The sequence below is a fragment of the Saccopteryx leptura genome, chromosome 9 (genome assembly GCF_036850995.1).
Source record: "Saccopteryx leptura isolate mSacLep1 chromosome 9, mSacLep1_pri_phased_curated, whole genome shotgun sequence".
In the NCBI taxonomy this organism is placed as follows: domain Eukaryota; kingdom Metazoa; phylum Chordata; class Mammalia; order Chiroptera; family Emballonuridae; genus Saccopteryx; species Saccopteryx leptura.
Genome location: NC_089511.1, coordinates 88,656,721 through 88,784,110, shown reverse-complemented (window position 1 = coordinate 88,784,110; position 127,390 = coordinate 88,656,721). Strand labels below are relative to the sequence as shown.

Here is a 127,390-nt window from a genome sequence, read left to right as displayed (position 1 = left end):
CAAAACAATATTTCAGGTCTGTGCTGTACTCCTTGTTTTCTTTCTTCACTGACTATATTGGAGAGTAACCTTAGACTTCATTACTTTATTATAATTAAAAGAAAAATGGCTGGCCATAGCAGTTAGACAAATTAGCACTTGCCTAGAAGAAATTATATTTTCATTTAATTTTGTTGAATATATTTTAAGGTAATGTTGCTCTCACTCTCATTCTGTCAATGCATTTTCGGTGGGGTAAGAGGCAGTCTTGCCGTCTTACAGGATGTACTATATCTATTTCATTTCTCACTGTATATAAAGTAAGGCTGAGTCATTTGTCCGTGGTTGTATGCTTTTCTACAGCTCGATCTCCTTTCCCCCCCATGGAGGAATGGATCTAATTGAGTTGTCAAGATCTATAGAGGGAAAGAGCTAGAGAGCAGACACACAGGCATCTACCACGTTTGATTAAAGCCAACGTGGAACTCTCACCTTTTCAGTCTTCCATTTGGTGAAGTAAATGACTAGAGGTGACTCTGTGGACATTCACACTGTCTGAGGCCCTTCTTTTGCTAGATTTGACTCACTACTGATTCAGCCTTCACTGTGCTTTTTTTTATACTTTTCTTAATGCACACATTTTTTGGTCTTTTATTAGATTATACAGTATTGATTACACTGGGAACAAAAGTTTTGTTGCATCCAGAAAAACATTTGTTCTTACCTAATTCAAGTGTGATGATCTCAAATCTGATATTAGTTTTTCTTTGTAAGCTACAGTTTTTTTGCAATTCAAGATTTTAGGTTTTCATCTTACTGTAAAATTTTCAACATTTAGTTTAACATAATGAAGTAGAATGTCTTCTTGGGCATCATCTTTGTGAAAATATAATAATTTATATAATGCAGTAAATACACTAATACGCTAAAAGATATGATTGCATCAGAATTTGTCTACAATTTTAAAATGGAACATATTAAAACACTTATTTTAATCATAAAATCTGTGCAAAACTTATTTAAATTTTATTCAGGCAAAAATTTGCATTTGTAGCTCTTGCGTTTGTGTACTTGTTGAGGACAATCTCATTTGATGCTCCAGCAGTAGTCTGCTCATCACTAACAGCTCCAAGGTTTTCGGGAAACTTATCAAGGTGACTGTTCAGGAAGTGAATCTTAACGCATAATGAAGTAGAATATCTTCTTGGGCATCATCTTTGTGAAAATATAATAATTTGAGGTCCATTGAATACACCTGCTTTTATCTTCTCAAAAGACAAGGCAGGAAAAGCAAAAAATAATATGTTGAAAGCATTCACTTTCTCTATTCAAAGCCTGAACAAACACTTCATTAAGCCAAGTTTGATGTGAAGTGGGGGGAAAATGATCCTGTCTCGATTAACTACAGGTTCATTCACAGTATTTTGCATCCCTGCTTCCAGAGCTTCACGTTTCGACCACTTCTTCTGTGTCCAGTGTTTCTCTCAAGCTCAGCTGTCCCACAAACACAGAAAACAAGGATACTTCGTGAAACCTCTCTGTTGTTCTAGCAGGAAATTTACCGTTTTAAGATCCACACAAATGATCCAGTTATGCTCCTCATACTTCAGTAAGTCGAGGACAATTTTTATGTCATTATCTTCTTGCAGATGAGTTGAATAACCAATTGGAACTCCTGCATAAACATTACCATTGTGTAGGAGAACACATTTCAGACTCCGTTTAGAGCTGTCAAGAAATAGCCGTCATTCTGTTGGACTATAAGTGGTAACACCTAGCTGGCTGAGTAGACTACTGATATCATGATAGTAAACAAAGTGTTTGTCTTCAGGAAAAAAGTCCACAAAAATTTGTTCACACTTCCTGAAATGGGATACTTTAGCTGATCAGTGAAGTACATTCTTTTCTTGAAGCCTGGAGGCTAATAACTCAGCTGCTTTCTTTGATAGGCCCAAATCTCTTACTAAGTCATTCATTTTGGGTTGGCTAAACTGCTGAGGGGTTAATGACTGCTTGGCATCAGAAGAAGACCCTTTAGATTCTACAACCATTTCCTCATGCATCTTATCAAAATACACTTGATCACCACGTTCACTTTCTTCGTCCTTAGAAGAAATAAAACCATTGAAAACTGGAACCAGGAGTGTCTCAGAGTGTGGGATAGGTCATATTGCTGAAGGAATATTAGGATATGCAATCACATGCTGTTTTTTCTTGCTAATACCCTTTGTATGGATCAGACAGAAATAACAGTCACTGCTGTTACGCCAAACCATGGGAATACCAAAAGGCATTCCTTTGCGTTTTCCTTTTGTCCAGTCACAAAGCATTTCCTCACAATTATGACACACAGTATGAGGAGCCCAATTCTTGTCTTGATCGCCAAGGGGAACTTGAAAATAGGCAATATATGCACGTGTCACAAATGATGAAATATTGTGCCTTTGACATTGAAGTGTGTAACAGCCACATATATAACAGAAGGTATCAGGACTATTGTTACATTTATGCCTACTTGAAGAAGCCATGATTCAATCTTAAAACAAAATAAGAGGGTGTTTTTATCAGATAAGTTTTTACATTTAAAAACAACTACAATTTTGTAAAAGTGATGTTTGTAAAACATTAATCCAAGAGTCATGTTTAATCCAAGAGTCTTTGCCCTTTAACTCCAATTTAAAAACCAATGCGTGCCATTAACTGTAACAAAAAGAAATTAAAATTGCATAAAAACTAGAGCATGCACCAAAAAAAGGATTTCAGATTTGGAATCAGCGATACAGAAATATATAGAAACAGTTCTAAAACCTCATGCAACAGAAAATGAAAAAAAAAATTTTCCCCAGTGTTATCAGTTATTTTTAATTGGGGAAATCCCAAAATCACATACTTTTAAATGTGTCTCTAGTTTTTCAAAGCATTGGATGGAGTCTTAAAAATAAGTGAATACTTATAAGTCTAAAGTCATTTTAATCAATTGAGGAAAAACAGACCTTTGCTTTTTATCTTCTCTTTGAGAGAGTTCTGAAGAGTCAAGAATGAAAGCTATATATATTTATTAGCTACTCTTTTTTCTTTTAAAAATAAAGTCTCAACCTGACTGGTGGTGGCACAGTGAATTGAGCGCCAGCCCAGGATGCTGAGGGCCCCAGTTCTATACCCTGACTGAGGTCACTGGCTAGAGTGTAAGCTCATGGGCTTGAATGCAGGCTCACCCACCGGCTTGAGTGCAGGATCATCAACATGATCCCAAGGTTGCTGGCTAGAGCCCAGAGGTCATTGGCTTGAAACCCAAGGTCTCTGGCTAGAGCCCAAGGTCACAGGCTTAAGCAAGAGGTCACTGGCTCTACTTGAGCCTGGCCCCTTATCAAGGCACATATGAGAAGCAATCAATAAACAACTCAAGTGAAGCAACCATGAGTTGATGCTTCTTATCTCTCTCCTCCCTCTCTCTCTCTCTCCCCCAAAATAAATAAATAAATAAATAAAATTAAATCTCAAAAATATAATTAAAAACTTAAGTCTCTTTCTCTGCCTTCCCCTGCCACCCCTCCCTCTCTACCAAATTCAGCTGTTAAAGACGGGTAAAATGATGCACGCGAGTCTTAAACTAGGGAAGGTGGGACAGAACATTTTTGTTGATTACTAAGGATTTGTAGGTTTATCTAACAGTGGTAATTTTTTAAATATTTGAATTTTGATCAAGGAGGTATTTGTTCTAATAGAGTAAATTTTTGTCAGTGATCAGTTTTGGAGTGTTAGGATCTTATTTTACAATTTTTGACAGAAATGAGATGAGATGTTTACATAGTTTTGATTATTAATGTTCAGGATTTATTTTATATTTTTTATCAAGGGAGAGAGAAAGAGAGAGCAACAGACAGGGACAGACAGACAGGAAGGGAGAGAGAGGACAAGCATCAACTCGTAGTTGTGGCACCTTAGTTGTTCATTGATTGCTTTCTCATACGTGCCTTGACTGGGGGCTCCAGTTGAGCCAGTGACCCCTTGCTCAAGCCAGTGATCAAGGACTCAAGCCAGCCACCCTGCACTCAAGCCATCAATCTCCAGATTTTGAACTTGATCCTCTCTGTCCCAGGCCAATGTTCTATCTACTGCGCCACCACCTGGTCAGGCAGATCAGGATTTATTTTAACTATATTTAATATGTAAGTGTTCAAAGGTTTTCACCAATATTATTTTAATAGAAACCAAACAAATCACTACCTCCTACTGAGGGTCCAACTATATATATGTAAGAAAAACATTCACTTATGTAAACCATTTCTTTTTATTAGCAAGAACCCTAAAATATATGTACCACATAAAGTTTTTAGAAAGTAAAAAAAAATAGTTTACATTTATTAATATGTCAGTATTTTTTAAAAGTACAAGCTATATAAAATAGACATCTTGAAAATAATTCAGATACTTTAGCTCTATGTCATTTTGAGTTAAGAAAATTGACTAAATTTAAATCGGCTGAGAAAACTTCATATATTGACCTGACGAATTATTCTACCTTTCCAGATGAGATCAATTTGTTAATGGCACGAACGCATACTGTTTATGTGCTCATTCTCAAGAGAGTGTGCGAGGGATTAAATAAATCAAGAGTTTATTTTTTAAAAAACAGTTAAATTAAACAAACCTAGAAGAGTTTCCAGAGTTAATAGTTTATAATTTGGCTCTTTGTCTATTTCTATAAGTTCCAGCCTCCAGTTCTGATTGTTACAAATACAGTACAATTTTTTTTTCTTGAAAGATTTGCTCTTTCTTTAGAATAATGGAAGTCCTTTCTTCCCCAATGGTTTCAGCTTTGTATTTGTGACCAGAACAAGAAAAGCACAAAGGAAAAGTCATTTTTATAGAAGATTGTGTTGCAGGGTTTTTAGACTCTAGTTAAATGGTGCTTTCAAAATTAATTGAACCTAAATAAAATAAAATATTTTATTCCACAGTTGCAGTAACAGTATTTCAAATCTCAACAGCTAGCCCTGGTTGGTTGGCTCAGTGGTAGAGTGTCAGCCCGACATGTGAATGTCCTGGGTTCAATTCCTGGTCAGGGCACACAGGAGAAGCAACCATTTGCTTCTCTACCCCTCCCCCCCCTCTTCTCCTGCAGCCATAGCTTGATTGGTTCGAGTGCATCGGCCCCAGGCACTTTGGATGGCTCCATGGAGCCTCTACCCCAGGCACTAAAAATAGTTTGGATGAGAAAAATGGCCCCAGGTGGGCAGAGCATCGGCCCTAGACAGGGGTTGCTGGGTGGATCCTGGTCAGGGCACATGTAGGAGTCTATCTCTCTATCTCCCCTCCTCTCACTTGGAAAAGAAGAAAAAAAAAATCTCAATAGCCAATATATGACAGCACCACAACAGAATATTTCCATCATCAAAGTTAGTTCTACTGGACAGTGGAGGTAGGATGTGAACAACTTTGTTTGACAGAGAAGAACCTGAAATTACCTGAGGATTATCACTCCAGGTAACAGTGATGGGTGCAGTATTAGACTGAGGCCCAGGGATTACATTGTTCTTTTTGTTAAACCATGTTTTCATTCAATGCTATTTTTAAATTAACCTTTACTTTTTTTTTAGTGAGAGTAGGAGAGGCAGAGACAGACTCTCACATGTGCCCTGACCAGGATCCAGCCAGAAAGCCCAGAAGAGGGCAATGCTCTGCCCATCTGGGGTCCTTACTTCGTTATAACCTGACCCATTTTTTAGGGCCTGAGGCAAAGATCATGGAGCCATCCTCAGTGCCCTGGGCCAACTTGCTCTAATTGAGCCTTGGCTGTGGGAGGGGAGGAGGAGGAGAGAGAGAAGCAAGAGGGGGAGGTATGGAGAAGCAGATGGGTGCTTCTCCTGTGTGCTCTGACCAGGGATCAAACCTGGGACTTCCACATGCCAGGCCGACGCTCTACCACTGAGCCAACTGGCTAGGGACAAATTAACCTTCACTTTTTAGTAGCATAATTGCCTTTGTGTTCTAAAAAAATTCTTTATAAAGTATAAACTTTTTTCTCCCCCGTAGCCCCAAAGTCTGAGCTGATATCTGCAGAGAGGAAGTATTTCCTCTGATTTTTTCCACTTCCAGAAAAATAACTTTCTTTTGTTGTTGTAAAAAAATTCTCCACACTGAGTGAGTCATTTACACTGATTTTTAAAATCTTTTCTGTATTTTTCTGAAGTTGAATCGGGGAGGCAGTCAGACAGACTCCGCATGCGCCCGACCAGGACCCACCTGGCATGCCCACCAACGGGTGATGCTCTGCCCATCTGGGGCATTGCTCCGTTTCAGCCAGAGCCATTCTAGTGCCTGAGGCAGAGATCATGGAGCCGTCCTCAGTGCCCAGGCCAACTTTGCTCCAATGGAGCCTTGGCTGCGGGAGGGGAAGAGAGAGGCAGAGAGGAAGGAGAGGGGGAGGGGTGGAGAAGCAGATGGGCACTTCTCCTGTGTGCCCTGGCCAGGAATCGAACCCAGGACTTCCACACACTGGGCCAACAGTCTATCACTGAGCCAACCAGCCAAGGCCTACACTGATTTTTAACAGATGTTCAATATTTTCTTTACAATGCTTGGACTTTTTTGGGAGGGAGTAGTTTGTGAAGATGGATAGGAAATTAAGATTTTACTCAACCTGATACCAATTTATATTTATTAAAATGTTAAGCCATTAGTTCAATAAGGATGTAGTACTTAATGATAGGTATTTTAAATTATGTTCAAGAAAACTAAGCATAAATGGTTATACTTTTATTATTTTTGTAGCATCCCAATTGAAATAAATTTGAAAATTTTTCTTAAGAATAACTGTATTCCTCATTAAAACATAGAAGTGATTTATTATGTATTATTTAATTTTCACTGCAAATATTTTTTATGTAAACTTGGGAAGTTATTGCAAGGTACCATATGTATTTTGTTTAAAACATTGTTTTGTTATTGTTAATTTGGAGAAAATACTTCTTATGTGCAGAAAGATCTGGAATAACTATATCTAGTAGATGAGGTTATATATACATGCAAAAACTTGAATAATATTTTAGAATGCTTTTGTGTCTACTGCCAATGTTGTTTTTACTGCCTATCTGTGTCTCTTTGCTAGTGTCACTATTCTCCTAACTAATGTTGTTTACTTTAGTTCCTTATCTGGCTTACCTTTTTTAGGACCATTTTAGAGTCACAGCAAAATTGAAGGAAAGCACCGAGTTCCCCTACGCTCCATACCCCCAGACGTGCACAGCCTTCCCCACTGTCAACATCCTGCTCTAGAGTGATGCATTTGTTACAATCAGGGAACCTCCCCTGACACATCATTATCACGAAAGTTGATAGTTTACATTAGGGTTCACTCCTGGTGTTGTACATTTCATAGCTTGATAAATGTGTACTTCTAATATCATACAGAACAGTCTCATTGCCCTAAACACCCTCCCTGCTCTGCTCGTTCATTTCTTCCTCTAATACTTGGCAAACACTGATCTTTTTATTGTCTTCATAGTTTTGCCTTTTTTAGAATGTCATATAGTTGTAATCATACTTAGGTAGTTTTCTTACGTTGGCCTCTTTCACTTTGTAATATGTATTTAAATTTTCCTTCTGTCTTTTTAGGGTTTAATGGCTCACTTCTTTTTAGTGCTGGTTAATATTCTGTTGGCTGGACATATCACAATTTATCGATTCACCTACTAGAAGGGTATCTTGGTTGCTTCCAAGCTTTGGACAGTTATAAATAACGCTGCTATACACACCACCGTACAGATTTCTGTGCGGACACAGCTTTCAGTCCACCAAGGTAAATACCAAGGAATGTGACTGCTGGATCACATGGCAAGAACGTGTGATCTTGTAAGAAACCACCAAACTGTCTTCCAAAGTGTCTGTACTATTTTTCTTTCCCACCAGCAGTGATTGAGAGCGCCTGTTGCTCCATACTGGCCAGTGTTTGGTGGGTCAGGAACTGATCCCAGATTACATCTTCATTATCATCTCTTACCATTGTTATTTACTAAATTCAGCAACCACATTCTTGTCCCTGAATATGGTATCATCTTCATAACTTTTATCTCTTTCTCATGATCTGTGCTCAGCATGGGAGGTTTTTCTATTTTTTAATTTTTTTACATTTGATAATTTTTAATTTATGATGCAAAAATAATTTATGCTTGATAAAAGCATTTTTTAATCTCAGATTGGTCCTTTGTGACATCGCTGTTGTTAGGTCTGAGTCTTGAAGCAGTGTCTTACAGTACTTGGTTAACATGTCTGTCCTATGTGAAACTCATTTACAAAGATATATAGAACCCAATGTAAAAGTATGTTGCTGGCCTTATTATCTATGTTATGATGTTTCTCTCATAGTCCTCTCCATCAAGTAAATAGGTGTTTGTTAAAATTCAGATACTGACTTCGCATATCCCTTGAAATCAGTGAGTTGCTATTGTAAACAAAATGGAAGGTGATGTGTTTTTATTACATTCAGAGCCTCAGAATCCTGGCCACGATGAAGTAGCAGGCACGGACTTTGCCCTCCTTGGTTAAACAACTAGAAAATGGGCATAACGTATGACATAGTTTCAGACACTGGAGAACCGGCAGCGTAGGACTGCTATCATAAAGAAGTTATCGCTGAAACCAGCGAGGCAAGCTCTAACATTACCTCTAGCTCATTGTCTAGAAGCCATTTACAGGCAACAGAAAGAGGAAGCCAGGAAGGGCTCTATATTTCTGCAGAGTTTTTTTTATAGGGTTGAGGAAATTGGATATAGGAGTTTAGGGACAAACTCTAAAACTCTTCATGAGCCTTACTTCAACTATGGCCCAGTGAAGTTCAGGAATTAGTATATGAGTTCTCCTTCATCTTGGGTTGGCCTCCAGTTCTTTGTGCCTGCCTCAGCTCAGGAATTTTCTCCTTCAGAAAGTCTTCGCTACCTGCTTCCGGGCTGAATTAATGTCCCTCCTGAGTGGTCCTGTAGCATCCCCAACTTAGTTCTGTCCTGTCACTTTTCTTGCATTCTACCTCTCAAACCAGGTTACCATTGGGCATGGAGTACATGATATTAGAAGGCATGACTTTTACCTAATAATAAACAACTTAAAACAAAGGGCATAATTTTTTCTTAGTCAAAATATTAGATTATAGCAGTGGTTCTCAAAGTGTGCACCAGGGCACATTGGTGCATCCTAGAAGATTTCCAGGTGCGCCCTATGGTATTCCAGAGAAATATGTGCCTGTTGGGGACCAAAAAACCAACAGGGTTTTTGGAGTTTAGATTTTGGGGGGACAGAGGTGTGGGGAATTGGTTGTAAGCTGACAGTCTGCCCAACCCCCCACCTCACTTGCCTGATTAAATTGCAAAAGGCTGTTAAGCTGTGGTGCTGGATTGTTTACACTACCCCACATGTTCCCCAGAATGACTGGAGGCAAGTTTCTTCTATCCTTTGTTTGGTGTAAAGTTAAGATTTGCTAATGGCCTCACTTTGCCCTATCAATAAAGCAAGATGTGGTTTTTGGGCATGCTTTGTTCTTGCCAGCAGCAATTACAGGGCCCTCCTTACCCCATATTTTCTTAACTCTGCACCGTTCCCACTTGGGACCTGGAATTACTAGCTGTGCTGGTTCGTGGCATGTGCCCAGATATAAAAATAAATATAGTTGCTTTATTATACCATTTCATTATGGAAATACCGCTCTTCTTGTTAACACATCATTATTATATTTATTATTAACACATCATTATATTATTTTTAGATAAATACACCCAAATAAAATGGATAGATTTCTCAAAAAGAGGTGTGATATTGAAGAATCTGATTCTGGAAGTGAGCAAAAGTTAAGTGTAAATAAAATAGGACTTGAAGGCTGACGGGCAGAATTTAATTTATAGCATTTTCCATCACTTAACACTGAACAATACTCTTGGATTAGAAACCCCTTCAAAGAAGCTTCAAGTGATTTTGGCTTAACATTACAGAAGAAGAAGAACTGGCAGCTATATCCACTGATCGTGGATTGATGATTAAACATAAGGAATTGTCTCTTGAAGCCTTTTGGATTTCTATAAAAGAAGAATATATGGCAATATCTTAAAAAGCTTTGAACATTTTACTACAATTTTCAACATCCTATTTATGTGAATTAGAATTTTCTATCCTCAACACAATTAAGAGTAAAAAGAGAGGAATTCTTCAATCAATTGACGAGGAAATGAGAGTTTGCCTTTCAAATATATGCCCAAACATTGAAGAAAGCGCTAGGACACATCAGGCTCATGTTTCTCATAAACACAAGAATGAGAAAACTTAACACATTCGTGCTGGGACCTGCCGAATTTACTAAATCTTACTAAGAATGTATCTATATATATATAAAGATAACTTTTTTGTAATTTTTTTTATTTTTAACCCCTCTTTTTTACAAATTCTAAAAAGCATAACTCAAACAATAAAACATAAACATGTTTTTTAATGTCAGAATAAATTTAATTTTGTCGTATTTATTTCGTTTAATTACCATAAAAGCACACTTGGACTTTATATTTTTTCTTTAATATTTGACTTAATTATTATAACATATTTCTCAGAAATTTGTATATAGTGCACCTACAATTATTTGTAGGATTTTAAATGCACCCTGACTTCAAAAAGTTTGAGAACCACTGGATTATAGCCTGACCTGTGGTGGTGCAGTGGATAAAGCGTCAACCTGGAACACTGAGGTCATGGGTTTGAAACCCCACGCTAACTTGGTCAAGGCACATATGGGAGTTGATGCTTCCTGTTCCTCCTCCCCCTCCTCTCTCTCTCTCTCTCTCTCTCTCTCTCTTTCTCTCTCTCTCCCCTCTCTAAAATGAATAAATTAAAAAATTATTAGATTATAAAAGAAATTGCACAATTGCAGAGGATACCCAGAGGCCATGTGTTTATTATGCTTTGCTTTTAGGTATGCTTTGTAAAAAAAAGTTGGAGAAATATTTGTTGCCAGATGATAGTGAAATTACGTAGTGACTTGTCTGTTGTTTTTTTTCCCATCAGACTATGAGATCTGTTAGGGCAGAGGTTATGCCTCATTCACCTCTGAATTCACAGCACTCAGCTACTTCCATGAGGCCTGGCTCAAAGTGGAGGCTCCAGAATGTTGTTGAACTGAACTTATCTCTGTCTTCTCCTAGTACCCTGGGGAGGATATGGTATTTCCACCAAGGAGAGGAACTTGGAAACTTTTTAACTGGCAGGATTTCATATCAAGTGCCTATTGGAGGAAATACAGTCCTAACTGCACTTTTGGGGGATGTGTTTTTTTAACCTATCTGAACTTTGGCTTCCCAACCTGGTCGTGTTGTGAAGACTTAATGAGAAAAGATTTCTAAATTGCCAAATACTGTACTTGTCATAGAAGGTGCATGAAAAAAATAAAAGCTTCTTTCCTTTCAACTCACATTCTGATTATTCATCTATAAGCTAAGAGATGATTCTGGTCATTTTAATCATTCTAGGCAACTCAAAAAGGACCTGGTCCCCATGGCTTGGATCTGAGCCCCTGTCTGGAGCTTTTTTCTGCAACACCCTGTTCCTTCCTCCTAAACCTCCAACCTAAAATGACCGTACCATTCAACAGCTTACTTACGCTCTTGGTTACCTTCACATTAAACTTGAGCTTATAAGAGCGGGATAATTCAACTAGAAGTGGACAAAGGTGCGAGCATCAGGTGCCATTTCAAGCCTTGCCTCACTCAGTGATCTGACTTACTCTCCTAATTCCTAAGCATGTCTTGATCCTGGTTCTAGAGACAGTCTGGGACAAACACTGCCAGTTTCTAACACAGACCATGAGCCAGGGAATCAGCATCCTTAAACGGCTATGCCCTTCATTGTGTTGGCTTGGCTCCAGAGTAGCTTTCCCAGGAAACAAATAAAGCTTAATCTGAGCTTCAAGGTCCCCCTTTTCTTCACAGGGCTCCTGTGAATGCTGAGAGTTGCTGGAATGTCCTGGGTTGCGAGGGGAAGTCAGACAGTATTCCTATATAAGCTTCTCTGACAACTTGCCTAAAGAAATTTCAGAAGAGAGACCTAGAGATCCGTGATTCCAGTAATTTGTTGCCTTACTCACACGGGTGCTATATTGTTCCCTTAAAGCCTTCACATTTATTTCCCCCACTGTCTAAAACACCCTGCCTCAGGCTTTGGTGTTGTTGGTTTCTCCTCATCTTTCAGATCTCAGCTCAAATGTCACCTCGCAGCAAGGTCTTTCCTGATCACCCAACCAAAAGTATTGTAGCTGACTCCAGCCCCCAACACTGCACTCTTTTTATTTTTCATGGCACTCACTATCTCAAATTATATTGATTATGTATTATGTGTTTATTGCTAATCCCTTCCAAGTGCAAGCCCTATGAAACCAGGAACCTTGTCTGTGTTGTCATCCTCCATCCCTACAACGAAGCTGAACCACTCACTGAGTGTGAATGGGATAAAAAGGTAGACTACTGGATTATCCAGTGCTAAGAAGAAATGAGCTCTCAAGCCTGAAGACATGGAGAAAGGTAAATGCATATCATTAAATGAAAGAAACCAATCCGAAGAGGCTACCCACTATATGACATTTTAGTGGAGACAGTAAGAAGACCAGTGGTTGTCAGGGATTAAGAGGGAGACAGGGCTGGAGAAGTGGAACACAGGATTCTTAGGGCAACCCTGTATATTATAATGGTGGACATGTGTCATAATACATTTGTTCAAACCCATAGAATGTGCAACACCAAGAGTGAACCCTGATGTAAACCATGGCTCTGGGTAATAATGATGTGTCAATTAGGGCCATCAATTATAGTAAATGTACTGATCTGGGTGAGATATTGATAATGAAGGAGGCTACACATGAGCAGGGTCAGGGGGTATGTGGGAAATCTGCCTTCTGCTCAGTTTTTTCTGTGAACCTGAAACTTTTCTAAAAATAAAATCTATTATCTATACACACATAAGCACATACTGCCCAAGTTGTAGAAATGGTTTAAGCATATGGGTGGAACATGAAGGAAGATTATTTGATGTTGGGATTGTCCTGGGAAAGCTAGAGTTCAGGAATGCCTACACTCAAGCTTTAGACTGTGCTTCCCAAATTGTAGTTAACTAGTCTGTCCTCAAATAAGCTAAACAGGTTTCTGTATTGAGGGACTGAGTGCTCATACAGCTCATGTGTGTGTGTTGTGAATCTAGGGTGAAGAGCATATGTGGCTATTTTTCTGACATTTGATCCAAAACCCATTCTTCATGCCATGCCTTTATTATTAAGGAGTGTAAGCCCAGCTGAATGACTGACAGTTTACCCTGTCGAGAAGCTTTCTTTTTTTTTATGATTGTAATTTATTGTGTTTACATAGATTCAAGTGTCCCACCGAATATACCTCACCCCACCCCCGTGTTCCCCTCAGCCCCCCCCATGCCCCAACGCCTTCCCCCTTTCCTCCAGGATTCGCTGTCCTGTTCTCGATAATGCTGTATTATGTATATATAATTTCACTAATCTCTTTCCCTTCTCTGATCCCATCTTCTCTTCTACTTTCCCTCTGACCCTTTCCCTCTGGTCCCTGTGACCCCACCTCTGCTTCTGTTCCGTTCCTCAGTTCACATTGTTCATTGGATTCCTCAAATGAGTGAGGTCATATGATATTTTTCTTTCTCTGCCTGGCTTATTTCACTTAACATGATAGTTTCCAGGTCCATCCATGTTGTCGCAAACGGTAAGATATTCTTCTTCCTCAGAAGCTTTCAATAGTCAAAAATTTTCTGCTCAGAACTAACCCATCTTAATTTAGCTATTTATCTTGTTTGGCTGATTCCAAACCACTAGAATCAAAGTTCCATGAAAAGACTGTATTTTGTCTATTTTATTCACGATCATGTTCCCAGTTTCCAGAGCAGTGCCTGACACGTAGTAGGTTTTCCATAAATATTTGCTGAAATAGTGAATAAGTGAGCAAACTAAACAATTTTCATTCGGTACACAAGCCATCAGAAGAGGACAGAAATTTTAGTAAAAGGTGCAGCAGCCCCCGGTCCTTCCCTGGTTTCGCTTTCTGTGGTTTCAGTATCTGCAGTCAACTGTGCTTTGAAAATATTAAATGAAAAATTCCAGAAATAAACAACTTATAAGTTTCTATCGGTGTGAGTTGCATGATGAAACCTCACCTGAGCTGTGAATCATCCTTTTGTGCAGCATATCCACACGGCAGGCACAGTACAGTAAGATATTGTGAGAGAGACCACGTTCACATAACATTTATCACAGTATATTGTTGTAATTGGCCCGTTTTATTATTGTTTAATTTCTTACTATGCCTAATTTGTAACTTAAACTTCATCACAAGTACATATACATAGGAAAAACCATGAATGTATACTCAAGCTCACTCCATGCTCCCTGGAGCTTTAACACAAAGGAATGCCCTTTTTTTTTTCTTTTTTCCTATTTTCTTTTTTTTTTTCATTGTATTTTTTCTTTTATTTATTTATTTTTTGTATTTTTCTGAGGATGGAAATGGGGAGGCAGTCAGGCAGACTCCTGCATGCGTCTGACTGGGATCCACCTGGCATGCCTACCAGGGGTGGATGCTCTGCCCATCTGGGGTGTAGCTCTGTTACAACCAGAGCCATTCTAGCGACTGGGGCAGAGGCCATGGGGCCATCCTTAGTGCCCGGGGTGGCTTTGCTCCAGTGGAGCCTTGGCTGCGGGATGGGAAGTGAGAGATGGAGAGGAGGGAGGGGAGGGAGAGGGGGAGGGGTGGAGAGGTAGATGGGCGCTTCTCCTGTGTGCTCTGGCCAGGAATCAAACCCGGAAATCCTGCACACCAGGCCAATGACTCCTACAGGTCTACCATATCATGCTTTTTACTTAAAAAAAAAAAAAAATTACATTTCTTTTGAAGGCTGATGAACAGGAGACACCAAATCTTTTTCACCTGCAAACTACTACCTTCTTTATTAGATCCAGCTAATAACACTGTTTTGTCTTTTTCCAAACAGCTCCAGATATATGGAAAAGATTTATATAGGCGGATGGGGATCCTCAAACCCCTCAGCGAGATCTTCTGAGCATGGCTTTTAAGATACCTAGAGGCAGAAAAAGCCCAATAGAGATCAGGGGAACTACCAGCTTTTAGGATACACCCTTAAAGGCTCCAATGCCCCAAAGGGGTCTCATAGGATGCCATCTGGGTCCTGCTTCAATAGTGGAAAGGAAGGTCATTGAGCTAAAGCCTGCCAGGCTTACATGCCTCTGCTGTGAGGAAACAGGGACACTGGAAGGTGGGCTTCCCCCTCGCTCCTCTAAGGGAGGGTTCAGTCTCTTCCAGCCCTGCTCCAGCCACCTATGACCTAACCTTGCCCAGAAAGCTGGGGTTTGCCACTGAAGGCTGAAGGTGCCCAGGGCCGTCGGCCCCATCTACAACACTGTGGACGAGCCTAGGGTATTTCTTCCAAGAAGCAGGTAAACTGATCTCATTTGCACAAGGGCCACTTAACTATGTTTTGCCTGAATAGTCAGGTTTTTTATTCTTCCCTCAAAGATCTCTGTTGTGGGTGTTGATAGTCCTATTTTCTGCTGCTTTGCTTAGTATATAGTGTTTCCTTTATCCCTCCTACCTCAATGCCCCACTCATATTTCAGGCTGGGACCTACTCCTAATGTAGAGCTCTCATTCTCCCTTTCGCCAACTTGTATTATGAATTCACCTTTGCCACCCAGCTTAGTGTATCCCAAGGTTCTCTTTACCATGCCACAGTCGCAGAGCTCCAGGGAAAAGCAACCTGGTCTCAACTCTCCAGGCAGAGGAGAACAGAAGCTCCATATCCACGCATGCTGCAAATGGCTTTTCCAGTCTACGTGGATCATTACCAGCTAGAAGCAGCTGTCATTGGGACTTGGACATGAACTGCAAAGTATAGAATGGTGACAACAATTCCAGCACCATGCGGACTTTTCCTGTGTGGACTTTTCCTGGACTCCTGCTCCCTGTGACAGCTCCTAACAGACTGAACTGTGGTTGGGTTGCATTTCTCAGAGATTTGGCATGGTGATGGGGCCAACTTGGACTTGGTGAACATGTTAAGGACACTACTCTTTTATGGATTCTTGCTGTATTGGCCAAGAGTTTGCTTAAAGGCTTTTAATCACTGTAAAAAAAAATAGAAGACTGGATAAAGAAGATGGGGCACATATACACCATAGTATACTATTCAGTTAGAAGAAACGATGACATCGGATCACTTACAGCAGAATGATGGAATCTTTTTTTTTTTTTTTTTTTGTATTTTTCTGAAGCTGGAAACGAGGAGAGACAGTCAGACAGACTCCCGCATGCACCCGACCAGGATCCACCCGGCACGCCCACCAGGGGCAAAGCTCTGCCCACCAGGGGGCGATGCTCTGCCCCTCCGGGGCATCGCTCTGCCGCGACCAGAGCCACTCTAGTGCCTGGAGCAGAGGCCAAGGAGCCATCCCCAGCGCCCGGGCCATCTTTGCTCCAATGGAGCCTTGGCTGTGGGAGGGGAAGAGAGAGACAGAGAGTAAGGAGGGGGGGGGTGGAGAAGCAAATGGGTGCCTCTCCTATGTGCACTGGCCGGGAATCGAACCTGGGTCCCCCCGCACGCCAGGCCGACGCTCTACCGCTGAGCCAACCGGCCAGGGCCAGAATGGTGGAATCTTGATAACATTATGCGGAGTGAAATAAGCGAATCAGAAAAAAACAAGAACTGCAGGATTCCATACATTGGTGGGACATAAAAGCGAGACTAAGAGACATGGACAGGAGTGTGGTGGTTACGGGGAGGAGGGGGGAGGGAAGGAGGGAGAGGGGGAAGGGGAGGGGGAAGGGTACAAAAAAAACTGGATAGAGGGTGACAGAGGACGATCTCTCTTTTGGTGATGGGTATGCAGCAGAACTGAATGACAAGATAACCTGGAAATGTTTTCTTTGAATATATGTACCCTGATTTATTGATGTCACCCCATTAAAATAAAAATTTATTTATAAAAAAAAAAGAGTCAGTATATGTAGGCATCCACTGGGGGTCTTGGAATGTATGCCCACGGAGCAGTATGTTAGTGTAGTATAATTAACAGCAGTAATTCTGATCTGTGCGGTTCAGACTTCTGGGCTATTTGTGTAATATTTATTCTGGCTTCTGGTTTCCCCAGTGTATTTTTTCTGGCTGGAGAAATTGGAAGAGTTAAGAAAATGCAGCAGGAGTAAAGGCCTTGGGTTCTGACCACACTCTGTTAGTGATAACAGTAACTAACATTCGTATTGCAATTTTCTCCCAAAAGTTACTGCATTTGGTTCACAAAATATCACTGTGAGGCAAGTGTTGTTACCTTCATTTTTAGGTAAATAGGCAGGTTTGGGGACACTCTCCCAGTATTACTTAGGTAGTATTAGATCAGCCTTGATATAAACCCTGGTTTACCTTGTCCAAGTCCATGTTTATTCCATCGCACCAGCATCTCCCAGCTGGCTGTATGCTAGGAATCCACTTCCCCTTTCTGAGCCTTAGCTCCCTCAGCTAGAAAATGTCTAAATGATCTCTTAGAGTCCTTTCAAATTTAAATTCTATGACTCTGTGAGCCCTGTTTTCCTCCAGCACCTATTTAAAAAACTGCTACAGCTTTAAAAAGTACTAAAATAATGAGATTTTATTTCTGCTTGGAATTGCACAGCTCTTTCAAAATCTGATTCAAGAGATGAAAATCAGATAATGAAAAAATTCTCTTTCTTTCCAAGTAATGCCTAGAAACAGAATACCTGGAAAAATAATTGGTTTTGTTAGGCATGACACTCTCAGAAGGGTCTTCGTTATTTTTTTCTTAAATGCTACATGAGGGTTTTTCTCTAAGCTTATTTCAAAAGTAAAGATGGAAGAAAACATAGTGACTTCTCTAGAAATGAAGCCATTTAGAGAAGCATAAACATAAATATGAAATATTTAATCGCCAAGTAGCTAAATAAAGAAACATTTCTAAAAAGAAAAGGTAGGCCCTGGCTGGTGGTCCAACAGGTAGAGCATCGGCCCCACATGCAGACCTGGGTTTGACTCCCAGTCAGGACACACACGAGAAATGACCATCTGCTTCTCCTTCCCTCCTTCTCCCCCTTCTTTCTCTCTTCCTTTCTTGCAGCCAGTGGCTCACCTGGCTCGAGCCTCAGCCCCAGGTGCTGAGGATAGCTCGGCTGATTTCAAGCATCAGCTCTAGACGGGGATTTCCAAGTAGGTCCTGGTTGGGATGTATGTGGGAATCTGTCTTACTACCTCACCTCCTCTCACTTAAAAAGAAAAAAAAAAAAAACAGAAAGAAAACGGAAATCATGGTCTTCAGTTTATTATTTACCTGGGAAATGTGTTTTGTATGCATTATTTGTATTATTCACATACAAACTGCCTCTGGGCCACACAGCCAACAGAGCACTTGAGTTGTATGCTTCTTCTCCATAAGGTGTTTTGTCTCGAACTTTTACTTGTGGCCAGATGGAAAAACCCTGCTTTTGGTGTCACATAAAAAAAAAAAACTTTACACAGAAAACTCTGGATTTGGACAGTCTTTTTTCAGTTTTATTTTGCTAAAAAGTAGAATGCACATGGGCATAAAAAGAAATACATGCAAAATATTTTTGTGCACACCTCTAACACACTATATTCCACTTCTGAAGACTTCAAATTGAAAAAGAAGAATCCCAAAGCCAAATTACATGGTTTAAAAAGTTAATATTATAAAAACTAGATTCCTAACACAAACACTGCAAGTACAGCCATTCAGTTACAAAAAATTAATGTTTATAAATATTAAGTAAATGTCAACAACAAGGAGACAAAAACTGCAGAGCCAAAATGTACTTCCCACTATGAACTATTAGAAATTGTATTTGGTGTTGAAGGCCATCCATGATGTTAACATAAAATAGATACAACCTTAACCCAGACCCTATGCCAAACTTACAAACACAGGGGAAGCCATATTCAAAACCACCTCCTTTCTCTGCTACCTTTAAAAAAATTTTTTTTGTTTTGTGTTTTTGTAAATAAAAGAGTCCCTGAGAATCTACACTAACTCTGAGATACAGAAAAATTGATTCAATAACTGACCATGAAGTTATACTTTGAGATATGTCACTTTTCTTTTTAATGATCATATACTTTTTAGTGACCACACATGAGAGTGAGAGAGAGAGAGAGAGAGAGAGTGTGTGTGTGTGTGTATGTGTGTGTGTGTGTATAAACCCTTTGAAAGATATTTTTGGAAATTTAACTAGGGAACTTTTTCCCTTTCCTCATGACCAGTCCCTGATAATTTAATAGTAGGGGTGTTTGTTAGTTAGTTAGTTTTTAGAGAAAATCTACCTAGAGCCTTTCTGTATAGTCAGCAACCTCCTTGTCCCTGTATATTTGAACCTTCCAAAAATAATAGAATGCTCCAAAGTCCTTGCAGCCCCTGAAAAGTCTCCAGGCACTCCCTGCAGGTGTTACCCTGCCTGGTGTTTTATATTCATTTGCTCACAGCACCAAGTTACAAAAGGGCCTTGTGGCAGGAGCACATGTATATCCCTCCTGGTGCTCCCATGGGGACACTGGTGGCTTCACCTTGGAAAGAAACACAAGCTTCCTGCTAGGGACATATCTAGCTGCTTCCCTGTCCCTTGGGGAGAGGGGACATCCAGGTACATAAGTAGTCCCCTAGAAGCTCAGCTCAGAAGAAAAGTATTCTAATGCACTCTCATGAAGTATTCCAAGCATGCAAAGAGAAAATCCAAAACAGAAGTGAGAAGAGAATAGCAGTAAGTTGGAAGAGCGCCTAAGTATTGTGTTCAAGTGAGAAATGTCCACTCAACTGCTAACTTCAGTGCCATGTTCAATGAGCATACTAACAGTACTTCCTAAAAGGGAAAGCGACTGTACCATTTCCAGCCTCAGAAACTAAAACTGCTCTCTTTATCCCTAAACAGCTTCAAAATTCTTACTTAACACAAACTATCGCTAATATTTTAAAGAAGTTTGAAGACTCAAGTCTACTTCAATAAATACTTAAATAATTGCTAAATCAACCCAGCTATTACGTTTTCAAAATATAGCCAAAATGGCAACTGAGCAGTCAATACAATGGTGCCTAAGCAGTGTGCTGCATTTAGAGAAACATCTGAGAAGAATGGTGCTGCTCTGCGGTGGGGTGTCCTGCCCATCCACACTGGTGGCCGAGGCTGGCAGAAGGTAAGGCTCCTGTCCCCACCCAGAGTCTTGGGTATGTTCTCACAGCCTGTTTCAGACACCATCTCTCTCTCCTTTCCCATGGGCCCCTAAGCCAGTGCTGAGGAAGACTTCACAAGTGAGCACAAGACCAGGCGTGAGATACATGCACGTGACCAAACATTCACAATAATGAACCTCATCAAGCAAAACAAAGGCCGAACAGAACCAACTTGGAGTTGTCATACAATCTCTCACACACAACAAAGCAAAACTGGGATAAAACCAATTTAACTTTCCTGTCACAATTCAAAATAGAGCTAAGCCTTCTGAGACATTGGGTGTTTCAGACAGAAAGTGGGGCACTGAAAAGCCCACCTCCCCTCAGCTGTCAGCGCTGGGAGCCAGAAGCTGGGAGCCTTCCTGAATCCTGGCCAGTTGCCCATTGGCTCCCAGAAGGCATCGCTCTGCACGTCTGGGCTCCCTTTAGAATTACTGAGCATGTTCAAGGTCTAAAGTATGATGCTCAGAGGTAGCCCCATGACTCGAATAATGGAATAACACTTCCTTTTTTGGTGAGGAAAGCCCAATAGGTCTGAGCTAACAATCTCTCAGCTCTGGCTCTAAAAATACCCTGCAGCACAGACTGTTTGGCACTTTATTTTGTTTGCCAGAGGAACTCTAAAGAACTCCAGAGAATGTTTCAGATTCCCTGTAACTGCCCTGAACTCTTTCTCTGCTCTGCTGACCTCAAAAAGTAACTTTGGGAAAGTTACTTTTTGTTTTTCAACTTTTGAGTTCTTGGAATTCTGTCCTAAACGCCTGAAGTACAATTCTCGTCTTGGATTAATTACTAGCTTGGTTTAGGAATCTTCATTTGGCTTCTAGTCTGAACTATGCAAATACACAATCTGTATAGAGAAGAAAGGACTAAAATTATACTTCAAAAGAGCTCAGTTGCTTCCTGTCTCCCCCTCTCCTCCGAAAAGACACATCAACCTTCTTGAACCCTTTGTCGTCAGAGGCAGGAGCAGCTTCCCGCCTGTCCACATCAGATTCCCTGGGTCCCTATACATTGATGGCGTGAGCATGCTTCTTGCACAGGGGCTTGTCCTTCTTGGAGTAGAATGGCTGCCCCTCCAGATTCACATGGCAGACCTGGACAGAAAACAGACCTGTGTGAGACAGGGCCTTGCAGGTCATGAGGTGGGGAAAAAATGAGCAAAAGATTTCAGTCACCCCTTTATGAAAAAGCACTGTCTTTTGCAGATGGGAGGAAAGGCAACAGCCTAACTCTCCCCACTATAAATTCTTAACAACAAAAGCAGACCAGATGAGTTAAACTGTATAAAATTTAAAACTTTCAAAGCAGAACATGGAGCGAAACTCATTAAATTACATTAATTACATGTAATGGAATAGATGAAAATACACATGAGGACCAATTGATGCAATCTAAAACTGAATAAGAACCAATACAAATTCGTAAGTCAGTATCCACTGAGGTTATTAACATCTAAAGAAATACCAGGCCCTGGCCGGTTGGCTCAGCGGTAGAGCGTTGGCCTGGCGTGCGGGGGACCCGGGTTCGATTCCCGGCCAGGGCACATAGGAGAAGCGCTCATTTGCTTCTCCACCCCCCACCCCCCCCCCCTCCTTCCTCTCTGTCTCTCTCTTCCCCTCCCGCAGCCAAGGCTCTATTGGAGCAAAGATGGCCCGGGCGCTGGGGATGGCTCCTTGGCCTCTGCCCCAGGCGCTAGAGTGGCTCTGGTCTCGGCAGAGCAACGCCCCCTGGTGGGCAGAGCTTCGCCCCTGGTGGGCGTGCCGGGTGGATCCCGGTTGGGCGCATGCGGGAGTCTGTCTGACTGTCTCTCCCCGTTTCCAGCTTCAGAAAAATATTACTTAAAAAAAAAAAAAAAAAAGAAATACCATCAGTAAACGAGCAAACACATCAGAAAAATTATCCTCACTCATAATTAAAGGAAAAAGAAGACCTCCATAAATACCACGAGAGACCTATTAATTTAGTAAAATAAAAAACCAAAACAGAACAAAACCCTCACTAGCTTATCACCTTTAACCTTATGTAACTGTAGCAAAAAAGTAGGAAAAAAAAGAGTCATCAAAAGCCAGAGATCTCAAAAGGGGATCAGGCCTGTTTGTGTACTGTTGGGGCCACATGGGTTGGCTTAGTCTCCTGTAGGGGGTGTGCCTGTCCTGTACCCCAGTAACCCCACTCTGGAAAATTGTATCTTGCAGAAACTATTTCACAGACAAGACAATGTGTGCTCTGCTAAAAACTGAAAACCACTGAAACTTCTCTTAAGAGGGAGAAGTTTAAATACATTTTTACAGTTAAATACATTTTTTCCAAATGGAATGACATCATGAGAAAGATAAACCGAACACGGAGAAGTGAATGCAGGGAAATGTTATAGGAAAAGAAGAGGCAAGATAATATTTTCCCATGATGGCTACTTATGGGCACAGATTGAAGATGGAGACACCACTGACAGAGGGAGCTAAGTGAAACTTGTGGAGGTACTGTGGGCCAAGCAGGACGTCAGACACTCTATGGACATGATCTCATTTAATTCTCACAAAACCTTATGGGATATATAGGACTTCTCTCCATTTCACAATGGGAAAAACTGAGGTTCAGAGAGCTCAAGTGTCTTGTTTGTCATGTACCGAGTAAGCTGGAGAGCTGGAAACCTAGGTGCCCACGTCCAGGTTTGTAAAACTCCAGTTCAAGCTCATTTTCTTTACAGCTCACAGCAGAGAGGGACTATGTTTACTTGAAATTGTTCTGGGTTTACAAACTTGTGTAGAAGTAGTCCTCCAAGATTTTTAGACTACCAATATGTACGATGGCCCTGGGTGTGCAATAATGCCCATATGTCAGTCAGCTGGTAAGTCACATTGGCTGGGCTTGGCCCCAGTCTCAGAGAGGGCAATGAGGTTTCCTAATGGGGAGTAGAATTGCAGGCCACACCCAGGACACTAGCATTGGATGAAGAAGTGCAGGCGGAGTTTCCACGCATGGGTAGGCGTAGGGATACAGAAATCACTCTACTGAGATGATCTTGGGTCAGTGAACATGTGTCTGCTCCAAGAGATCGGGAAGAAAACCGGCATCATGGTGGCCCCATGTGCAAAGCCCTGATGGCCAGTTAAGGATGTTATACTTGGGAGCACACAGAGTTGCCAATGAGCTCTGGAAGACATGACCTGAAAGTGTCTGAAAACATCCCTGATGGATAAAGTCATGTTAAGTGTAACCAGGCTCTTTTGATGGCCTCAAGCTGCTGATGACAACAGAGTCAAGTCCAGGAAGTTGGCACTCAAGACCCAACTGAGACAGATGTCATGGGAGACAGAAAGGCAGCGCTGGAGCGAGTTGGCAAGGAGACGCCTGTCAACCCTGCCTGGTGGTCTGCAACAGTGCTGGTTGCTTGTGAGAACGCTTGGATGAGTCAGGCTGGAGAGGGTACTGGGAGACTAAAGATCAAGGAGTAAGGAAGGGCCAGAGCCCCAGAGGTGGCTTACAAATAAGATGGGGCTAAGGGCAGGAACAGTCATAGAGACGCTGTGTTCAGTGTCCTGGGCCAGGAGATTGCAGGCAAGATGCAAGGTGACTTCATGGTGGAGGAGGCTTCTAGCCTACTCAGCACAGGGGCATAGCAGGGATGCCACCTCCCAGGCTAGTAGCCTCAAGGCCTAGCTGATAAGGAGTGCTGGCCATGGACAGTACTGACCACAGAGTAGAAGGCAATGACATAGGCCAGGTACAGCCACCCTTAGGACTTCCCACAAAAGTTATACCACCACCTGTCCCCTCATGATACCCACACTAGTGAGGAAGGGCTAGAAGTCAACTAAACTTGGAGGAAACAAGGGGCCAGTAAGACATCTTCTCCCCAGTAATGTAAGACCCAAACCCTTTCCCTGGAACTCAAGTGTCAAAGGCAGACAGGAGTTAAACCCTCATCTTGACCCATGTTGCCCTTTCTAAACCTTCATTGTACCAACTTGTGACTTTAGAGAGATGCTGTCTTGTTCTGTCCTTTAATTGCTTGTATATGTTAACTTTTTTTTCCTTTCAAGATTCTAAATTCCTTGTTGGTGGAGTTCTGTAATACTCTTGTACTCCTAAAATTTAGTAATTTGAATTAGCTTAAAGGATGTGTGCTCCTGAGATACGACTGATGGAGAAAATAGCACATTAACTGGAAGAGCTAGTCCTGATCTTCCTTTCTTACTAGTTTTTTTTAAGTTACATTAAAAGGTATGCTCATTAAAAGTGATTTGGAAATATAAAGTGATAGAAAGAGGAACAAAAAAAGCCCTCAAAGTTTTCCAATTAAAGCACTGTTTTCCCATTGGTACACAAGGACACATGCACTCCCTGTTCATCACAGTATTATTCACAGTGGCCAAGACATAGAAACAACCAAACTGTCCCTTGATAGAGAATTGGATAAAGAAAATGTGGTACATATATACAATGGAATACTACTCAGCCATAAGAAACGATGACATATTCACATTTATGACAACATGAATGGACTTTGAGAACATTGTGCTAAGTGAAATAAGTGAATTAGAAAAAGTTAAGAACTATATGATTTCACACATAGGTGGGATATAAAACTGAGACTCATGGACATAGATAAAAGTGAAGTAGTTACCTAAGAGAGAGAGTGAGAGGAGAGGAGTAAAGAAGGACAAATATAAGGTGATAGAAAATGATTTGACTTTGTATGATGGGCACACAATGCAATCAACAGTTCAAATGCTATAGAGATGTTTACCTGAAACCTATGTATTCTTATTGACCAATGTTACCCTATTAAATTTAATTTCTAAATAAAAAAGAAAAAAAATAAAAAACAAAAATATTGATTTCCAAAATTTAAAACTGTGTTCTACTTTGATATGTCCTAATGGGACACTGTGTGCCACACACAGCTAGTTTGTGGGAAGACAGAAATGATTCTCCATGTTGATTCTCCAAAGGATGGGATTTTCCTGGTTTCTTTGGATGGATCCCTTGGGCAGTGCTATGGGTGTCTCACACCTGATTAAACTTATTTGTAATCACAGCCTGAACAACCCTAAGCTTTACTGCTTCTTCAAGTCTTCCTCCAGGATTTGTGCTATCATGACTCCCAGCCAAACACAGCAGGCTCTAGGCAACAGACCCATGCTCACTTTTGCCATGGTTCCCTTTCCACGCAACACAGACTTCTCATCAGCCTTCCCTAGGAGAACAGGCTTCTGGGCAATTGTCTTCCCTGGATCTTCTCCAAGTCTCTTGGATTCTTCTAGAAGTTGGGCAACCCGACTTGTAGCCAACATCTTAGAGTCGGACAAGCCATGGCTTGAACATAAGGGTTAGAGAGGCATCTTCTGTGCCTTGCTGAGCTGTGGCTCTGTAGGGACAACCCAAAGCCTGAATATTTATATTATTGTTCCTCCTTGGAGTGGAGGCCCTGATATACTTAAAGGAATATAAAAAGCAACTAGAGAATCTGTTCAAAGATCTGGAAAATCAGTGTTATGAGTTGAATCATGTCTCCCCCAAATTCATTAGTTGAAGTGAACCCCTAGTACTTCCAGCTCACCCATCACAGGACCACAGAAGTGATCTCATTTGGAAACAGGGTCTTTGCTGATGTAATTAAGATGTAAGTTAAGATGAGGTCATAGTGTAGCATGGGACCCTAATCCAGTATGGCAAGCGTCCTTATAAGAGGAGAAGTGCACAGAGACAGACACACACATAAAGGAGAATGCCATGTGAAGACATAGACACACAGACGGCAAACAGCCATGTAACAATGGAGCCAGAGACTGGAGTTATATGATTGTAAGCCAAGAAACAGCAAGGATAGCTGGCAAACACCAGAATCTAGGAGAGAGAGCACAGCCCTGCTGATGCCTTAAATTTGGACTTGTAGCCCCCAGAACTGGAAGAGAATAAATTTCTGTTGATGAAGCCATACATTTATGGTACTTTGTTATGGTAGCCCTAGCAGATGGATCACAGAATAAATACAGTGTTCCCCACTAACGGGGGGGGGGGGCAGTGTAGAAATGATTGTGAAACCTGGAGTATATTGCAGCAAACTTCACACTTGGGTTACCCTATGTCATAAGTCTATAAAAGTTCAAGTTTAAACTATACAGTCTTTTATATTCCCACAATTTACCTTGATCAGCTCTGGTTTTAAAAAAATAGTAGTAGCACATTAATGTTCCCAGATAAGGTGTAGTCAGTGACAGGCTATCGTTTCAAGGTTTATTAGGGATAGCTATTTGCTAACTCTAAACAGAATCTAAGTGTCTCATAGCCATGTCCCCTCCTCAACCCAAAGCCCTTGGAAGGAAAATGCCAATCTTTCAACCCAGCTGTTGAGCAGAAATAAATTGCACATGGTTAGTAATTAATCTAGGGATTATCTCCTGGCAACAACATCAAGCACAAGACCATTTAGAAAAATGAAATGATATTCAGTCCTACTTTCTAAAGGTTGTATCAAAAGAAACTTTATCTCGGCTTTTCATGAAATTAGTTAATAAGCTCCAATCTAGTGTTCCTCATGAAAATTTAGGGGAAAACCCTTGAATCACTTTATTGTATCATTTTTTTAAGATTTTTAAAATTTTATCACTTTTAAGAGAGAGGAGAAAGAAAGAGAGAGACAGACAGAGAGAACAGGGGAGGGCAAAAAGCATCAACTTCTATATGTGCCTTGACCAGGCAAGCCCAGGGTTTTGAACTGGCAACCTCAGCGTTCCAGGTCAACACTTTATCCACTGCGCCACCACAGGTCAGGCCTGCTTTACCATATCTAAAACAACTTATAACCATGGGAGGCCATCTGCCTCTCTTTAAGTCCAAGCATCATTCACTGCTCCCACCTACTAAGAATAAAGCTAGGGAGGTAGATCCTGGGACATTTTGTTGTCCTTAATGAAATGGAAAGTAACAAGGCCATACTGGTTTATAATAAAACTTTGTTTAACTATAACATAATCAAAGCATCATGAGATTCACCAACTTTTAAAAAATGATCAAAATATTAAAATGCCAGAGCTGAAAAGATGTACAGTTAGTCCTTCCTGCCCCTTCTCAGAAATTTAGGACCCCAGGTTAAAAACATACTGCACAAATGAAGCAGGTATCATGCCAGGTGTGCCCCAGGGCCTCGATGAACTTGTCACCAGCCTCCACAGGAAAATCGCAGCCGTGACACTTGGTGCTGAACAGGTTGATGTAGTCTGAAACGAAAGGCAGAGTGAGGACCAGCTTCCAGGTGGGCGGCACCCAGGCCGGCTAGGAGGAGCATCCTGCCAGATCGACTCACTGCCAGGAAACCCCCCAAACCACTGGGCGAGGGACATGGGTGAAACCCAACTGGTTACTTGTCATCTTGCAGACAAAATACTTAGTTACAAGATATTTGTCCCTTTCCAATAATTTGAACTGGTATTATGCATATTCAGGCTTAGTCACCGCCCTGTGCTGGTTTAATTTGAAAACACTTTCTCAAACTCTCATCAACGTTCTGCAGGGTGATCTTCTCCTATGTCTCTGTCACCTATCATAGCCCAAACAGAGAATCTCTCTCTCTCTCTCTCTCTCTCTCTCTCTCTCTCTCTCTCTCTCTCACACACACACACACACACACAATAATTTTTGAAAAGTAAGAAAAAAAGATATATCTCTTAGCAGCTATGCTTATTTTGGAAAAACGACAGCCCTTAACATTTTAAATAGTTATAGAATGTTCTTTGCTTGGTCATTCTTCCATTATTGGGCATTTGTTTCAATAAAAACTTTCACTACTGGAAACAATATTTCAGGTACTTTGTTGGTATGTGGACAAAGAGATAATAATACCAAATATTATTTGCATAATGCTTTATAGTTTACCAAGCATTCTCATATCGATGGTAGTATTTACTGGTATCTCAGAGTCAAGGTCTTTGTACTCCCAGCACAGTGCCTGGCACACAAGTCAGTATCTACAAATACATGTTGAATGAATGAGTGAATGGATGAATCAATGAGTCAAAAAATCAATGAATGCAATTAAGCTTTGCAATTTCTGGAAGATTGAACTATTATTGTTTTTCTATTTGGTTTGGATTGATTTTGCGGATGAGGAAACTAGAGGTCTAAGAAGTGAAGTGCCTCGCCAGTCACATGGCTGAAACCCAATGGGCCAGGTCCTGTGCTTCTCCACCACAAGAGCTGCCTTCTCTGGGTCACAGAGGTAGCAACTGTACTGCCCTCACTATAGAACTCTAGTCTCTCTACAGCTCGGCCACAGCTGGCTTTTTCTTACAGTGGCTCTTTTTTTTTTTTTTGTCCACATCTCTTTGTGGACAGCATGCCTGCTCACTGCCTTAGACCAGGGGTCAGGAACCTATGGCTCATGAGCCAGATGTGGCTCTTTTGATGGCTGCATCTGGCTTGCAGACAAATCTTTAATAAAAAAAATAATTACATTAAAAATATAAAACATTCTCATGTATTACAATCGATTCATTTCCTACTGCTCATGTTCATGGTTGCGGGTGGCTGGAGCCAATCACAGCTGTCCTCCGGGACAACACCAAATTTTTATTGGATAATGCGTAATGTACATGGGTTGTTGTATGGCTCTCACAGAACTACATTTTAAAATAGGTGACGTTCATGGCTCTCTCAGCCAAAAAGTTTCCCGACCCCTGCCTTAGACACATGCTGAGAGGCTGAGTGCCATGGGGGTTAGGAATTGGGTTCTGAAGAAAGAGAGAGCTGGGAAGGAACTGTTCAAACCAAAGGCAAGTCACCTGACTTCTAGTGCCTCAACTTTCTCATCTCTATAATGGGACCTAACTCATAGAGTTGTTATACAGAATAAATAAGATAATGTATGTGAGGACTTGGCACAAATCCTCAAAATGTTGGCTCTTATTTTGAATGTCTTCATAAATGATGAAAGAGGGAAGGGAACTGATTCGAGTGCCACATGCCAACCCAATATTAGTGTTCTTCTACATTTTCTGTTTAATCTTCACAGCCGCCCTGTGAAAAGGCATTCTTCCCATTTGAAAGACGAGGAAACTGGCTGTAGAGGTCCCACCACACTGGTAGTAAGGAGCCTGATGGACTCGGAATTCATCGCCCTCTCTTTGTGACTTCATGCTGTTTCCAGTTTTCTACTGGCCACTGGGCTTTGATAAGTTACATCTCTTGCATACATACTTTTCCAAAGTATGGTTTCCCTTTTGGGTTTCATTATAGTTTGACACACAAATGCTTTTATACATATCACAGTCTGTGAACCTTGTTTCTGACAGCATACTTAATTCTTTTCAGTAGGCAGAAATCTATCACCTCACCAGAGCAAAGAAAGTATTCTTCTGCTTCCTTTAGGAAGTTGCAGCAGGCTGATGGTTCATTCTATGCTCTATAGCAGTGGTCCCCAACCTTTTTTGGGCCACGGACCGGTTTAATGTCAGAAAATATTTTCACGGACCCGCCTTTAGGGTGGGATGGATAAATGTATCACATGACTGAGACAAGCGTCAAGAGTGAGGCTTAGATGGATGTAACATAGGGAATCTGGTCATTTTTAAAAATAAAACATCGTTCAGACTTAAATATAAATAAAACGGAAATAATGTAAGTTATTTATTCTTTCTCTTCGGACCGGTACCAGTCTGCGGCCCGGGGGTTGGGAGCCACTGCTCTATAGGACCTTATCAGTGTTGGAGGAGAAACAAGGCTATAGGCCAACACACCTCCACTGCAGGGCAAGCCCTGCACCCCACTCCTGACTTCTCTCTTCTTACTTGCAGCTGGTCTTCAGATGCCCTGGGCTCTCCCCTCCACCTCCATACTTCTGTTTGTACCAGGACCTGGGCTTGGAAAACCATCCTCATGTGTCTGCCTGAACCTCTGCAATTGTTTGGGCCAGGCCTTCCTCCTGGGAAGTCATCATCCCTACCCCCACCAAGAGATATGAGATGGTCTTTCAGAGGGCTTCTCTGGGGCTTCTCTTTCCTCTTTATTCACTCACTTACTCACTCACTCACTCATTCATTCATTCCAATTATGTGCTGGCACATTACATGATGATGGGTCTACTTGAGGGTTTTTTTTTTTAAGACTTTATTCATTTTAGAGAAGAGAAAGAGAGAGAAAGAAAAGGGGGGGGGGGGTGAGGAGCAGGAAGCATCAACTCCCATATGTGCCTTGACCAGGCAAGCCCAGGGTTTCAAACTGGCAACCTCAGCGTTCCAGGTTGATGCTTTATCCACTGCGCCACCACAGGTCAGGCTACTTGAGGTTTTGAAGGGGAGGTACCTCCTCCTCTATGCTCGGCATCTTGCACAAGAATTGGCTGCATTTGATGGATAATAAATTGAAAAACAGAGAAATGGTTCAAAAACCCTTATTAAACAGTAATTCCTTATCCTGTTGTGAAGCCTATGGTTTTTCACAGATTAAGCTTTTTATAATGGGTTGATGTTATTTCTGGAATGTCTAATCTTTCCTACTGATTGATTTTTTTGTTTTAAACTTGATTCTGTATGACCAGGAGAACTGCCACTTTGTTTCAAAAGTTGGTAGCACAGCTCTGACCCTAATACATTAAAACAAAACAAAAAAGCTGATATTTATTCTAAAAAAAGAGAATGTAATTCGTATTGAATTGAATTTGCCCATGGGTCTTTTCCACCAGAAGCATTATCTAGCTCTTCATTTATTTATTCCAGGAGTCCCCAAACTATGGCCCACAGGCCACATGCGGCCCCCGCTGCACTTCCAGAAGGAGTACCTCTTTCATCGGTGGTCAGTGAGAGGAGCACAGGATGCATCATGTACAGTACTACTTCCGGTGATGCAGGACACACGCATCACGGCTCCGGAAGTGCGTCATATCACTTGTTACAGCTAGCAGTGACAAATATGGAACCGGACATTGACCATCTCATTAGCCAAAAGCAGGCCCATAGTTTCCATTGAAATACTGGTCAGTTTATTGATTTAAATTTACTTGTTCTTTATTTTAAATATTGTATTTGTTCCCGTTTTGTTTTGTTTTTACTTTAAAATAAGATATGTGCAGTGTGCATAGGGATTTGTTCATAGTTTTTTTTATAGTCCGGCCCTCCAACGGTCTGAGGGACAGTGAACTGGCCCCCTGTGTAAAAAGTTTGGGAACCCCTGATTTATTCCTTCCTTTATCTCTCTTATTAGAGCTTTACAATTTTCTTTGACTAACTCTTTGCCCAAAGCTATATCCATACCCTTTGTATTTAATGGATTTTGTTGCTATCATAAAAGGATTTCCATCCAACAAATCACAGATGCGCTGTGTTGAAAAAGTGCTTAGTGCTTTACTGGAGCAGTGGTTCTCAAATGTTAGAACCATCTGGAGGGTTCATTGCAATACAAGTTGCAGGGCCCCACCACTGGGTTTCTGATTCAACAGATCTGGAATTGGGCTGGACGACCTGCATTTCTAACAGGTTCCCAGGTCCTGGGACCACACTTGGACTCCTAAACCTAACTCTATATCAGAATCAACTGGGGTGGGTGTGGGGTACCCCACGCAACTCCGCTTCTGCAGGTTTGGGAAGTTATCTTTTTATCTCTTGAGAATTCCCCAGGTGACTGTGATTCTCCACCAGGCCTGGGTGCTGCTCAGGTAGGTACAGGCCAATCTGGAAGGGGTTGGCCCTCCCACCCCACCTGTCTTACTTATATGCAAGATGTTATATATGAAAGTGTCAGCTTATCATTGCAGCCAACTGAAATCTTTTTGAATCTAGAGTCTATCATCCTGTGCCTTCTTCCAAGGTGTTAATAAAAATGATGACAAAGTTACCACAATGAGATACTACCTCACACTAAACAGAAAATAACAAGTATAGGCAAAATGTAGAGAAATTAGAACTCTGTGCCCTGTTCATGGGATGTGAAGTGGGGCAGCCACTGTGGAAAACAGCATGGAGGTTCCTCAAAAAGTAAAAAATAGAACTACCATTTGACCCAGCATTTCTAACTTTGGGAATATACCCAAAAGAATTGGAAATAGGACTTTGAGGAGATATTTGCACACCAATGTTCACAGCAGCTCTGTTCCCAACAGTCAAGAAGTGAGAGCAACTCAAGTGTCCAACAGTCTTTTGGGGGGAGGGCTTACTGTGGAGAGGGCAGTGGTGATGGTGGGAATCTATCATTCTTCCACAAACCTGAGACACAAACTATGCCTTATCACAAATTATTAAAGTTATAATGCTTTTAGTTGATTAATGATGGCAATTCACATAGGAACAATAGCACTTTTCTTAACTACCAATAATCACCATCTGCTCATAAGAAGGGAAAAAGGACAGGTGTTATCTTCTCCCTTTTACAGATATGAAAACTGAGGCACAGAGTTACTAAGTAAGTCATTTGATTAACTTCAGAGCTGGAAATACAACTTACCAGCATATAAGAATCTTGCTTTTATAATTTATTGTGTGTGGGGGGGGGTTCATCTTAGTTTGCTTTTATAATTTATTGTGGTGGTGAGGGTTTCATCTTAGTTTGCTTCTCCCCTTGAAGAACAGGAATGCTCTCTCTATTTTGATTTTATATATATATATTTTTAAGATTTTATTTATTTTCTTTTTATTTATTTATTTTAATTTTATTTATTCATTTTAGAGAGAAGAAAGATGAGAGATAGAGATAGAAAGAGAAGGGGAGGAGCTGGAAACATCAACGCCCATATTGTGCCTTGACCAGGCAAGCCCAGGGTTTCAAGCTGGTGACCTCTGCATTCCAGGTTGATGCTTTATCCACTGCGCCACCACAGGTCAGGCTCTCCTTTTTTATTTTAAAGTCAACTAATTCACTGTGTTTTCCTTTTTGCTCTCTAATGTGCTCTTCTGTTACTCAGTCACTGCTGCTCTGTTCTCTTCATTATCAGTAGACTTGATTTTCCCTCTTTTACTTAGTACTTATTTTCTGTTTTTACTGTCTTAACCTACATATCTGTGTTGTGTTTGTTGGAATCTGCCTTAAATTCTTTTCTGAGCCTAACCAGGCGGTGGCGCAGTGGATAGAGCATTGGACTGGGATGCCAAGGACCCAGGTTCGAGACCCCAAGGTCGCCAGCTTGAGCGCGGGCTCATCTGGTTTGAGCAAAAAAGCTTACCAGCTTGGACCCAAGGTCTCTGGCTTGAGCAAGGGGTTACTCGATTTGCTGAAGGCCCGCGGTCAAGGCACATATGAGAAAGCAATCAATGAACAACTAAAGTGTCACAATGCGCAATGAAAAACTAATGATTGATGTTTCTCATCTCTCTGTTCCTGTCTATCTGTCCCTGTCTATCCCTCTCTCTGACTCTCTTTCTGTCTCTGTAAAAAAAAAAAAAAAAAAAAAAAACAAAAAAAAAAAAACTTTTCTGAAAGAGGTAAGCTGTGGATAAATAAGGGAGAAAGTGAGAGAATGGGTGAATGACCAGTTAGCCTAGGCACCTACTCCCTAATAGAGAGCTTTGTCTTCAGAAAAGAATAAAAAATTAGAAATAATAATAAAAAAGTTTATGATAATTGACTCTTAGTTTTAAGATAACATACAGCATTTTGGGGACACAGAGAAACTCTGAATGCAGACAGGGAGATTACAGGGCTCTGACGGAACACTGCAGGAGCACTTTTATATGCTTTCTCTGGTTTCATCCTCGCCACAACTCTGTGAGTCAGGTATTTAGTGCCCCCATTTTACAGATGGGAAATGTAAGGCTCAGAGAAGTTCAGTAACTTACTCAGGGCTGCAAAGTCAGCCTGAGGTGGGGCCTGGAACAGAACCCAGAATGAAGTCCAGAGCAAAGCCTTTGCAGACCACACTTCAAAATCATTCTAAAGGTTTCCCATTCTGCTACAGGATGCCAACATGTGACCCACATATGTGGTGAAGGGAAGAGAGCAGAGATTGAATGTATAAAAAAACAAACCCCTCCCTCATCCTCCCCAACATTGCTAAACCCCAACTCCCACTCTGCTCCCAAGAAAGCTGCAACCAAATGGGCAGGGAAGATAGTTCAATGAACTTTCTGTGTGTAATATTGGTATGACTCTGCCATTTGAGCCTCTTGTTTGTTCCATGTGAATGGACCTGGGCAGGAGTTCCTTGTGCCTGTTCCTTTCTCCCAGATGGGGCTAAGGGAACAGGGTGACAGGGGGGATCCCATTACGGCAGCCCTACCTTTCTCACAGTAGGGCTCTCCATCCTCCATGTGGAAGAGGCTATTCCCAAAGGGCTTCTTGCAGGCTGCACAGATGAAACAAGTGGTGTGCCATGTCTGTCTCAGGGCATGCATCACTTCCTGAGGGATACAGTCTCAAGTCAGGACAGAAAGATCCAGGGGCAGTGGCAGCTGGGCTTGATTTCCCCACCAGGCCCCAGCCAATGCTGGAGCATCCATGTGGGAACAGGACAGGAGAGCCCAAGAAGTAGGCAAAGGAGAGGCTCCTACTCAGATAGCACTTGCTGGGTGCCAGGTTCCGTGTGTGCTTACATACACTCCCATCAAACCTGGAGAGAGGGACTACTTGTTACTGCCATTTCACCAAAGGGATATCCAGGATCAAGGCCACATGCAGATGCATGGTAAGCTCAGGCTTTAAAGCCATAACTTGCTTTGCAGAAGCTCCGTCACAACTTGAAGCTGTGTAGCTCAGGTATTGTAATCATCTCTTGATCCAAGTTCATTTGCTCCCTAGTTCATTGAAGGCAAGCCAACCTACTTCCAGAATAGAAATGGAGTTGTCCTCTCTCTGTTAGCAGCAACTTCTTGGCTTTCTTGAGGGAGGGGAGAGATTGGTTGGGAAAAAGACAAGGGTCATAGAAGGATGCTTCCCACTTACCCCCATAATTTTGGTGTTGCACTTGGCACAGATTGGGGCAAAGAACTGCTCATAACACCGTTCGCAGTAAACGTTGTTCTGCTCCTCCACAAAGCACACGTCTGCCAGGGAGGACTTGCAGTAGGCACAGTTAAACTCTTCTGGGTGCCAGGAGCGGCCCATGGCTACCAGAAAGGGGCCCCTGGGAAGCAGAGAACAGCACCTACTAAGGTGGCCCCAAAAGCTTCAGACCAGATTGTCTGACACCCCTAAGGCCAACACTTTGACCCTATTAATAACACCGACCTTTGTGACTGTTCTAATGAAAGAAGATAACATTCAGATAAAGCTCCTTGCTGAAAGATGTTCACTGTTGCTTCGTTTACAATAGAGAAATGGAAAGCAACTCAAACATCGACAGTAGGGGACAGGGTAAACATATTATGAAATATCTGGTCAGTTGACTACTGATAATTACAATAAGAAGAGCAACAATAATGAAGCTGATGGCTAACATTTATTAAGTGCTTACTCTGTGCTAGGTACTGGTCAAGAAGAAATTTGTATTTATTGATTTAATTCTCACAACAATCCTATGAAGTAGGCACTATTATGATAGCCATTTGCCTATAAGGAAACTGAGGCACAGAGAGGTTAAGTTGCACACGGCTATAGGGTGGTACGGTAGACTACTGGGACTATGAGGAAATGTGATATATTCAAAATTGTCTTTCCAAATTTTCTAATTCTTCTTTGAGAATGTGTTACTTTATTTTAAATAAAAGTATATTTTTCATGTATATGTAAGCTCACCAACCCCCAAGTCCCCCCCTCCCACAAATACTGTAAACATACTCTATATATTCAAACAAACAACAACCATCCTCCTGACTTCTAAGCCTAAAATGGCTTGTTTTCATCATAGTGGCAGATGCCCACTGAAGCCCTGAGCAGCTCAGGCCTGTCTGTGGAAAGACCCAGAAGCAACCCTGAAGGAAAGCTGGGTCAAAACCAGCACTGTCACCCAGCTGGCGACATGGCAATCCAACCTACTGACAACAAGACCTGCCATTCCTAGAACCCGGCCTTAGCCCAAGACTGAGGTCCAGGCACCGGCACCATACTGGACGCTTCACCCACTTCCCTCCCCAGGGAAATACCTGGCCCACAGGGATGGAAGTCAAAGGTCAGAGAGGGTCAGATCAGATGTTGACCCAGCGGGACCGGAGGCTGCCCTGTAGCAGCCTCCTCCCTATCGCTGCCCTCCCTTCCCCCTGCCTCACCACAGGGCTCAGACAGTGGGCAAGCAACCGTCACCTCCACCCTTCCAGAACCCCAGGACAGGGCCACGGCTGGACCATACCGGATGACGTTGTTGCAGTGGCCACAGAGTGGAGTCCTGCTGCTGGCTGGGAAGCGCTCGGCCCTCTGGACAGTGCCCCTGGCAAGGGGGAACGCCTGGGAACCTGGGGTGTAGGCAGGGGCCCCCCCAGGCAGGGTCTGCTTGCTGAAGGAGGTGGTGCTCTTGCCAGGAGCAAACTTCTGAGAGAAGCTGTCGTCTGTCATCCAAGGGGGGCGGCTGGCAGATTCAGCAGGGCCCCCACTGTAGGCCGCAGGGTTATAGCTTGGGGCAGGCGAGGGGGTATAGGCAGGCGCTGGGGAGGGAGAGTAGTTGGGGGCAGGCGAGGGGGTATAGGCTGGGGCAGGGGAGGGAGAGTAAGTGGGGGCAGGGGAGGGAGAGTAAGTGGGGGCAGGCGAGGGAGTATAGGTAGGGGCAGGGGAGGGGGTGTACGGAGCTGGGCTGTAATTGGCCCCTGGGGATGGGCTGTATGTAGTAGATGCAGGTACTGCAAGCCAAAAAGATCCAAAGAAAATGTGTCAGCAATTCAGTTCCCCCAACTTCCCATCCCTGCCCCCAGCCAGAACAAGGAGATTTTATTAGAGCAGGGCAATTCTAATTTTTACCAGAGACGTAGTCCTGAGCTTCTTGGTGCCCCAGATTTGAATTTGCCAGCGGGAACCATGGGAAATAAAAAATCATGGGAGCAGAGTCCCGGGAGCTAGGAGCTGGGACTAGCTGGGAAAGGGTTGTAACTATAAATATCTGCAGCTGCAAGGGGTGGGGCTTGCTTGGCCTCTGCCAGAAAGCAGGGAGTGGGGGCAGGGTGCTGGGCCAGGCTCTCCTCTGGCTCCTGGGGGCCTGGAAGAGAGTGAGAGTGGGTCAGCTTGGCCTTGCCTCAAGATGCTTCAGGTGCACTCTGACCCGTGATTTGACATCTGAAATGCTTTAATTGCATGTGTTTGCTGAACCTGGACCTAGTCCAGTCTTTGGGGCAAAACAGATGACAGGGCAGTAGGGTTTTCAGATTTGGGTTTCAGGATCAGCTACACTTGTTTTCCTGAAAAAAAATCTTGGCTTGACTTGTATTGGTGGCAAATTTCCTCTCGGTTTGATTGGGGGGAGGGCAGGGGAAAGGTCTTGAAGGAGTCACTTGGAGGAGCCTGGGACAGAGCTGCTCGGGCAACAATGCCCAGGCCCAGCAGCCTTTGGGGCACCTGTGCTTTCCCATGTCACTTTGGTAGGAAGTGAGAGTGGGTCCACGTGATGGTAGAGGTTACCGAAGACATCAGAGGGTAAGAGTAGAATGCACTGCCCCACTGCTGTGCAGAGGGGACTGAGGCAGCCCCACCAGCATGCAGTAGGAAGGCGTTTCTCAGGGCTAACAGCCCTGGCCAGGCCTCTCATCTCCCCCACCTGGTTCCCCTGAACGACCCTGGGGCAGCTTATGGCCTGCTGCTCCAATTCTGTGACTCTACTCCCAGGTAGCTGGCCCCTCAGAGCTGAGTATCATGGAAACCCCTGCACTGGGGATGGAGAGGGGCCAGACCTGTGTCATGGAAGGCTGAGGGAGTAAAACCCTTCACAACCTTGCCCTGGAGCCATCCTGGGAGCAAGGCTGGTTTCATCCACAAAGAATCTCCTTCCCACTTACTAAGGAGGTAGACTAGGCATATAACAGATAATCTTTGTTAGTCCTGTTTACAGTTGAGATTACTGAGGCTCAGAGAGAGCCAGTAAGTGGCAAAGCGAGTCTCCAGAAACATTCTTTCTATCACCCCAAGCTGCCTCTGTAAAGAACACAAGTCCAATTTCCATAAAACCTTGGTGTACCATGTGATTGAGCAGTAACTGTCAAAATGGAGGAGGTCCCATCCTCTGGAATATAGCACAGCCTTTAGGAGCACAGCTCTACTATATCCTGGTTGTGTGTCCTTGGGCAAGTTCCTTAACATCTCTGGGCCTGGATTTCCTTGTCTAAAAATGGCAATAATAATTCTTAGTACCATACAGTGTTGTTATGAGGATTAAGTAGCTGGCCCAGTATGTGTGTCACTAAATGTTAGTGGGGATGGTGGGTATTAGTGACTCCCGGTCTCAAGATGAACTGTCAGCTCATATCACAGCCTGGTGGTCACCTGAGGGAGCCCAACCCCGGTAGACTGTGGGATGTAGGGGGTTGAAGTGGTAGATGTAACATCCTGAAGCCATATAACCTGAGACCAAGTCTATTCAGCAATGGTGAAATGCATGACACCCCTGCCTGCCTCAGAGGGAGTGATGGGGACATACCAGTGACATACTGCATGTACTTTATAAACTTGTGAAGTCCAAATTCAAGGTGTTGTCACCCTCTCTTACAACCCTGCATAGCTCCCAAGGGCCCAGAGCAGAGTCTCAAAATGCTGGGGGCAAGGATAACCAGGTGGTGCGGAGTGAGGGGGGGATGCTTCCAGGGAGGGACTGAGGAGAAAGATGATCCGGCAGAACTTCAGAGCAGTGCCCCTCTGTTATACAGAATGGGGTTCTTTTTTTTTTTTTTTTTTTCATTTTTCTGAAGCTGGAAACAGGGAGAGACAGTCAGACAGACTCCCGCATGCGCCCGACCGGGATCCACCCGGCACGCCCACCATGGGGCGATGCTCTGCCGATCCTGGGCGTCGCCATGTTGCGACCAGAGCCACTCTAGCGCCTGGGGCAGAGGCCACAGAGCCATCCCCAGCGCCCGGGCCATCTTTGCTCCAATGGAGCCTTGGCTGCGGGAGGGGAAGAGAGAGACAGAGAGGAAAGCGCGGCGGAGGGGTGGAGAAGCAAATGGGCGCTTCTCCTGTGTACCCTGGCCGGGAATCGAACCCGGGTCCTCCGCACGCTAGGCCGACGCTCTACCGCTGAGCCACCCGGCCAGGGCCAGAAGGGGGTTCTACGCATGATTTTGTTTCCTTTTTTTGTAAAGTGGAATCTCCACTAAAAGGGATGAAGACAAAAGCCCTGACCCTATGCTTTCCTATTTGGCTGTTGAGAGCTTGAAATGTGGCTTGTCCAAACTGAGAAGTTCTGTCAGGGTGAAATACACACCAGATTTTGGAGTTACTATAAGAAAGGAATATAAAATATCTCAATAACTATTTTATATCGGTTCTATATTGAAATTAATATACTAAATTAAATAAAATGCTGTGTATAATTAATTTCACCTGCCTTTACTTTTCTTTAAAATGTGGCCACTAGGAAATTAATTTTTATTGGACGGTGCTGTCCTAACCGGAACAGTGGCTACCGCATGCCAGGCCCTTTATATGACATCCAATGAGGCAGATAGTATTCTCAAGTCCATTTTACAGGTGAGAAACTGAGGCTTGGAGAGCTAAAGTGACTACCTCAAAGTCACTGAGCTAGTCAACTACCTGGCTGAACCAGAGCTCAGGCAGCCAGACTAAACGCCAATCCCCCAGCTTAACCATTCCTTAGGCAGGAGAACAAGACCCTTTCAAACTAGGCCCTTGCCCACTTTTCCAGCCTCCTGCCCGTATTGCTTAGCCAGATTTCCTTTGGAAGACATCTACCTCTTCCCTCCTCCAAGTCTTCCACATCCCTTGATCCAACCCTCTTTTCTAAGCCCCCACAATACGAAGGTCTCAGCAGTTAAAGGCAGGCCAAAATCTGGACCCGAGTGCGGCCGCTTCCCTGTGCAGGGCTCACCCATCCAGAGCTGAGAACCTGCCCTTTCTCGAGACCGAGCCCGGCAGCCCCCTACCGGTCCTCTCATTCCTGGAGGGAGGGGCGCCGAGCCGCGCTCCCGCTCCCCGGCCTCTGCGCTCTGAGCGCTCCCGCCCGGCTCGCCGCGCCGACCCCCGCCCGCCGGGGAAGACTTGGTACCCCACCTCCGAGCCGCGGAGTGTTGCTATTTCTGCCTGACGGAATCCAGCCCGTCCAAATTAGGAGGTTATATTTCATCTCTTAATTGGCAAGTTCAAAAGGCCCCTATCGCATTTGCAGCCTCGGGAATGTGTAATTAAACAAGGTGATTTCTGACTCCTGGCAGGACGAGCCCGGCTTCCCGCGAGCGCCCGGCCCACGGGCCGACGTGGCCTCCCTGGGCTCGGGCCTCTGAGCCGCCGCGGCCGCCCGGCCCCTCCCGGGCCTCAGGTGCTCCGGAAAGCGCCGCCCGACCCCGGCGCCAGCGATAAGATCTGGGCTGCGAAGGCCACCCGCTCCGGGACCGGCTCAGCAGAGAGGGGGACGCTCGGGCCCCCGTTCCCTGTTTACCCCCGGCCGCCGGCCGGCCACCCCCGGACCCCCAGGCAGCCGCGACTCCCGAGAGAAGGGTGGAGTACGCCGGCTCTTTCCCTCCCGCCAGGAATGAGTTAACGTCTGCCGGCCCGGAAACGCCTGGAGGCCTGGGGCTCCGGCCCGTCCCGCCTGCCCAGGCCACAGCCGGCCCTGAGCGCCCACCCCCAGCGCCGTGCTGCCCCCTGGCGGCCCGCGCGGGAGAGCCCACAGTGGGGCCGGGGCGCCCAAGCCCGGCACCGCCTTGGACGGCGCCCAGGGAGACCCGCCGCAGAGGAGATCCCTACCGGCCCGGACAGACGTACCTTCCTGGCACCTTGACGGGGCTTCACCTCCACCCGCCGCCTCTCCTGCACACTCCTTTCCACTCTCCCTTCCATATTCCCTATCCCCGCGGGCCAGCAGCTTCCTTCCTTCCCATCTGAGAGTTTTCTCGGTGTCAACCCGCTCCAAATTGCGCCCTAATCCTATGGAGTTTTAATCTCAGGACTTCGCGTCCCTGCCTCTGAAGGCACAGAGACGTGCGCCTCCTGTGTGCCCTGCACTGCGCCAGGTGCTTCATTTCGTCCCCATAACACGGGGTGTATATAGTGTCATGACCATTTTTCAAACAAGGAAATTCTGGCCCAGGAAATAAAGTATTTTGCCTTAGAGAGCGAGCGGCCCGGCGGGGAATCTTCTGAGGATAAGGCTCCTTCTACTGCCCGCACTCAACACTGCTTGTCACAGTGAGTTCTGTACACACAGGGTTCCTGTGCCCTACACAAGTCAAGCTCCCGGAACAAGGCCCTTCCTGACTCCGTGCATGACTTGTCTCCCTGCCCTTCAACTGCAGTGAGACTGTCCACTGGGCTCTCATGCCCCCCACTGCTGCTTGCCCAACACTCCCTCTCTAGCATGACACAGAGACGCTTTCTCCCTACCCCCTCAGAATTAGCTACCTCACTCTTTCACAAAGAAGATATTAACTTCCTCACTTCAACAGTTTAACTGTATATATGGTAAAATACATATATTGCACACACACATGCATATATATATATACACACACACACAATATGTGTGCAATAATTTGGGGGGTGAAACAGTTTGTGCAAATGGAAAATTGTTAATGCTTTCCATAAATTCAAAGTGGCCATAAAAATAAATATATCCAAAGTATAATGCTTTAAATGAAAAGGTATAGCCACCTAATGTCCTATCTGACCCATCTGTGGAACAGGCACCAGGACATCACTCTGGGAAGGAACCCTTGTGGTTTGTTATCCCTGTGTGTTCCGCCACCAGAACATGCAGCTCATAGCCTCTCCCCCCCCAATTCCCCATTGTAAGTCAGGGGACACTTGTGATTGTCACCGGCTTTCATTCATTCATTTGTTCCTGTTCACTTCCTTTGCTAAGTAGCTCCTCTGTGCCAGACCTGAATCAATCTCTGGTGGTACAGTGGAAACATCTGCCATAGCCCTACACTGCTGGAACTCAGAGTCAGAGTCCAGAGTGAAGGAGGGGATAAATGGTGATATCAGCCCTCAGGGCCTGGTTACCAGGAGCCCTGCTGTGGACACATCCTATGGAGCAGAGCACACAGGATCTTACCCTAGCCTGGGAAAATGCCAGCTAAAGGGCCCTTATGTTCGTTGAGCAGGAACAGGTGTGTGAGTGTGTGTATGGGGGAAGGGGTTGCAGCCAGCTTAAGAATTGCCCTGGGACTCTAGGGACTGGGGAGTGAGCCCAATTTTGGCTAGGAAAGAAGGGGTCACCAGTGACCCCTTATCCCCACAAGGGGGTCCTAGGCAGTGAAGACAATGGAAACCACAGTGATGGAACAGAGCCAGTGAGTTTAGCCACTGTTAGACCCTGTGCTGGCCACTCTGCTGCCTCCCCGGTGCTTTTCATGCCTCCAGTTATCCTACCTCAGCTGAGGAAACCAAAGACAAGACAGGTTGAGCAACTTGCCCAGGGTCACATCGTGATGCACTAGGGCTGTCTCCAGCCCATGGCATTTCTGGTATAGCTACCCATCCTCCAGTTCGAGCCAGACCCAGACTTCCGCAGGAACAGCCTCCTCCTTTTAAACCCTCTTTTCTCACCTTAACCCTGGAAATCCCCAGCCAGGAACGTCCTCTTCCTTAGAGCTGGGAGGCTCCATGCCTGCCTGGCACTGCCCACCTGTCTCCCCAGGGCCAGAGGCAGGCTCCATAGGGTTCTAGTCCACAACTGGGGAAGGAGGGCTGAATCTCATTAGCAGGGCCTCACTGAGCACCATCCTCTGGGGACGTGGTTTCGGAGATGACTCCGGGAGCCCATGCCCAGTCTGACAGTCTCTCTCCCATCCCCATTCTGCTCTCACCTGGCTGGTAGACAGAAGGCCGGATGCTGGCAGTGGTGACAACTCGAGGCTTGGGCGCAGGGGCAGCTGAGGCTTCAGGGATTGTATGGGCAGCAGGTGCTGGAGAGGTCGCCTTGGCGGTACCGTAAGCAAACGCCTGGGGCCTAGAACCAAGGTGGGGAGAGTTAGCTGCCAGAATGACAGCCCCGCCCACGCCCTGGCACTTGCGGGCAGTGGCAGGTTGGCTCTCCAATCCTCAGGAGCCTCTGTGAAGAGGAAACCTGACAGAGATGACCCTGGACTGCCAGAGGCTGTGAAGGAGGGACCACAGGTCTTAGAGGGGATAAAGCTGCTCCTTGGGTGCTGAGTCTTGGTGAGTTTGGCTAAAGCAGCAGAGACACCTTGAGAAATATAGCCCATTGCTGGTGTCACCACCTTGGAGAGAGGGAAGAAAGCCATTCACTGAAATGCTGGACAAGAGGATACACAGACAATCCTTTACCCCCTTGAAAGAGACTTCCAGGGCTGGTCTGGGGTGGAAGGAGACAGAGGCAGAGAGGTGGAGGTGGTCAGAGCTGCCCCACTCCCTGCAGGGGCTTCAGACCACCTGGCCCTCTGCCCCGCCCCCTTCCTATTGCTGCTGAAGGGAGCAGTAAAGTCTCAGGTTTCTCGGCAAGAATGCTTCAGGGATGGCTCACAGGAAGCCAGGAGAACCCTCACCTCCAAACATGTTTCTTTTCCATATAGAATTTCTGCCCTTTTCCCACTGGGTTAGCCCCCAAGCGGTTCAGAGCAACCTTTCCCTCTTGTGACCCAGGGATCGTGAGACCAAAGAGATGGGAAAGAACAGTGTCCCAGTTCATTGCCCTTAGGAAATGCTATACTGGCCACTATTCCTGGAGAGCTGGAGGCTCCAAGGACTCCTGCAGCTGAGCAGCTTGTTTAACTTTGTCTAATCCAGTGCTTCCCAATTCCATAGATCTGTGAACCCCCCCTTTTTTGTTTTCTCATTTAAAACTAATGAAGACCTTAGAGAGCAGGTCCCTGGTCTCTCCCTACATCATTAAGATCCCAACAGGGCCCACATGACCATACCCTGGGGAAATGGGTACCAGAGAATTGAGCTCCTGGAACTATTCTGCCCTATACCAGCCCATGGCTTCTTGCCTCTCTTCCACCTGCTTTGCATGGGCCCAGGGCTTGTGAATCATGCTGGGCAGAGTCATAGGGTAAGGGGCACTTTCCTTTCTGGGGCTCTGGGAGGTGGTGGCCCTGAGCTAAGAACCCACTGCCAAGCTCCTGAGGGCGCTGCTGTAGACAGTGCAGAGGTGAAATGAGCCTTAGACAACCATCATATTAGACCTGGGTGGTGTGTTGACTTGTCCTGCCACATTGCCTTGTGTCTGGTTGAGTGAAGCTGTTGTTTCCCCTCCCTGTGCCTGCCTGCCCTTCTCTGACTAACCGAGTAAGACCAGTGAAATAGGGGCCTCAGTGGAAGAGAAAGAGGTAGTATCCATGGAGTGCCCAGCTTCTACTGGGGTGGAAGAAGGTCAATGGGTCTCAGCTGGACTTTCTCACCAGCTAAGAATGCATGCAGCGTCTCACGACTGTGTCAGGGATTGCCACTGTGGGAGGAAGCCAAGGCTTAAGATAACCAGCAGGAATTCTGAGGCCATGCTCCAGTGAAAGGCTGAGTGGTCATTTGCCTCACTCTTTCTCCCTTTACCCCCATCCCAGACCTTATGCAGGAAGGGAAGTTAGCTGGGCCCAGAGTGTGGTCCATGGATCCCTTCTGTACCAGCTGCCCACACTCCCAGTTTCTCTGCAACCTCCACCTGGGCCTCATCTCTCTTCGCAAGACAGCGAAGGAAGAGTTTGCCCTGTTGCAGGTGTCCTGAGGTCCTTAGGATACAGATGCCCGGAGCTCTCTGCTGAAGCCTGCCCTTGAGCATAACCTCATCATCTAGACCTCCCAGATCCAAACTGAGGAGGCATCTTCCCACTCAGCAACAGGGACATTTCTTACCCTCCTCTAAATTTCTTCTTTGTGTCCTTGCCTGAAGCAATTCTGGTGTGCAGAGGGGAAGCACTTGCTAAATGATCCCAGGAAGCTGGGATAGAACAATTCCTGGCGGCTGGGCTGGGCCCCACCCTTGAGGCTTCAGTTGGGCTGGGGAAAGGCTGGGCTCCACACCACCTGGGTCACTTACAGCCCCAGGGGTAGGGGTACAGCACACAAACTTTTGGGCTACTCTGCCCACCCTTCCTCCTCCTCTGGCTGCACCAGGGGCCTATGCCCCCTGACTCAGAGAGGCTCGTCCTTCCCAGCAAAGCCCTGGGAAGGGACCATGGGCAACTGGCCCTAACACCAACTTGCCATCTCCATTCAGCCCAGAGACCTGGGTCTGCACATCCTGCTACACTGCCCAGCTGTTCCAGAATGACCTACAAGTCACCCCACCCCTGTCCACTTCCCCGCACCTCCATCACCCCTCTCATACCCCTGCCCAGCTTTGCTGGGCATCCAGGATGGTAGGTTGGGAAGCAGTGAGTTGTAAAACTTGAGACTGTTTTATGTGCTAGGTGTTTTACATACACTTTTTCTATCCCAACCCTATAAAATAAATGTTGCCTTAAATGTCTTAGCAGGTGAGGAAACTGAGGTTCAGAGAAGTTCTGTCACCTTCTGAAGATTATAGAGATTTAAACCCCACCACACCAGAGTCTCTGCAGTTAGCATGTTTCTCTGTCAAGAGAACAGAGGCGAAGAACAAGGACAAGTTAGTTGATAAATACATATATGACCTACCTCCTATAACCAGGGCACTGATCCTCCATTCACGGAGCCTTCCTTAGCTTCCCAGCCCAAGGCAACAACTTCCATTCTCCCTAATTCCAGTCCCAGGAGCACAGCCTTTCCACACAATCTCCCTTTGTTATCTAACTCTGTGTGTGTGTGTGTGTGTGTGTGTGTGTGTGTGTGTGTGTGCGCGCGCACGCGCGCGCATGACTTTTACCTCTCACTAGAGCAGAGAGCAGGGAGGCATACCTCCCTTCCTCTGTCTACATTCCCCTTTACTCTTTGCAGCAAGCGTGCAAGCTCTTGGCTTCACTGGGGACCTCGGGCTACTAATCACCTTGGATGGCCATTTATGAGGGCCAGATGCAGCTACTAGAAGATGGACCCAGGGTGAGGCCTTTTCTGCCTCCCTTCCCCATAGCCAGGGCCAGCATCTGTGGGGCCATTACCTTGGACTGTCTGCAGGGCTTGAAGCGGGGGCCACGGCAGAGGCGGTGGCAGCTTGGACAGCGGCTGCAGCCAGGGGTGGAGTGGCTGCGCTGGGAGAGGCAGCAACAGGAGGCTGGGAACAAGCGGGCAGCAGCGGGGTGATGGCCTGGCTGGTGCACACTGGAGCATACTCAGTAGGGGTGCTGATGAGGTGGGACCAAGAAAGACAACAGGTCAAGGGGGCCCCTCTGCATGGGGTGGTGGCTGCAGCAGAAAGAGACTGTGTGGAAGGCACCATTCATACTGCAGACAGAATGGGATCTTCCAGAAGGTATGTGTCCCAGCTTCAGGGGAAATGGACCTTCCCCATAGCCCCAAGAGGGAAGGGCGCAGACCACCAGGAGGATTGCAGTAACATCAAAATTATTCTCAAGCCTGGTATTCAAGCCATTTTTGTACTTACTTATTTATCTATCTAAGTATGCATTATAAAAACACAGTGTGATGGAAAAGAGAAGAATTATCAACCCATCCTATTTTCCATGTTTTCCCCCTCCCTTCTCCACTTACTCAGAGGCAAACATTGCCTTTGAGAAGGGATAGTACTATGAGAAGAGCAGAGGTCAGATATTTGAGGGTCAAGGGCTTGGCCCGAGCGTGGTGAGTGCCTGGGCTTTTAGGCCATCAAAGACTCAGGGCACTGACTACACATTTGAAAAATAAATGAAAGCTGCCATGCCAGGCAGACCAAGGTTATCTGGACCAGAAAGGGGACAGCATGGCATAGGGGGTGCAAGAATAGAGGAAGTGCCCCTTTTCTATGTAACCCTGGAGAGCTGGCAGGACCCTAGGGTCTCCTGTGCCCATGAAGGGCAGACAGATCCAAGAAAGCCTGCAGATCCCCAGGCTAGCATGTGCCCTAGCATCCATAGAGGGTTTCCCATATACCCAAGAGTGACATGGACATGACCCCAAGTGCCTGTACATCTGAAAAACCCTGTAATTGGGAATAAGAGTGGTGACAGCTGTGCCAGTGTAGACCAGTGAGGCCAGATGGGATGCTATTCCTGCAGCTGCTGGCACAGGTAGACCATGATCAAGGACCAGGGGCCCAGATGCCCCAGCCTGCCTGCCTTGCCTTCTGCCCAAAACCACTCCAAGGCAGAGGAGCATCACAGCCTGGGTTGATGGGATTAGATTTCTGCAGAGAATACAAATTAAATTATAGGCAAGCAGCCCTGACTGGATAGTTCAGTAGTTAGAACACCATCCCAATTCATAAAGATTGCCTGTTCGGTCCCCGGGTCAGGGCACATACAGAAACAAACAGACGTTTCTGTCTCTCTTCTCATTCCTCTCTCTGAAAGTAATCAATAAAAAATATTTTTAGGCCCTGGCCGGTTGGCTCAGCGGTAGAGCGTCGGTCTGGCGTGCGGGGGACCTGGGTTCGATTCCCGGCCAGGGCACATAGGAGAAGTGCCCATTTGCTTCTCCAACCCCCCTCTCCTTCCTCTCTGTCTCTCTCTTCCCCTCTCGCAGCCGAGGCTCCATTGGAGCAAAGATGGCCCGGGCGCTGGGGATGGCTCCTTGGCCTCTGCCCCAGGCGCTAGAGTGGCTCTGGTCGCAGCAGAGCAACGCCCCAGAAGGGCAGAGCATCGCCCCCTGGTGGGCAGAGCATCGCCCCTGGTGGGCGTGCCGGGTGGATCCCGGTCGGGCGTATGCGGGAGTCTGTCTGACTGTCTCTCCCTGTTTCCAGCTTCAGAAAAATACAAAAAATAAATATATATATATATTTAAAAATTATAGGAAAGAAAAGAAATGCACACTCTTTGCTAACCTGGGTATTGGATTAAGATTTGTACTTGCTACATCTGCAACAGGATACTGCAATTCCTGCAAGTGGGAGTGGCTGTCCCCATGCTATAGTGTTTATTGACCCAGTATCGTGTGCTGAGCATGTCTGCAGTTTCTCACAACGACCCTCTGATGTGGATGTTAGCAACTCTGTTTAATAGATGAGGGAATAGAGACAAAAAAATTCAACTGCTCAAGCTCCTAGAATGCATGGGTGGTGATAGCAGGATCTGACTGAGGGACATTTGGAGTTGAAGCCTTACCCAGTCCCTCAAGTAGCCCCTCATGGAGGAAGAAAGAAACTTCTTTTTTTTTTGCTATTTTCTGAAGCTGGAAACAGGGAGAGACAGTCAGACAGACTCCCGCATGCGCCCGACCGGGATCCACCCGGCACGCCCACCAGGGGTGATGCTCTGCCCACCAGGGGGCGATGCTCTGCCCATCCTGGGCGTCGCCATGTTGCGACCAGAGCCACTCCAGCGCCTGGGGCAGAGGCCAAGGAGCCATCCCCAGCGCCCGGGCCATCTTTGCTCCAATGGAGCCCTGGCTGCGGGAGGGGAAGAGAGAGACAGAGAGGAAAGTGCGGCGGAGGGGCGGAGAAGCAAATGGGCGCTTCTCCCGTGTGCCCTGGCCGGGAAGAAACTTCTTCTTAGAGTCAGGCAAGTAGAATCATTCCCCCAAGAAAAGGCACTATTATTTGGAAGTATTAGAATGATAACCTTCCGTCTGTGTGTGCTTACCATATGCCAGGCCTTGTTCTAACAGCTGTGTAAGCGTTATTCCATCTGATCCTTTCAGACTTGCTGTTGATTGGGACCAAGATCTTCATCTTACAGGTGAGGAGCCTGACTTCCAGAAAGACTGACTCTCTGCTAAAACATCACCCCGCTGCCAAAACATCGCTGCAGCACATCTCAGGTTTTGATGTGCAGCAGATAAATCCCCTGCACTGGTTAAAATGCAGGAGCTGAGAGTCCACACTCTAACAAGTCTCCAGGTGATGCTGATGCTGCTGGTCCGTGGACCATACTTTGAGTAGCAAGGTGCTACAGAGTCTGTCCCAGCTGGCAATGCCAGAGGCCATGAGCCGTTTACTAAAGCATGACAGAATGGCTCTCCTCCTGCCCAGGAGGTGTATGGTGGAGGAAGCCATGAAATAACATGAGAGGGCTGAGGAAGAAGAGAGAAGTGGCAGGTTGTGGCTGACTGCTCCAGGTGGGGGAGCACTGTTCTCCTCTGACTGGGCAAGAAGCAGCCATGATGGACAAGGGTGCCCATGATGAACAAACACCTATGGTAGCTGTCCTTTCCCCAGCTTAGTGGTTCAGAGAGGAGGCCTCAGACAGCCCAGTTCTCAGGCCTGGGGCAGTGCCCAGCCCTGGCCCTTCCATGAAACCACTCCTCCACCCTCCATGAAAGAACCTGGCTCCTAGAAGCTATTTCTGTGAAGTGGCTGCCTCAGAGAAGTAGCTGCATTCCTGAAGCCATATTGCTGAGTTGGCTGTTAGACCTTCCTCATGGCATGGGCAAGGGTGGCCTGGGAAAGCCCCAGCTGACATAGAACACCCACCTCCTTTATCTGTTGCTCCCTATCCTATTACATGTTTCCAGTGGGCTTCTGGGAACCAAGGACACCACTCAGGATCCACAGGGGTGATGGGAGTGTCTGGGCTGGGGACAATATTCTGAGGGACAAATAAAAAGTTGACTTTCCCTGTCCCTTTCGCTCCAATTTTCTGCCAGACCAGCTTACTTGATATTCTCCCCAGACATAGCTCCATATGAACCTTGGATTTTGGACGTGACATGTGACTTAGGAAAATTCATGATCTACCACAGGACCTGGCCCTGGCCAGCTGGCTCAGAGGATAGAACATTGGCCCAGTGTGCAGACATCCTGGGTTCGATCCCTCATCAGGACACACAAGAGAAGAGACCATCTGCTTCTCTTCCTCTCCTTCTCCCTTTTCTCTCTCTCTTCTCCTCTTGCAGCCAGTGGCTTGATTGGTTCGAGTGTTGGCCCCGGGTGCTGATGATAGCTCAGTTGATTCGAGTATCGGCCCCAGACAGGAGTTGCTGGGTGGATTCTGGTTGGGACACATGCGAGAGTCTCACTATCTCCCCTCTTCTCACTTAAAAAAATAAAATAGGTACTGGCCAGTTGGCTCAGCAGTAGAGTGTTGGCCCAGTGTGTGGATGTCCTAGGTTCAATTCCCAGTCAGAGGTCTGTTGCTGAGCAATGGAGCAATGCTCCAGATGGGCAGAGCATTGCCCCCTAGTGGGGCTGCTGGGTGAATACCGTCCAGCACTCCTCCAGGAGTCTGTCTCTGCCACCCCTCTCTCACTGAATAAAATAAATTAAATTAAATTAAATTAAAATAAAATATAAAAATACCATAGGTCCAGGACAAAAGGCATGCACGTGAGCCTGCTGCTTGGGGTTTTCGCTGAGTGGTAGCCTATGTAAAACCACTGTTTGCAGACACCAAGCAGCCAGGGCCTAGGAACAGTAGGGGCAGCACTGAAGAACGTCCTGAAGGGCTTGTCCAGGCTAGCCCTGAAGTCTCATGAGCTCCCCAGACACCAAGGAGGCGTCTCAGTGGGCCAGCACATGGAGAACTCGACGTGGCTCTGGCCTCAGGACTGAAGACAGTGCCCATGGAATCACCCAGCCTGGTGTAGGGCTCTATAGCTGTCTCTCGCGTCAGTCACAGTTCACTTTAAATATCTAAGTGAAACCCAAACCAAACCAACTATATTCAACTGCTCATGGCTCCAGGGGGACGGTGTGGCCAGAGGAGAAGCACAGCACGGCTGCAGCCCTCTTCTCAGCCCTTCTACTCCATCAACCCAGTTGGCAACCCGGTGGAACATGCCAGCCCTGTGCCCCTGCTCTGTTGTGGTGGCCTTTGGTCGATGCTCTTATTGATAGCAATGGGATTGTGTACAGAAAGGATGGCCTGGCATTAGTGATGGGGCTGGGACTTGGGGTTTGTGGTTATTGGGCTCAGGTTAAGACTGTTGGTGACGGCAGAGGTGTTTGATGATGCTAGTATTGGGGTGATGATGCTATTGGATTGGTTAAGAGAATGGAACATGACATCTCTATTCATTGGATGAACACAGAACCCCCCTCAGGTGGTTGGTCTTTAAAATGGTTCATGCTGCCTCCCACCTAGCCGGTGTTTCATCTTGCTGCCTGATGACCAACTATTGCTCAGGGAAGCCCTGACCAGGTCCCTTTGTAGCAGGGCTGCTGCACTGCGCAACTGCAGGGGCCCTGTTGGTATTGTAGCCTATGCTGATGACACCCTTCAAGCATGGTACACAGTGGTGCTTACAGGCTGTGATGTGAACAAAGCCTAGCCACCTTCACTAGTCAGAATACAGCCAACATCCCATTGCCTGGCATTCCAGCTCTGGACTACTACTAACCAAAACACCCTCTGTGTTCCCTCCATTCCAGCCAAAGTGATTAAGGGGTTCTGGGACACCCCTATTCTCATTAGCACCTCTGCTTCTTCTGCTTAGAGTACCTGTCCAGCCTTCCCTAACTGCACATACCCCAATCCTAACTTTTCTTGAGAATTAGACACAGATATCTTCTGCCAGGAAGCCTTGTCTGATTTTTCCAGTAGGATGGGCACTCCCTGTCTCTGGACCTCATATGAGCAACCTTGCATCACGGTCACTCACAGCCACATCGGCTCTTTCTGATTTCTCTGACACCCACAGTGGCCAAACATGGTGCCTTGACTCATGCCCATGGACATGAAAGGCTGAATGAGGACATCTTTCCTATTTACTCCGGATGGCTGCATGCAGAGGCTCAGGGTCCCTGGGAGGCACTAGGCAGGCTGGAAAGCAAGCAAGAGCCTTTCAGAGCTTCAAGAGGGCTGCGACAGACTGGGGGTTGGGGACAGAGCTGTGAGGTCACCAGTTTTGACTGATGGGCTTGGGACCTCTGTCAGCTTCAGGACACCCACTGCCTGGGGGCCTCTCACTGCCTAGCAGCCCCCAGCCCCACAACCGACCCTGGGGCCTTCAAAGTCCTCAATAAAAGTTCAGCTAAATATGGGTGTGCTCCGGGATGCCTAGATGTAAGCAAGAGCACATAGCCCGTCTCCTCTGTTGATCCCCGAGCATGCTTGCCCTGCCTGGCCCTGGCCCTGACCTTGGCCCGAGAGTCAGACTGCTAGAGACTGAAAGAGATGAGAGGCCAAAATGGAGTGGGCTGGTGGGTGCTCTGGAGAGCATTTCAGGATGGTGAGCAGGAGAGAGCAGTTTCCTGGTCAGCTCTCCCAGAAGGGATTGCCAAGGTCCGTGGAGGCAGAAAGAAAACCTGTGCCCAGGCAGCAGGAGTGGGAGCAAGTCTCTGCCCAGTCCAGCCACGGGGCGGCAGCAGAGTCCTGAGGAATGGACCTCAGCATCTGCCTTTATTTGCTAAGTGCCACTGGTCTCATGTTCTCAGCCAGTGATTTCTGCAATCAGGGACCAGGCTGATGGATAGACAGAAGGGCGGGGAAGACATGAGCCTGCCAGCCTGGCTCTTCCTAAATGCTCAGGACTAGGACAAGGCCACAGGTGCATGGGGGCCAGATCAAGACCCAGCTGGAGGGCTTCCCCACCTTCCACCCCCAAGCATATCTTCTTCCTCTTCTCTCCTGAGCCCTGGCCCTGGCCCACTGAGGACCACTAGCAGTCCCCTGGGACCTGCTTCTTGGTCCAGATGTGCCTTCCTGAGCCCCTTCTCTGGCCACCTGGAGCAGGGCTGCACATGAGCAGTGCCTTCCTGGGAGAGGGGCTTGTAATCTGCTTTCTGATAGGGAGGGATGGATGGCTGCAGCTGGGTGTGGGAGCAGAGGCAGGGGGCATTTGGGTACCCAGCAATATACACTGCCCTGTGGGAAGCTAAGCCTGCCCACCTGGCACAACACAGATTCCCACCCGCTATTAGCCAGCCTGAGCTCGCCACCCTCAACCTGAGGGCCCTTGCGGTGGGAAGTCAGCAGAGGGCAGAGCTGCGCGGGGCCCCAGCCCCAGCGGGCTTTGCCCCTGCCCTTCTGGAGGTGGCTGTCCTCTTCCCACCTCAGACATGCTCCTCTTGGATAGTATGCACACAGGCACAGCATGACTGAGGCTGGTTTGGTTCATTTCAGATCCTTTTTATTTCAGAATGAGCATGCATATATGTACAGGAGAGAGAACTAGGGAGCTGGCACACACAGCGGAGAGGAGAGCACGTGTCCCAGTCTCACCACGGCCAGGAAGGGCCCTCTGCCTCATCTACCTGGGGCTTCCGTCTCCTCCGCAGGGAGCCCTGTTCCAAGATGCCAGGCTCCAGAGGGCAGCAAGGGAGTGAGTGAGCACAGGGAGTCAGACTTTTCCCAGGACCCTGATCTATAGGTGACTCCTTCCAGGACAGCACTAGGCTGGGCGGCCTCTCTTGGGAGCTGAGGTTGGTGGGAGCTCGGCCAGTAGTGTGTTCTGTTTCCCTTGGTTCTGGGATGTTTTGCCAGCATACCCCATCACATCATCCTCTCTGAACTATGGCTAAGGCCCTGGGCAGGAAAGCAGAGTCTTGGGCTGCTTTAGGGGTAGTGTGGGTGGGGCTGAAGGAGAGGCGTGGCCGAGGGCGGAACTGCCGCACTTGACTACTACGCCCCGCGTGCTCCACACTCTCTAGCATCACCACGGGGCTCACATGCCAGATCTGTGAGGGGAACGGGGACAGGTGGGGGAACTTCACATAGTCTCTTAGCTTTTAACGTTAAGGATTTGGGCTGAAAGGCCATGGTGCCAGTTGCGCAATTTGGCAAAACGTGGGCTGTTACGTTCCGTTTCAAACCTTTCCCTGTGGCACAGAGAAAGAGAGAAAGAGAGACAGAGAGACAGAGCGAAAGATAGAGAAACAAAGAGAAGAGAGAAAGAAAAGGGTTAGGGGACATGTCCGCCATTCCCATCTGACAGCTGGGGCAGAGGGCATGGGAGCGGGAATTTGACTCAGAGAGGCTTTGCCTTCCATAGGACCCTTTCCAGATGGGCAAGCCTGGTTTGGGGCAAGACCAGAGTCCCAAGGACCAGGATGGAAGGGTTAAAAGTCCCTGGCTTGAGTGAGTAGGTGGCCATGGAGAAGGGCCTAGCGAGAGGGCCTGAGGACAGGCGTGGCAAAGGGGAGCCACTAGGTCCTCCCGGCTTATGCAATCAGGGCTAGCAGGGCTGCTTTGGCTATGGGCTCTTGGGGCCGACCCACATAGGCAGAGGCCTCGCATGGTTTCTGTCCCCCAGCGGGCATAAAGAAGAACACCTGTCCCTGTGATGAGGCTCAGTGAGTAGACCTGTCACCTCGCTGTGCTGCTCCCGTCTCTGCCAACACTTTTCTGTCCCCAAAGAGAAGACTTCTAACACCATCGACTGCCCCTGCCCTTCCAGGCCTGAGCATGGCCAGGCACACGCGTGTGCGTGCACACACATACTCAAAAGGCCACTGGCGCACATATAGAGGGCTAGGACTCCATTCTACTTCCCACCAGCAGGGTCTCTGGGGCTCATCCCACAGCCTGCTTAGCTGAGGGCACAAGACAAAGCAGGCAAGGAGCAGCCAGAAACAAAGAAATGGAGGAAAGGGTGTGCCCGGGGAAGGCCAGTGACACAGGTGCCAGACTCCTGGACGTCCCCATCACGGGCCGGAGGGCCTCTAACCTCTTTCAGACTATAGGTGCACGCACACGGGCCACAAATGCCAGGTATTTAATCTGGACAGTGTATATAATTCATTTTAAAAAATTAATTGATATATCCAGACCATGGAATACTACTCAGTGGTAAGAAGACACAAATGAACTATTAGTTATGCTCAACAATTTTGGTGTATCTCCAGTGAATTAGGCTGACTGAAAAATCCAACCCCACAGCATGAAAGGCTTTATCCTATTTATATAACACTCTTGAGATAACAAAATTATAGGAACAGAGAAAAGATCAACAGTTAGTGGTTGCCACGGGTTAGGAAGAGAATGTGCGGTAAGGAGGTGGGTGTGGCTATCAAAGGGTGACCTGGGGGAATGTTCGAGGTGATGGAAATATCCCTACTTTGACTCTATCAGTGTCAACACCCTGGCTGTGAAATTGTACTGTAGTTTTGCAAAACATCACCACTGGGGTAAAAGGTATTCTCTGTATTATTTCTTACAACTGCATGCCAATCTGCAGTTACTTCAAAATAAATGGGTTAATAAATAAATTGCCAGCATATAAAAATTAGGGATATCAGCTTTGGGTCTTTAAAAAGCAAAAACTGGGCAGTGTTGGTCTCACATCTCTCCATGTCACAGCCCCACATTCACGCCTGGCCACCTCCTGCATCTGACTACTTGGAGGACTCCCCTCCATACCTTGAGTCCTGCATGTTGAGTGTCCACGTAAGACTGGACAAAAGGAACCCACTGCTAACATATTTGAAAACCAATAGATGCGTCCAAACTTTCCTAATACCAAGAGGAAGCCAAGGCCCAGAGACATCATGAATGGCTCAAAGCCACGTGGAAATTCAGCATCAGAACCCTGACCTAAGGGCCAACTTCCCTGAGGTCAGGGAGGAGGATGCAAGACAGCATGAGCAGAGGCCCTGGGCAGGGCCCACTCCGCTGCTGACACAGCCGAGACCATCCCAGGGAGACCACCCAGAACACAGACACAGCTGCTTTGTCCAGCCAGGCTTGCAGCCTTTATCATTAGTACTCAGTGACAGGACAGGGACAGTTCTGGAGTATCACAAGTCTAGTGAAAATGCTCTGCTTGGAGCTGTTTGAAAATCCACAGCCAGCCAGAGAGAAGAGTGAAGAGAATAAAGAAGAGGAGAGAAGAGACGAGAGAAAAAGAGAGAGAGAGAGGTCCTGGGATGCCCACCAGGCTTGCTCAGGGCACATCTAGGGCTGTCCTGGTCTCCGCAGTATGGTTTTCTTGCTACGCTGGCAGAACGCCAAGGACAAATATATCCATATAACACTGGTAACTTTTGTTACTGATAGCTGCCCACTGGTCCTCACAAGGGTTCCCTCTGAGGGAGGGCCCTCAGTCATGTGACACCATGAGAGTCAGTCAAGTGAGCAAGGACAGAGCCAAATGCATGCAGAGAGGGACGAGGACACTGCAGGGGGGCCTTAGAAGAACCAGCGAGTCCTGTGCTCTGTTGGAACAAGGAGGGTAAAAGAACTTTGGATGGTAGCACAATGGAGACGGGACTTGATGTGGCAGGGAGTTACGCTGTTTGTGGAGGGGGGGTGCAAGGCAACCCTCACCTTCAACTCCTCAGTGTACTTGTCACTAAAATCAACTTTGTTCCATGGCTCTTAGGTCCTCTGCCATACAGATTTACACTTGCCCTTGAGCCTCCAGAGCTGCTGCTGTGTACAGAACTCCTGACACCCCTCACACGGCATTTCTGCCAGCTTCGCATCACACAGCAGCAGGAAGCAGAAAGCGCCTCTGCCCATGTACAAGCCTGTATGGGCGCCAGGCCCCCAGCACCTGGCGAACTCAGGCTCTGCTGGAGTAAGCCTCCTAGAAGCGTGAACCCCCCCAAGGGAGACCAGCCTTCGGGAGAGACTCAGACTCCTCGCCGTGAGTATGGCTGAATCAGGAGAAGAAAGAGAAGGAGGCTGTGGCTGCCCTCCACCAACAAGATAGGTCAGCTGGCACTAGGGGTGCAGCTTCCAACTTGGGAGTGGGAACAGATAGAAGTGAGGCTCAGCCTCCTTGGAGAGCAAGACCTCTGACCAACCTGACTCAGGGTGGAGACAAGCATGCTTGCTTCTGCTCAGATGGCCACTCGGGTAAGCCCAGGGTCCCACCTGTCACCGTGGCCACAGCCACTATTTCAGGTTTTAACCAGAGGTGAACCACTGCAACTACTGCCCTTTGTACCCCAGGACCACAGGCTGCTTGGGGTTTTGTGAAATAAAAATGCTCACCCTTCTCCTGGGGCCACAGGGAGGATGGGCATTTGGGGGGAGGTAATGAGGACGACCCTCCAGAAATTAAAGTCAGGAAAAGAAAGAGGAACAGAAGGCTCATGCTCCTCCAGTCCTGAGCAGAAGCCGTGCTGGGAATCCCAGAGCCTTCGCCGCAGGCCAAAGACCCTGCAGGGCAGTGCTGACAATGGCACAGCGCCCACCCGGAGGGGCGTCGCTGCCATGGGCGGGGGCCTGGGACTGAGGGGAAAGCAGGCTAGAGACTCCTCTTTGGCCCTCTTTTCAGATTTCTTTGCTCCAAAACCCTACAGTGGGCAAGGGAGAGGCTCTAAGACCTGCAATCGCGTTCTTAAGATGCCAAGTCCTCCACCTTCCGCTGGGGACTCATGTGGGGTTAGGCTCTGAGGGCAGGATCAGGCAGAACAAACCCCAAGAGATGCTTCTGAAAGCCAGGAAGAGGGGGGGCCAAAGACAAGACCTGGGACCACCCCCAACACTGCGTTTTGTGTTCTCACTCAATAACTTCTCAGTGCCTATAGATACTCCAGAAGAAATGCACAAGACAGAAGTTCCCTGTAGGTTACCTCCAGCAGCACCCTCCTGCCTCCTACACGGTGTCCAGCTGACAAAGTACAAGCTTAGAGTGACCTGCCAGGGGAACCCAAAGTGACTGGAGGAGGGGCATGGCAGGGGCCAGAAAGGCAGGGCTGCCTCATGGGAGGGAGAGATGACATCCCTGCGGCTTCTTGTTAGAAGGAACCTGGGGACTTCAAGCTGTTTGCTATGGGGCATGTGCTGTAAAGTTCCTCTGTCCAATCTTGGGTAAGGCGGCTTTGCTCATGGAGAATCTATGTGGGTGGCTTGAAAGGGGAGGTGGGACAAAGACGGAAGCAGCACACGGAAGCAGTGCAGCATGGGAGGGGGAGGTCAGTCACATTGGAAATAGCTAGATAACTACTTTTGAGCTAAATCAAACATCATCTCGTTCCAGGTGCATGGACACATTGCGGGCACTGACAGGTTATGAACTGTTACTGGAACTGCATGCCGTTGTTAGCAGGCCTAGAAGGACCACACTTTTTAGGTTTGGAAGCTCCAACCAAAGAGTGAGAGCACTTTGGATTGGCAAAAATACAGGTTTGAAAAGAAAGTCCACATCAACTCCAGCTGACCTGAGTTCCACTCTCTGCACAGCCCTGTGGCCACGACACATAGGTTAGCAAGTGTATAAAGCTTGGCCCAGGGTGGAGGAGCACCTTTGAGCCCCAGCCTCACACAGAGGCCACCACAGGGTGCACTGACCAAGGCAGATTCCTCCAGGAAGAACATGCAGATGACATTTGCCTCCAAATCCAGCACAATCACAATGGGACCCATGCCTTCACATGGAAGGCCCTAGTGGGTTCCATGGGCTTCAGGGCAGCACGCCCCTCATGCCCTGGTCCAAGAGCACCTGACAGGCCACAGGGGACAGGTTAGTGGCTGCGGCCTCAGGCCTGCCAGTGTTTTAGAGACCGTACCTTGACCTCGAGATACCTAGCCCTGCACAAGCCCTCCTTGTGCCCAGGGCTGTCCTTCCTTGCAGCGGCTGTTGTGCTTCGAGCAATTTATAAAACTAATACCTCAATGTCTGTACAGGTGAGTCCAGGGATCAGGCACCCATACCCAGCACCAGAACAGCCCTCCTGGTGCCCGCTTCCCAGTGCCTCGCCTCTAGACTCACAGGGTGGGCAGGCAAGGCAGCTGGCCCAGTGCCCTCACAGGGAGAGATGCCTTTGTTCTCAACAGCCCAGCAAAGGCCAAAGCAGCCCTTCTCCCTTCCCACAGACAGAGCCAGGAATGCCCAGAGTCCTCAGCCGTGTGGCCTGGGCCCAGAGGGTAGACACTCAGCTCCACGTACCCGCCTCACTGATCAGGGACAGATGCCCCAAGCCAGCACCTGCTGGAGCCCCTTAGGGGCCAGGAGTTTCCAAATACATGAACTTGAGAGGTTCCTTTCATAAGTCATGTGACCTAGGGGCTGCCTGGGGAGGGGTGGGGTTGGGGGGGGGCAAGGCCACCAAGCCTGAATCCAGGCACTTACCTTGACCTTCGCAAAGCTTCTTCATCAGGGTCTTGCACTATGGGTAGAAAGTTGTTGGTCAGGAAGAGTCACAGGGAACACAAGGAAGAGAAGCCACTAGAGCTCTGTGGTCACTGATTCCCCACCAATAACTGAACAGTTCCCACTCCCTAGCCTGTGAACTGGGAAGGAAGAGGCTGTCTGCTGGGTGGAAGACAGAACCTGGAAGGGGATATGAGAGGAAGCGCGGGGTGGGGCATGGCCTGTGAGGTCCTGTCCTCCCAGCTCTGGGCAGTGATTTAGCCTGCAGGCACCACGGCAAACCTGCTGCCCACTACCTGTCAAGACCAGGGGCCCCTTCAGGAGGTGGGGGGCTGGACTCCTTGGCTTCTGTGGCACTGTGGAGCAGGGCCCAGTGTGCTCTGGGGGGCTGGACCCCTTGGCCTCTGTGGCACTGTGGAGCAGGGCCCAGTGTGCTCTGGGGGGCTGGACTCCTTGGCTTCTGTGGCACTGTGGAGCAGGGCCCCGTGTGCTCTGGGGGGCTGGACTCCTTGGCCTCTGTGGCACTGTGGAGCAGGGCCCCGTGTGCTCTGGGGGCTGGACTCCTTGGCCTCTGTGGCACTGTGGAGCAGGGCCCAGTGTGCTCTGGGGGGCTGGACTCCTTGGCCTCTGTGGCACTGTGGAGCAGGGCCCAGTGTGCTCTGGGGGGCTGGACCCCTTGGCCTCTGTGGCACTGTGGAGCAGGGCCCCGTGTGCTCTGGGGGGCTGGACCCCTTGGCCTCTGTGGCACTGTGGAGCAGGCCCAGTGTGCTCTGGGGGGCTGGACCCCTTGGCCTCTGTGGCACTGTGGAGCAGGCCCAGTGTGCTCTGGGGGGCTGGACCCCTTGGCCTCTGTGGCACTGTGGAGCAGGGCCCCGTGTGCTCTGGGGGGCTGGACCCCTTGGCCTCTGTGGCACTGTGGAGCAGGCCCAGTGTGCTCTGGGGGGCTGGACCCCTTGGCCTCTGTGGCACTGTGGAGCAGGCCCAGTGTGCTCTGGGGGGCTGGACCCCTTGGCCTCTGTGGCACTGTGGAGCAGGCCCAGTGTGCTCTGGGGGGCTGGACCCCTTGGCCTCTGTGGCACTGTGGAGCAGGCCCAGTGTGCTCTGGGGGGCTGGACCCCTTGGCCTCTGTGGCACTGTGGAGCAGGCCCAGTGTGCTCTGGGGGGCTGGACCCCTTGGCCTCTGTGGCACTGTGGAGCAGGCCCAGTGTGCTCTGGGGGGCTGGACCCCTTGGCCTCTGTGGCACTGTGGAGCAGGGCCCAGTGTGCTCTGGGGGGCTGGACCCCTTGGCCTCTGTGGCACTGTGGAGCAGGGCCCCGTGTGCTCTGGGGGGCTGGACCCCTTGGCCTCTGTGGCACTGTGGAGCAGGCCCAGTGTGCTCTGGGGGGCTGGACTCCTTGGCCTCTGTGGCACTGTGGAGCAGGCCCAGTGTGCTCTGGGGGGCTGGACCCCTTGGCCTCTGTGGCACTGTGGAGCAGGCCCAGTGTGCTCTGGGGGGCTGGACCCCTTGGCCTCTGTGGCACTGTGGAGCAGGGCCCAGTGTGCTCTGGGGGGCTGGACCCCTTGGCCTCTGTGGCACTGTGGAGCAGGCCCAGTGTGCTCTGGGGGGCTGGACCCCTTGGCCTCTGTGGCACTGTGGAGCAGGCCCAGTGTGCTCTGGGGGGCTGGACCCCTTGGCCTCTGTGGCACTGTGGAGCAGGGCCCCGTGTGCTCTGGGGGCTGGACTCCTTGGCCTCTGTGGCACTGTGGAGCAGGGCCCCGTGTGCTCTGGGGGGCTGGACCCCTTGGCCTCTGTGGCACTGTGGAGCAGGGCCCCGTGTGCTCTGGGGGCTGGACTCCTTGGCCTCTGTGGCACTGTGGAGCAGGGCCCAGTGTGCTCTGGGGGGCTGGACCCCTTGGCCTCTGTGGCACTGTGGAGCAGGGCCCCATGTGCTCGTGGCCCCTCAGCGGCAGCCCAGCCTGGCCTCACTTACTGTATTCTGTCCCTGTCATCTGGGCCAGGATGCGGAAGGAGCGTGACTGGAGGCTGGAGGAGCGGCGGGCCCACTCGTCAGCCTCGTCTTCTGGCTTGTTCTGGTTCTTAATCACAGCCTGGTAGACAGGAGAGGCGCTGTCTACAGCAAGGTCTTTAACTGGAAGGCTCCTGCAAAGGAGAACGAGACTGTGGGTGAGCACTAGGCTGCAACCCCGCTCCCAACCCTTCATACCCTCCCACATGGTCCCCCTGGCACTCTGTGTTGGCTTCTATTGTCTGAACCCACCGTGCCGTTCACCCACTGCCATCTGAGATGGGCTGGCGGGGTCCTCAGTGCTCAGGACGGTCACAGCTGGACAGTGATGCCTCTCATGGAGGGTCAGGAGGCTCAGCTCCCTCCAGCCAACGCCCTCCCCCCGCTCAGTAGACACAGACCTGAAGACACCCCCCACCTCAGTTGCTGGGTCTCCTTTAAGGAGAGAGGAGGCAGAAGATATTTTGAAGTGATTTCCACCTCCTTGAGGAGGCCCTGAGTTCAGAGTTATGAGATAACAGGCCATTGGGGACCCAGAGGCTTCCTCAGGGTTGATGCTTTGTCCTCCTCACACCTTTGGATCCAGCTAGAAAGCCACCAATGCCATGATCGGTGACTGCCAATGTCATGACTGGTGACTGCCATAGCAGAGGACTGAAGTCTCCGACTCAGTCACACACAGGCAGGCACAGTGGCAGTGGTGGTGGTGGTGGGGGGTACAGCCCTTGGCCATGTGGCCGGGTATCACCTGCAGACCGGGGGAGGGTCTGGTCAGGGAAAGCTGGGAGTGGAGCTGCAGGGGCCACTCATCTTCTGCCCTGGCCTGTTGAGGAGAATCTGGTAAACTTCCCTTAGACTCTCAGGGTCCAGCACATAGTAGGCACTCAAAACTTAGCTGAATAAATGAATCCTATAGCAGAGCCAGAAGGTTCAGTGCCTCCCAGCCCAGGCCAGACGGCAAGGCAGGATATATCAAAAGCTTATGGGTGCCTACTCACCCTGGCCAGGAAAGGGCTGGAGTGTGCAGGCTGCCTGGCCCACCCTGTCCCGGACTCGAGTGTCACTCAAAACAATAGCAGCCTGTCTCCCTGGCCTAGATACTTCAGATGCTGAAACGGAGATCCAGAGAGACCAGAAAACTAGCTCTAGATTACAGCACAGAACCCAGGCTTCCCAGCTCCCAACCCGCTTGTCCTTCCCATCAGACCCTCTGCAGTGACAAGGGCACAGAAAGGCCACTTCTGCCCACTTGCCTTGCACACCTCAGATGCTCTATGCCTAGAAACAGGCCAGCCCAGACACTCGTCCTGCCCGGCACCCTCTGCCTGCCGCTATGGCCACCTCTACCTGGACCCCTGAGGGCCAGCGGGCTGGGGGAGGGATCTCCACTGTCCCCGTGTCTTCTGTCCTCTCTGCAAGGACCACCCAGCATTGGCCTAGTCTCCCAGGAGGAGTCTATCAGGACTGGTTCCCTGTGTCTGGCTCGTGGTGGGCTATGACAGCAGAGGTAAAGACAAGTGACAAAGGTGACTAAGGCTGGGGGGAGCTCCCCTACTTCTCTGAAGGCTCTGCCTGGCCCAAGAGCAGCCTGTAGTAGCAGCCCGCATTTGGGATTCATTGGAGAAGACCAGCAGATCCCTCTGGGGTCCAGGCAGGGAAGAGCCTTAGGCTGTTCAGGAGCAGGGGAGAGGACGGGATCTTTCTGGGGGCGGGGGGCATTCCCAGCACAAGGACACGTTTCAAGGGTCTCAAAGCAGAGGCTGGACCTATGGCCTTTGGGTGAGATGAGCAATAGGAAAACACAATCAGGACTCCCTGGTCTGCTAGGAGGAAGAGAGTGGACTGTGCCCTGAGTGAGGGAAGGTGTAGAACCAAGTCCAGGCCCTGTCTAGAAGCCTGGCTACATTAAACTTCATGGGCCAGAAAGCAGACAGAAGGAGTTTGCTGCCATTCCCTTGGAACTTGCCCTTGAAGCATTCCCTGTCCGTCCAAAGCTCCCAGGGCTCCACACAGCTGTCAGCGGTGAGTCCCTTGGGTTTTGCATTGTTGGTTAATTTCCTACCACACTGGGCAAAGGCCAGTGACTGGTGCTGCTGCGACAGGGACTGAGGATCGAATGAAAGAACTGCTGAGCCTTTTTAAGACTCTGGGGTTCAGGGAGAAGATATACACACAGAGAGAGTGGAGCAGGCCCTGCAGTCCTGGGACCTGGGACCTGGACCTGAGGCTGTTTTCTGGAACCCATCCCAGCATGATCTTCTTGCCACCAAAAACACTCCATAGTCACCACAAATCAAGCTCACTGTCGGGCATTTACTCCACTGAGACTGCTCCCAAATCTGACTATGTTTTACCTCCCTTGGGTGGTCTTGGCAAGCACTACTAACTTCTTCAGATCTGTGTTTCATGAGGATTCTGGAGAGTGGCATCTAAGAGGCCCCTAGTCACCCTTTCCCCTGAATACGCAATGGTCCCGTGTGGATGCTGACATTCTGGTCTAGGCTCTTAGTGCAGACAGAAAAGGCTGGGTGAACTCCCGCAAAGCATGGCACGGAGAACACAGGGACAGCCCCAGCTGGGATGAGTGCTCTCCCTCTCATCTTTGTCCATTAGCGACATTATTTCGGGGCAAATCCCCTGAAAGACAAGCCTGTGCAGGCTGCAGGGCATGCCCTGTGGCTGTGAGGTGGGTGTGAGGAACAACACAGGCAAAGGAACTGTCTTCAGACACAGCCCACAAAACCCACACACCATCCCGCAACCAGACATATGGACGATGTTACAGACACCGTGGGGGTCTACTTACGCCAGTGGTGACGCCCTGCCAAGCAGAGGAAAGCCCAGCAGTGAGTGAGTGTCCATCAAGGGATGACAGAAGGATGGCGCACACACAAGGGAGCAGGGTTAGGATCAGAAATGAGTTATGGGAGTGGGATGGATAAAGGAGGAAGAGAGAAAGACAAAAAGAAAACTGTCAGTGAGGAAGGAATCATGAAAATTAACAGCAGAAATGGAGCACCTATGGCAGAGGGGCCACTCTTTCCCATGGTCACCACAGCAGCACCAGCCCAGCAGTGCTGAGTTAGAAAGAAGGGAAAAGCATCTTGTTTTCCAGGCACACAGGGAAGGGAAAGGGAGAGGAGGGGCGAGGCTAGGAGGGAGATGGCAAAGGTCCTTTCAGAAGACTAGATAAAATTAATGGTGCATCATCTTTTGCTTTGTTTTTTTAAATCATGAGTGTCCTAGTGGTATGACCAAATAATAGCATTTTCCCCCCTCCCAAGGTGAAGAAAATCTTTTGAAGAGCAGTTCTTCCATTATTTTCCACCGAGCCTCCCTTTGGTTACTGTTACCGCTTTTAGGAGCACACCAAGGAAACTCTTGTCACGTTTGCCATGTTTGCCACATTCTGTGGCAAACTAATGTTAATAGGAAATCCCTGCTGCTCTCCGGCTTAGGCAATTTTGTTTCTCTGGGTATACAAAATTGATAGTGGTTGTGGTTTTAAACTTGTGTGGTCATAGGTTCTGTTTTGAACAATGGAATCAAATCAACTCTGTCTAGAGTTCTGCCTGAGTCTGGCCAGTTTGAGAACCACAGCTCCAGGACAAGAAAGCTCTGTTCCCTGATGGTCCAAAGGTAGTACTGTGTGCCTAAGAGGCTAGGCTCCCCTGGGACCAGGAGGGCCAGCCATCCATACAACCTCCCTCTGGCCTGTGGAGCCTCCCTTTTCTAACCTGTAGTCAGATTGTGGCCACAAGGGCTGGGTTTGAAGAGGTAAAACGTTATTGCAGTTTTCTGGGGCTTTTTAACCCCTTTATTCCTCTTACAACATCTGTTCTTAGTTTCAGGAAAAAAGTACAACCTCATCTTAAGATTGCTTGCCTTGATTTGCTGAGGATTCTGACTCAAGGATAAGATATTGCCCAAAGAGATAATCAGTCAGTTCTGAAAGTCAAAACTATGATTCCCAAGTAGAAAGCAGTCAATGACCGTGTGTGTGTGTGTGTGTGTGTGTGTGTGTGTGTGTGTGTGTGTGACAGAGAAAGAGAGAGAGAAAGGAAGAGAAAGACAGAGATAGAGAATAAAGAATGAAAGAGACAGAGGCACACAGAGATAGAGATACAGAGAGAGAAAAAGAAACTGAGACAAAGAAAAACAAAAGAGAGAGAGGTCCCAATAATATTCACACTACTAGCAGTTTCATCTTCAGTCATTTTCAGCCAGCTCTTTCCCTATTTAGCCCTCAAGTTCCTCAACCATTGATAACAGGCAAATTCCAGAAACCAAGGATGTCCTCAGTCCCACAGCCCTGCGGTCAGGCCTCCGTGGAGCAAACAGGAGGAGGCAGGTGCCCAGCCCGGGGTGCTCCCCAGGTTCTGTAGGGGAGACTGCCGACAGCACCCTGGATGGTTTGTCCAGAGGCCCCTTCCTAAACAAGACAACTGGTCACGTATTTAAATGGCTCTCATCTTTGGAAGAATGCAGCAACTTCCCCCAAAGAAAGGCTTAATTATGAGAACGGTGGGATACCCAGAATGCGACTTGGCTAACAAGATCCCAGAGCTCTCTTTCTAAACCAGACCTCATGGGGACGCAGGGAAAATGCAGGCTGTGACAAGCACCTGGAAGAATCATCATATCTGCATTTTTCCACCATTCTCTTAAAACTGATGGCATTAATTCTGAAGAGAGAGTATCACGTTCTGGAGGCCTAGGCAGAGGCTGGCTTCCCTCAAAGGGCTGTGCCCCGGGAGCCCCAAGGTGAGGGAGGAAAGCTGGTCCCGATGCCTAAAGTCTCTGATGGTGCCCAGCAGGCTGGTGCCCTCAGTCTGCGCGGGGGACGAAGCCCGGTGGCCAGTGGCTGAGGCTCTGAGCGGAGAGCGACGGGTCGTGGAGGAGGGGAGGCGCTTACCCACTGAAGTCACTGCCCTGGGCCTGGGCCTGCCCAGCGATGGCGTCCATGATGGCGTCCTGAGAATACATGCTGATGGGTGTGTTGTACTGCGCATGGATGATGGTGGCCTTGCCGCCCAGCCCCTTCACCTCGATGGGCTTGTGGGTGGACAGGGCTGAGTCCTTCAGGGCATTAGGGTTGAAGCGCTCCTGGTATTCGGCACTGGGGGAGGGGAGCAGGGGGAGCAGAGGGGGAAGGGGAGGGAGGTAGAAGTAGAAAAGGGCAACAGGTGGTGTTACATGGGAGGTCCAGGTGGGGGCTGGTTGCGGAGGATGTCAAGAAAGATCTCCTGAAGTCTGACCCCAGGAGGTCTGCCCAAGTCCTCCCGACTATGGGTGGGCTGGGTCTGGTCAGGAAAGTCCTTGGCACCCTCCCCAAAGCCCTCTGCAGAAGGCTTTTCTTGCCTATCTGGGCTTTTGCGAATCCCTGGAGACCTCCCAGCTCAGCCTGAGCTACCACCCAGGGTCAGCAGGGGGCATCAGGCTTCAGAAACTTGCTCACCACACCAGCAGAGAAGCAGCGACAAAAGGTTTGGGGTCAGGGGACAGGAGCTGGGCCACTTGTACAGGCAGCGGCAGCCCAAGCGGAGTCTCAGATGCCAACAAGGCGAAAAACAGCCCCACTGGGCAATCATGGAGATTCTGAGCCTGCTTTCTCTACCAAGACTCTCATTTTGTTGGCCAGCCCCTTGGTAGTGTGGGTCCTGCTCTTCCAGAGGTTTCTGTGCTGTGTGCTTCTTCCTCAGAGCGGGCTGGCTGCTCAGGCCCCTGCATGTCCAACTTGCTGTGTGGCCTGCCAGTCTCTGCTTGTCACGGCTTTCCCTCCAACAGGTAGGTGTGCTCCCCAGGCAAAGACAAGGTAAGGGGCGGCCCTTCTGAGAGGTTCCACTGGGACAGAGATGTCTTCAGGTTCACAGAGAACTCAGCGTCCACGTGGCACTCCACTCCCCGCCCCCCAGGGCCAGCCTACTGGCCTCAAGCAGCTGTAGCCGGAAATGCAGAACTGAACAGCAGGGTATCAGAAGGAGCCCGAGCACCCTTCCCCAGTGCCTTCACTCTGTACTTCCAGCTTCACACACATGCAGGCTCACTCGGGGACAAATACATCCCCTTTCATACATGCACACACACATACACATGCTAACACAGACACACGCTGTCCAGACCAATAGACACGAACGCATGCTGTGATAGGCACACAAGGGCATACACATGCTTCCTTTGATACTAACTTGGCTGGAGAGTTGGCTACCACCTGGGGAGGAGAGAAAGAGCAAAGAAGACAGAGCTATCAGAGTACGGCTCCTGTCAGGGGGTGGAATTCTGGAACCATCCTCAGAATGGCCACTGTGGAGGCAGAACTGGCCCAGTCTGGTCCTGGGTGACAGGAGTGCAGAATGAGGAAGGAGGGCAAGAGCTCAGAGTTGGGTCATAGCCTCTTGGTTTGGGTGATGCCTACAGTAGTGTTTTGCCCTTGATAGGGCCCTGGTATCCAAAGTGTTGATAGAAAGAAGGGTTTTCTGGTCCATTTTTAAGGGCACTTGTGTACATGAGTCCCCCCAGTATAACCTGACTGCGGAGCCTGGGAGAGAAGCAGGACCAGCTGCGGCTGCCAAGGGCCCAGGTATCTCTTGGCCAGACAGCAGCTCTGGGAGTCCTGCTCCCAGAGCAGGAGCTGTAGTGGTGCTGGGACATGTGTGTGCTGGGATTACCCACAGCCTGGGGGACCTGCTCCCAGAGCAGGAGCTGTAGTGGTGCTGGGACATGTGTGTGCTGGGATTACCCACCACCTGGGGGTCCTGCTCCCAGAGCAGGAGCTGCAGTGGTTCTGGGACATGTGTGTGCTGGGATTACCCACAGCCTGGGGGACCTGCTATCAGAGCAGGAGCTGTAGTGGTGCTGGGACATGTGTGTGCTGGGATTACCCACAGCCTGGGGGACCTGCTATCAGAGCAGGAGCTGTAGTGGTGCTGGGACATGTGTGTGCTGGGATTACCCACAGCCTGGGAGTCCTGCTCCCAGAGCAGGAGCTGTAGTGGTGCTGGGACATGTGTGTGCTGGGATTACCCACAGCCTGGGAGTCCTGCTATCAGAGCAGGAGCTGTAGTGGTGCTGGGACATGTGTGTGCTGGGATTACCCACAGCCTGGGGGACCTGCTATCAGAGCAGGAGCTGTAGTGGTGCTGGGACATGTGTGTGCTGGGATTACCCACAGCCTGGGAGTCCTGCTCCCAGAGCAGGAGCTGTAGTGGTGCTGGGACATGTGTGTGCTGGGATTACCCACAGCCTGGGGACCTGCTCCCAGAGCAGGAGCTGTAGTGGTGCTGGGACATGTGTGTGCTGGGATTACCCACAGCCTGGGGGACCTGCTCCCAGAGCAGGAGCTGTAGTGGTGCTGGGACATGTGTGTGCTGGGATTACCCACAGCCTGGGAGTCCTGCTATCAGAGCAGGAGCTGTAGTGGTGCTGGGACATGTGTGTGCTGGGATTACCCACAGCCTGGGGGTCCTGCTATCAGAGCAGGAGCTGTAGTGGTGCTGGGACATGTGTGTGCTGGGATTACCCACAGCCTGGGGGACCTGCTATCAGAGCAGGAGCTGTAGTGGTGCTGGGACATGTGTGTGCTGGGATTACCCACAGCCTGGGAGTCCTGCTATCAGAGCAGGAGCTGCAGTGGTGCTGGGACATGTGTGTGCTGGGATTACCCACAGCCTGGGAGTCCTGCTATCAGAGGGACAGGCAGCTGTGGTCACTCCTCCTGGGGCACCAGGGTCGAGAGTCTGTGCAGTCTCTAGGGACAGCTCCTAAAGGCCTGTGGATGACGAAGGGGCAAGGAGGCCCAGTAGTGTGGGACTCATTGCACAGGCACACGTAGGGCTTTTTGCAGGGAAGCCCATCTTGGATGCTACAAGAGGGACCCCTTCGTAGCATCTTCTTTGCTGAGTGAGCCTCATGGAGCACCATCTGCTTGAGGAGGCATTGTCTAATTAGAGCTCTTTAAACGCAAGTTTCTTGCTCCAGCAGATCCTAGCAGTATCTGCGGCTGAGACAGAAACCTGGGAAGGAGGTAGGGTGAAGAGGGCCGAGGAGGGAAGAGTGCTGGCCCGTCATTGCCCCAAACTCTGCCACCTTCCCAGGTCTGACTGATGGGCTCCGACTTGCAGAGTCTGGACCCCAGCTGGCCTGGCCCTGGCCATACTTTGGCCAAAGACCCTGGGGCGCCAGGTCAAAGCCAGGGGCCCTTGAGCCCCAGGCGGCCTCACAGTGCTCCTGCTCAGCCCCAGGCCCCTGTCTCAGAGCTGATAAAATCTCCTCTGTCCTTTCCGTCTCAGAATAGCTGTGAGTGGAGCTATATTAGGAGAGGGCCGGCACAGATCTCCCGTCCCTTCGCCATTTTCGGCAGTGCTGACAGCTGCAGGGTCAGCTCTTGCTCTGACAAGCCATGCCCCCTGCAAAGGGCAGTGTTGACCTCTGGGGCTGCCTTTGCCCTGCCCTGCCTGGGCAGCCAGCTCCTTCTTTGGCATTGATTCCTGCCCCCTGCTTAGTTTCTACTGCAGACCCAGAGGCTGGAATAGCTATAGCAAACAGCTCAGAGAGGAGGCAGCATCCAGGTCTTGGAGCGGATGATCCAAAGCTGTTAGACCTGCCCAGGGGCCCTTGCACCTAGTGGCCAAGCAGTCACTGCCCTTTAATCCGAGCCCCAGGGAGGACCAGGAGAAGGGGGCCACAGGGATGCTCAGGTCTGCTGTCCCTGCACCCCTTCTGTTCTTCTCCATGGTTCCCAGGACAGAAGTTGCCAAGGAAATACACTGTAAACTGCTCAGAGAGGAGTACGTGAAGGTATATCCTTTTTAAGCCAGACAGGACAGAGTTCAAATCCTAATTCTGCCTCTTCTTAGAGCTGTGACGCTGGGCATGTTATCCACCTGTCTCAACCTCCGTCTCCTCATTCATAAAAATTGAGATGATGGTGCCTACTGCACAGATGGGTGGCGTAGAATAGCCAGAATATCGAGAGTAAAGGCCTCTGCATGGGTTAAGTATCTGGTGGATGAATTTCAAGCAATCAGACACTTGGTGAAGGCAGTGCCTTGGCCCAGCAGAGACTGCCCAGGCTGGCCCAGGTCAGAGGCGACACCCTTCCTATGGCATTGCCTGGGGGCAGCAGCACCAACCTTTAAAGGATGAAGTGCTCTCTCCCTTAGCCCACCTTCCCTTAGAAAAAATCATTGGACTCTGATGCCCTGAGTGCCAAGTAAAACTATAGCACTTGTTAGGTTCTGAGAAGCCAATTGGAGGGCACCTTGGGAGTCATGGGAAGCAGAGGTGGGGCTGGCCCTTGACATCCTGGGTAGGGAGGTGGGTCCCTGTCTCCATGCAGGGAAGAGTCAGGTGGACCCTGTTGCCAGTCTTATCAGCCACTCATTAGCTGTGTGACCTTGGGCAAATTATATACTCTCTCTGGGCTTCTATTTCTCAACTATGAAATGAGGGGAATGATAGCCACATCTGAAGTTGCTGAGAGAGCTGTGTTAGTTAAAGCACATGGACTGTGAGAAAGTGCCCAGACCAGACTAAGGGCTGTAAGGGGAAGCAATACCCTCCCTGCAGGTGGGCCTCATTGGGGGGTCCCAGGGGTCAGTCCCAGAAGGACCAGGAAGAGCTATCAGCCCATCCAAGGCAGAGAAGGAGGCCATTTGTACTCTGTTATTCCCCAAGTTTTCTGGCAGAAGCTCCTGGCTGGGAAGAGTCAGAGGTATATGTCTCTGCCACCTTGGTCCAGTAAGCCAGGGTGATCAGACCATGGAGTGCCCAATACCAGCTTCACTCAGGATCTGACAAAGAGCTGGGATCTAAAGGAGTTGGGCATCCCAGGGGAGCAGTGAACTAGTGGGCACAAGCACCTGCTGTGGCACGGGCAGAGGAAGGGCATGGGCTTGAGTCAGACTGATCGGGTTGTAATTCTGGCTCACTGGCACGCCTGCTGTGTGGCTCCGGGCGATGACGACAGGCCGCGCACACTTAGTGGGCCAGAAAAGAGCTCTGTTACGCACAGGCTGTCCCTGCAGTCCTCCCAGTAATCTTCAGAGATGGGCAGTTTCATGTCCATGTACCCCGAACCACTAGACCCCATTGCCTTGACCAGGTTGCTCTGCTTCTAACACACAGTTAGTAGAGATAATGACACCAATTTCAGGGGGCTATGGGAGAAGCTAAAATGAGAGAACAAGCATGAAGGACTTAGAAACTGATCCATGCTCTACCTGGGTCTCCTTCTCCTCAGCGCCTCTCCACAACACCTGCTGGCTTTAGGTTTTCTTAACTCCTGTGCTCACAGACTCCCACCAGCTGGGCCTCAGGGGCAGAGGGTGAGCTGCTGTCTCACACAGCCCCTTTCTTCTTGAGGTCCTCCTTCTCTGCTGCCTCCCTCCAGCCAGGGTTAGTCCTACAAGCCCACTCCCTTCACACCGTTGCCAAGTCTCTCTGAACCCAGCTTAGATGCTTCTTCCTCCAGTCAGCCTTTCCAGACCACTTCAGCCTTAGAGAACATGCCTTCTCACCTCTAATTCTTCCGTGTTCCTGTCTCAGGGCTACTAGAAGGGAGGGGACCAGCCACCTTGCCCCAGACCTCCTGGAGGCAGCAGGCTTAGGGGAGGGGGGGTGGTGGTGACAGTATTGGCATCAAAGTCTTTTGCATTCAGGCTGAGCTTAGCCACTTAATAGCTGAACAGCTGGACTTCGACTTAACCTTCTCCAAACCTTGGTTTCCCCTTCTGCAAAATTCGACACATCCCGCAGGGCAGTTGTATAAAGTAATGACGCACCCCGCTTGTGGCAAATGTCAGTGGGACCATTGCTGTCATGGCTGTCAGCCTCCACTACTTCATGGGGTTTGGGCTGGTGGATTGAGGCCAGCTTCTTACTCCGACCAGCCGACCAGGCCTCTGCTGAGCACTGAGGACCCAGGTGGCCCCAGACCACTGGTGGGGAGCTGCATGCCCATTACCTACCCTCCTGGGAGTCCAGCACCTGAGGCCTTCCCTTGGAGGCTCATCTGGTACATCTGAGCCATCTCCCTCAGAGTCTCTGCTGAGTACAGGCCAATGGGGTTGTTATACAGCCTTGGCTGGCTCGAGCCCAGTGGCACTTTCGAGCTGAGTGAGTCCAGGGCCCCCTCCAGGCTGGTCTTGGCCCCAGGATTTCCTTGTGGAGGGCCAGGGTCAGAGGCCTCCATGTGTGAGAAGACGGAGGTCTGGGAGACGAAGGAGCTAAAGCTCTGCCTGACCTCTGGGGTGCCCGGGCCAGCCCTTGCCTCGGGGTTGGGGTTGGGCGCCACCAGGCTTCCGTTCATGTCCAGAGCAGGGTCCTGGCACAGGGTAGCCGCCATGCAGGGGAGAGAGAAGAGAGCAGTTAGAGGCCACACGCATCCCTGTGCTCCTGTGCGGACCTGAAACGGAGGTGTTAGTGCAAGGGCCCCAGCCTGCAGCCTGCCGCACTGAGCTCAAGGGGCGAGATGGGCACCTGGAAGAGAGGGTTTTGTAGCAAGAGCAGGGGAGGCACATGGCTCCTGGCCCCAGTGCTGGCCTCCACCTGAGCAAAGTGCAAAACCCCACAAAGAAAGCCAAGCCAAGCCAGCCCACCTACAGAGCTAGAGGAAAGGGCTGGAGCAGGGGGCTGTGAGTGTCAGGGAGTGGGGGTTCATGTCTGTTTCCTTCTCCTGAGTAGGGACCTCTGGTGGGCACAGCCCAGCCTCCTATTGTACTGCCCCAAGCTGAGATGTCCTCACATGGCCAGTGAGAGGGGGCCCTCAGTTGGTAGTAGACACGCAGAGTTGGAGGTGCAGGACAGGAAACTGAGTGAGTAAGGAACTGACATCGGTTCTTTTGGTTCACGTCTGCAACTCCTCCCAAGTAGCCTTCTGCCTATTTCCCCACCTGTCACCCACTCCAACCCCCTGTCAGCCTGTCTCCCCTCCCTCTGTCCATTGGCCACTCCACCTCACTGAAGAGACAGGGTCAGTGTAAGGCCATGCTGGGAGGGGTGGAGAGTGGGTCCTTGTAGGAGTGATGGGGTGGGCCTCCCGTGCCTTGGGCCCACAAGGTTGAGCTGCTTAGAGGAATCTGGGAAGGGGCCTGGGGCACAGAGGTTCGATTTGTGGCTGGGGCTCCACCTTCCCTCCTGTGCCTGCCTCTTGGCCACCACCAGCATTTCTGACTGGGCCATATAAGCATGTAGTGGGGAGGAAGAGTGGAAATCAGAGGGGGGAAAGCCTATGTCAGAGGAGAAGCCCCTCCATGCTTAGGGGCTCCTCCAAGGGTGACCAGCTCAAGCTAGGGCCTTTGGCTTTCAGGCCATGGTTTCCCCTCCCAGTGCCTCTATAAGATGAGGGACAGAGCCTTCTGGACATTTGTTCTATCTGGCTGAGAGGAGGGTCCCTCTTCTGAGAATCCTGCTGCCTAAGCTGGTACCATGTCAGCCCAGCCACAAGGCTCTGGCAGGTGGCACCCAGGCAAGCACGTCACACTCAGTGTTTCATGGGGGCTCAGACTCCTTTCCCCGAGGCCTGCCTGATTTTCCAGGGTCAGCCACAGCAGGGCAGTGTGGGGGCAGGGTTGATCCCTCCCCTTGCCTCTGGTGGGCTAGCCAAGGATCAGGCAGGCAGACAGGGGCTGCCTACCAGGAACCACATCTGAGAGTGGAGTCTGTCACCAACAGTCGGCACCTACCTTCTGATGGGGAATCACGGGCAGAGGGGACTGGATCGGGGGCGCTGCTGTGGAGATGGGAATGGGTCGCTTCGACCTGGAGAAACCAGAAACGAGACCAAATGAAGACAGTCATGTCTAGGGCCAGGAGCCCCTACCCAGGCAGGGCTGGCCAGGGGAGAGCAGTGGAGTGCTGGGAGCCAGGCCAGAGAGCCGAGGCCCACTGTCTATGCCATAGGCTGGGTGTCTCCAGGAAATAACGGGGTCTAACCAGGACGGAGAAGTCATGGCTCTTGGGCACTATGCAGCTATGGGCCTCTGCAAGGTCATTGGGAGGGTGCCTAGGCAGGAGAAAGCAGGGAAGACCCTGGCTTTCAGGCCTGACCACGCACCACCGGCAGCACCAGCACTGCCCCCTCAGCCTTGCCTGTAAAGTAAAGCACAGCCGTGAAAGGTGCTTGACAACGACTTGGGCCTGGTCCTTCCTTTGGTCCAGGGGCTGTCTTTACTGCCCCACCAGGCCTTGTAGCACAGGATGGGACCCACACAACTGCTGCTGGACAGACCCTCTCTCAGGTACTTGGGGCCACCCCCCGCCAGCCTCTCCCCTGCTCCGGAGAGCTCCCACCTACTTCTGTAGTGTGAGGCTCAGGTTGTAGGTGGCAGATTTGATCTTGTTCTGAGCCTCCAGGTGGGTCATGGTCTCTGTGTTGACGCCGTCGATGGCCACCACGAGGTCGCCCTGGCTGAGCTGGGACTGGGCCGCCTTGCTGCCAGGTGTAATCTGGGAGGATGGCAGATGGGGGGATAAGCATAAGAAGGGTGGGCCTGAGGACTGGCTTGCTGCGTTGCCTTTTCACTGGGCCTAGCCCCCGCTGTTTGCCAAGCCTGGTTTCTCTTGATGGCACACAACTATCACATTCCCTACTGCTCCGTGTCTGAGTGTGGCTGGGAGACCAGCTCTGGCTACTGGGTATGGAGGGAGCAGTGCATACCACTTCCAGGCCTGTCCCGAGCAGTCACCCCTGCCATCCTGCACTCCCTCTTCTTGTTGGCAGACTGGATACAGAGGACCCATAGGAGGACGGCAGAGACGCTAACAGAAGGGACCTGGATTTGGGGGTCGCTACTTGACGGAGCATGACTAAGGAGCACTGTGTTGGATGTTGTACAATTGAGGCATCAACTTCCATTGTGCTAAGTCATTGAGACTTGGGAGCTGTTTGTTATACCACTTTGCTACTGTAACTCCTGTACCCTGAAAACCCATGAAGCACTTCCAGGCTCCAGGAAAGAGGGAATATGCAGGAGCTGAGACTCAGCAGCACCATAGAGATGCTGCCAGATCCACAGGCAGGACCAACTGTGCTATATCACAGAGCGTCTTCGTGTGAGTGCTGGGTGTTCCCGTGGCGGGGGTGCAGCAACAGGCGGGTGTGCTGTCACCTGCCTGGGGGAGACGGGCAGGGACATGAGGCAGGGTTCTGTGCTGTGAGGTTGGCTTTGTCCTTCCGCAGGGGGAAGTGTAGATGTGGGGGCCAGTTCCCAAATCCTGCACCCTACGACATCACAGAATGTGAGAGTCTCGGGCCCCACCCCTAGTGTGATCACACAGAATGCCAGGCGTGCTCCAACCTGGAACACTCCATGCAATGTCAGGAAGGCCACACCGCCAGGAGCATTACTTGGGGTGCCACAACGTCTCAGATTCCACTCCCCATTACATCAAGCACCATGCCAGACTCTGCACGCCTGGCTCTCAGTAACAGCACCCTGACTGCTGTGGAGACCCTGCCTGCAGTGATAGCACATGAAACACAAAATTCTGGAAGGCCTTGTGACATCACCTAAAATAGCTTGATGGCCTGCTCCTAGTGACATTCCATGGAACGTGAAGAAGCCCTCACCTCTAAAGATGTCTGTCCCATGAAATGTCTTGGAGACTTTTCTCATCCCCCCTCCCATGACATCTGTGGAATCCATGCAATGATAGGATGACTTTGTGACCTGACTTGCATGACATCATGTGGAAAGCCCTCTGTGACACCATGTCGAATGCCACACAGGCCCTACCTCCAAAGACACCATAGGGAAGAGGAGGCTGTAGAAGGAGCCTCCTGGCTTTTCTTCCTCAACTGCCCAGCAGCCAGGCCTCCAGGCTTCTCTAGGCACCTCCCAGTCACCTCCCTGGCTACGCCCCAGGGACAAGTCCAGCTCTTCATGCTGGCAGAAGTTATTTTCTGGCCAAGGCCTGGGGACCATCCTAGAATGAGCCCAGAGAGGGCCTGGGGACAGTCCCATGCTTTAGGTGTCAAGCCTTTGACAGGGCCTTTGGTCAGGCCCTGGGCTCTCAGAAGTGGCTGGAGGCTTCCTGCCAGGCCCCTCACAGGGATCACTCACCTAAACCAGAGCCCACACTGCCATCAGCCTTTAGCCTGTTCCCAGTCGTGCTCTGCAGGGTGGGCCCAGGACCCGAGTGTGATCACCCAGTGAGAACAGCAAGATACAAAGGGCCCTCCCTGCTGCCTCCAACCTGCCTCAGCCCCAAGGGCTGTGTTCCTGCCTGAACACTGGCCCCTCTGCCTAGAGCTGCCTCCTCCACCTCTGCATCTGCTGAGACAGGCAAGGACAGGAAGCAAACAATGCCTAGATTGCCTGGTAGCCACACAGCATCTGTTTGCAGTCGGCTCCCTCAGGGGCATCTCAGAACTGACCTCTCAAAGTGCACATCACCATTTCCCCCTCTAGTATAGGGAGCCTGTACTAATGACAGGAAGGTATTGTTTTCTTAGATTTTAGGCCTCAAACAATGGGTGAAAAGCATGGAAACAAAGAAAACAAAACACTGTAGGCTCAGAGGGGGCTCCCAAGAGCAAGTGAGCTGCTCATCCGGACACCCTTCCCTCCACTGGCTTCCCCTTCTGGCCTGTGCTCTCTCCCCAGCATTTTATGACAAATGTGTATCAAAAGTGGGGAAAATGTACAGCAAACACCCAAATACCCGCCACTGAGGTTCAACTGTAACATTTCGCTCAGCTTGTTGCGTCACTGGCCTGCCCTCCATCCATCCACCAATCCATCCTGGTTTTGAAGCCCTGCAAACAAAGTAGTAGACACCAGTGTGCTCCATTCAGGAGGGAGCGAGCAATGCTCCGTCCTCCTGGTGGGTCACCCATAGGGCTCCCCACAGCTGGATGCCCCTCCCCAGGGCTCCCCAGGGGCTCCTAACCAACTACAGAGAATGGGCCACCAACCTGAAGCAGGAATTTCCCAGGTGGGGGTTGGGGACAGGTAGCACAGACCCTGACAGAAGGGCAGCCTGCTGCTTACAGAAGTAACGACTGCCTGGCAGAACCAGAGTCCTGTCCAGAAGATCATGGACGACAGTGTAAGCAAGGACGCCAGAATAGCGTCCAAGAGAAGCTTGGGCAAGGGAGGGGTGTTGGGAGAGGTGACGATTCTGGAATGTCCTCTTTTTGGAGTGCCTCTAGGCCTGGGCTAACACACCAAACTTTCTGGTTGGGTCTCCCACTTTCTTGGGACTTGCCTGGCCCTGCCCTGCTCCGTTCATGTTCAGATATGAACTGGGGTGATCCTTGTTCCCAGGGCAGAGCACAGCCTCCCTGGGACCTGGTCAATGACCCGACACCTCCGAGGGAAGCTACCCAGCCGGCTCTCGCCTGCCCCTGGTGCCTCTCTCCCTGCACTGTGTGTGCCCGTCAGGGCTCAGCAGACCTGGCCTTCGGCTGCCCTGAGCAGGACCCAAGAACCCTGGGGTTGCCATCCTCTTGTAGAGAGGTGCTCTTCTAGTTTGGCCCAGCTCTCCTTAGAGAAGGAGGCAAGATGGAGTCAGGGACTTCCAGATGGGCCCAAGGGTTATCAGATCCCTGTCCCACTGCGGGAGCAGTCTGCCCAATGAAGGGCGGGGCCACTTTGGACTGTTGCCCAGAGCCCAAGGCAGCGAAGGGTGCAGCCCAGGCATAATGTACCCATGGATCTCTTGTCAGACTCTATCTCTCTCTGCTTCCCTCATCCCAGGAAGAAACCAAAGCAGCTCCATCCATGAAGGTGTTTTCCTTTAGTCTCTCCCTGTTGAAACATCTGAAGGGCTCTTTGGACAGACGCTTTATTCCCACTTTGCTTTTCAGTCTTCTCCCATCACCAGCCCCTCTCAGCTGAGAAACCAGCCCAGGCAGAGCTGCAAGCCCGAGGTCTTGCCTCAAAGCTCCCTAGAGCAGTGGTCCCCAACCTTTTTTGGGCCACGGACCGGTTTAATGTCAGAAAATATTTTCACGAACCAGCCTTTAGGGTGGGACGAATAAATGTATCACATGACCAAGACAAGCACAAGAGTGAGTCTTAAACAGATATAACAGAGGGAATCTGGTCATTCTTTAAAAATAAAACATTGTTCAGACTTAAATATAAATAAAACAGAAATAATGTAAGTTATTTATTCTTTCTCTGCGGACTGGTACCAAATGGCCCACGGACCGGTAGCAGTCTGCAGTCGGGGGTTGGGGACCACTGCCGCAGGGTGAGCTCAAAGTGCTTAGGGGCAAAAATTGCCACAGGTCCCACAGGAGTGCCTTCACCTTGCTGAACCACGGTCTTGAGGCACCCCACAGGGAGCAAGGAGCAGCTGTGGCCCCAGCCACCTACAGGCGCCTGTGGGGGAGGCAGCAAAGGGAAGAGCGTGGACTTCGGCCTGAGCCAGACCTGAGGTTGCAGGGCCAGCCTTCATGCCCTCTGTGTATAGAGAGAAGCAGTGCCTTTCTCCCAGGGTTGCTGGGGCATGACATTACTAAACAGGGCATTATGTAAGGAGGGTGCAGGGCTGAGAAAGTTCCAAGGAAGCTCCCAACTGAGGAGACATAAGTGCCACTCCGGCTCCTTCTCCCTGGAGGTGCCGGAGGGACTGAGGCTGGGAGGCCACATTCTGGCTCCAAGAGGAACGAGACTCAGGGCTGGCAGAGAGCTAGCATAGCGTCCAGCACCTCCTCCCCACACTGCCAGGCTGACCACCCCAAGGGATTTCCCTCGGCGCCCTAGGTGGGGTGCCAGGGGCTGCCGTGATTGTCCAGTCCTGAGCCAGCATGTTGTCACTAGAGGGGCCTGAGCATTAGCTGGAGGGGAGAGGAATTCTGTCCAGGCTCCTGGGGAAGCAAGATGCCGGCTGGGGTTCAGGCGCACCCATGTCATTGGTTCCTATTTCCCCAGTCCTTAGGCAGCTAGGCTCCTTCCAGAAGTTCCCAGCCATCTCTCCCAGTGCTCACAACCAGACAGGTCCCTGCCTTCCTTCCTCTCTAGATTTGCCCATGTAGATGTGATGGGGGATGGGGAGCAAGGGTGGCTAGAGGATGCTGTGGATCGCATAGCTTCCAGCATCTTCTCCCAGGATTCCAGGCTGACCACCTTAGGGACTTTCCCTTGGAGCCCTAAGTGCATTTAACATGGTGTGATTAAATTACTGTGATGCCATGCTCTGCCTGAGTTCCATCTGGACTCCCCTGAGGCCTCACTCTATCTCTTACCTTCTCACTGGAAACTTCTATCTCCCTATGGTCCCACTTCCAACCCCACCCTGGCCAATGAACAAGCCAGAGTCTTATCTATGTTCAAAAAGCCCCTCCTTGCCCAGAGGATTTTAGAACAGCAAAAATACTCAGCATACACTATAATAGTAAATATATGCCATTATACATGTGCCCAAACCCATAGACGCTGTGCTAATAAGAGTGAACCCTAACAACTACGACCCTGGGTGATAATAACGTAGGTTCATCAGCTGTAAGGAATGTACTGCTTTGATGGGGGGTGTTGACTATGGGGGAGACTGTGTGTGCAGGGGCTGGGGGTAAATGGAAAATCTCTGTACCTGCCCCTTCATTTTGCTGTGAACCCAGAGGCGGATTTAATGGTGCCCAGGAGCGTACCCTGGGCCTCAACTTCTAAAGGGCCCCACAAAACCCCAACTTTACACTTTTTTCTAATGACAGCAAGTTTGGTTTCATATGTGCAATTTTAACATTAATAGTATTTTTTATTTATTTAAAAATATGGTTAACAGGTATTTTTATTTTCCCTGTCTTTCTCTCTCTCTTTTTTTTAAGGGGCCCAATATTTTCTTCTGCACCCGGGGTCTCAACCAACCTTAATCTGCCTCTGTGTGAACCTAAAACTGTTCTAAGAAAATAGTCTTAAAAAAAAAAAAGCCTCTCCCTCCTTCGCCTTCCTTGCTCCAGCCAGCCCGGGTCCAATTTCTCTCTCTTTCTTTACCTCCATACCTCCAGGCTTCTTCAGGGACTGACCAGCATGTCCTGCCTCTGCTACCCCACACTCGGGCACCCAGCACCTGGCTCTGGCCTTCAGCACTCCACACACTCAGAGACCTCCCGATGCCCAAAGCCAGGCCTCCTTGGTTTGCTCTCTATCTGGCCGTCCTCATCTCTGTCCCTACCTGGGCTTCTGCATCTCTCCCTTCTCCTGCTCTTGTCTACAGTTCATCTGCGTCCTGGATGTCACCTGCACAATGCTCCCATGTGCACGTCACCCTCGGTGGGCTCCAGAGAGTACTGGGACATGGCAGAGTTCCTTCATGCCTCTTAAGATGGTTCATGGGTAGAGGTAGAGCGTGGTTCCGAGGGGCCCTTTGCAATGATAGGCTGCCCCTGTATGACAGGGGACTGTGTAGAGAGGAACAGGGACTCAGGGAACTAGGGCGATATCTCCCAGGCTGGAGGGCCAACTTGGCAGGGCCCAGAGGACCTTACTCTGGAAGTTTCCTCATGATTGCTGTTGTACCACAATGCTTTTAGTCCTCAGAGATCTGGGGGCATCCCATGACGTCCAGCCCAGGGTCTTGAAGCTTCTACTCCCTAGGACCCAGCGAGCCTCACGCTCATTTCTTTAGGACCCTCACAGGGTCAGAAAAAGCGCTGAGCACCTCGGAAGGAAAGCATGCCAGGAGTGGGCCTGGCTGGGAGGCCTCTAAGAACTCGTTCCCGCTGCAGGCCTCTGTCAGTTATCTTTTCCCTTTGTTCGTGCGTTGGAGGTAGCACTGGCAGCCTCACAGGAACCTGCCAGAGGCTTGCCTGACCTGAGTGGCTATAAACAGCACAACCTGTCAGCACTTGGAGGCGCTGCCTAAGAAACAGCTCCAGCGACCTCAGAATTCCAGGAATTGCCAGCACAGTTGCCCCAGAATAGTTTTGGCCTTCCCTCCCCAGGGACCCTCTGTCCTCTGATCCCTGGTGTAGCTGGGAGAGTCTGGCAGATACTGAAACTGAAAACTTGCCAAGGAGTTGGTCCTCAGGGCTGGCCCTCAGGTGAGCCTTCTAGGCCAATTGGTGGAGCAGAGAGAGGCCCCACCCCAGGCTGAGTGGCCACCCCCATCCTCACAACCAGTACCTAAGGAACAGTGGGTATAACGTATTTGCACCAGTGCATGTCACACAGCTCTGTAACAAAGGCACTGTCCTCCCTTCTACAGATGGGAAAACAGGCTGAGCAGGTGACCAGGTTTTTCTAACGTGACCCATCTGTGTGTGGCAGAGCCGAACAAAATCAAACACCTCTTCCTTAAAGTTAAGGACTGCAACAGGGACTGCTGGGCAAGGCCTCCACCATGCCTCCAGCCTCTGGCCTAGAGGCTGGGACTAGGGTAAGGGGTGGGCCTTTGTAGCTGCTCCCACCCCGCCCCCACTTCCTGGAGAACTGGCTGGGGGTGGAGGAGGGTGGGGATGAGAGGGCAGCTCGTGTTGCAGGGCCAGCTGCACCTGTCCGGGATAAATAAAAGCATCTCCCCTCCACCCTCTAAGTCTCCCTCCTGAACCCCTCTCTCTGTGGGTCCTCAGGCTGAGACCCACTGAAAAGAGGCCTTGAGGGGCTGCTGCTACCCAAGGTTGATGCTGTGGGGCCTGTGGGCAGGATGGGGAAGGGACAGAGCTACCACTGCAGGTAGCTGGTGGCTGCCTTCTTACAGGAAGAGCTGCAGCCGACAGGTGACAGGCCCACTCAGTGCTTTTCTATAGCCCCTCACCAGAGGGCTAAAGGGACAGACTTGGGACCTAGGAATTACCACAAAAGCTCCTGTGCAAATCTGAGCCTCAGTTTTCCTGGCTCTGACGCCTTGCCTGGCTGCCCACCCCCTCAGCATTGCAGTGCCACCGGTTGTGTGTGCGGGAGGGGGAGACACAGGCACCACTGAGAATGAGCAGGCTCCTCCTCTGTGAATCCCCTCTCTGCAATATGCAACCAATGACCTGAGCATCCATCGGCCCCTGTGGGAAGTGAATGACAGCTGCAGTGCAAACACGGTCTCTCCAGAGAGCTCTGGTCCTACATCCCCTTGGGAGAGAAGTTTCTAGTGCAAAGGAGCCCCAGCAGGAAAAACCACAGCCCTAGTGGGATGGCAGGGCTGTGTTTCGGGGCCTGGCCTGCAAAAGGGAGCATGGGATGCCCCATCCAGGGTATCAGCAGACCATCAGAGCAGTTCATCAAGAGATCCCAAGCCCTAGAGAGGGCCCTGTGCCCAGTCCTGCTTGCTCCATGGCTTTGGTAATTTGGGACGTACCCTTGTGGGAGGCAGAGAGGCCATTGTGTTCATCCTCTGATGCCCTTCTGAGCTGCGGGTTCTATTTTTAAAAGTCTCCCTGGTCATCAGCTCCAGTACATCCCAATACACCCGCTCCCTGCAATGAGGACATTTTTCCTGCTGTCTAACGTAAGGCCTCTGTGCTGCAATTTAAGACCCGGACTGGCTAGGCCAGGTGGCACATAGACACTGGGTGAGGTAATTGTCTATCCTGGGTGTCACTGAAACCGGAGGCAAATTTCCACATGCAGGGGTGGGCAGGGAGTACCAGGAAGAGGCCTTGGGGATGGTGGAGCTGGAGCAGAGTGGGACTCAGGCCCAGGTGTGGGTGGCCAGTGGACCTATGAGAATGAACACCCCACCTCATCTAGGGAGGAGACCTGCAACCATGGGGGGGGGGGCGTTGTGTGGGTCTTGGGGTAAGGGGAGTCTACTCGGGCTCAAATGCCCATGTGTCACCGTATCATCAGGCAGAGTGTGCAGGTCTCCGGTTACACTTTTAGTATGGGACCCTGTGGTCTCCAGGGTGGTGGGTCAGGGCTGGGGGTGGACTCAGGTTAGACTGAGCCAGCTCTCCGGGAGAAGGATGGAGGGCTAAAGCTGTTTCCCGGGCTGGAGCTAGGCTGGCGCCCCAGCCCTGAGGAATGAGGCCTCTGTGGCTGTCACAAAACCTGTCATAACAACCCTGAGTGGGGCTTCTCCTTGGGTCCCTCCAAGTGCCCACATCAGGCTCCACAACCAGGACTTCTTTTTCAATAGGGGTATGGGCTTCTTGCCCCCTCTGCCAAGTAACTTTCAGGCCTCCCTGGCTACCCATGTCAGTGTTTTCCTATCCCCCTTCTACCCTCTAGACCCCAGGCAAGTTTCTGCTTCCCTGAGGAAAAACTATTTTTCTGTCTTCAGGTGGGCAGCCACCCAGACACTCCTGCCCATCTATCACCGTCCAGTGACAGCTTGGGGCCTCAGTCTGCCCCCTTGTGCCCACACCAGCACTGCTGAGGGCTGCTTCAGTTTTAGCCCCTAAGGCAGGGCTTATCTATGCGCTTACACTCCTCATAGTTTGCCCTGGGCCTCAGGGACTTCAGCCCCAGGTGTGCCAGGCTTGGTGGAGAGTCCTTTTACTTGACAAACGTTGCCTGAGTATCACTATGGCCCTGGTGTAGGTTCTACAGGCATGGCAGTGGTTAAAACTAGCTTTTAGATTTAGCTTCTCTGTTCTCTGGGTTTCAGTGTCCCCAGCGGGTCAATACTGTTACTCAGACATTCTCCATTGTTTTGTGATATCCCCATCAGGCAGTGCTATTCCCTGATCAGAGACACTACAGGATGCAAGTCATTCTCCCAGGCAAGCATAGGGAATAAGATGTAAGCCAGGAAGATACAGCAGCCCTGGTGGAAGGGTAGGGGCTTAGGCAGGCCCAACCTCATGAAGCCAGCTGGTGCAAGGACCCTGGCAGGCCCAAGAAGGCGTGAGGAGGGATTGTTATCTTGGGTCAGAGATGGAGTGGGTGCTGGAGCCCAGGAACCAGCCCCAGCCAGTCCTGAGCCGGGGTCAGCATTTTGTCCATCTTTACCTGTCCTCCCTCCTGTCACCTGCCTTCTCCATGCCAGGAATGTTCTCTCCCCAAAGCAGTTGCCCACTTCCAGGGAGACACTCCAGGCTGGGAGGCACCTTGATGCCGCCCAGCTGAAGAAGGACTGAGGAAGGTGCTATACTCTGTTCACCTGCCTGCCTGCCTTGAGACCTTGATGTTTTTTTCTATGCCTAAAACATCACTGCTCGCCCATGACATTTCACATTTACAACAGGCTGGCCAGCGCAGGTGGGCAAACAGCTGTGGCCAAGACCAGCGGCCTGTGGCTGGCAACATCCAGTTGGGTTCAAGGGATGGGATGTGCTTTGCTTTGGAAGAGCTTTGAGGAAGACAGACAGATGGACATACACAGCCTCCTCTGAACATGCCAACCTCTACGGGCACCAGGCCATGAGCAGTGCACACTCACCCGGGAGATAGTGAGCGGCATGTTGAAGTCCTTGCCGCCCTGCAGTCGGAAGCCCCAGGGGCCGGGCCCAGTCAGGGTCACACTGTAAGACATGCTGGTGCTGACAGTGGCAGCCTCTGTGGACAAGAGAGAAGAATGGATTGAGAGGGCCCTTGTGCACCTTGCTTCCCCAGCCCAGACCTCTGCCGCTGCCCCTGCCCCTGCCCCTGGCCCCCCAGCCTTGCCTGCTCTGTCCCTTGCTGTCCGGCCAGGCCGTGTGGAGCTCCTGAGAGTCTCCTAAGAATAGCTGGGAACGAATGCCATCGACACTGATATCTGCCCTCTGCTACGCCCATAAATGGACTGTAACCCTACACTGTGCCCGCCCGCCAGCCTCCCAGGAGTCCACCAGTGACTCACACAGCTAATATAGCCCCTGGGGCCACCCAGCATCCCCCCAGGGGCAGGATAGGGACTGGCCAGGTCAATGATAGTGCTCTGGCCTCTCCACTCTTCTCTCCTTGCTCCCTCTGCCCTCTGGAGAGCCAGGACACACGCACTTTCCCTAGCCGCACCCAGCCCCTCACCCAGAAGACTGCAGCGGGCTCCCTTAGGCAGGGGCTTTGTGACTTGGGTTAATGCTGCCCTCTGCAATAAGGTTGTACCTCATGATACAGTGTGGAGCCCAGAGGGTCCTTAGGACCAAGCTGAGCTTCCAGCTGGTCTGGACAGAGCTTCAGCTTAGAACAGTGGTCCCCAACCGTTTTGGGGCCACAGACCGGTTTAATGTCAGAAACTATTTTCATGAACCGGCCTTTAGGGTGGGACGGATAAATGTATCACGTGACCGAGACAAGCATCAAGAGTGAGTCTTAGACGGATGTAACAGAGAGAATCTGGTCATTTTTAAAAAATAAAACATCATTCAGACTTAAATATAAGTAAAATGGAAATAATGTAAGTTATTTATTCTTTCTCTGCGGACTGGTACCAAATGGCCCACAGACCGGTACTAGTCCGCATCCCGGGAGTTGGGGACTAGTAACTGGGACAAGTTGGGAAAACTAGTAACTGGGCCAAGGTTTGTCCAGCCCTAAAAATGATCATTGTAACAGCAGCAGCTCTGGGTACAGCTCAGCTCAGCTCCAGGCCCTTTACAACACTATCCCCTTAGATCCTGAGAGGCTGCCACCTTGGCAGGAACCATAGCTCAGAGAGGTTAAGTGACTTTTCCAAGGTCACACAGGGAGTGGACTCAGGCCACACTAAAGCCTGGGCTAATTTCCATGGGACTCATGCCAGTTAACGGGCTCCCAGTGGCCACAGGTGCCTCCCAGTGCCCAGGCTCAGGGTGGGGTCTTGCCTGTATCTCTTGGTACATGGTCTGAAAGCAGACCTGGGCCTGGCCCACACCCTCCTGGGGCCTCCAGACCCTCTGGGCCCAGTGGTTATTCCTGGCTCTCCTGTCTCATTTGTGCTCTGGAAAACTTGACAGCAATATGGAAAGCTCCAGCTGCCAGCGTGGCATGCCAGGCTCCTGTGCCCTTTGTGCTGGAATGGCAGGGGGCAGGGAAGAGGAGAGGAGGTGCCATTTGCTCAGCTGCTGGGACACGGTGCTAAAAGGGGCAGGGAGAGGCAGCAGATCCAGTGTGTTCAGCCCATAACCCTGAGACAGTGTGCTCTGGGAAGGGGGAGGGGCCAAGGCCCCTCTAGACGCCTGCCGGGTGGTCTTTGGACTAGGATACCTCCAGAAGTCATACCTCAGGAGAGCCCTCAGGCCCTAGCTTGTCTGGAGATGGATCAAAGCTCACCCTGGCTCCTGGCTGGGAAACTGAGGCTTGGGGAAGGCAATGGGGCTAGCTGCCCTCTGGCCCTCCTAGAGGGCTCTAGCCTGGGCTGGGCTCCAAGGACTAAGTGCCAGCCTGGGTGTGAGTAATTTCCCAGCTGCTTGCATCCCACCTCATACCTAGTCCCTGGCGCATAAAATGTACAGGGTAGAAGGAGCCCATATCATGGGGGCATTTGGTAAAATTGCCCAAGATCACAAAACTATCAAGTGGAAGTAGCCAAGGAGGGGCCTGTGTTCCTTCCTCCACTTTACCACTTACTTCCTCGGTCCTGGCCCTGTGTCCTGTAGCCCAGGCTGTTCTCCCTGCGTGGGCCTGGCCCAGGAAGCCATCAACTCACAGCATTCCCCCCCATACCATTCCCTGCCCTTCCCCCAGGCCCCATCCCATCCATCCTTGACTCCAGCTTTATCCCATTTCCTAGGGACATCTGTCCTTTCAAGCTGGAGAGGACCCAGAAGCAGGAACAGTGTGAGATAAGGAAGGAAAGGGAGGAGGGGGAGCCCCAGGCTAGGCTGTACCTGGAGATGAAGGCTCTTTCTCTGGACTTGGGCACCAGCCTGATGTCTGATGCAACCTCAAGGAAAGGGAGGATAGTCAGAAGGATGTTCTTAAAGGGGAAGGCCAGCCGACCTCCATCTGCCTCCCCTGGGAGACTCGAGACAGCCAGAGAGCAGCTGGTGCTCACAAGCTGGGTGGGAGCTGCTTCTCCATAACAGCAGCTCATTGGGCTGTGGGGGTGGGGGCAAGCCTGGTCCCTCCTCCACTCTGCCCCCTACAGTTTGAGATGGGAGCACAGAGAGAGAGAGAGAGAGAGAGAGAGAGAGAGAGAGAGAGAGAGAACAGTTGGGAAGGGGGGAAAGGGAGGAAAAGAAACTGTTGTGGGTATCAGAGGGCAGACCTGGGGTTTCTCTCCCATTGTAATATCAATAGATAGAGACCACATTTGTCTGAGACTGTCTCTGCCTTTTATTTTCTTATGCATTGTCAGAGCCACACAGTCCTGGGATAAACTCAGACCATTGGTTTGAAAGAAATCACAGGTACAATGTGTGTACACGTGTGCATAGTGTGCATGCAAATATGTACAGCCGGACAGTGTGCCCGCAAAGGCATGTGTGCACGAGTGTGGACCACAGTGGAAACAGTACACCGCGGGGAGATGCCAGATGGAACCGTTTCCAGCACACGAAGGTCTGTGTTCGGCTTCAGCTGCCAGCTGAGGGAAACGCAGGGCTGGCTCTCCCTGGCTAGCGACATGCCCAGCCCAGGGTGGAGGCAGCTCATAAACAGCTGTGTGCTCCTCGGAGCCATCGTTATTGTCATGTCTCAGACAATCACACACACAGCCCTGGGGAGAGGCAGTTGCCTCCGGGAAGCAGAAGGCCTGGGCTCCACTCTGCAGGCAGAGCCAGGGGTGTAGGCAGCCGAGAGAAGTGGGTGCAGACCACTTTGCATGGCAGGAGTTTTGCGTTTGGGGATGTGATGAATGCAGCACACAGAGGGTGACAGGGCCACTTCCAACCCTGGGTCTGTGTATGTGAGCGGTCTTGAGGGGCTGGATATGTCTTAGAAGAAAAAGAGAGCCAAGGGTGCCCTACATCCTGGGGTCCAGGCTGGGGAGAAACTCCTTGGTCTGAAAAACAAAGGGCACACCTTTGTTTAGCCTAAGGAATGTGCTGGTAAGAGCGGTCTCCCACTGACCCTCTGTGTGAAGGGAGGCTGCATGGAGGGCCAGGATGTGTCCCAGGGTGGGGATGGGCCTTCTTCAAGGCTGCAGGCCCTCTGGCCTGAGAGACGGGGGCCAGCAGTGTCTAAGGTTGCCTGTAGGATGCCCCCCAAGGACGTTTTCTCAGGCTCTTGGGTTTCTGGGGTCTAGATGGAGGTCTCTTTATCTCACCATCCTTTTCTCTACTTGCCTCCATTCCTCTTTCATATGCCTGCACTCCGGCCTCCTCTCTCCCCTGCTGCCCTCAACACCTCATTCCTTGCCTGTTCAACAGCACTGGCTTTCTCTGGTCTCCCTGCAGCTCATTCCATTCACCCTGTCCTTCCCCAGCCACTGCCGAGGGGCCTGCTACCCCGCAAAGCTGTCCAGCTCTACTCAGAGCCACGCCAAGTCCTAGGGTCCCTCCTCTCAGCATCATGCTTGGAGATCCCTCCAGCCAACACTTGAGTGGGCCTTCCTGAGGCTCCTACCACCTCCTGACCCTCTGCCTTCTCCCACATCCCAACCACCAGCTCCCAGGGTCCTTTTGGTTACTTCTGCGGTCCCAGAGCAACATTCTGTTCCAGGACACTGAGCTCCCCTGGGCCCCACTGAGTCCGCACAGCCTGTTCCTCAGCCTGGACCCCTCAACCCCCCCATTCTGCCTGGCAATATCCCCTTCACCTCCACCTTCCCTAGGGAGCCCTTGGGGACTTGCCTCTGCTTTCAGCACTTTGTGCATTGACACCTCAGTGTCAGTGCTTATCACATGTTAGGTGACTGCTGATGAGCTACCCCTCTCTGCCCAGCACCTTGCCCCAGCCCAGCATCCCCCCAGGACAGGCACTGTGCCTGCAGTCAGTGCCCCACAAGCTTGGGGGCACCACTGTGCCTCTGTGGCCATGCACAGTTCCTGGGCAGGGCTGGGGAGTGAGCTCTCCTAGGGCTGGAACACCAGGGGGACAGTGCTCCCTGGGACACTGACTCTGGGGGAGGCAGAGGTGCCAACTATGTGGAGAAGCCCCAGGCTCCCCCTCCTTGGGATACGCAGGGGAGCAGCCCTGGAGAAGGAAGGCAGAAAAGCACCTCTGTCTTGGGCTTGCTAGGAAAGCCCAAGAGAGCCCAGTAGTGGAGGTGCTATATGGGCGAGAGTGAAAGGTAGAAGGTGGCGGGGGGAGGGGGAGGCTGTCAGCTGAGGAGGAGGGGCAGCCTCAGGGCCTGTTCGCATGGCATTTCCAGTGTTCCAGAATACGGCCTTCTCTAATCACCATCCACATTCCGTTCCATAGGCACTTGGGCTGACAGCTGGCTTTCTTTTAATAGCCACAAATATTCTGGGTGGCATCCTAATCTCAGGGCATTCATGGCAAGCACACACACAGCTCGCAGCACCCCCACCCAGGTAAGCCCAGCCCCTAATCACATGGAGAGGCGTCCACCACCCACACTAGCTCACACGCACGGCTCAGAGCAGATGTGTTGGGGGACATTCAGTTCCACATCCTGTGGTGTCACAGTGAACGAGAGCGTGTGCCCGGCACATGGCCACACACACTAGCACACACACATACCGCTGTCTTATAGCACAGTGTAGCCACCACCACTTGCTACAACGTGCAGTCAGTCATGTAATCTCACACATACATGCTGGGAGACAGTCTCTGACTACGCTCATCCTGCTCGGAGCCTCTGGGAGTCAGAGACCCCCTCCAAGAGGGCAAAGGAAAGGTGAGAAGGTATGGAGAAAGGGCAATTCTCAGAGGACACTGAGCCTACCAGTGAGAACAAACCCTCCTTTCCTGACCACTCCTTGGGCTACTTGCCCCTTGTCTCTAGTCACCTTCCTGGGTGCCTCTGTTTCATGTCCTGGGGGCTTGAGAGGGGCCTTGGCTTCCACATCCTCCAGGCCTTGACTGCAGGGAGACTGGCCACTCACTTGCTGGGCAGCCCCCCACGTCGCTGCTGCCTCCGTGTCTGTCCAGCCCTGGCGGGGGTGGGGAGTTGGAGAGGCACTGTGAGGTCAGAGAGACACTGTGCAGTCTCACTCCCGTTCCCTCCACCACCAGGCCTTTCTCCATCCTCCCTGTAACAGTCACTGGGGTAGGGCCCATGAACTGCCTTCAGGATTCCCAGTCACCAAATCCCTGCACACTGTGAGCACATGTGCCCGTGTGTGTGTGTGTGTGTGTGTGTGTGTGTGTGTGCACGCGTGCGTACACATACCTTCTAAAGCATGTGGGGTGGGTGTGTTTTCATGAGGGTCTAGATCTCTGTTAATAAATAATCTTTACTTCTTGATGTCTCTTACTACAGTGGTTCAGGGAAGGCACCTCTAACTGCTCTTCCCTCAGCCCCTCAACTTCCAGGGATGACTCCCAGGGATGGAGGCAGGAGGAGGAGGTAGGGAGGCTCTTGGGGAGGCCCACAGTGGCCCTTGTAGGCACAATATGGAGGATCCCAAGTGTGGATGGGGACAGGAGCCCATGGTGCAGGGAGCTCTCCTGGGGAAATCTTGGAGCATCACAACCCTGGGCTCTACACGGGGGCTAGCAGGCTGGTGCCTCCCAGGACTGATAACATCTATGGGGTCTGTACCACCCATGGGCACCCTAGCCAGTCTTAGATGTGGAGGGGACTGTTTCAGAGGAGGACACAGAGGGTCAGAGAGGGTGAGTGACCTGCCCATGCTTACACAGCGAGGACATGAGAAAACTGAAGCTTGAATCCAGGGCTAGTGCTTCTCCCTGTCTTGGGATGCTTCAAGATTTCCAGGAGGAGGGAACTTAATGCTGAGAACAATGGGCCCCTGAGCTAGTTCCTGCCTGTCTCTCTAGAGGCCCATGTGGAACCAGAAATGCTAGTCTTCTAAGGGATGGTGTCAGCATGAAAAAGAGATATCCTGGAATTGGAAGACCATGTTCAGTCCTAGCCTTGCTGCTGGGTGACCTTGGGCCAACCCTTTGTCTCTCTGGCCCCAGTCGTCCTACAAATCAGGGAAGGTGATGCATGAAAAGCCATAGGGGAGGTTGGATGGGACTCTTCGTGCCAGCGTCCCAGGATCCAGAGGGTTCCTGAGTCTCAGAGGCCTGAGGTAGGCCTGGTTGAGGAAGGGATGGCCAGCCATCGAGGGCCCACCAGTTCTTACCACCTCACTTTCAGAGCCCAGGGATGCCTGGCGCCTCCGCCTGGAGATCCAGCTGAGGTCCGAGGCCTGGCTGCTCAGTGTGGAGCGGTGGGTGGAGTGATAGCTGGTGTATGGCCCAGGGTGCTGGCCCGATACTCCCAGCAGCACCCCCAGGCAGGGAAGGTGCTGGGCTATGGCCATCCTACAGGAACAGTACATCTGGTTAAGGCAATGGCGATGGACCGGCAGACACAGAGAGATGGGATGGATGAACAGACTGATACAAAGCCAATGGAAGTGGGCAGAGAGCCACTGGGAAATGGGAGGTTCAGACATTGGGGTTATGAGCTCAGACAGACAGATGATGGAGTGATGGGAATGGACAGAAAGACATTGGTAGTCATGAAAAGTAACGAGGAAGGACAGAAAGATGTTGAGATGAAAGAGACCGACAGACTCACAAGACAGAATGGACCAACAGATGCTGGGGCCATGGGCATGGAGGGAGAGCCTTGTGGTAGCAGGTTCAGCCAGGTGCTCCATTCCCGCCCTCTCTGCAAACGGGACATCTGCGCTGCCTGGGCTAAGGCTTGCTGCTGGCCTTGGCAGTGTGGTGTTACTGACACCACTGGGCTGAAAGGAGCCCTGGAAGCCTTCTTGTGGGAGAGGCCAGAGCGCTTGAATTCTCATCAGGGAATGCTCTGGGCCAGACCCATCCCTGGGCCTCTGCCAGGGCCCTTCCAGTGCAGCCCAGCTTTCCCTGCTGTGGTCTCTCCAGACGTCTCTGTCTGGGGGCTGCTCCTTATCAGGGGCAGCCCTGCCAATCAGCTGCCCTGGCTGCCTTTCGGTCGTGGCTCCAAAAATCCCTAGTTAGGACTGGACACTGCCCAGGGAGCCCGACATCCTGCCAAGCTAAGCGTCCTAGGAAGGTGGAACAGCAGAAGGGCACCCCAGCTCTGGACCCCACCCACTGTCATTGGCTGCTCCCAGGTGCTAGAGGCCCCTCCCAATGCACTTACAAGAGACGGGAAAGATGGCGGCCTTTGCACCATCAGCAGGCCCAGGCCCTCCATGCCCATGGGGGTGGGCCTGGGGACCTGAGTCTGTGTTCTGGAGTAGGGATGCACCTGTACTTGGGGTGGGTGATGGCATAAATGATGGGGTTGTGGATGGCAGAGGCCTTGGCGATGACAGCGGGCACCGAGTTCATGTAGGGCGTCAGGACGTGCGAGTACCTAGGACAGAGAAGCAGTGGTCTCCCTGCCAACTGGCCCTCCCTGGAGGCTCCACAGCCCAGCCCCTCGGAAATCTTCTTTCTCTAGGTCAGGCCCTGCCAAGGGCACAGCCCGCCTTGGCCAAAACCAGCTGGGCCAACTCAGCCCCATAGGAGTGACTGCGATGCAGGGAGAATTCTGATCTGAGCCGAGTGGGAACCTGTGGAGAGTTGAGGGAGGCGCTAGGAGGAAGATGTGTCAGGTTGGGGGTTTCACTGTTCCCTGGAGCTTGTGCTGACAGCAGTAAATCCTCTTCACCCCCAGTGACCCTGGTCCTCTGCCCAGTTCTTCCCACCCCACAGCCCAGTCCTGCTGCTCACAGCTCCCCTGGCACAGTAACTTCACAGGATGCCCGTGAAGGAATTGTTCCTGTACGAGGAGAAGATCTCATCCCCAAACACTTCCAAGGATGAATACTCTCTCTGTCCTCAAAGTTCTTCTGAAGTCTGGCCTACATCCACACTGCTGCAAATGTCAAAGTCCTCAGAGTCTCTGTGGAAGGCTGGCTGCATGCCCAGGTGAGGAAGGAGCCCGAACCTTCGGGAGAGCCATGGGTTCCCAACGGGTCTAGCAGGGCCTGTAGCCCTCATAGGTGCTCAGGCCAAATCCAGTGTGGCCCAGAGCACCCCCAGCATGTATCCTAGTGCCTGCAGGAACCAGGCAGGCCCTGCTAGGGCGGAGCATCTCACAGCAGGGGGGAGAAGAAGGCTGTGAGAACAGATGGTTTGGGCTTGGGCTGGGGAGGGAGAGACTGCCTCAGGACCCCAAAACCGCCCCTTACCCCTTTACCCCCCACCAAGCCCCTTAGCCATTGCTCACCCAGCAAAGGCCGTCAGGGCCACAGTGGAGTAGGGGGCCCAGGAGAGCACGAAGAGGAGGATGACCAGCAGCACAATCTTGGCCATTTTCCACTCGCTCTGTAGACGCTGCTGTTGCCGAGGCAACTCACTGCGGCCCTCACAGGCCCCAAAAGTCTGGAGAGCCCTAGGAAGGGTGTGGAGTCTGCATCTGATCCTGCTTGGGTTGCAGTGAGTGCCAGGGTCACCATGGCCACTGTCGGGGAGCCTCCCTGGACGTGGCCATTCTTTCAGTGTAGGCAGCCCTGACACCCTAAAGTTCTTCACACAACCCGAGCTGCTTCCTTGGGTTCCACCTGTGGTGTTTCCTCTGCCCCCCCTCGACCTCCTGCTACACCTAAAGGCCCCTCTGGAGGGGGCTCTGTTTTATGGGACTTCTGTAGACACCAGGCTGTGCTAGCCTCCAGGCACCTACCCCATAAGCTCAGGTGCTCAGCTTGTCTTTGTCCATCTGGAACTGGGGGTGCCCAGAGGTGGGTGCATATGTGAGCCTCTGGCGCAGGGGCACAGCCCCCCTCCCATCTAGTCCCTCCTCCACGCCCAGCTCTTACTGGCCTGTCTCCCGAATGGCCCTGAAGATGAAGACGTAGCAGTAGATGATAATGAGCAGGGGGAGGAAGAACACAAAGCAGAAGAGCAGCATGGTGTAGGCACGGACCGATGGCGTGAAGCTCATGTAGTCCCAGGAGCAGGAGGTCATCAGCCCCTCAGGCACGTAGGCACCTGGCACCGAGGGTAGGCAGGCTCTCAGCGTTCTGGGCAGTGCTGACTAGGGCTCTTTATCAAGCAGGGGCTTTGGATTTGGGGTCTGGGATCTCAAAGCACCGGCCACAGCCACAGCCTAGCCCAGTGCAGTGTGGAAGCCGAGGACATGGAGGGGAGCTTTCCAAGCCTTTTCTGGGAGAAACAGAAAAACCCACTGCTGCCTGTTCTTGCCAGTATGGAGCACAGGCCTCACCATAGCCCTACAGCCCTACTCCTCCAGCCTTCTTGTCCTGCCACAGAAAAGATGGTCCCTTACTGCCAACCCTCGTGCCTGCTGAAGCCTCACACCCCAGCCCCTGCCTATCTGACTGCAAACTCAGAATCAGATATACTGCCACCCAGGAACCATGTGGTCTTCCCATCTACATTGAGGGATGGGAGCCCAGGTCACACTCTGATAGCTGGTGGTACAACCTCAGTTTCCCTGCTACTAGTCATGCCTCCTGAATGTTCATGCCTGCTGAATCCCTGAGGTTCAGGCAGTTCCCTGGCCCTCCTCCTGCCAGCTGGTAAGCCTGAATCTACCAATGTGCCCTTGAACATGCCCTTTCCAGACTATCTTCCCCTCCCCCAATTACTGCAGCCCACTTACTCCAGCCAAAGAAGGGTGGAAGACTCCAGGCCAGGGCGTAGAGCCAGACGCCCAGCAGGACAAGCGCTGCCCGTCTCTTGGACACCACCCCAATGGTGGCCAGTGGGCGCGTGATCACCAGATAGCGGTCCAGGGCGATGGCCGTCAGGGTAATCATGGAGGTGATGCCAAAGAGGGCACCACAGAAGGCATAAAACTCACAGCCTGTGGACAAAGCACCCTGAGCCCAGCCCTGTGCAGGAAGCCCATCAGGTACCCCAGGGAAGGGAGGGTCTGTGGACGGCACGTACTCGGCTTCTGCCTTTCTCTCAAGAAGTGCAGGCTGAGCCCCTCTTCACTCTGCCTATTTGCCACCTCTGCCTGAGGCTGGTGGAGGCCTCAGGACTGGAACCTGAGTCTTGTCTATTGCTAACTCGTGGGATGTCAGCAGCTGCCCACCCACTCTCTGCCAAGGAAGAAGAACTCACCTCCTCATCTGGGCCACCCTGCACCATGGGCACCCCCTGTCACACCCTTCCTCCCCCCTCCAGCAGAAGGTATCCCGAGTGTCTACCTGCCTCCCCAAAGAGCCACCGCTTATAGAGGCTGCTGGCAAAGACGACGGGAGCCTGGGTGAAGGACATGAGGAAGTCGCTGATGGCAAGGTTGATAATAAACATATTGGCAGGTGTCCTGAGACCTCGGCTCCTGTGAGGGGTTGGAAACTGTGAGAAGGTGCTTCTGCTGGTTAGCTTCCCTCCACTGTGGCTGCACACACACACACATACACAGGCTCATGTGGGCACTCACACGGACAGGAGCCACTGGCCATCCCACAGCCCAGCAAGTGCTAGCCAAACTGCTCTGATGCCCGGCAGTGCAGGCTGAAAAGTGAGGGCAGCTCATGCAGAGTGAAGCAGCGAGCACTGCCTCTCCCAGAGCTACTGTCAGCCCAGTGGAAGCTGGTTTTGGGTGTCAGCCATTACTTCTCACCCTTTGCACCCCCTCTGCACGACCCACACTCTCTCCGTGGACAGACCCCTCATTTCTCCGAGCCCCGCCAGGCCAAGGTCTCTCCCCAGGCTCCTCTTCCATGTGCCCAAATTGTGCCTCCTTCTTTCTCAGGCACCTTCCTCAACCCCCTTCTTCCAGTGTCATGCTCAGGGCCCTGCTCAGCACAGCTGTGTCTGCATTTCTCACCCTCAGGGTGTCAGAAGGCAATAGTTGGACGATTGTGCTGCCCCCCAGGTGGCACTTTCAAAAACCTTGTCTCCTATAATCATCCATCTTTGCATCTACCCTCACCCTCATTTTCCAGATAAGGAGACTGAGGCTCCCACTTGTGATGTGGTTCACTCCAGACACACAATTCAGTAAGCAGCACAGCCAGGATTCAGACAGATTTGCTGGGCACTGCATGCACATGAACTTAGACATTACATTGACTCTGTGAAGTAAAGCACCGCTCCAGTTTGCAGACAAGTTATATGGGCTTAAAGGGGATAAACGACTTGCCCACAGTCAGTTGAGCTAGTAGGTGATAGGGCTACGGTGTCACTTCTCTGCTTGCCTGCCTCAGCCATTCAGCCTGGGTACAGGGTTCGAGTAGGTGTGGAAGGAAGGGGTGGTTGCTGAGGGGGTTGAGGACTCAGGGCCCTGGTGCCAGGACTGCTCTTTGAAGCAGAAGGAGGAAGATGATCAATGGGCAAGTGATGGTGGAGGGGAGGTGACAGCAGGGCAGAATGGGCAGCCAAGTATCCTAGGGATGCTTGGACATCCAAGTATCCTAGACAATCACCACATGCAAAGGGTGTGCCTGGGCCCAATTAGCACATGCCAACTGAGCTGCCTGGACTACTTTTTCAGCTCCTTCCATGAGTTTTATGATTGAGGCCTGGGCCCGAGACCACTAAAGGTTTTGTTCGGCCTCATTTCCCAGGTTCAGCAGTGTCCTGGCAGAGCAGGTACTGGCACTTCTGTCCTGTGTGTTGTCCTGTCTCTGCATGACGGGCCCCCTCAGTCCCCAGGCCCCAACCTCACCAACTAGGCACCTGCAGAAGGTATAGATGACTGTTAGATTGCCCAGCATGCCCGTGAGGCCCACCAGCAGGATCACCGTGCCTAGGGTGTAGTGGGCATGGTCCGGAACATCAGCTGTGGGGAAGGGGACCCAGGCAGCATCCTGAGCCCTGGCAGCCTGTAGAAAGACAGAGAAACAAAGGCATCATGTTATCCTGTCACCTTCAAATAGCCCTGAGACAAGAGGATCAGGGTTCTCAGAAGGGAACTGATGCTCACAGTGCCAAAGTCACTTGACCACACAGCTAGCAAGTAGCTGAGCTGAAATGAAAATAATATAACTCTTCTTAAAGTCAAGCCCAAGCTCCTAGACCCTGGCACAGAAGCACAAGGCTTCTGGAAGTGAGCTCAGATCACCTTACCAGGTCGGAGGCTGGTAAGACAGACAGACACATGTCTGACAAGCGGCAACGTAGCTAGGATGACTCCACCTTTCCTTCGGGAGAAGGCAGAGCCATCTCTTGGGTGGTTTCTCTCTGCAGTATGGGATCTGTTCCAGGCACTCAAGACAGTTACCAGTGGTATTCCGGCCTCCTTGACTCTGGATTCGTGAAGTGGGGTAAACTCCTCCTGAACCTCAAGGAAGAGGCTCTATTCCCCCAGAGTATAACTGAGTAGTACTGACACAAAATGGAGGAAAAGAATTTTCTTTTAAAAAGGAAGTTTAGACCTCCCAGGGTCACCTGGAGGAGATCATGACACTAGGAGGCTAGTACAAACAGATTTAAAGATACCTCCTTCCCCAGCTCCTTCCAGGAGTGGTTTAGTCTCTATCCTGCCCTGGCCTCTGTAGCTACAGGAGACCTCCCATCCTGTGCAGGACCTTAGGCCAGCACTCCAGGGTCCTAAGGGCACCCTCAACCCTCCCCAGGTAGTGGTGGGGTCGGTGGGTATGGCCCTGAGGCTCTGGCCAGAATGACACAGGCAGCAGAGTGCACTCTGGCTGGACCAGTGCAGAAGCCCCGAGTGTGCCTTCTTCTCTGGAAGCCTCCATGGGGCATCCAACCATCCTGAGAAATGAGTGGATACAGACAAGGGCAGGTCTGCGACATCCCAGCACCTTGTCCTTCAGATTGGCTTCTCTATTCCTTGGACGCTCTCCTTGAGAAAAATTGTTGCCTACACTCTCCTCTAGTGGCCTCTTTGTGAAGGGCAGGCATAGAGAGGTCCAATAACATGCCCCAGAGCTCATGACAAAGCACAGACCATTTTTATCTCCCTACCTAAGGCCCTGTGTGTCCCCAGGATGGGAGTCCAAATGGGGGAAGAAGGCTGTGTACCTGCAGACGCTCACCCAGGCTTACCGTGGGACTGACAGGCAGAGGCTGGTCCGGGCTGGAGGTGCTGCTCCGGGGGCTGGGAGAGACTGGGGTGGCCATGCAGCTGGGATCCTGGGATGGGTCCAGTGGGACTCTTGGCCCCAAAGAAGGGTTCATCTTCAGGTGGGATGGTTTTTCCTTGAGAGAATTTAAGAGCACAGAGCGCTCAGGATGTTAGCTATGTCCAGCTTCCTAACTCTCCCCCATCTTCAGCACCCCTGCCCAGTCTGCCAGCTGCCTGCTTCTGCAACCAGCTTGGGGATGGTGACTTCTCTGTGTCCAGTGAAGCATAAAGGAGAAGGGAATGTCACAGTTATGGCAACTCACAGCCACATGGTCTGTCCCCACATTTAAGTAGTGGGGCCGGGAGTGCGCATGCCCAGTTGCTGAGTGCAACCGCCCCCTCAGACACAGGTCCCTGATGACGGTAGCATGTATATGTGGATGTGTGTGTGTGTGAGTATGTCTGTATGTGCATGTGAGTGTGTGTCTATCAGTGCGAATGTGTGCATGTGCGTGTATGTATTCCAGGGGAGACTGCAGGCTTAGGCTCCTGCACATCGGGAAGAAGGCTTTGTCCTCTCCTCTACCAGGCTCTCTTTCTTCCTGGAGCTCATCAGGAATAGCCTCTGTCACCCCCCACAAACCCAGAGCTGTTCAGTGGTCAGATGAACCTGTGGAGCCCAAACTTACCCTTTCCACAGGATGCCGTACCCTCCCATCCAGCCCCTGTGAGCCCATCACATCTTCACGACCACCCTGCACAGAACCAAGACTGGTCACCCATTTCCCAGACGAAGAAGCTAAGAGGTAAGCCAGGATATAAATGCACAGAAAGAGATCTTACTGTCAGGGTGAGATCCAATCATGAAACATTTTTGCCTGTCCTTTTTTTGATAATAAACTTTTTGTTTTTCATTGAAGTACAATGTTTTTTTAAAAAAACTGCAAAGTTGGTAGAAAACTGTGAGCTTATCCAGGCCTGCAGGCCTGGCCCCAAGATAAGTGAATGTCAGAAGTGGAGGGGACCCTGGGTCTGCATGTTGTCCCCATTGGTGTCTGTGTATGTGTGCCAGGAGCAGTCACACCAGAGGGCTGTGTGCCAGGGGAGGGACCTGCCACTACTCCTGCCCCCTTTTTAGTGCAACAGCAGCCAAACTCGGGCGCCAGGCAGTCTGGGTGCAGCAGCCAACTGAGCAGAGAGGTGTTTGGAAGCACCAGCTCCTGGCACCTGGGCTTCACTTGATGCTGGACTAAGGCTGAGGTGGAAGGGAAGGCCTGGTCACATGGGAAGCTGAGCTCAGGAGGAGGACCAGCTCGGGACCTGGGGTCCTCACTAGGCTCTAGCCAGGTTGGCCTCCGCTCAGACCACAGAGTCCACACTGTCCCTCTGTCACCAGCTGAAACCTTCCCTAGCCCCTTCTCTGGGTCTCAGCTCAAATACTATTCAACAAGGTGCCAAGGAAGCTGTCCTATAGACCTCACTGCTCACACAGCCTCCTCTCCATCCTTCGGAGCATTCACCAACAGTGTCATCTATAATGACTGTCACCTGATTGTGTCTGTCTCCCTCTCTGTACCATAAACAGTTCTATTTGTTTTACCTTTGTGACCCACTGCCCAGAAGAGTACCAGGCATATTGTTTCAGGAAAGTACAATAAAAATCTCCCTGATTCTTGCTTCTCAAAGTGTGGTCCAAGGACCAGCCACATCTGTGTCACCTGGAACTTGTGAGAAATGTTCTAGACCTACTGAATCAGGTTACCCAGTCACACACTACATGGGACACATGCTGTTCTGTTCTAGACTCTTCAGAAATCATAGGGACTGGTAACAGGTGGTGGGAGCCAACCTGAGAGGATACTGAGGCAACCCAGAGATTAGCAGCAGCAGGATGTACCCCTCATGAAAGCCTGGACAGACAACAGGAGGAAGAGAGTGCTGGGTTCCAGGGGCTTAGGCTCTCCAGCAAGGGCCCTGGGAGACAGCCTCACGAATGGGAGCTGGAGCCCCGGCGCGGACGTGGCTGTTGGCAGAGGTGCCCGGGGGGCAGACGCGGGTGTGAATTTCCACTGCTCTCCTTCATGGCCCCCTGTCTTCCACAGATGCCTCCCAATGGCCAGACCCACCTAGAAGCCAGAGGTAGGGGTCTTGAGAGATGTGATTTCCTGGGACAGAAAGCAGGATAGGAAAGGGCGATGGAGTAGACACATGTCATTCTTCCATCCCACCCCCACCTGCCACTGTAGCCAGCAGACAGTGTGGGTCCCCCCTTAACCAGCCAGCAAGACAGCCCTCCCAGTTCACCTGGGGTGCTTTGGCTCCTGATTGTCTTACCCCCCAGAGGGACTGCTCATGGAAGGGTGGCCTGAGCCCTGAGCAGGCAGCTGTACCAGCTCTCTGACTGGCCAGCCTCTGGTTCCCATGGGCCAGCCTGAGCCGTCCTACTCAGCCTGTCCTGGACATCTCTGGGGGATCACACTCATTCCCCCCATCCCAACTCCCACTTCCTACGCCAAGGCTACCCGAAAGGGTTGAGTGTGCTTTGTGGCACCTGGGGTCCTCGTCCACAGCTCCCCAATGACCTGCTGCCAGCTCCTCACTCCTCGCTGGCACAGCTGAAGGTGGGAAAAGCTTTTCAGGCCCCTCATCCTTGAGGGAGCACTGGGGGCATCAGAACGGGAGGCCTCAGAGCTGCCCTGAGGTGGCACAAAAGTCTTGGGCATCTGCACAGCTGAGGGGGCAGGGAGCATGATGCTTTACCTGAGATCAAGCAGGGCTTATAAACAACTCAGCAGACAAGTAACCCGACTTGCTGTGGGACTGGAGTCAACCAGCATCATGAACACTGTCCACAGGTGCCCAGTGCTGACTTTACCCACAGGCATTCTGAGCTCAGAATTCCTGTCCTTATTCAAGAAGTCCGGACAGCCGTTGTAAGGAAAGCTGACATAAGTCAGGAAGGCCGCTGAGTATCTCCTACCATAGTGCCCGAGACCCAGGAAGGCATGTCTCTGTCTTCCTGCCTGGCCTAGCAGGCAGTACAGCAAAGCCACTCCCTGCCACTGCCTTCCTGCCCACTGCTGGGGATCAGTGTCCTTACCCGGGGCTGGCAAGGGCTATCTGGTTACCCAGAGACTCTGCCTAGAGAATATTAAATGTTTCAACAAGCATATTCCTGGCCTGGCCAGGGGCTCACCTGGGCCTTCCCTGACCTGGAGCCTGCTGGGTTTCAGGCAAACCCTTTGAGGAGAGGCTGCTCCTTCGCATGGCCTGAAGGAGGGGCTGTAAATGCAGAAACTCAGAAAATCCTTGCTTTTCTGTTGCCTCAGAGTAGCAGGTTATAGTGCTGCCTTTTTATGTTCCCTGGGCCCAGAGGTGCTATCCATGCCCCCCACCAGCACCACCAGTGCATACCCGCCCCTTGGGAGCCAGCTAATGACTAAGTGGTCTTGCGAATGTCTCCAGAGGCATCCAAGTGTCCTTTGTGGCCCACCTTTCTTTCTATGGCTCCTCCCATACTTACTCCCCACTGAGTTCCCTCCTGTGCAGCCTGCATTAGCAAAAGGGGGTAGGCAGGGCAGAGCCATGGGGCTGGATCTAAACAGCACTGAGGGACTGTTTCCTGTCCCTAAAGGAGCATCTGTGGTGCCTCCTGGGCTTGGCACCACCCCATTCCCACATTCTTAACCTGGGGTCCTGAACCAGGGCATTTCAGAGCTGCCTTCTGCATGCACCACTCCTGCCTGGTCCCTGTGTGTTTTCTCAGTGGTCCAGTCGGGTCTCCAACTCCATGCCTATCCAAGTGCCTTGCACTCACCAAACTACGGCAGGATGCCATGCCCCTGGGCTGGCAGCAGTCACAGCAGCTGCCTGGGTATGCTCGTTTTGTAATCAGGAGGGAAATGAGAATCACCCTCCAGAAGTGGCCTCTTCCTCCCCTTCGCTGGAGTTTGCTATTGAGGTGGTTAGGCCAGTTAACACATGGGGACAAGGATTAGGAAACAAAGTCAAGAAGACATAAGTAAAGCCAACAGAACAAACTTTTATAAACTTGAAGACTGATTACATTCCTTAGAGGGACATGTGTAAACACAACTATCAGACAGGCATCCCTGTACTTCCCATAACTTGGGCACACCCAGCAACCTATTGAAAGCAAGAACTTACCACTGGATTTAAAAAATAAAATTCACTTGAGCTTTGGATGGCTCAGTGGATAGAAGATCGACCTGGAATGCTGAAGTCATGGGTTCAAAACCCAGGCTTGCCTGGTCAAGGCACATATGAGAAGCAACTAAGAGTTGACGCTTCTTGCTCCACCCTACCCCTCTATCCCCCCTCCTCTCTAAAATCAATAAATAAAATATTTTTAAAAATTCAGGTGAAGGGCTGACTGCCGGTTCCTGGACTTGCTGCTCCCTGCCATTTGCTGCAGAGGGAATGGAGGCCCAGACTCATGCCCCCCACGTGAACCCTCTAGCCAGCCCTCTGCTCTTCTCGCTTTGAGAGGCTGTGGTCTCCACCAGGAGTCTCCTCCTGTCCCTGATCATCTAAAAGCTTCTTGAAATCCAAATTTTGAAAGCAAAATCTTCACAGCTTTTCCCCTAGGGCTGAACCCTGGGAACCCTACAATTTCATACCAGTGGGAAGAGCAGCTGCTTCAGCCGCTGCCACATGTCCCTGGCTCCCAGACTCCGGGCTCTATCTGCAGCAGCAGGAAGCGTGAGTAACTGCGTGACGGGACTGAAGATTGAGTGTCCCCACTGTCCCACAAATAGCCAAGGATGGGCCCAGGCGAGGGAGTTCCTGAATTTATTTTGTAGTTTTTATTTGTGTGGTCTAATTAATATCAGCATATCCTTTAAACATGAAATTTTATTTTAAAAGTCAATTGTGAAAAATAGTGTCCTGTCCCATTCCTCCCATTCCCCAGCTCCACTTCCTGGAATCAAGTTTTCAAGTCTTTCATATTACTTCTGCTATTATTCTTCATATTTAAAAATAAAAAGGCTTCCACTCCTGAATCTTGTTTAGGGAGATGTGGCAAGAGGCTTTTCCTGTTGCTGGTTAAAGCCCCAAAGCTGGCCCTGGCTGGTTGGCTCAGTGGTACAGCGTGGGCCCGGTGTGTGGAAGTCACGGGTTTGATTCCTGGCCAGGGCACACAGGAGAAGTGTTCATTTCTCTACCGATCCTCCTCTCCTTTCTCTCTATCTTTCTCTTCCCCTCCCGCGGCCGAGGCTCCACTGGAGCAAAGTTGGCCCAGGCGCTGAGGATGGCTCCATGGCCTCCCTCTGACTCTCTTTCTGTCTCTGTCAAAGAACAAACAAACACAAACATTACAGATTTTCTTGATAGCCATCAAAGGCCACCTCAGAGGAGCCCAAACTGGCTGCTCCTCCCCTGCCAACCCCAGCATTTTCGGGAAGTGCACTGGTGTTTTTCCTCCCATGGGCCGGCTATGTGAGCCTTTATTCCACTTCTTCATGGGAATGTCTGGATGGGCTATTTATTTGGGGGACTCAGATGTTAGCTGAGTGGGGAAGAGGGCTGGATAAGGGGAGATGCATTTCACTTTCTCTTAGCCTCCTATTTCAGTTCAATACCCCATGCTCACCTTTGCCCAATGTCCCAGTACAGAGACACCCTGGTGTACCCACTCCAGAAGAGACCCTCTAGTCTACTGTGATGGGGAGACAGCTGTGCAGAGAGGGGAGGATGCTGAGGGCTCTGAACAGCATCCTGCAATCCTCTTTGTCCGCCTCCCTTTGCCCCTTCACCTCTTCCAAGGTACTAGGTTGGTGGATCCTTTGGTGGATGGTTCATGGTCATGCCATTGCTAGTTTAGGACTTGGCTTCTTGGGACTACTGAGTCAGCTTTCACTCGCCCACCTGCCTCTACATTCCATATTTTTTGTTGTTTCCTCTGTCTTTCTCCCCATCTTTGGGGGTCTATGCCTTTATAATATTCATTTACTGTGATTTCAATGGAAATGTGAAAGAGAGCAAAATTAGATGCATGTGTTCTGTCTGCCATCTTTATCCAGAAGTCCCCTGTTTTGCTTTTGCTCTGAGACACAGTATGTATCTGTGTGTTTTATGTTTCTCCCCTTCCCTGTAGGCTGAGAGCTCAGGGTCAGGAGCTGGGACTGGGTGGGAGTGGAGAAGCAGGCACAGGGGTGCTGGGCTGGGGCACTGCCTGTCTTTGTTAGGATATCTGTGTTCTGCTCTTTTCTAAAATTGGTTAATTGATTAATCAATAAGCTGGATTTTTATTATTATTATTATTATTATTTTAGCTCACTTTGTTAGTTAGTGGGGGGAGAACATTTGTGCAAAAGTTTTACTTTGTGATTGGAATCTCCATAATCATCTTTGTGCATCAGCGTGGTCCTTCTAGAGGCTTATATACCCAAAGTGCCTGAGTAGGACTCTGGGGTGTGGGTCTGGCCAGGGAGCTGGACCCCTGTTCTGAGGGCTGCCCGCTGCCCCTCCCAGCTTCCCCTCCACAGAGTGGCTGTCCCACGCAGCACAGTCACCCCTGCATGCCGTGGACGGCGCTGTATGGAAAAGCCCACATTAGAACAAACTGTCTTAATTTGAGGACTTAAAACAAAAACATTATTTGATTTTATAAACCCTGAGCAAAAATCCTTACAAGTTTTTTAAGCATCCCCCACCCCAAAATTCCAGATCTACTTGAAAAACCCAAGCAGAGTTTCACAACTCTCTCCCAGCAACCCGGACCTAAACTTCTGACCCATTTCACAGAAATGGCGTTTCCCCGTGTAGTATTTCCCTGTGAGAAAGAAGCCAGGTCTGGGGATCCCTGGATGTTTTGTTTTTAACCTCATGGAGAAAATCTGAGATCCATTTGTCTCCATCACAGTTCTTGCTGCCCCTGCTTCTGCTTAGTGCCCCTGCAGAGGCTGGTATCAAGGAGGCCTGGATGTGAGGCCTCAGGTACCTCTGAGCCCGAAGATAGAGACAGGGCTCCCTCCTGCATCCAGCACCTGCTGAGGACACAGCAACAGAATTCAGCAGGAGCCAGGGACCAGGCTAGGCTTTAAAGAAGAGACTGGCTTCAGGAGTGACAGAACATCTCCCCCGAGCCACACAAGCAAGAACTGGTCCCACTGAGGAACTGCCTTGCTCTTCACTCTTCTGCCTCTCCCTCTGCCCTGATCCTATACTTTGAGCTGGCTCTGACCAGAGCACTCACTGATGCTGTGTGTGTGTGGGCTGACCAGGGTGAGGCCAGGAAAAGCTCTCTAAGGGCTGTGCCTGGCCCCTGCAGTTTTACAAGGGGAGAGACTGTGGCTAGCTAGTACTTCCCCACCCTGCCAGCTACTGTGTCCTGCCTCCTGCCCATCTGCACAGAGCCCCAGGAGCAGGGGCACTCTAGGCCAGCTCTTGAAGGCCACCCGATAACACTCTCTTGCCACTTTTGAATCAGAATTCCTGGTACTTCAATTTTAAGAACACTGAAATATCTGGGTGGGAAGCCTCAACCATACTCAGGAGCAGGTAGAGCAGAGTAGGGAAGAGGAAATGCAGCCAAAAGTGACATTTCAGGCAAAGTCCTAGCCTCTGCCTGATGCTGCTGGGAACTCTGGAGTATAAATTACCTTTGGGAGTTGATCCAGCCTCAAAGCAGTGAGATGAGCTTTTCTTCACTAGCAATAAAGCAGTGGCTACAGACTACCCTGGAGGAACATAAACATCCAAACATTTCCAGCTCGCATCAGAGCCCAAGGAGTGCCAGCCCTGAGAAGAGGCTGGCACACAGGCCTGACGGATGGCTACTATCGGACCTGGGCAGAGCACCAAAAATGTCAACTGCATTTAGCAAGTAATTGGAATGAAATTCCCCAAAAGATGAGTGGTGCTCAGTGAGGCATAGAATCCCAGAGTGGGAGGGAAGGTCAATGGTCATTATAGGTAGACTCAACTTCTGCTTGACCTTCTCTGGGGATAAGGAGACTCCCCTCCCCTGCAAAGATTTAATATTCCAATTTAGCCATCCTCTCTCTAGCTCACCAGAGTGTCTTGTCTGACCCACCAGGTGACCCACCGGCTGCTAGAAGAGACTTTGGCCAACATCTTAGATGACTACTGTGACCCTAGTCCTCACCTTGCCAGCCCACCTTCCCATTCACTCTAGGAGACTTTCTGGGAAGAGATGACCTGGCATGAAGAATTTCTAGTGAATCTAGCCAGTGCTCCCTTTCTCTGTACTCACAGGTTTTAGAATTGAGCAGTGCAAGGGTTCAGAATGAGCCACCCAAGATGTGCTTCAGCAGCAAGCAGTGAGATAAAAGAACCCTGTGGGCTCAAGATAAATTTCTGCTGTCCTCTCCCCCAAATCTAGAAGAATTTAAATTAAGGGTCTGGCACATAATAAAAGTTGTCACCAGAAGTGACTTTTTATCTAGCTATATGGCAAGGCAAACTAATTTCTGAAAATGTGCTCTCCCTATGATTACTTCTGAACCCTCAATGTGCCTTACCGTGTTCCTACCTCAGAACATCATATGTACCTCAATTTCCCTTTCTGTCTCTGAACCACTCATGTATGTGGGGGCACTGACTCTCTCATGTATACTGGGTTCCCATACATATATGTATATATGTAAGTTTAGTCATTTTTCTCTTGTTAATCTGTGTCATGTTTATTTGATTATTAGACCAGCATAGAGAACCTTGAAGGTCGAGAAAAGTTTCTTCCTCCCCCACACCATCAATGGACATAAAGTCCTGAGGCTTCTAGAATTTGCCTTTCCTGCTTTTTATATATAGTAGGATACTTGTCCTCCCTTAGTGCCTCTTCCATCCCTGAGGGCTCTGAGGGAAAGGACCGTACCTGTTGTGGTCACCACTGCGTCCCAAGGTCTCTACCACTGCCCAGGAACAGGAGGAGATGCTAAGTGATATTGCATTGAGCAGAACTGACATCACAGGATAATTTTTGTCAAACAAAAGAATGAGTGAAGAACAAGTTCTTCCTAGTCTGGATTCCCTGGAAAACAGAGTCTGAGGCAAAAGCTTAGCTGCTGACGCTTTTAGGGGGAATGAGCCCCAGGGAAGCAGGGGTGAAGCAGGCAGAGAGACAGGGAAGCATAGGCGAGGGCAAGATGGGGCTGACCATGGCGTCACAATAAGCACAGTGATTACTAGGCCCTGTAAGATGTCTTCAGAGGGGCAGTGTGAACCATCATGAGGCCCAGAGGTCTGCCTTGGAGAAAGAAAGGAGAGGACTGGCTCACCAACTCTCATCTCCCAACTGCTGTGTTCACTGGGTGGCCTCACTGGGGTCCACCCAGCACTTGTGTGTGGTACCCACTAAGGCCCAGCAGGCACCAGAAGACTGAATCCTCAGGCCATGGTGGCACATCTTTGGCATTGGCCATTGCCTGTGGGGTAAGCTAGCCAGTAGGCAGAAGCCAGTGGCACTTTCCAGCTGCCCTCCTGCAGCCCACAGCTCTGCAGAGGGCTCAGCAGGCCCATAAATATGCTGACACCTATCAGCTTTCCAGCTTTCTGTGTCTGAAGCTCTGGGTACAGCAGCCTTGGCATTGGCCTGGGCTCAGTGGACCATGCCTTGCTCCTACTCCGCCCCGCCCCTGTCAAGTGGGTATCAATTGGCCGGGCTATAAACCACAGCACCCGGAACTCAGAGATTGTGCCATAGTGCCAACAGTTCTTAGACTGCCCAGATGCCCCCACAGGTAGGACCCTCCTTACCGAGCTGCTCCCAAGAAGCAGAGAGCACTCATTGCACAGATGTGGCACTGGCTTGGCCAGAAGCCAGCTTCAGATCCCTGAGGGCACTCTGCAAACAAGGACACCCTGAAGTCTCACTCCCATCCATCTTCCTACCCTACCTGTCTGCAGTCCCAGAGCAGCCCTGATGGGAGGCCTCAGACAGCCACACGACCTCATTGCAACCACAAGGTGCTGCAGAGAGCCACTCTAGACAGTGCCCTGCGTCTCTCAGACCTCAGCAGTCCAGGGTCCGAGTCTGTGGTTGCAGGTAAACAAAGCAGGTGCCTTAGAGCAGTGACAACCCCATTAAAGAGACTTTGCTATCTGAACCACTGTGGAGTAGGCACCTCCTATCCCACCATGCCCTTTTCAGGTCCCCTCCTCTCCTGGAGAGTACCAAAGCACCTAACCGTCCCCCCAACCTGGAACCCAAACCTGTCAGAGCTTGGATTCTCCTCCACAAAGTCCATACATCGAATGCTGGAGAAACAAACTCAAACATAGTTTTGGGGTTTTTTTAATTTGCTTTTTAAATTTTTATTTATTGATTTTAGAGAGAGAGGAAGGAAGAGAGTGATGAAAAGACAGGAATGTAAGTCTGTTCCTGCCTGACCAGGCAGTGGCGCAGTGGATATATTAATAGCATCAGACTGGGATGCAGATGGACCCAGGTTCAAAACCCTGAGGTCACTGGCTTGAGCACAGGCTCCCTAGCTTGAGCGAGGGGTCGCTGGCTTGAGCCCAAGGTCACTGACTTGAGCGAGGAGTCACTTGCTCTGCTGTAGCCCCCCGGACAAGGCACATATGAGAAAGCTATCAATGAACAACTAAGGTACTGCAATGAAAAATTGATGCTTCTCATCTCTCTCCCTTCCTGTCTGTCTGTCCCCATATGTCCTTCTCTCTGTCACAAATAAATAAATGAATAAATAAATCTGTTCCTGTATGTGCTCTGACCAGGAATCAAATCTGCAACCTTTGTGCTTCCGGACGATGCTCCAACCAACTTAGCTATCCGGCCAGGGCCAAACATAGTTTTTATAACCCAAGAAATTGGTTGTAACATGACAGCTACAGGAAGAAATACATGCAAACAATGGATAATTATTTATTTATTATTTGTGTGTGTGTGTGTGTGTGTGTGTGTGTGTGTGTGTGTGAGAGAGAGAGAGAGAGAGAGAGAGAGAGAGAGAGAGAGAGAAAGGAAGGGAGACAGGAGCATCTGTTCCTGTATGTGTTCTAACCAGGGATCGAACTGGCAAGCTCTGCACTTCGGTATGAAGTTTTAACCAACCAAGCCATCCAGCCAGTGTATACAGTGGATAAATTTTTGAAAAAAGAAAAGAACAAGGAGAGGCCCATGTTTTGCCAGATATAAACAAAATATACACCAGAAAATTACTGTAATAAAACACTATGGGACTAACAGGGCGGTAAATAAACAGATCAATGAGACAACAGAGACCAGAAACAGACCCACACACCTACCCATTTGTATATGATAGGTCACACTTTCAAACTCTGGATAAAGAGTAGATTATTCAATAAATGATGTTGTTAAACATTTAAATAGGTGATTTTGATTTATTTTTAAAAGAGATATCATGTCTGGCCTGTGGTGACGCAGTGGATAAAGCATAGATCTAGAAACACTGAGGTCGCTGGTTTGAAACCCTGGGCTTGCTTGGTCAAGGCACATATGGGAGTTGAGGCTTCCTGCTCTTACCTTCTCTCTCTCTCTCTCTAAAAAGGAATATAAAATCTACAAAAAAAAGAAAAAGAGATATCATGTTCACAGCAAAGATGAAATCATTTTTAAAAATCAGTCATAATAAAACAGCAAAAACAATACAAACCAAACCAACAAAACAAGTACTTATAGGAACATATTTTTATAATCTTATAGACCTTTCACAAATCTTCCAGGAAAAATGAAGCCACATAGAAAAATATTGACAGGTTTGTCTACTCAAAAATATGTTACATCTATTGAAAAATGCAATAAACATGGGCAAATTAAAAGCCCGGGAATAGCATTGATGATACATATAACAGACAAGAAGTTAATATTTAAGTTTAATGAAAACAAATGAAGATCCCACAAGATATCTGGTATCTGGACAAAACACACACACAAAAGCAGCTAATTCACAAAAGAAATACAAATTGCCAATAAGGATACAAAAAGCACTAAGCCTCATTGAAAAACAAGGAAATGCACATTAAAAAAAAAAAAAGCTTAAAACTCTTCAGCAGTTTTCATTTCAAGTCATCATGGTTTGTATTAAACTAATTATCCTACTGATAAATTATAAATTCTGGAAAAAAAGATAAGAAAAAAAGAACAAAAATTTAGTAACAAAATTTTAGTAACATCTGCTTTATTAATTTAATTACTCATATTTTAAACTACATATTTTATAAAGCCATATTTCAATCTCTAAATGTTTTGTTTTTCCATTTTGCATTTTGTAAAACAATACCAGGGTCTTGATCACCCCTGGAGCTTCCTGTTGAGTCATTCTACAGGGGTTTTTTTTCCATCATTTCTTGAGAACAACAAAACCAAACAGTTTGTCTACTCAAACAAAACCAAACAGCCTTAAAAATGTCAATTCCCTGCTCACCATTAAAAAGGTCTCAAGGAAATCAGTTTTCAGATGGTGCACTTATGGTAGGTGGAAGTGGGAAGCCCGCTGGCCACTCTGTGGAGGTGTGAGGCTGGTATAATACCGAGGGAATACCCAAAGTACTCTCTACCGATAGGTGGGAAAAGCAAAGTACCCTGGGACTGACTTGTGACATGAACAAATTAGGTTACCGACAAAGAATCTAAAAGTGCTGCTTCAGTTAGAAAAAAAAGATTTGATAGATGAAAAGAAGTTTCATGTCAAGAAAATGCGATGTGTGACTCAAAATAGCATTTGGAGAAAATCAAGAAAATTTGATCCTTGAATGGATATTAGATGTTTTTAAAGAAATAATTGTGGCCCTGGCCTGTTGGCTCAGTGGTAGGGCATTGGCCCAGCATGTGGAAGTCCTGGTTCGATTCCTTCTTAAAGGGCACACAGGAGAAGCGCCCATCTGCTTCTCCACCCTCTCCCTCTCCTTTCTCTCCCTCTTCTCTCTCTCTCTCTCTCTCTCTCTTCCTCTCCTGCAGCCAAGGCTCCTTTGGAGCAAAAGTTGGCAGTTGGCTCCAGCACTGAGGATGATTCCAAGGCCTTCACCTCAGGTGCTAGAATGGCTACAGTTGCAACAGAGCAACACCCCAGATGGGCAGAACATTGCCCCCTAGTGGGCTTGCTGGGTGGATCTTAGTCAGGTGCACGCAGGAGTCTATCTCTCTGCCTTCCCGCTTCTCACTTCAGAAAAATACAAAAAAAAAAAAAAAAAGAAAGAAAGAAAGAAAAAGAAAAAAAGAGAATTGTTTGGTTTTCATTTTATTTATTTTAATTATTTTTAATTTTAAAATTACAGTTGGCATACAATATATATTAGTTTCAGGTGTACAACCCAATGATTATACATTACATAACTTGCTAAGTGATTAAGTGATTATCCCGATAAGTCTCGTACCCATCTAACACCATACATAGTTATTAGAATATAATTGACTATATTCCTTATGCTATACATTACATCCCTGGGACTATTCTGTAACCACCAATTTGTACTTCTTAATCCCTTCACTTTTTGCACTGGTCCCCCAAAATCCCTCCCATCTAGCAACTGTCAAAATGTTTTCTGTATCTATAAGTCTGTTTCTGTTATGTTTATTTGTTGTGGGGGGTTTTTTTTGTTTTGTTTTGTTTTTTTGGATTCAGTTGTTGATAGGTATGTATTTATTGCCATTTTATTGTTTATATTTTTTACTTTTTTTTCTTTTTCTTAAAGAGAAACCTTTAACATTGCATGTAATATTGCTTTGGTGGTGATGAACTCCTTTAGCTTTTTCTTGTCTGGGAAGCACTTTATATGTCCTCCAATTATAAATGACAGCTTTGCTGGGTAGAGTAATCTTGGTAGTAGGTCCTTGCTTTTCATCACTTTGAATATTTTTCACCACTTCCTTCTGGCCTGAAAAGTTTCTGTTGAGAAATCAACTGACAGGTCGTGGGAACTCCCTTGTAGGGAACTGCTTTTCTCTTGTTGCTTTCAAGATCCTCTCTTTGTCTATAACCTTTTGCATTTTAATTATGATGTGTCTTGGTGTGGGCCTCCTTGGGTTTATCTTCTTTGGAATTCTTTTTGCTTCCTGGAATTGTGTATCTATTTCCTTCACCAGGTTAGAAAAGTTTCCTGTCATTTTTTCAAATAAGTTTTCAATTTCTTGTCCTCTCTCTTCTCCTTCTGGCACCCCCCATGATGTGAATGTTGGAATACTTGAAGTTGTCCAAGAGGCTTTTTACACTATCTTTCTTTCTTTGGATTCTGTTTTCTTTTTGCTATTCTGATTGGGTGTTTTTTGCTTCCCTATATTACAAGTCACTGATTTGATTCTTGGCTTGATGTTCTCTATTGTTGATTCTCTGTAAATTATTCTTCATTTCAGTTAGTATATCCTTCTTTTCTGACTGGTTCTTTTTTATCATTTCTATGTCCTCACTAAGTTCACTGAGCATCCTTATAACCTCCTTATAACCATTGTTTTGAATGCTGTATCTGGTCATTTGCTTGCCTCCGTTTCACTTAGATCTTTTTCTGTAGCTTAATCCTGTCTTTTCACCTGGGACGTGTTTCTTTGTCTCTGCATTTTGGCTGCTTTTCTATGTTTGTTTCTATTAGGTAGAGCCACTACGTCTCACAAACTTGGTAGAATGGCCTTGTGTAGTAGGTCTTCTATAGGGCCAATTGGCACAGTGTTCCCCATCACCTGAGCAGAGCACTTCAAGTGTGTCCCTGTGTGGGCTGTGTGCACTGTCCTGTTGTAGTTGAGCCCTGATTGCTATTGGCATCACTGGGAAGTATTGACCCCCAGGCTGATCAGCTGCAAGGACTGGCTGCCACTACAGTGCAGGAGCTGCTGTGTAGGAATCGACTCTATGGAGTAGGACTTGCTTCAGTGGGGCTTTGGTGCTCACCAAGGCTGCCCCTTGATTGTGTAACCTGTAGAGGTGGTAGGGTAGTAATCCTGCATGGTCTAAAACTGTCCACTAGGTGCACTAGCTCTGGCACCTCCTATAAAGTCCAAGGTTAGCCACCACCTGTGCCCTGCCTGGGGCCACCTGGCACAAGCTACAGAGCAATCTTCAGATGGCTGTTACTTGTGCTGGGCTTAGAGGTGCCCAGGAGAGGCCAAGCTGCAAACAATGGCTGGCAGCTGCTAGTGCCAGGCTGGGGACCACTTAGCAAGAGGTACAGGGCATGCAGAGGCCCAATGCTGCTTGTTTGAGAGATTTTAGGAAAGTCCAAAGCATGAGGCAAGAGAGGCCATTTGTATGAAAATGGCTTGGGTGGGTCTGCAAGTCCAGTGGGGCAGGGTCTCAAGAAACACCTGGGTGGGGCAAACAGTGTCAGCCAGGTTGTTGGAGTGTCAGATATAAAACCTGCCTGCCAGCTGGGGGGGGGGGCAGGGACAGTCTCAGGAAAGGAATAATGGCCTCTGCAAGCACTTTTGTGTAGCAGAAAGCTGTCCCCTCCCAGATCTTGCCCAATGCCAGACAATCCAAGTCCTCCCTATATGTCCCTGGTTTCTTTCAAGTTGCTGTCCCAGCACTGGAGCTCAGAGGGAGTGAGTTTGGGTAAGTCTGTGCATGGACCCTTTAAGAAAAATGCCTAGGATTTCTGCAGCCCTCAGGCTTTCTCAGCCACAACCCCTGTTGGTTTTAATTATTTAAACAATTAATTTTAATGGGGTGACATTGATCAATTAGAGTACATAGATTCAGAGAAAACATCCCCAGATCATTTTGATATTTGATTATGTTGTATACCCATCACCCAGTCTCCCATCCAAGTACTAACCAGGCCTGACCCTGCTTAGCTTCTGAGATCAGACGAGATCGGGCGCGTTCAGGGTGGTATGGCCATAGACACCCATCGCCTAAAGTCAAATTGCCCTCTGTCACCTTTTATTTGGTTTGCTTTATATGCCCCTCCCCTCCACCCACCCCTTCCCTTTCTTCCCTTCCCCTCCCCCTGGTAATCACCACACTCTTATCTATGTCCATGAGTCTCAATTCTGTGTCCCACCTATGTATGGAATCATCAGTTCTTAGTTTTTTCTGATTTACTTATTTCACTCAGTATAATGTTATCAAGGTCCATCCATGTTGTAAATGATCTGATGTCATCATTTCTTATGGCAGAGTAGAATTCCATGGTATATATGTACCACATCTTTTTTATCCAGTCATCTATTGAAGGGCTTTTTGGTTGTTTCCATGTCTTGGCCACTGTGAACAATGCTGCAATGAATATGGGGCTGCATATGTCTTTACGTACCAATGTTTCTGAGTTTTGGGGGTATATACCCAGTAGAGGGATTGCTGGGTCATATGGTAGTTCTATTTTGAATTTTTTGAGGAACTACCATCTTTCTTCCATAATGGTTGTACTACTTTACATTCCCACCAAGAGTGGATGAGGTTTCCTTTTTCTCCACAGCCTCTCCAACACTTGTTATTACCTGTCTTGTTGATAATAGCTAATCTACCAGGTGTGAAGTGGTATCTCATTGTAGTTTTTGATTTGCATTTCTCTAATAGCTAGTGAAGATGAGCATCTTTTCATATAGCTATTGGTCATTTGTATTTCATCCTGGAAGCAGTGTCTGTTCATGTCCTCTTCCCACTTTTTATTGGATTGTTTGCTTGTTTATTGTTGAGTTTTGTGAGTTCTTTGTATATTTTGGATATTAGGCCCTTATCTGAGCTGTTGTTTGAAAATATCATCTCCCATTTAATTGGCTGTTTGTTTTGTTGTCAGTTTCTCTTGCTGAGCAAAAGCTTCTTAGTTTGATGTAGTCCCATTCACTTATCTTTGACTTCACTTCCCTTGCCTTTGGAGTGAAATTCATAAAGTGCTCTTTATGACCAAGGTCCTCGAGTTTAGTACCTATGTTTTCTTCTATATAATTTATTGTTTCGGATCTTATATTTAAGTCTTTGATCCATTTTGAATTAATTTTGGTATAAGGAGACAAACTGTAGTTGAGTTTCATTCTTGACTTTCTTTTCTCCATTGTGTGTTTTTGGCTCCTTTATCAAAGATGATTTGACCATACATATGTGGTTTTATTTCTGAACTTTCTATTCTGTTCCATTGGTCTGAGTGTCTATTTTTCTGCCAAAATCATGCTGTTTTGATTATCATGGCTCTTTAATATAATTTGAAGTCAGGTATTTTAATGCTCCCAGCTTTGTTCTTTTTCCTTAGGATTACTTTGGCTATTCGGGGTTTTTTATAGTTCCATATAAACCTGATGATTTTTGGTTCCATTCTTTAAAGAATGACATTGGAATTTTGATGGGAATTGCATTAAATTTGTATATTGCTCCTGGTAATATAGTCATTTTGACTATATTTATTCTTTCTATCCAAGAACAAGGAATATTTTTCCATTTCATTTTATCTTTTTCGATTTCCCTTAACAATGCTTTGTAGTTTTCATTATATAGGTCCTTTATATTCTTTGTTATGTTTATTCCTAGGTATTTTTTATTGTTGTTGTTGCAATTATAAAAGGGATTAATTTTTTTTAGTTCATTTTCTGAAGTTTCATTGTTGCCATATAAGAAGGCAATAGACTTCTGTATATTAATTGTGTATCCTGCGACCTTACTGTATTTGGTTTATTGTTTCTAATAGTCTTTTTGTGGAGTCTTTGGGATTTTCGATGTACAGGATCATATCATCTGCAAAAGTGAAACCTTTACTTCTTCTTTCCCAATATGAATGCCTTTTATTTCTTTCTCTTGTCTGATTGCTCTGGCTAGAACTTCCAGCACTATGTTGAATAGGAGTGGAGAGAGTAGGCAACCTTGCCTTGTTCCTGATTTTAGAGGAAAAGTTTTCAGTTTTTTGCCATTTAATATGATGTTAGCTGATGGTTTGTCATAAATGACCTTTATTATGTTGAGATATTTTCTTTCTATATCCATTTTGTTGAGTGTTTTAAACATAAAATGATGTTGTATTTTATCGAATGCCTTTTCTGCATCTATTGATAGGATCCTATAGTTTTTGTTCTTTGTTTTGTTGATATGGTGTATTACGTTAACTGCTTTACGTATGTTGAACCATCCTTGAGATTCTGGGATGAATCCCACTTGATCATGATAAATTATTTTTTTAATGTGTGGTTGTATTTGATTTGTTAGTATTTTGTTTAGGATTTCATCATATGTATTCATTAGAGATATTGGTCTGTAGTTTTCTTTTATTGTGTTGTCCTTGCCAGGTTTTGGTATTAGGGTTATGTTGGCCTCATAAAATGTATTTGGAAGTATTGCTTCTTCTTTAATTTTTTGGAAGAGTTTGAGTAGAATAGGAACCAAATCTCCTTTGAATGTTTGATAGAATTCACTAGTATAGCCGTCTGGCCCTGACTTTTATTTTTTTGGGAGGTTTTTGATAGTTGTTTCTATTTCCTCCCTGCTTATGGGTCTGTTTAGGCTATCTACTTCTTCATGACTCAGTCTAGGAAGATTGTATATTGTTCTAGGAATCTATTCATTTCTTCTAGATTGTTAAATTTGGTGGCATACAGTTTTTCATAGTATTTTACGATAATTCTTTGTATATCTAAGATATCTGTGGTGATTTCTCCTCTTTCATTTTGTATTTTGTTTATATGAGTCCTTTCTCTTTTTTCCTTAGTGAGTCTTGTCAAGGGTTTGTCAATTTTGTTGATCTTTTCAAAGAACCAGCTCCTTGTTTTATTGATTTTTTTCTATAGTTTTTATTTTGTATTTCATTTATTTCTGCTCTGATTTTTATTATTTCCTTTCTTCTGCTGTTTTTTTTATAAATAAATAAATTTTTATTTTAATGGGGTGACATCAATAAATCAGGGTACATATATTCAAAGAAAACATTTCCAGGTTATCTTGTCATTTAGTTCTGTTGCATACCCATCACCCAAAGAGAGATCATCCTACATCACCCTCTATCCACTTCTCTTTGTACCCCTCCCTCTCCCCCTCTCCTTCCTTCCCTCTCCCCACCCCCTGTAACCCCCACACTCCTGTCCATGTCTTTTAGTCTCGCTTTTATGTCCCACCAATGTATGGAATCCTGCAGTTCTTGTTTTTTTCTGATTCACTTATTTCACTCCGCATAATGTTATCAAGATTCTACCATTCTGCTATAAGTGATCCGATGTCATCATTTCTTCTAGGTGAATAGTATACCATGGTGTATATGTGCCCCATCTTCTTTATCCAGTCTTCTATTTTTTTTTACAGTGATTAAAAGCCTTTAAGCAAACTCTTGGCCAATACAGCAAGAATCCATAAAAGAGTAGTGTCCTTAACATGTTCACCAAGTCCAAGTTGGCCCCATCACCATGCCAAATCTCTGAGAAATGCAACCCAAACACAGGTCAGTCTGTTAGAAGCTGTCACAGGGAGCAGGAGTCCAGGAAAAGTCCACATCCAGGAAAAATCCGCATGGCACTGGAATTGTTGTCACCATTCTATACTTTGCAGCTCATGTCCAAGTCCCAATGACCGCTGCTTCTAGCTGGTAATGGTTCAGGTAGACTGGAAAAGCCATTTGCAGCATGCGTGGATATGGAGCTTCTGTTCTCCTCTGCCTGGAGAGATGAGACCAGGTTGCTTTTCCCTGGAGCTCTGCGACTGTGGCCTGGTAAAGAGAACCTTGGGATACACTAAGCTGGGTGGCAAAGGTAGATTCATAATAGAAGTTGGCAAAAGGGGGAAAGAGAGCTCTAAATTAGGAGTAGGTCCCAGCCTGAAATATGAGTGGGGCATTGAGGTAGGAGGGATAAAGGAAACACTATATATTAAGCAAAGCAGCAGAAAATAGGACTATCAACACCCACAACAGAGATCTTTGAGGGAAGAATAAAACACCTGACTATTCAGGCAAAACATAGTTAAGTGGCCCTTGTGCAAATGAGATCAGTTTACCTGCTTCTTGGAAGAAATACCCTAGGCTCGTCCACAGTGTCATAGATGGGGCCGACGGCCCTGGGCACCTTCAGCCTTCAGTGGCAAATCCCAGCTTTCTGGGCAAGGTTAGGTCATAGGTGGCTGGAGCAGGGCTGGAAGAGACTGAACCCTCCCTTAGAGGAGCGAGGGGGAAGCCTACCTTCCAGTGTCCCTGTTTCCTCACAGCAGAGGCATGTAAGCCTGGCAGGCTTTAGCTCAATGACCTTCCTTTCCACTATTGAAGCAGGACCCAGATGGCATCCTATGAGACCCCTTTGGGGCGTTGGAGCCTTTAAGGGTGTATCCTAAAATCTGGTAGTTCCCCTGATTTCTATTGGGCTTTTTCTGCCTCTAGGTATCTTAAAAGTCATGCTCAGAAGATCTCGCTGAGGGGTTTGAGGATCCCCATCCGCCTATATAAACCTTTTCCATATATCTGGAGCTGTTTGGAAAAAGACAAAACAGTGTTATTAGCTGGATCTAATAAAGAAGGTAGTAGTTTGCAGGTGAAAAAGATTTGGTGTCTCCTGTTCATCAGCCTTCAAAAGAAATGTAAAATTTTTTTTAAGTAAAAAACATGATATGGTAGACCCATAGGAGTTCCAGGATATGACTACCCCCTCTTAAATTTTTTTTTAAATTGACCTTAAAATGTTTGCTGAGTACACTTTAATAATACCTTAACTTTAAAGATTGTAAGCATGACAAAATACAGTAAATGCTTTTGCTCCATATGCAGTAGCATTTTCAGTTTAGCAGTTTAGGAAATCCAATAATAGAACAATGCATACAGACAATGAGCTATAGCATGCTTAGCAGCCTCTCCTGTTCTGATGGAGGTTATTATTGATCCGGAATATGTATCCACTGTAATGTGGACATACGACTGTTTGCCAAATGAAGGTATATGAGTAACATCCATCTGCCAAAGTTGTCCTGGTAGGGGTCCTTGAGGGTTAACTCCAAATGAAGGGGCAGTATAGGACCCCTTGGACAGGATTTCCCAATCTGCCGTGCTGCTTCCCTAGAAAGTTGAAACTGTTTACACCGGGCTGCAGCCTTCTGGTGATGAATAGTATGAGACTGACTTGCTTGGTCTGTCATGGTTGCTCCATATAATTTTTTTGGGGGTAGCTTGATCAACAAGGGCCTTCCTAGGCCCTGGCCGGTTGGCTCAGTGGTAGAGCATTGGCCTTGTGTGCAGGATTTCCGGGTTCGATTCCCAGTCAGAGCACACAGAAGCAGCGCCCATCTACTTGTCCACCTCTCCCACTCTCCTTTCTCTCTGTCTCTCTCTTCCCCTCCCGCAGCCAAGGCTCCACCGGAGCAAAGCCATCCCGGGCACTAAGGATGGCCCCATGGCCTCTGCCTCAGGCACTAGAATGGCTCTGGTTGCAACAGAGCAACACCCCAGATGGGCAGAGCATTTCCCCCTGGTAGGCATGCCAAGTGGATCCCGGTCAGGTGCATGTGGGAGTCTGTCTGACTGCCTCCCCATTTCCATCTTCAGAAAAATACAAAAAATAAGTAAATAAAAGAAAAAATACAACCAAAAAAAAAAAAAAGAAAGAAAGAAAAGAAAAGAAAAAAAAGGGCATTCCCTTGTGCTAAAGCTCCAGGGAGCATGGAGTGAGCTTGAGTATGTCCTATGAAACATGGAGCTCTATGTTGACATATAAGTTTTTCTTCAGTGTTTTATTTATTTATTTTTTTAATTTTATTTATTCATTTTAGAAAGGAGAGAGAGAGGGAGAGAGAGAGAAACAGAGAGAGAGAAGGGGGAGGAGCAGGAAGCATCAACTCTCATATGTGCCTTGACCAGGCAAGCCCAGGGTTTCGAACCAGCGACCTCAGCATTTCCAGGTTGACACTTTATCCACTGCGCCACCAGAGGTCAGGCGACATATAAGTTTTTGAAGAAGGAGGAACTGCTGAAATAGTTCATCAGCATTTGTCCCTAAGACAGCAGTCTTTATAGTGGAAACACCATAAGTAAATATTTGCTGTCTGCCTATAGATTAAAGGGGGAATATGGCAAATGCTGAAAAGCCATGGTCTTTGTGCCCCTCCCCTCCCCCAACCCCCTCCCTCTCCTCCCCCCACCCTGTACCCCCAACACTGTTGTCCATGTCTCTGAGTCTCATCTTTATGTCCCACCTATGTATGGAATCATATAGTTCTTATTTTTTTCTGAATTACTTCTTTTGCTCAGTATAATGTTATCAAGGTCCATCCATGTTGTTGTAAAAGATCCTATGACATCATTTCTTATGGCTGAGTAGTATTCCATAGTATATATATACCAAAGCTTTTTAATCCACTCGTCCTCTGATGGACACTTGGGCTGTTTCTAGATCTTTGCTATTGTGAACAATGCTGCCATAAACATGGGGGTGCATTTCTTCTTTTCAAACAGTGCTATGGTGTTCTTGGGGTATATTCCTAACAGTGGTATAGCTGGGTCAAAAGGCAGTTTGATTTTTAATTTTTTGAGGAATCTCCATACTGTTTTCCACAGTGGCTGCACCAGTCTGCATTCCCACCAGCAGTGCAGGAGGGTTCCCTTTTCTCCACATCCTCGCCAGCACTTATTCTGTGTTGTTTTATTGATGAGCGCCATTCTGACTGGTGTGAGGTGATATCTCATTGTGGTTTTAATTTGCATTTCTCTAATCATTAATGATGTTGAACATTTTTTCATATGTCTATTGGCCATCTGTGTGTCCTCTTTGGAGAAGTGTCTATTCATTTCTTTTGCCCATTTTTGGATTGGATTGTTTGTCTTCCTGGTATTAAGCTTTACAAGTTCTTTATAAATTTTGGTTATTAACCCCTTATCAGACACAATGTAAAATATATTCTCCCATTGTGTAGTTTGTCTTTTTATTCTGTTCTTATTGTCTTTAGCTGTGCAGAAGCTTTTTAGTTTGATAAAGTCCCATTTGTTTATCCTGTCTTTTATTTCACTTGCCTGTGGAGACAAATCAGCAAATATATTGCTGCGAGAGATGTCAGAGAGCTTAGTGCCTATGTTTTCTTTTAAGATGCTTATGGTTTCACGGCTTACATTTAAGTCTTTTATCCATTTTGAGTTTATTTTTGTGAGTGGTGTAAGTTGGTGGTCTAGTTTCAGTTTTTTGCAGGTAGCTGTCCAATTTTCCCAACACCATTTGTTGAAGAGGCTGTCTTTACTCCATTGTATTTCCTTACCTCCTTTGTCAAATATCAGTTGTCCATAGAGCTGTGGGTTTATTTCTGGGTTCTCTGTTCTGTTCCATTGATCTATGTGCCTGTTCTTATGCCAGTACCATGCTGTTTTGAGTACAATGGCCTTATAATATAACTTGATATCCGGAAGTGTGATACTTCCCGCTTTATTCTTCCTTTTCAAGATTGCTGAGGCTATTCGTGTTCTCTTTTGGTTCCATATAAATTTTTGGAATATGTGTTCTTTATCTTTGAAGTAAGTCATTGGTATTTTAATCGGTATTGCATTGAATTTATAAATTGCTTTGGGTAATATAGACATTTTAATGATGTTTATTCTTCCTAACCATGAGCACAGTATATGCTTCCACTTATTCGTATCTTCCCTGATTTCTTTTATCAATGTTTTATAATTTTCTGAGTACAAGTCTTTAATCTCCTTGGTTAGAATTATTCCTAGGTACTTTATTTTTTTGGTTGCAATAGTAAAGGGGATTGATTCCTTGATTTCTCTTTCTGACAGTTCATAATTAGTGTATAAAAATGCCTCTGATTTCTGAGTATTGATTTTATATCCTGCCACCTTGCCAAATTCTTTGATCAGGTCTAGTAGTTTTTTGACTGAGACTTTAGGGTTTTCTATATACAATATCATATCATCTGCAAATAATGATAGTTTTACTTCTTCTTTTCCAATTCGGGTGCCTTTTATTTCTTTTTCTTGTCTGATTGCTGTGGCTAGGACTTCCAGAACGATGTTGAATAAGAGTGCTGAAAGGGGGCACCCCTGCCTTGTTCCTGATCTTAAGGGGATTGCTTTTAATTTTTATCCATTGAGTATGATGTTGGCTGTGGGTTTGTCATAGATGGCCTTTATCATGTTGAGGTATGTTCCCTGTATTCCCACTTTGCTGAGAGTTTTGATCATGAATGGGTGCTGGATTTTATCAAATGCTTTTTCTGCATCTATTGAAATTATCATGTGGTTTTTCTCCTTTCTTTTGTTTATGTGATGAATCACATTGATTGATTTACGAATATTGTACCAGCCTTGCCTCCCAAGAATAAATCCCACTTGATCATGGTGTATGATTTTTTTCATATATTGCTGGATCCGGTTTGCTAATATTGTGTTGAGGATTTTTGCATATAAGTTCATCAGGGATATTGGCCTATAATTTTCTTTTTTTGTGTTGTCTTTGCCTGGTTTTGGAATCAGAATTATGCTCGCCTCATAAAAGGAGTTTGGAAGTCTTCCTTCCTCTTCAATTTTTTGAAATAGCTTGAGAAGGATAGGAGTTAGTTCTTCTTTGAATATTTGGTAGAATTCACTTGTGAAGCCATCAGGCCCAGGACTTTTCTTTTTTGGGAGTTTTTTGATAGATGTTTCAATATCATTTGTTGTAATTGGTCTGTTTAGGTTTTCTGATTCTTCCAGATTGATTTTTGGAAGATTATATGATTCAAGGAATTTGTCCATTTCATCTAGGTTGTCTAGTTTTTTGGTGTACAGTTCTTCATAGTATTTTCTTATAATATTTTGTATTTCTGTTGTGTCGGTTGTTATTTCTCCACTCTCATTTCTAATTTCATTTATTTGAGTCCTCTTTTTTTCTTGGTGAGTCTCGTTAAAGGTTCATCAATCTTGTTTACCTTTTCGAAGAACCAGCTCCTGGTTTCATTGATCCTCTGTATTGTTTCTTTAGCCTCTATGTCATTTATTTCTGCTCTGATCTTTATTATTTCCTTCCTTCTACTAGCTCTGGGCTTTACTTGCTGTTCTTTTTCTAGTTCCTTTAGATGCAGGGTTAAGTTGTTTATTTGAGCTTTTTCTAGCTTCTTGAGGTATGCCTGTAATGCTATAAACTTCCCTCTCAGGACTGCTTCTGCTGTGTCCCATAAATTTTGAGTTGATGTATGCTCATTATCGTTTGTTTCTAGGAATTTTTTAATTTCTTCTTTGATCTCAATATTAACCCACTTATTATTTAATAACATGCTATTTAGTTTCCAAGTGTTTGAATGTTTTTCAATTTTTCTATTGTAGTTGATTTCTAGTTTAATGCCATTGTGATCAGAGAAAGTGCTCGATATGATTTCAATCTTCTTAAATTTGTTGAAACCGCTTTTGTGTCCTAACATGTGTTTTTTTTCTAGAGAATGTACCATGAGCGCTTGAAAAGAATGTGTATTCTGTTGTTTTAGGGTGAAAGGTTCTGAAGATATCTAGTAAATCGAGTTGATCTAATATGTCCTTTAAGTCTGCTGTTTCTTTGTTAATTTTCTTTCTTGAGGATCTATCTAATGATGTTAATGGAGTATTGAATCCCCTACTATTATAGTATTACTGCTGATCTCACCCTTTAAGTCCATCAAAGTCTGCTTTATATATTTAGGTGCTCCTATATTAGGTGCGTAGATATTTATAATGGTTATATCTTCCTTTTGGATTGCTCCCTTTATCATTATGTAATTACCTTCTTTATCTCTAACTATGGTCTTTGTTTTAAAGTCCATTTTGTCTGATATAAGTATTGCTATCCCAGCTTTTTTTTCATTTCCATTTGCGTGAAATATTTTTTTTCATCCTTTTATCTTCAGTCTGTGTGCATCTTTTGTTTTAAGGTGTGTCTCTTGTGGACAGCATATGTATGGGTCCTGTTTTCTTATCCACGCAGCTACCCTATGTCTCTTGATCAGATCATTTAATCCATTAACATTTAATGTTATTACTGATATGTACTTGTTTATTGCCATTTTTTTTTCTTTAAAACAGTATTCCTCTTTTGCTATATTCTTTTTTTCCTTTGATCTGTTTACAACAGGTCCCTTAGCATTTCTTGCAGCCTTGGTTTTGTTGCAGTGAATTCCTTGAGTTTTTTTTTTTTCTGTAAAGCTTTTTATTTCTCCTTCAATTTTAAACGATAGCCTTGTTGGATAAAGTAGTCTTGGTTGTAGGTTCTTGTTCTGCATTACTTTGAATATTTCTTGCCATTCCCTTCTGGCCTCAAGTGTTTCTATTGAGAAGTCAGAAGTCATCCTTATGGGGGCTCCTTTGTAGGTGATAGTCTTTTTTTCTCTAGCAGCTTTTAATATTTTCTCTTTAGCACTTAGCTTTGGTATTTTAATTATGATGTGTCTTGGTGTTGGTTTCTTTGGGTTTCTCCTTAATGGAGTTCTCTGTGCTTCCTGAACATGTGAAACGTTTTTCTGCCTTAATTGGGGAAAGTTTTCCGCTATGATATGTTTGAACAAAGTCTCTATTCCTTGTTCTTTCTCTTCTTCTTTAGGAACCCCTATGATGTGGATGGTATTTCTCTTCATGTTGAAACAGAGCTCTCTTAGAATTTCCTCAGACTTTTTGAGTCTCTTTTCTTTTTTCTGCTCTGCTTCCATGCCTTTATTTATCATGTACTCTAACTCGCTGATTCAATTCTCTGCTTCATCCATCCTGCTTTTAATTCCTTCCATTGTATTCTTTATTTCAGATATTGTATTTGTCATTTCTGACTGATTCTTTTTTATTATTTCAATGTCCTTTTTTATATTTGTCATCTCTTTATTTAGGTTTTCATAATGGCCATCTATGGTTGTTCTAATATCTTTGAGCATCCTAACAATCATTATTTTAAACTCTGCATCTGGTAATTTGGTTATATCTGATTCACTTAGGTCCTTTTCTGGGGATTTCTCTTGGTTTATTTGTGTTGTATTTCTCTGCCTCTGCATTTTCTCTTCACGGGAGTGGCTGTGATCACACGCTCGGGTGCACAAGTGTTGGTGGCCTTGGCCTTGGCCTTTGTCCCGCCCCTGTGTGTGTCTTCTGCTGCTTTTGGGTTGCCTTTGTTCTTCTTTTTCTAGTTCCTTAAGATGTGATGTTAAGTTGTTTACTAGGATTCTCTCTTGTTTGTTCATATAGGCCTGTAGTATATGAATGTTCCTCTTATTACTGCTTTGCTGCATCCCAGAGATTCTGATATGTTGTAATGTCATATTCATTTGTCTGTATATATCTTTTGATCTCTGCTTTTATTTCTTCTTTGACCCACTCATTTTTTAGAAGTATGTTGTTTAATTTACACATTTTTGTGGGTTTGTTTACTTCTTTTTTGCAGTTAAATTCTAATTTCAAAGCTTTATGGTTAGAGAATATGCTTGGTATAATTTCAATCTTTCTGAATCTGTTTTGTGGCCCAACATATGGTCAGTTCTTGAGAATGTTCCATATACACTAGAGAAAAATGTATACTCTGGCATTTTGAGATGAAATGTCCTGTAGATGTCTATCATATCCAATTGTTCTAGTGTATAATTTAAGGCCAATATTTCTTCATTGATTTTCTCTTTGAATGAACGATCTACAGCTGTCAGCAGTATATTGAGGTCTCCAAGTATGATTGTATTTTTGTCAGTTTTTATTTTTAGATCAGTTAGTAGATGTCTTATATACTTTGGTGCTCCTTGGTTTGGTGCATATATATTAAGAAGTGTTATGTCTTCTTGATTCAATGTTCCCTTTATCATTATAAAATGACCATCTTTGTCTCTGATTACCTTTGTTGTCTTGTAGTCAGCATTGTTAGATATGAATATAGCTACACTTGCTTTTTTTAGATGTTATTTGCTAGCAGAATCCTTTTCCAACCTTTCACTTTGAATTTGTTTTTATCCTTGTAGCTTAGATGTGTTTCTTGAAGGTAGCATACAGTTGGATTTCTTTTTTGATCCACTCTGCTACTCTGTGTCTTTTTATTGGTGAGTTCAATCCATTTATATTTAATGTAATTATTGACACTTGAGGGTTTCCTATTGCCATTTTATATATTGCTTTCTGATAGTTTTGTATCTTGTTTGATTCTTCTCTTTTGTTTTTCTGTCATTTGTTTTTGTTTGGTTGTATTCCATACTTTTTTCCTCTGTTTCTTCTTTTTTTAAGCCATGTGTTTCTGTAGTGGTTTTTTTCAGGAGTGGTTACCATTAGGTAATAAAAAGGATATAGGATATATATCATATTCATTGTGGTACATTATCTCATGAGTGCTTCTGCATTTCATCCTCCTTTGCTATTGTTAATCTTTGTCCTCTCCCCTTTTATGCTTTTGTTGTCACAGATTAATCTTGTTTTTATTGTGATCTTGGCGCTTTTACTTGTAATTTTGTTTTGTTTTGTTCTTTGTATCTGGTCAGATAACCTCCTTTATTATTTCCTGAAGTGGGAGTTTTCTGGTGATAAATTCCCTCATCTTTTCTATATCTATGAATGTTTTTATTTCCCTTTTATATTTGAAGGAAAGCTTTGATGGATATAGTATTCTATAGTATTCTTGGCTGGAAGTTCCTCTCTTTCAGTGCTTTAAATATTGGGGTCCACTCTCTTCTGGCTTGTAGAGTTTCTGCTGAAAAATCTGATGATAGTCTAATTGGCCTTCCTTTATATGTTGTATTCTTCTTTTCTCTGTCTGCCTTGAGGATTTTTTCTTTGTCAGTGGTTTGTGATAATTTCATTATGATGTGTCTTGGAGTAGGTTTGTTTGGGTTAAGGTTACTCGGTGTTTTGATTGCTTCTTGGATTCAAGGCTCTAATACTTTCCACAGGCTTGGGAAGTTCTCATCGATTATTTGTTTGAATATATTCTCCATTCCATTTTCTCTCTCTTCCTCATTTTGAGATACCCATTATTCTTATGTTGCTCTTTCTGATGGAGTCAGACAATTCCTGTAGGGCTTTCTCATTTTTTTAAAATTCATGAGTCTCTCTCCTGTTCTCTCTGTAGTATCTCTAGTTGCCTGTCTTCTATGTCACTAATTCTCTCCTGTATCTGGCCTGTTCTATTAGCTAAGCTTGTTACCTCATTTTTCAGTTCATATGTTGAGTTTTTCATCTCTGTTTGGTTCCTTTTTATAGTTTCAATTTCCTTGGTGAAGTATTCCTTTTGTTCATTGAATTGTTTTTTTTTTGAGCTCTTTAAATTGCCTTTCCATGCTTTCTTGTATTCCCCTGAGTATTTTTAGAATTTCAATTTTTAATTCTCTTTCATTTAACTCCAAGGTTTCCAAGCAATTGAAATATTTTTCTGGAGATTGTTCATCATCTATCTCAGCTACATCTCTGTCCTTTGTATCCATGATATTTGATTTCTTTTTCCTTAATGGCATTTGAGAGTGGTATTGTTAATAACACTAATAAGAGATAATTTTAAAAAATAAAATAAAAATTGAAAAGATACAGTAAAAAACTAAAAATTCTATAATGGTAAGTGGAACAAAAACTACAG

General features: G+C 48.4%; 2 protein-coding genes across 12 annotated transcripts; both read right to left on the bottom strand.

The window, feature by feature from the left end:
• Positions 1–18,561: 18,561 nt before the first annotated feature.
• On the bottom strand, positions 18,562–84,867 carry LDB3 (LIM domain binding 3). 11 transcript variants are annotated; one of them, XM_066349948.1, is made up of 16 exons: positions 84,729–84,867; positions 84,505–84,620; positions 74,537–74,688; positions 73,926–74,001; positions 67,431–67,453; positions 66,158–66,361; positions 64,049–64,063; positions 61,207–61,376; positions 59,215–59,251; positions 46,326–46,508; positions 43,098–43,240; positions 36,485–36,968; positions 35,143–35,323; positions 34,481–34,601; positions 27,385–27,500; positions 18,562–21,371 (listed from the first exon to the last, which is right to left on the bottom strand). In XM_066349948.1, the coding sequence occupies exons 2-16, from the start codon at positions 84,595–84,597 to the stop codon at positions 21,282–21,284; spliced, it is 2,088 nt and encodes a 695-aa protein (XP_066206045.1). In that variant the 5' UTR covers positions 84,598–84,620; positions 84,729–84,867; the 3' UTR covers positions 18,562–21,281. The 11 variants fall into 11 exon arrangements, with proteins under 11 accessions (XP_066206045.1, XP_066206046.1, XP_066206051.1 ...); XM_066349949.1 differs by lacking the exon at positions 64,049–64,063; XM_066349954.1 differs by lacking the exon at positions 66,158–66,361.
• Positions 84,868–87,302: 2,435 nt separating this feature from the next.
• OPN4 (opsin 4) lies at positions 87,303–98,332 on the bottom strand. Its single transcript, XM_066348984.1, has 10 exons — positions 98,013–98,332; positions 96,681–96,826; positions 95,204–95,337; positions 94,651–94,854; positions 93,845–94,016; positions 93,256–93,420; positions 92,290–92,397; positions 91,184–91,364; positions 89,879–90,022; positions 87,303–87,966 (listed from the first exon to the last, which is right to left on the bottom strand). Exons 1-10 carry the CDS (start codon positions 98,142–98,144, stop codon positions 87,928–87,930), a joined length of 1,425 nt encoding a protein of 474 aa, XP_066205081.1. The 5' UTR covers positions 98,145–98,332; the 3' UTR covers positions 87,303–87,927.
• Between the last annotated feature and the right edge of the window lie 29,058 nt (positions 98,333–127,390).

Bases quoted from the DNA above. Each gene is read 5' to 3' on its own strand.
- LDB3 (XM_066349947.1), bottom strand. From the start codon at position 84,597: ATGTCTTACAGTGTGACCCTGACTGGGCCCGGCCCCTGGGGCTTCCGA. The intron at 74,002-74,536 runs GTAGGTGGGAGC...TGGTTTCTCCAG, and splicing joins CTGAGCCTCACACTACAGAA to GTCGAAGCGACCCATTCCCA. The intron at 36,969-43,097 runs GTGAGAGCAGAA...TTTGGCTTGCAG, and splicing joins GCCTTCTGTCTACCAGCCAG to TACCTGCATCTACTACATAC.
- OPN4 (XM_066348984.1), bottom strand. From the start codon at position 98,144: ATGAACCCTTCTTTGGGGCCAAGAGTCCCACTGGACCCATCCCAGGAT. The intron at 95,338-96,680 runs GTGCCTAGTTGG...AACCCCTCACAG, and splicing joins GTCATCTATACCTTCTGCAG to GAGCCGAGGTCTCAGGACAC. The intron at 90,023-91,183 runs GTAAGAACTGGT...CACCCCCGCCAG, and splicing joins TGGGCTCTGAAAGTGAGGTG to GGCTGGACAGACACGGAGGC.